Genomic DNA, 144,179 nt, shown 5'->3' on the forward strand with positions numbered 1-144,179 from the left:
TTTCAATAGTACGCGCGACCGCAATAACTTAAAATGTGGTTTCTTTTAGTTCTCACGTTTCGTAAAAGCCAAATAAACAATCATTGAATGCAATTACCAAACATATTTTTATTAAGGAAAATTAAAAAACGGCAAGCTATTTTGAACATGATATGTAAATTTCAATAATGAATAAATTAATGAACGGCAAGCAATCAAACGTAATACAAAATAAAACAAAAACAACAAAAAACACAGATTCAAGGAAAACGTTGCCTATCATGAAATTAGACTTTAATCACTTTCAAAACCATAAAAATCCTTTTCACTATTATCATCATCATCATCGAAAACGAGAATATCGTCATCCCTACTGTTTCCGTCATCGCTAGTATCACTTTCTTCGAATAATGCGTCGTCTTCTGTTCCGTCAAGAGTATTACTGATTCCACACTTCTTAAAGGACTTAACAATAACTTCAGCCTTTACGTCCTCCCAAGGTCTTTTTACCCACTCGCACACTTGTGAAATACATCTAAAGGCTGCAATTGGTTAGTCAGTCCACCAGGAATGACAGCTATCTGGGTTTATAATTCTCTCGCTTTATTCTTTATGGTTTCAGTTCTATGGGCGCTAAACTGATCCAAAACAGAAAAAGATGGTTTTCTTAATAGTCCACCAGGTAGCCTCGCCCATACGTTCTGTAACTTCAGTTTCATTCCAGCTTCGTCCATCCAGCCTTTCGGATGAACATGAACAATTACACCCATTGGAAGTTTTTCTTTCAGATGAGTTTTTCTTTTGAATATGAAAAACGGCGGTAGTTTTGTGCCATCAGCACAACACGTTAGAACTACCGTATATCGGATTTTTTTCATGACCTGTGGTTTTTATGGTTATTGATTTAGACCCTTTAATACTCACAGTCTTGTTGGATGGCACATCAAATGTGAATGGAATTTCATCCATATTTCCTATTTGACCGAGCTCAAAAGAAGTTTTGCGTGCGTTTATAACAAACCTATGAATTGCTAGTATTTTTTCTTCATAATCTGCCGGCATTTTTTGTGCAATTGTTGTTTTTATACGCATTGATAAGCTTTGCCTTTTCATGAACCTGTAGCACCAGCCCTCAGACCCTGAAAAGTTCTGATTCCCCTGTTTTTCTGCAAAAACCTTCGGCCTCATTGATTATCATTTTGGTTGAAACGCTTATCCCAGATTTCCTCTTATCTGTCACCCACATTTTTACGGCATTTTCAAGTTCAGACCAAGATGGAGCTGGGCATCGAAGGTTATGTTTTTTGTTTTTAGCAGTCTTCAGTTGATCTTCCTGCAGTCGCCAAGTACGTATCATTTTTTCGGTAGGTGGTGGACCGAAATGCCTTGCTGCTACTCTGTTTCCATGCACTTTGGAAGCTAAAGTCGCTGAACACTGGTAATTCGGTCCGAGGTTCGAATCCCGCGAACGGGCTGGCTGCATGGGCGTTTTCGTGGTTTTCCCCATGTGTAACGTGTATACGAGCCAGTTTCCCTTAGAAAGCCCTCCACGAAGGCAGCCCTCCTCTTAGGCAGATAGCCCTAGTGTGCTTTGCCATAATTAAATACACCAAACACCAAACACCGTGCACTTTGGCGTAGTTTAACAGTCCTAGTTTATACTGAATTGTATAGCTTAATCTCTTGTTTCCTGTCGTCAGATTTTGCAGGGTATTTTTTTTAAACAAAAAATTTTAAGCACCGATACCGACACGTGTGTCGGCTGAGTCAAAGAAAGTCTATGTAAAGAAGGAAAGGCTCCATAGACGTAATGTGACCGTCGAACCTGTTCGAACGTCGACATCAGCTTCGAGGTTTGGCGCTTTTTGGAGACAGATATTTCACGCATGCGCAGAATAATTATGGCAGATATAGAAAAAGCTATGTGTGTCTAGACCTTTATCCGGGCTAAAAATAGCATTCAGTATTGAAAGTTAACCTACATCCTTCACGTATAAGACGCAGGTAACTTTTTTGAGACCAAATTTAGGGAAAAAGGTGCGTCTTATATGCCATCAAATACGGTAAACATCTGCCACTACATTACGTTTTTATATATCATTTATTTAAAAACTAATACGACCTGAATTTTAATTAAATTACTTTTTTTTTTTTTTTTTTTTTTTCAATGTGCACTCTCCGAAGAAAGGACACCTCTATTTTAAGGGACAAAATGTTTGGTCCGGTGAATGTCCCTTATTGGGAGGTAATACTGTATTTATATGTGCAATAGATGTGTATGTGGGGAGGTGTTATATACATGCTGTGAGGTATATACCCCTAATGTCAGGCTATCACCTTTTCATAACCTGATGTCGCTTGTGATGCATGTATGGTATGACATGCAAATTTATAACATGTTTCGTAACTTTAATTTTAAGTTGCCTCGAACATGGTTCATTAAAAAATGCATTTCAATAATATTTTTTTATTACCAATGACAGATTAGAAGACAACTATAGTCAGAAATACAAACATATTAACAGAAGATACAGGTAATAAAACTAAAACTACAGTAAGTCGATATAAATCGTTCATCTTGTGCCGAACTCTCCAGTATTTCTCCTACAAGTGTTCCCCAGCCCAGTGCAGGGTTTTGATTCAATTGGTTCGCGCCCATTTCCTCACGAATTTTGCACAGTTGTCAAAGAGGACTTGGCAGTATTTTTATACGATATATATAAAATATTATTCATTAATATTCAATTGTATATACTACAATGTTTTCTCTGTACTTACATTCTATTTCTCAAACTCATAACTTTTCCTTCTCTTCCCGGCTAAAATTATGAGATTCTTTCCTTTCAGTTAAATTTATTTTTATGTTTTATTTAGGTTCCTAATCCCTTACATATATTTACCAAAACATTGTATATAATAGTAAAAAAAAAAAAAAAAAAATCTGAAAGGTTTCAGATTTTAACTGTCACCCAAAAGGGTTTGTTAAGGTTTTTTAAACTCGCACTTTACCAGTCTACTATTACACTCCTACTATCCCATTTATATTTTGTCTCTTTAGCTTTATTATTAAGCACTATTTTCTTCACCTTTACAACATATGCGATTCAACAAACAAATTTCAAAAATTTTAACAGCAGCATACCAGTATACGTTAGACTTCCCGATGCGGCGTCAAGTGTTGTTATACATTTTTCTGTTTTTTCAGCCTTTTTTCTGTTTATCAGATCTGTGTTCAGTTTCCTTCCTAAAATGGCTTTACAAAACTTCTTTTGTCTTCTTATTATTAACGTTTTGTATGTTTATTTTAATTATTAAATATCACGTTCTTGGCTCTTATTCCACATAAAATTCGATTCAACAGCAAAATCGCAAAATATTTCAAAACAGCGTATCTTTAGAATTTCCATAAACAGTCTCACGCTCTGGAGATTAAAATGTTTATTGCGTACAGTGTTACGACTGTACGCAATAAAACATTTTCGTTAATGAAAAATTCGTTAAAGTTTAAAAAAATATGAAATAGATAATAAAACAAATTCCAAATTCGGGCTTCCAGATGCCCATATTCGAATGGAGGACTACGTTATTCGAAATTTGATGTCCGTAGGTACCGGTTTTTTTTTTTTTTTTTTTTTTTTTTACGGTGCGAGAAACGTGCATATATTCATGCAGCTTCTTCATTATTTAGTTTCTTTAAATATAATGAATACAGGGAGATAATATTTGGTGGCAACGATTTGAAAAGTGACACAACGCATTTGCTTCGACGCAAAATGCCCTTTTTTGAGACCTAATATCCCAATTAGGACTAACGTCTATCTTGGGCTAAGAATAATGCAAAGAAAAGAATTCATATTTATATTTATTTTTCGATCTGAAATCTAAATTTGAGTACCTGCAAGAAATTTCTCTTAAGTGCACTTCGCAAGTCAGAAGTATTGACAGCTAAAAGCTAAATTTTAAAACTAACACGTATTTCAAGTAATTCTAACGTGCTGAATTAACCACCAAATAACTTATTTAATCTAAGGTAAACAAATTTTACGAAAATGTTCCAAATTTCCAGATTAACTTTTTAAATGTCTGAGAACGTGAGATTAAATAATAACAATCCTTTTTCTTTTATTTCTTAAATTTTTCTTCATCACATGCAGACAAAAACACATATATTTGTATATAAAACAATTATAAACGTCTTTATTTCTTACTACAATTTGGCACTTAATAACCTTTGATTCTGATAAAGTTTGTAGTCAGTGGAGAAACATTACTAAAAACTATCTTCATCGCACACTGTATACGGTCTGCAATGCAGACTGTATACAGTCTGCGAACATCGACTGAACTGCATCTAAGATGCAGTTCTAAGATGCATCTATCGATGATTATCTAGCATGCTAATCATGCTCGTTTTAACGGTAAAGAAAATAATGTAAAATTCAAGCTACAAATCATTAAAAGCAATGCATTCTTCTTCAACTTCTTGTCATAATAATGCTATTTTTCTAGCGTACTTTTGAGGTTTTTTGTATGTTATAAAAGGGCAGGATATTATGACGTAAAAAATGCGTCCTTCAAATCAGCAACAATAAAAAAACTTGTAACAAACCTTCTGCATATCTATCGACCGAGCAGTAAAATTGCTGAACACTGATAGTTCGGTCCTGAGAGCGAATTCCGGGGAATGAACTGGCTGCATGGACGTTTTCCTGTTTTTCCCCGTGTGTAACGTGTATACCAGCTAGTTTGCCTTAGAAAGTCCTTCCTGAAGGCATCCCTTCCCTTCAGCAGATAGCCCTCACCAAACCTGCAATATCTAAGAAGACATAGAAGGATTTGAAATTCAATCTTCAGCAGTGCAATACCAAGTTGTTATTCAACCTCTTAGAGTAATCTAAAATTTGAATTATATAAATAAGTTGTGTTTTGAAACATATGGAACTACTGGGGTCATCTCTTAATAAAAAAAAATGAAATGAGTTATGAAATAATTTTTAAAAGCTAAGGCAAGGACAGAATAGAGTTGGGATCGTTAACTGGAAATGAAAGAATTTTAGGATCGTGAAACACCTCTAAAAGATCTAATTCGCCAACAGATCATTTTTCAATAAATTTGGCTACAGAAAAATGGAAAATGTGATTTTTTTTTACCAACAGTGTTGGGCAATAGAAGATTTATGTGTTTTGTTTTCCTAACATATGCCTCATTTTCTTTCGAGCAAAATTTTAAGGCTCCCTTAGTTTGATCAATGTAAATTAGACAACATTGGCAAGGAATTCTGGGTATGCTCAAGGGTATGCTCCAGGGCTTCACATCTGGAATGGGATCTTTTAAGTTTATTATTTAATCTTTCGAATTTTACTGATAGAAGAAAAACAAACCGAAAGCTGAATGTCTGTAAAATGCAGGCAGTTTATACCTAATCGATGGAAAGAAAAGAAGGGCAACAGAATTCTTTTAATCATTTAAAACGAGAGATTGCTTTTGATTGTGTTACAGAAATTCAACTTTCAGGTCTTTTTTTTTCTTCTATCAATAAAATTCGAAATTCTATATTTTCCCATACCGGATATGAACTAAACGAACTGGGGTATGTAAAGGATTCCTCTGTGGTTTAATCTACTTTTGTCAAACTAAGGCAGACTTAAAATTTTGCACTAAGGAACACGAGGCATGTGTTAGCAAAAAGAAATATATAAATCCACTATCGCTCAACATTGTTAGTCGAAATCACAGTTTACATTTTCTGTCACCAAAATTATTCAAAAACTATCTTCCGTCGGCGAATTAGATTTTCTAGAGGTGTTTCACATTTATAAAGTCTTTCAGTTCTAGTTTACAATCACAATTCCAATTCAACTTTCTCCTCAGATTTTAAGATTATTATTTTATAATTCTTTTTATATTTTATCAATAGAAGGGACCAGTAGCTTTACTTCCTTCTTTAATTAGCATCGCCTGAGGCACAGTCTTCTCTTTCATCATTTGAACTCCGGCAGCTGAAAGAGTAAAAGTTCTATATTTAAACCTTCGAAACTAGTTCTGAAAGTTAATGAATATTACTCCGATTCTTGTTACCTTATCATCTCCAGTAATCGTTTTTTCGGCATGTTATTTTATTTCAGACTCTTGTGATGCTTTTAGTAATGGTAACTCTTTATTGCATATGATTGTGATTCCTTCAACACAAAGGAAAATTTTAAAGACGTATTTCTCAAAGACATAGCAGCCAAACCGAAAGAACGTTGAAATTCTCGTTAGGGGACATGAATGGCACTTTCGAAGGGGAAAATAAGCTTATTTTCGTTAGCTAATTGCCACGATACGCTTAGTTATAACTTTCACTTTGGATCTTCAAAAATTATCCGTAAAGCTTCAGATATTAAATTGAATTTCTTTGAATCCTTTTGGTTCAACAAAATTTTTTTCCGTCTTTTTATTTAATGACATTGATTTTTCAATGATTTCAAAGTGCTGATATCTTAGCTTTTTCATATTTCATTACTTTCTTCTTCAATATATCACGCTACATACGTTTTCACATTGCTCCACCCTTTGCTTTCCATGTACAATTGTTTCGCTCCTGAAAGTTTCTTTACCCTTCTTCTAATGTCTGACTGCCCTCGAAGGTGATTTTAAAATAGACGCTAACATTAAATAAAGACAAAAACGTAGTACTTCTCGTTAAATCTTCTGGTTTTGTACACTGGAAATGGCTTTTTGTCCGATAAGCATAGATAAATTTTATTATTAAGACATTGCCGTATGAATTTGTCTATACGTATGTGCCTGTTGTCAGCTAAATATGCTGTCGGTTAGACGCATTGTCCTTTGAATTTCTTTTCGGCTTAATGTCTTTGTTAGCTAAATGTTCTGTCGGCTAGGTTAGCACTTGTTTGTTTTTATAACTGAAATCTCATATTAATTCTCATACACGTACATGAAAGATTAAGTGTATTTTCTCGAATATTTCATTTCCTTCTAGCATCTTCAGAATATGATTTAGAAATGTCAAACACGTAGCATAGTAATACTGAAAATAATAGTAATTAACCGATTTTTTTTTAAAGTTTGTTGTTTACGCTGGGCTGAGTTAATACATGGGATAATTTAATAATTTAAATGGTAATTCCAGAATGGACTAAGCATATTTTAATTCACAATAATAAAAGAAGACATTAGAATTGCAACATCAAAGCGAACTCATTTTTATTTTTGTTTTTTCTTGTTGCCAATCAAGAGAAATTAAACTTTGCAACAACAAAGTTAATATGCTGTGGCCTTGGCTACTAATGTTTAAAATTAATTTATGATTAGGAACAGCATGAATTATAAACAAATAGCTAAGTTTATTGCATTTTATTTCCCAGCTATCGAAATGCGACGCTACGAGCAACGTTTTGAAACCAAAACCTAGTAATCATGAATCAGCACTAGTTGCCATTCAGCATAAAGAAATTTAAACACAAATATGAATATTAACAAAATATTAACGTTAATTTTATAAAATAATTAAAACACATGCACAAATATATGAAATAAAAATAATTATTTCTCATTCAATAACTGGGCCACTACACTACTCCCCCACCGGTAACTAAGTTACGTTACGAAGATGGAGAAATAGGTAGTAACTAGTATTGCAGTGTTAACCACTATCAGAATAAGTTAGTCAGTCCTTGAATCTAACAGGTAAACGTATAGTTCTGCCTGTTCGAGAATGTTTTTGATTCACATCGGAATTTCAGTCCGGTCTCTAGAAGTTACTGTAGTCAGGTTATATCAACTGGGAATTTTCCTCAGCTAAAATATATGCTGGTTTCAAGCGATCCAGGGATACATTACATGTTTTCCTTTTATGCTAATAGTAAAATATTTGTCCTTGCGATCAATAAAGGCAATGGTCCTTCATAAGGAGGTTCCAGAGGTTTTTTTACCCGATCTATTCGCTGAAACACATGAGAACAAGTTTTTAAGTCTTTATGTACAAATATCCGTTCAGATGAATTTTTACGAATTAGTCTAGGTCCAACAACTTCCATCTGTTTCTGGAGTTTATTAGCAAAAGTCTCCGATGATGTCTGGATACTTGGTTCGCTGAAAAACTCTCCAGGAAGTCTGAGACTCTGGCCATAAACTACTTGCGCAATAGAATGATTTGTATCTTCTTGAATAGCAGTACGCAAACTCAAAAGTACTGTTGGTAATGTGTCAGTCCAAGATATGTTGTTTTGGGCTTTTAATGCTGTTTTTAATGTTCGATGAAAGCGCTCAACTTTGCCATTACACGAGGGGTGGTAGGCAGTAGTGTGTTGTAAATTGATGCCACAGATTTTGGACAAAGCTCGTAATGTATCACTTTTAAATTGGGATCCACGATCACTAATGAGTTTACTTGGCGTTCCGAAACACGCAATCCAGTTGCTATAAAAGGCTCTTGCGACATTCTCAGCTGAAATATTTTCTAAAGGAATTGCTTCCATCCAATTCGAAAATCTATCTATGCAAGTAAGACAATAAATATTCCCTTTAGATGGGGAAGGTGGTCCAATGAGATCAATATGGATGACAGAAAATCTTCCTGGTGGTACTTCAAACTCACCTAATTTTGTTTTGGTATGCCGACTAATTTTAGCTTTTTGGCAAGGAATGCAGGTTCTTGTCCACAACTGTACATCTTTTTTTATGTTAGGACTAATGAATTTTGATGTCATTAATTTCACAGTCGATTTTATTCCTGTATGTGATAAACCATGAATTCGCTGAAAGACGTGTTTTCTGAAAGCCTGAGGAATATACGGCCGAATATGTTTAGTTGATGTATCACACCACAAATATTTCCCCGAAGGTAGAGAACATTGCTTTAAATTCAAGGAAGTAGTGGTTTGCAAACTCTTCAGTTCTTCATCTTGAGTTTGTTCATCAGCTATTTTATAATAATCTATCGATGAAATTTCATTAACTCTACATAATGTATCCGCCACAATATTTTTCTCACCTTTTACATATTTGATATCAGTCGAAAACTGGGAGATGTATTGAAGTTGACCAGCCTGTCTAGGTGCTGCTTTGTCAAGTTTTTGACGAAAGGCGAATATTAAGGGCTTGTGATCTGTATAAATTGTAAATACTATTCCTTCTAGATAATGCATAAAGTGTCTAACTGAAAGATATATGCTTAATAGTTCTCTATCATAGGGGCTATATTTTTGCTGAGTATCATTTAATTTTTTAGGAAAAAATGCTATTGGCTTTCCACGAGGAGTTTTCGTATTGTTGCAACACTGAGCCAAGAGCCGTATCTGAAGCATCTGTAAAAAACGCCAGAGGTAATTCAGAATTGGGAAAAGACAACAGTGCCGTGTTCACAAGGTCATTCTTGCACTTTTCAAACTGTTTTCCAGCTTCTTCAGTCCACTCGATTTTACGTTTGTCCCTCTTTTTAGCTCCCTTAAGGTACGCATGTAACAATGCTTGATTCTTCGCTGCATCCTTTATATTACGACGATAAAAGTTAAGTATTCCAAGAAAAGTTCTAAGTTCATGAATTGTTTCTGATCGTTTGTAGTTAGTAATAGCTTGAACTCTTTCTGTCAAAGGACGGGAACCCTTAGGTGTAATTAGGTAGCCTAGAAACTCGATTTGTCGAACAGCAAATACAAATTTTGAAACATTAATTCTTAACCCAAATGTATGTAATCTTTCGAAAACTAATTTAAGGTGATTTTCGTGTTCTTCATGGGTACTGGATGCAATGAGTATATCGTCTAAATAGGGAAAAACGAATTCTGATCCTCTAAAGACTTCGTGAATAAATCGTTGGAAAGTTGCAGGAGCATTTTTTAAACCGAAACTCATTACATTAAATTCGTATAAACCGAAAGGAGTGATGATAGCCGTTTTACATTTGTCTTCTTCTGCAATGGGAATTTGAAAATAAGCTTTGAATAAATCAATTTTAGAAAAAAAAATATTTGTACCTCTTAAAATATGATGAAAATCTTCAATGCGAGGAATTAGGTATCGATCAGGTATCGTCTGCGCATTCAATCGTCGGTAGTCCCCGCAAGGACGATATGAACCATCCTTTTTCGTAACAAGGTGCAAGGGGCTTGACCACTGGGAGTTTGATGGACGAATTATTCCATTGTCAAGTATAAATTTAAATTCCTCTTTAGCTATAGCTAAGCGTTTTGGATCGAGCTGTCGTGCCTTAGAATAAATGAGTTGACCATTAGTCGTAATAAAATGTGTAACACCATGTTTAATTTGTGTAGGAAAAAGGTTAGATTTAGAAATTTCGTAATATTTCGACAGTAAATCGAAAATTTTTATGGATTTATTTAATGTGGTTACTGAGTAATCAGTGGAAATAGCAGCGACATCACACTGGACACAAAGCTGTGTTACGCCATCAATTAATTTTTTCTTATTTACATGGATAAGTAATTTATATTTGTGAAGAATGTCAGCTCCTAAAATACCTTTTGTGATATCAGCAATTATGAATGAAAACTGAAAATCACGACGTAATCCCAAATCAAGAGTTAGCGTTTTTATTCCATAAGTGGAAATATCTGTGCCATTAGCTGCATACAGTTTGTATTCAGTTTTACATTTATTCTGTAAAGTAGCAGGAATTATGCTTGAGTCAGCTCCGCTATCAATAAGAAAGTGCAAATTTGATCTTCGGTCACGAACGAATAAACGAAATTTGCGACACTCCTTCATATTTTCCGCAGAAGCGTTTGCCGCTGAACCTACTGCAGATTCAAGTTTTCCTGGTTTTGGGAATCGTTGTTTATCTAAACACACGGAGGCCGGCATTTCTTTGGAATACATTTTGCTCCAAATCGAAAATGATAATAACAAAATTTGCCAGCAGGATCATATCGTTTATGAGATCGGCTTCGAGATCGTGAACATGAATTACGTAAATCCGAGTCCCTGCGTCTTGAGCGAATGGTTATGTGATCAATTTTTTGTTCAAGACACACAGATCGTATTTTATTCTCGAGTGTTAAGATGTAGGAACATCTTTTTACTCGACTTACAGAAATATTGATAAAGATCGGGTGGGGGAGAAAGAGTAGGGTGAAAGGAGTGTGGGAGGCGGATGAAAGAGAGTGAGGTCCGCACTAGCGGCGGCGAAAAAAGGGGGTGTCAAGTTCAGTGTCGTTATAAGATGTAGCCGCGGGTGGTAAAACCGCAGAGTCAGTTTAGCGTGAATGAGTCAGTTAAGGTTGCGATTCTTATGTGGGAAGGATGTCACATGGGTAATGATGTTTTTCTCTGGGATGCGGGGAGTGTCTGAGAATGCTAATAAGGCTATTACTGTGGGTTTGTACTGAATAAAAGAAGTTGACCGCTAATCGTTTAATATACTCTTGAATAAGTTAGTATCGAAGGTCTCTGCGAATATAGATGTTGGGAATATACCAAGGAGCATTGATAATTTCTCGTAGAATTTTATTTTGTAGAATTTGTAATTGTTTAATATTGGTTTTAGCTGCATGTCCCCAGATCGGTGAAGCATACAGGAGAGCTGGGCGCAGTATGGAGCGATATAGAATTAACTTGTTAAAAGTAGATAAGTTGCTTTTTCTACCAAGAAGAGGTCGCATAGTAGCTGTGGTGATTTAAAATTTTTGTACTACGGACCGGAAATGGGTTCTGAAGCTAAGATTTTGGTCAAGGATGACTCCAAGGAATTTGGTTTCATTAATCCAGTCTATTTCTTCGTCAAATATTTCAGGGGGTGGAGGATAGTATTTCATGTTTCCTTTACGGAAAATTATTGCCTTATTTTTATCAGTGTTAATTTTTATCCTCCAAAGGGTAAGCCATTTTTCCAGTTTTATGAGATAGCTTTGGAATTGGTTTCTTACGACGATAACTGTGCAGGCTTTAGTAAGTATGGCGGTGTCATCGGCAAAGAGTGCAAGATGATCAGAAGGGTCTTTAGGGATGTCTTGTGTATAAATATTAAAAAGGTACGGCGAAAGTGCCGACCCCTGTGGGCCACCAGCATTGATTACTCTGGTGGTAGAGTAAGCAGTACCGATTTTGATTCTGAATGTTCTATTGCTGAGAAAAGAGGCTATTAAGCGAATAAAATGATCTGGAAAATTGAGAGTGATTAGTTTGTAAATAAGGCTTCGATGCCATACTCTGTAAAAAGCTTTCGCGATATCGAGTAATATAGCATCGGTCGGAAGCTTGCAGTTGTAGCCTTCAGTGATAATGTTGATAACTCTAAGAAGTTGGTGGCAAGTGCTATGATGATTACGAAAACCGAATTGTTCTTCTGGGAGAAAATTCATGGAAGGCTGAATTTTTTGGATGTGGAAAAGTAGGATTTTCTCAGTAACTTTAGACAGATGGCTAAGTAAAGTGATAGGGCGATAGTTCTGTGGTAGAGTTGGGTTTTGTTGCGGTTTAGCAAAAACAATTATTATAGCTTGCTTCCATGCGTTAGGAAAATGAGCGAATTTGATAATGTTGTTGATTATCTTAGTTAGGCAGGTAAGAGCGTTGATCGGAAGATGCTTCAGTGCTTTGGTCGAGATGCCATCGTACCCTGGGGCTTTCTTCGTTTGTAAGGCGCTGATGGTGTTGGCAATGATTGTTGGGGTAGTCAGGAAAGTGAAGTTGTAAGGAACAGGGGTATTAAGAAAGTTATTGACCACATGGTTGACCCGTTCAATATGGTTATTGTCGTACGGAGTGGGATTAAGAGTGAATGTATCTTCCATATAGTCCGCAAAGGATTTAGCTTTATCTTCTTCTGTATATGAAATTCCACTAGGTCCATGGATAGGTGGAATAGGTTTATAAGGTTTCTTGAATTTGCGGGAAATGTCAAATAGGGAATTGTCCTCTATAGCTAGGTTATTTAGGAAATTGGTCCATTTTTGGTTTTTGAACTTCTTGATTCTTCTGTTGGTTTCTTTTTGCATAGAGTTTAGTTCGTGTTTGAGTTGTGGATCCCTGGTGGTTTGCCATCTTTTGCGGATCCGGTTTTTCTCTTTAATACTATTTCTTATATCGGGAGGCAGGGGGGGAAAGGCTTGTTCACATAAAACGTATTGGTGGCTTCCTTTAAAGCAGAATTGATGCTGTTGGTAAATTTTGAGACTTCGTGTTCTAAATCTTCTTTGTTGTTGATGCATGGGTTACCTTGTATGGAGTTATTCAGAATTTCAGAGTATTTGATCCAATTTGTAACTCCTATACTTCTGTCAAGTGAGGGGAGGTATTTAGTAATGGGGATTTCAAATACAATGGGGTTGTGTTCGGAAGACAGGGCTGAAATTACAGAGATATTGCATCTGTTAGTAATGTTATTTGAGATGAAGAAGTCAATTGTAGTGGCGCTATGCGCTATTGTACTCGTAATGGGTGGGCTCATCTGGAGCATGAATGTTATAATTATTTGATTGAATGAGTTTAAATATGTCATTTCCTTTTTTGTTAGCAGGTCCTCGGTTCCAGCAAGGGTGTTTGGCGTTGAAGTCCCCTCCGACAATGGTAGAAGTATTAGAATTAAGGAGGTGAAACAATTGTTGTGCACTGTAATTATTATTTGGTGGGATGTATATATTCGAAATTTTGAATTTTTTATGTTCTTTTACAACTTCTATTGTGTTACTTTCGAAAGTGGTGCTGGGATTAGGAATTTGAGAGTGTTTTATGCTCCTTTTAACAAATGTAATGATGCCACCGCCTCTTCCTGTCTCACGATCCGTACGGTAGGTGTTATAATTAGCATAAAGTACTTTGAGTGCTGGTTTAAGGTGAGTCTCTTGTATGAGTATTACGTCAGGTTCAATTTCAATGATGAGGTTGGATAATTCATCTTTTTTATGGTAAAGACCGTTTGAGTTCCAAGAGAGGATTTTTATGTTGCATCTATTCTTGAATTTATTAGAATTAAAGATGATTTCCTATTTTTTCAATGATTTCGACTACTGCGATTATTTTATCAAGAGGTGATTTCTTAGTTTTAATGTTTTTGAGTCCTTGTATTACTATTGTCCAGATTGTTTTTAACGAAGAGAAGTCAAAGAGGTCTGACAGGGAGGATTCTGCGGTGCTGGTAGTTTCTTCTGTTAGATTTTCGTTTTGAATGGAGGTTTGAGCGAGATTTTCGTTACTGCTTGATGTCAGCGGAGGAAAGTCTTGTCTTCTGTTAGTCCAGGGATTGGTTGCTGGTGGAGGACTGGGTTGGAACTGAACTTGTTTGTTTTTGGTCTGGCCGGGCAATTTTGAATTTTTGGCTGGGTGAGGACCTTTGCAGTGATAACATATGGCTGGCTGGTCGCGACTACGGGTGCATTCTATAGGTTTATGATAACCTCCGCAACGGACGCATACCCAGTCTCTGGTGCAGAGCAGGGAACTGTGAAAAAATCCCTGGCATCTATAGCATTGTGGAGGGCCAGGTTTCTTGCGTAATGATTCTATTGTTACGTTCATATAACTTATGCGTTTGATTTTGAATACTTCCTTATTTTCTTCTGATTTTCGTATATGTACTAAGAAAAGCGGCATTGGTTTATTTTCTTTTCTGTTTCTTAATAGTGTAATAAAGTTAACCTTGAATCCTTTGTCAAGAAGTTCTTGAGTGATGGTTTGGGGATCTGTGGTGATGGGTAAGCCTCTTATTATGATTTTTAAAACTTTATCTTCGGGCAATAAGTAGGTGTGGGCTTTAAGCTTTGTTTCTTCAACTATTTTGCGAATGAATCGATGTGAGTCAGAGTCTGCAGGCTGTATTTCAAGGCGGCACCCTTTTAAGGTGCCAGTTATCTCCTTTCCGGTTTGCTTGTTTAAGGTTTTTAAGAATTCATCCGCTTTTCGTACGTCATCTACGACAATAATTGGCACTTTATCAATTCTGCTTGTTTTGGGGCTGGAGTTTGGTTTTCTATTTGCAGGAATGGTGTCACTTTTATTTGGTTGGTCTTTTGGGGTGGTAGTGAGCTGAGTGGCTGACTCGTCTTCGTTGTCCAAATGCATGTCGTCTATTTGGTTCTCTAATTGTTTATATCAACTGCATGTTTTGAGGGAAGGCTCCTCATCGGAGTCAGAATCCGTTTGTCTATGGCGCAATTTTCTTTTTCTTTGTTCTTTGAAACCACTAGTGGATTGAAGTATGTCGCAGAAGTTTTTAATCTCTTCAAATTGTTTAGCGAGCTTTTCGTTAGAGGTTTGTAATTCGTTTATTTTTGCATTGGCCATCTCATTTTCCTGCGTACGCAGTTGATTAATGGCTTTTACAAGGAGAAAGTTTACTTCTTTTTGATCACTAGCGGACATAATCACATTTGGGTCGTTACGGATATCTTGGATATCTTTCACCAAGGATCTGGTAGTTTCAACGTCATTGGTAAAGTAATTTTGTGACTTAATATTTGGAGAACATTGGGTTCATCATTGAGATGTCTCATGTGAGGATTTTCCATGTCTGTTTTATTATTAGTTACATTTATGTTTGTTGTGTCATATTGATTAATCATGTGAGGCAAATAGGTTGGAAAAAAGGCCTAACTAGAGGCCGTGCCCGAAGGTACCCTTATCAGCACGGTGAATATAGAGAATCAGAAGAAAGAATAAAACACGACCTGTTTTATCCAGCGAAGGATGCAGCAGTGGAGTTAAGGCGACGCTTCTGCGAGGCGAAAGCCAAAGAAAAAAACAACCCAGAGCCCGTGAGGCGAGGTCGATGAATTCGGTACAGTAGCGGGGATGGCAGCAACGATAGAAACGGAGAGCGAAGCGATAAGACGTCTATCTCGAACGCTGTCTCACCTCGGAATTTTTTGTTCAAGAGAGGTTCTTTGCAACAAATCATTTGCGGGAACGGAAGGACCATTAGCACTAAATACTTCTGGTTTCCGATTCATATCACTAATTTTATCTGCCATAGACGCTAACCTGGTTACATCTTCATCACTAACTAATAATATATTTTGTATTGAGTCAGGTAGCTTCTCCAGCCATAAACTGTAGTAGCAACTGATCTCAACTTCTGCAAAAGTTGGCTTGGTTTCATGTCTCCAAGTTCGATACCAGTAATCAAACGTTTAATCCGTACATTTTCACTTTCTTTGAATAAATGTAATAACCTAATTTTAGCATCCGAATATTATGTGGCACTATCGTTCGTTACAATGTTCCAAAGATTTTCGACGAACAAGCTGTGAAACTAAATAATTAAATTTCGTTTCTTCTGAAACGATATTACTAATTTTGAACTGAGCTTCAACTTGAAAAAACCATATTTCCGGTTTATCAGTCCAAAAAGGAGGTATTTTTACACTCACCTCATGAAGCTCTGGTGATTGCATCATATCTTTCGTAGCAGATTCAAAAGTTATTTGTTGACATTTCGAAAATTAATCAGGGTCACCACGATGTAGCCTTGGCTACTAATGTTTAAAATTAATTTATGATTAGGAACAGCATGAATTATAAACAAATAGCTAAGTTTATTGCATTTTATTTCCCAGCTATCGAAATGCGACGCTAGGAGCAACGTTTTGAAACCAAAACCTAGTAATCATGAATCAGCACTAGTTGCCATTCAGCATAAAGATATTTAAATATAAATATGAATATTAACAAAATATTAAAGATAATTTTATAAAATAATTAAACACATGAGCAAATATATGAAATAAAAAATAATTATTTCTCATACAATAACTGAGCCACTACAATGCTGCTACAAGTTCTAGAATGTATATTCTATTCACTAAATTTTCTGCTATCGGTTTGAAGAAGTAAAGTTAGTGAAAAAAAAGGGTAATACTTGTATAAATTACAATTTAATTTCTGAACACAGTTTTTCCAAATTAACTCCCCCCCCCTATTTTTTTTGCTTAGCCATGGTTTCTATTGGTTTTTTTTTTGGCCAACAAGCAGAAAATGCATATTCGAAGTGCAAAACAAGTGTGTTTGTATGATTAATACTGGAATCCTCTGTTAACTTTTAAAATTATGCAGTGGTAAACGTTTTGTGTTTACATATTTATTTGTTTAACGATTTTTCATATAATATAAAGAGAGTGTGCTTTCTATTGCTTTTTTTGTTACTGTAATTTCCATTGCATTCGCTGCAGCAGGTAATATTTATGTTTGCAGTTGTTTCGTATGTATGTTTAAATTTGAATATATCTTATTTCAGTCATAATCTTATATCTTTTAAAACCCTATATGTGATGTTTTTAAAGACAAAAGATTTAATTTAGGTGTTTCATAGTATTCGATGGCCAGAAGTCGATCCAGGTCACCTGCAAGAAGAGGTAAATTATAAATTTTGCAAGTACTTTTATAAAGCTTTTAAATAACATAGTGTGGAAAATAGATATTAAATTATTTTAGTATAATTATATTTGAAGATTGTTTTGACTGATAGCAAATATGTTTTTACGTTTAATAGCTCAAAAATATTTTTGTTATTCCCTCAGAACAAACAGGATTTAATCCGAATAGTTTTTAATGCTCATCCAGCTGTATGGGTAACAGAAATAAAATTTTTCCGATTTTATAAACTTGCGTTATTGAAATAATTATCTGATATCAATATTTAAAAAATAAATATATTAATTTGTATATTTAATATGTTATTTTATTTTAGAGTTTATTTCTAGAACATAATACCCTTTTTTACAATTTATAATGAAAAATGGCTCAGTTATGTTATAATGCAGTTTTTAGTGTTTGTTGCATCACTTGAATTGTCCAAGAAGCATATATATATTACTGTAAAAGCCCGGAGTCTGGTAAATCCTAGGTTTTGCAGGTGAAACCTTGCTTTTACCAATGTGGCTTGGTAAAAGTCCAAAGTATGCTTTAATATGATTCCATTTCAGACTTTTACCAAGTCTTTACAGTAAAACCTAGGAGTTAACAATGCCTTCTGGTAAAAGGCCGAAATGGGGAATTACTTATGATAGGATTTTCCATTCGCAGATATATTGCATACAGTGTGTCCCCCAAAAAAGTTAAAACACACTTTAACTTTTTAGTTGATAATATAAATTGTACAAGTGGTAAAAATAAGGTATGATTTAAGATTATGCCGATGAAACTGTCTTACAATTATTTTTGAAGCAGTTACAAGGGGGAAAAAATACAATATTTATCCCATAAGATCCCACGTGAAAAAGCTGAATTAATGCACAGTTCTCTTAATAACTAAAAAGATTTCAATATTTTTTAAATAATTTTGGTAATAGATAAAAAATTAAATTAATAGCTCAGAGTAAAAATTATGAAATTTAACCTTTTTCCGTCCTATGTCCATATGTCCCAGAGATTAGATTTCATACCGTATTGGGTAAATTTAACCCACTTTTAAATGGGTTTTTATGTGTGCAGTGTTTTTAAGGAATTAGGGAACAAATATATGACTAAAGAAATTTGGTGACACGTTTGGATTGCAGATGGCACGCTTATGTTTTACAGCACGCCAATTACTCAGGTTTCAATTTGTCTATTTTTTTTTTAAATTTTACAATAAGTACAATTATATTTAAGGCATAGTTAGTATGAAATAGTTCTTACTGTTCTTATTAAGTAGTAGTTTAACATTTTTAATGTCAGATTTAAGAAATTTTGAATACATTCTTTTTGTGGGAAATATTGTCCCAATCATATTTAACAGTGGGTTAATATGTCCCACCAGTGAACAAATTACTACATGCTGATATATTATGTTTGTATTTATGAACTAGAGCATGTGACAGAGTTTATGTTTCGTAATATTCATATTATATGACTGTAAATTTTAGTTTTGTTTTGTGAGAAAGGGTAATATCCTAGACGAGTGGAACAAATAGTCCCAGTTGACAGTTGGGACATATTGTCCCAGGAGATTTCCAGGAAAAGGTAAAAGTTAAAAACTTTAAACTCGCATTACACTTTTTTTATGTTAAAATTAAATAAAAATAATTATGTTAACATTAAATTAAGATAATTATGTTAACATTAAATTAAAATAATTTTTATAGATAAATTTTACATATGCAAAAGTCAGGTTGAAAAAACTGTAAAAAATAAGGAAAATATAGTATGTTTTACTTTAATACATCTAATACTGCGTGTTACAACAAGGTTGATTGTTACAGGATTTTGAATTAGAAAGTACACCTGATTTGCACAAGCACATCTTTATAGTACACTTCTTTGAACAGTTGCATTTTTTTGTCCTTTGTCCGCCATTGAAGGAAAGTTTTTTACTACTTCACGTACACTTATTTCTCTTGTACGAACTTTTTCGATGTTTAAAAAATTTTCTTTGTAAAAGGTAACCTGGTTTCTTGTGTACAAAGATTTTGATTTACCAAATTTTGTACTAAGAACATAAAAGTCATCATTTGAATGTCTGTAATAATGACTATACTGATTTTGACTCCATTTACAATTTATCAATGTCAGGTACTTTTATATTAACATTTTATCCTAGATTAGGTTTCAGAAAGTTTTTAGTGAATGCAATCTTCACCTTCTTTGCCTCCTTCTCAAATCATTCCTTAATGACTTTTGTGCCAAAAATTGCCGCTATGCAAAGCCAAAATAACAAGCCAAAGAATTGCACATACTCGGTATCCATGTACACATCGACCTATTTTCAATTAGAAAAACATCAGAGAATAGCACAAACTTGGCATTGCACACTGACTTGACTTTGCCAATGTGCACAATGATCTATTTTTGGTACTTGCATACTATGACGACTACCTTGGCAACATTTGCCGATTAAAACATTCATTGCCTTTTTTGGTTTATGTTTATAAATTCTTTTAAAAATAAAAGCCCTAATTATAAAGAAACAAAAACTTAAAAACCAAAAATCCTGAATATATATACAGTCAAAAGTCGTTAATTCGGACACCCATAATCCGGAATGATCTATAATCCGGACCTCAAAGCTACAAACTTTCTGCGCATGCGTCGCGATCACGCATGCGCATAGGCGTTTACGAGAGCGCGTAAGACCCTTACGGCTGTGAATATGTTTGTGCGCATGCGCGTTTAAATTGTAACGGAGTTATACGCTAAGCTAAAGTTATCTAATTCAGTTAATGTTGCCGATTGCGTTGTTCCTTAATCTTCGAATTGGATCCGGCTTATTATTTTTTGCAGACTGTTAGAGCAATTTTATAAAAGTAAGCTTGAACTTTCGATTATGTCAAATAGAATTTCCGATATATATTTACTACAAAGCGAAAGTATGTTTTGAAATCCGAAATCTGTTTATCAATTTCACGCTGCTCTGCGGCAGAGGGGGGGGGGCAGAAACGTCATTATTAGATTATGATAGATTAGAAAGATTATGTCAAATAGAATTTCCAATATATATTTACTAATATGTAATTTCTATCTACAAAGCGAAAGTATGTTTTGAGATCCGAAATCTGTTTATCAATTTCACCCGGCGGATTGGAAGTTGATTTGTCAGCACTATCCTTATCTTCAGGGCAGATGTTTTTATTTTATTTGGTTTATAATTCCATACTAAGTGTAGTATTTCATTCTGTCTTTGATATGATTTAAATCAAGTTCCTCGTCATTATAATTCGCTTCCGATAGTGAAGAAAGTGACCCAGAGGTTATTGAAAACGAAAACATTTCGATTGACAAATTAGTCGGTATTCTCAACACAGCAATTATGGGACTTGAACAGCGGAACTTTGTAACTAAACAAGAAATTACGTCTGTTTAATAGAATTAAAGAGAAAGTATTATCACATGAAACGAAGCAACTTACATTGAAGGAAATGTTTAATAAAGTAAACAAATAAATATTGAGCTTTTTCTTTTTGTAAATTTTGATACCCTTTAGATCATAATTGTTCTTTATTTCATAAATTACGGTTTCATATTTTTAATTTTGTAATTTTTGCATGCCATCTTCCTGATTTAAACTGATGATCTATAATCCGGAAAAATCGATAATCCGGAATCGCCGAAGTCCCGACGAGTCCGGATTAACGACTTTTGACTGTATTTATATATATATCCTGAATATATATATATACATATTATAAATAAATGTATATATATAAACTATATTCTAAATATGAATTAAAAATATTAAAATTAACTTACTTAAAACTGGTTAAAAGAAAACGTTGAAGTTAATGGTAAGGAAGGTGGCAGGAAATAGCTTTCAAAATATCATCAAAAGGCGTTTCCTGTTTTTTCCGCCAAATAAATTCACCTAAATAGGTATCCAAATGATGGCAGTTTGTCTCACGTTGTCACTTGTTCCTTTCAACATGTTGAGTGTGAATCTGCCTAGATGGGTCAACAAAATTGTATTGATGATTCACCTTAAAATGTTCAAAACTGGCAGCGATGAGCTCTTCTGTTTGATATCCAGGCCAAGAATTTGACATTATTGATGAGCCTTCAGCAATATTATTTTGGATTTCATGCATTAATGTTGTTGCCCTCCAGTCTGGAACTCTGACTAGAAATGTTTGTTTTGTCTCCCAGCAAATTCCACCGAAGACCCACTGCTGAGGCAAGATACGACCTTCATTATTCTTTTGATGCGTAAAAAGGCTTTCGTCAATTTCGACAATCATTTCAGGCCCTCCAATTTTAATATTTCCATTATCCTTCAAATCCTTCACACACACATCATGCATATAGTTATTCCAATCAATACACTCTTATTGGATAAATCCAACTGATGTTTGCACTATTTAATGGACGACTGAAGTAAATAAATCTTAAAGCTTTTAAACATTCAATACGACTGTTTTCAAACCTTGTACCAGTTTGAACACCAAACTTTTATATTTATATTTGTTGACAATATTTGACATTGCATTTCCAATAAAATCCTGAATTATAAAACTTTATATCATGACCGTTTTTACAAACATGTTCTTTGGGTAAAATTTCAGCCTCTCTGAAAAGTTCTATCACTTCTTCATTTGAAGGAAGTTGGAAAATGTTGATATCCATTGGAAAAAATAATCAAAAAAAGTTTCACATGTTTAACCTAAGTGTAATAATCCGCATAAATGTAGCAAAAAAAAAAAAAAAAAAAAAAAAGTTAATAGCAAGTGTGGTACTAGTGCAGGATAAAACTCTTTTATTTTAGCTCCCTCTATAACCTATGTTGTGGTTTAACCTGTATAACCTACAAGGGTTGCCAGTTTTGGTGAGATATCTAGGTAGTTATCATAGTACGTAAGTACCAATTCTATCACGCTGCAGAATTCTATATGATAAACACTTATCCAAAGAAAAATGAAAAACAATTGTCACAATAGATGAAGCATGGGTCTATTTAAATGATTGTAACAAAAAAAAAAGAGTAATTTATTATCATAAAAGGGGAGAAAAAAATTTAAGTACATGGTTCAAAGAATCGAAAGAAAGTTATTCTAAGGGATTCATGATTGTTGCTGGTTTTTCTTATAATGGCAAGTTAAAAATAAAGAGAGTGAAAAAAATGTTAAGATTAACTCCAAATACTATCAGGAACATATTTTATCGCCAATTTTTCTGGATGAAATAATATCGCTTTACCCACAGTGCCATCAATCTGTGAGACTCCATCAGGACAAAGCTAGCAGTCACACATCAAAATCCACTATAAATTTCCGAAAAGAAATGAAACAAAAAACTGGTATCAAGGCCATACCCTTCACTGATATCCCTACTAAATCTCCCGGTGTGTCACTTATGGAGTTTTGTGCTTTCGGACTTTTAAAAACTGCATTATCCAAACGTTGTCCTAAAACCCTAACAGGACTCTGGAAAGCTGTTCGGGAGGAATGGTATAGAATATCTCTTCTGCCACTTCAAAGGGCATTATTATCCTGGAAATTGCAGTTTCGAAAGATAGTTCAGAATAAGGGTTGTGAAATAGAACATTTAAAACACAAGAATTTTATGTAATTTAATTATGAATTTATGTAATTATGAATACAATATACATTGTCTAAAAAATGTGTGAACAGTCTCTGTAGCTAGAGCGGGATAATGCTCTTTATTTTAACGCCCTCTATAACCTTTGTTAGGGTTAACCTGAACCTACAAGGGTCGCCAGTTTTGGCAAGATACCTAGGTAGTCATCATAGTACGTAAGTACCCTATTTTCACTTAAAAATCAAAGGAGCGTCAAATTCTACACTAGAACAAAACAAAAAATATATCTCAATAAACTGCATTTTAAATCAAACAATGAAATAACATAAAAAAGCACTACGCACTATTATCGCGTCTATGCATTACACAAAGTAAATATCCACTTACCCTTATTTAGAATTTTTTGTGTTTTCAGTCTGTAATTGTTGGTTGTGCATTAGCACTGAAGGCGTAATGAGTACGTTTCCTCAAGCACAGAATTAAAGAATCATAAGTCAAAAATTTTAACTACGAAATCTTTTATTTAATAAAATAGGATAATTCTGCTTAACTTAAGCATAACAATAAAGTAATAATCTTCACAGACATTAAAATTGAAGTATTCAAAAGAATAACTTACATAGAATCATCATCAGTACTAAATATCATCAGGCTTACCTATATAAGGCAATAAGAAAAATAAACAGGAATATACTTTGCCATCGTACCTGAAAGAGAAGAAAGTACTACTGGATTAGACCTTTAGTCAGATACAAGTAGCTAGGGTGAAAATCAAATATACTGCATTGCAAACGAGCTTTACTTTCTCTCGCCAATATATACCTTGGCGCACGTTCGTTTCGTATGCCTTTCGAGTTTCATTATGCAAAATACCTAAATTTATGCTAACATTGCCCCTGTTTTGCTAATGAAACTCATACCAATTGTAATTCATTCCTGCAAAACTGAAATTTAACTTTAGGAATTGGTTTAGTCATAATATCAGCAACCATTTCCTCTGTTGAAAGATAAGCAAGTTTTACTATTCCTTTGTTATTCAAGTCGCGTATATGATGAACTTTTGTATCAATATGTTTTGTGCGTGAACTGAATTTTTCAGATTCTACAAGTCTTATAGTAGACTGATTATCTTCAAATACCTTTATCGGTAGAGTTTGGGGTAGATTGAAATCTTCTGTTAATTTTAATAGCCATAATAGTTCTTGCATAGCTTGCGATAGTGCAATATATTCAGCTTCTGCTGAGGATAAAGAAACACAAGTTTGTTTTCTTGAAAACCATGAAATACAGTTCCTTCCTAATAAAATAACACTTCCTGATGTAGATTTTCTATCTTCAATATCTTGTCCCCAATCAGCATCTGAATAAACTGTAATATTAGGTTCTTCACTCGACGAAATTTGTAAGGATAGGTTCTTTGTCGTGTTTAAGTATCTAATGATTCTTATAACAGCATTCCAGTCCTTTTGATGTGGATTATTACACCTTCTGCTGAGTATGTGAGTTGAAGCTGTGATATCTGGTCTTGTGATAGACGATATATACAAAAGACTTCCAATAGCTTGGCGAAATTTATCATTTGAAGTTAGGAGATTTTCTTCCTTGTTTAGGTTATAATAGTTCGTTTCCATTGGTGTGCTAGCGTGTTTCGCCTCTTCAAGTTGAAATTGCTTGAAAAGTTGATTTATTTTATTTTTCTGTGATAAGAGATAACTTCCATCTTCCTTGCGATTTATTTCCATCCCAAAGAAATATTTAGCTTCACCAAGATGCGTTATTTGGTAACGTTTCTTTAAATCATTGATTGTTTGAAGAATTAGTCCTTCTGTAGAACTTATTAGGATGTCATCAACATACACTATTAAATTAATTTTTTTATCACAAACCACTTTTGTGAAAAGACACGGATCTGCTTTGCTTTGACTGAACCCCAGATTCTTCAGTGTATTTTCAATTTCTGCATTCCAGCACCTAGCTGCTTGTTTGAGACCATAAATCGACTTCTGTAATTTACAAACTTTATGTCTTTCTTCCGGAACCACGAATCCTTCTGGTTGTTCCATATATATTTCTTCATTTAAATTGCCGTTCAAAAAAGCTGTTTTAACATCTAGTTGATGTACCTTGGCATTATTATACGCTGCCCATGCTAAGAAAACTCTTATCATAGTGTGTTTCACTACTGGTGAAAAAGTTTCATCATAATCACTGACGTACTTTTGAGTAAATCCTTTGGCTACTAAGCGTGCTTTGTATTTTATATTTTTACCAGTTTCATCATATTTTGTCTTAAACACCCATTTGCTGCCTACTGCATGTTTTCCTGGTGGTAATTCTGTAAGTTTATAGGTTTCATTTTCTTTTAGAGAATGTATTTCTTCTTGCATAGCCTTAATCCAAGCTTCTTGTTCACGTTTTGGTACGTTTAAAATTTCTTCAAGGCTTTCTGGATCTTTAATTTCAAGTAAGATTGATTCTTCGTCTTCTGCTTTATAAGAGAATCTTTCCGGTGGGACCCCTTTGGTTGATATGCTAGAAACCCTTCTTTCTACATTTTCTTCACATTTAATTAACTCTTCGAAACTTTTTGAATCTTCTGTAAAATCATCGCCAAGAGATGTTTCTTCATTATTTTCTTTATCATCTTGCGAGTTATTGAAGTGAATTAATTCTAAATCTTTAGCATTATTTTCTGCATGCTTGTCAGATAAAGACGCGTTTTCTGAAAATTTAACAGTTCTACTTACTATTATATTCCTTCCACCTACATAAATCCTGTATCCCTTACTTCGTAAATCGTATCCTACGAATATTCCTTCTTCAGCTCTGTTGTCGAATTTACGCCATTTTTGTTTGTTCACATAATAAAATGCTGTACAGCCAAATCCTCGTAAGTGACTTAAGTTTGGTTTTCTACCATTCCATAATTCATATGGTGTTCTATCTGTGGCTTTAGTTGGTAACCTATTTTGAAGATATGCAGCAGTAGCTGCTGCTTCAGCCCAGAATCCTTTCGGTAATTTAGAGTTTATTAGCATAGCTTTTGTCATTTCTATTAAAGAGCGATTTTCCTTTCTGCGACGCCGTTCTGTGCCGGACAATAAGGAACCGAAGTTTTGTGAAAAATGCCGAGTTTCTTTAAATAATTTTCAGTACTTTCGTTACAGTATTCTGTACCGTTGTCGGATCTGAGAACCTTTATTTTCTTTCTAAATTTATTTGTTGTCGCTGCAACATACTGTTTAAGTTTGTGGAATACTTCATCTTTTGAAGTAATAAAATAAATTTGAGTATAACGCGAATAGTCATCAATGAAAGTTACGAAATATCTTTTCCCTCCTAAGCTGTTGACTTCAATTGGCCCACACATATCTGTGCACTAAATCCAGTGGATTTTTAGATCTAAAACTAGTTTTGGGATAAGGTGTTTCAGTTAGTTTCGCTTTTACACAAGTAGAACATTCCACACTATGAGTGCATTTGCCAAGTTTAATGCCGTCTGCCAAATCATTTTTCTCAAGTGTTTTTATGGCATCTATATTTCTGTGGCCTAATCTTTGATGCCATTTTAGTATACAGTTCATATTTGAACATGAAACATTATTAGCTAAGTATGATTTCTCATCAATTGGGTTTACGATCAATTTATATAAACCTTGCTGAGCGTTGCCGTCGGCTACGAGTATATTGTTACGCTTTATGTAACACTTATTACTATCAAATGTAACAATGCAACCTTTATTGGTAACAGATTGAACAGAAAGTAAATTACTATCTAAACCTGGTACATACAATACATTTTCCAATTTTATTTGTGTAACCTGACTCTTTAAGTTTTGAGCTTTAAAATAACCTTCACCAATACCATAAGAATTTAATTTAGCACCATTGGCTACAGTTACTATTTGTTTATTAGAGTCATTTAACTGAGAGAAAAAATTCTTATTACTCGTCATATGAGTTGAGGCTCCCGAGTCGATAACCCATTCTTGCGTTTGCGTGTTTTCATGTTTATTTTCCACTTTTAGAACTTGATTAAACTGAATCTGCGAATTTTCAGTTTCAATACTTTTAAAATACTTATTTTCTTTAAGTTTTGTTATTTTTTCTATACAAATTGATTCTTTTAGAATAGACATTATTACTTGTTACAATTATTCTTTTAAACTTTGTAACTAGTATTTTCAACAAAGAGTTTTAACACTTTATGCCCCTGGAATCTTACAACATTACAAAATTTCAATTTCTCAGTCTCATAATCTTTTGTTGGTTGTGCATTAGCACTGAAGGCGTAATGAGTACTTTTCCTCAAGCACAGAATTAAAGAATCATAAGTCAAAAATTTTAACTACGAAATCTTTTATTTAATAAAATAGGATAATTCTGCTTAACTTAAGCATAACAATAAAGTAATAATCTTCACAGACATTAAAATTGAAGTATTCAAAAGAATAACTTACATAGAATCATCATCAGTACTAAATATCATCAGGCTTACCTATATAAGGCAATAAGAAAAATAAACAGGAATATACTTTGCCATCGTACCTGAAAGAGAAGAAAGTACTACTGGATTAGACCTTTGGTCAGATACAAGTACCTAGGGTGAAAATCAAATATACTGCATTGCAAACGAGCTTTACTTTCTCTCGCCAATATATACCTTGGCGCACGTTCGTTTCGTATGCCTTTCGAGTTTCATTCTGAAAAATACCTAAATTTATGCTAACAGTAATACACAAAATTCCTCAACAGCATCCAAAAACTTTCCTCAAACCATGTTCCCTTTCTAATGGAACACTTTATGCGTTGACCATTTGAACCTTTATGTGACAAACCCATTCAAAGCCATCTGAATGGCCTTTGTGTTCGACCATATGCATTTTCCTTCGTACAAACAAGACGCTTATAATTCTGTTGAATCACATCCAACAAAGTTTCTTTTCTTCTGTCCTCAATTGCTTCAACAAAAACCACCTTCCGCTCTCTCGTTCTATACCACCAAACACCCACTTTACCACCAACAGCCATTTTACGATGCGAAGCACACAATAAGTGACATACTTCCTAACTGGCATCCAACAAATATTTTCCCATCAGTCAAGTTCACTGCAATCATGTCATAATAGGGTTTCTATAACATTTAACTACCAAGTTGTTACCATAAATGAAACAACTTGGCGATAATCCAAGGGGCACACTAAAATATAGGCAAACCACACATTTTTATTGAGTTTAAATTGCTATGTACATAGACTATTTTATACTTTTATTTACATGTTGTTTTCATACATAATTTTTTCATTTACAGAAAGGCACAGAAGTAGATCTCGAGAAAGAGAACGGGAACATGAACGCAGAGCAAGAGGTAAGATTAAAATAATTTTATGCAATCCTATAATTCATGAGTATGAAACTTGTGTTGAGGGAAGAAAAAGTGTAATTTATTTATGTAAATTAGGTTATTTTTATAATTGTGATCTGTTGAATATAAATATATTAACAAGGAAAAATTAAGAATCAGATTAGGATGATTTTCTGGATCATAAAAATCATTGTTCATAAAATACAAGTATTTTTAAATTTCACAGTATCTATTATATGACATAGTCTTACGGAAAAAAGGAGTTTCTACTGATGTTTTCTTAGTTCAAACATGCTTTCTTCAGGATTTTTTAAAAATACCTTGTAAAACTGAAAGCGCAAGGAACAAATGCATTTCATGTGCTGATACATGTTTCCATTCCCTTCTACCTTTCAGTTTCCTTTTCCCAACAACATTACCTGATTGCTCAGCATAATGATTAGTCTCTTTTACAATTATATCCACTATTTCATCATTTATAAAATGCTCATAATATTGTAAAACACCTGCACTGGCTGCAAATGAAATACTAACTTTAGGCAATAATTTGAACTGTAAATGTGGAGGACAAATATCTGGGACATCCGACATAATTTGATTCCATTGGCGCCCTAGTAAAAGTTGTGCAGGATCATCACTATTGTCACTATCTTCAAAATCAAAAGCATCTGAAAAAAAGCTGCCATCTGAATCACTTCCCAATTCTTCAAGACTTAAATCCGCTTGTTCACTTGAACTACTTATTTTACAAACATTAAACACAAAAAAGCAATGAGCACTGACACTGGATCGTTTCAAAATATGTTCTAACGGAAAAAATATTCTAATTCTACATACTTCTATTGTCTAATCAACTTACAAGCACTGTGCTGCCATCTGTGTAAATAGAATTGATACGGGTGCGATAAAAATTGGTATTCCCTTGACTTTTTATTGCAAAAGCAGAGCCCATATGAGACACAGGCATAACAAAATTTATTTGTATTGGTTGCTCGTATGAGATACGGTGCAACGAGTAAGGGGTTATTTGCATTAACCGTAATATGTACATATTTCATATGAAGTTAGTGTTTGATGAATGGCAGTTTGCCATTAAACTCCATTTATGTTTACTGACTAACATTATGTAAGCCAAATTACATAAAATTATTCAGAAAGTTTTGGATGTGGTTTAAATGTTAATAAACCAAATATGTTGTCAGTATTAAGTGTGTGTGTGTGTGTCTGAAGGATTAGTATAGAATTCAGGAATGCAAAAATATTTTACTTCAGAAAAATTTTTTATTTTCTGATTATCTATACCCCATTCCTGAATGATAACAACTACTTCTTCCTCAAGCTAAAATGTGAAAGACAGCAGCCATTTTCCAAAGTGGCAGCACACTTAAAAATTACGTAAAGCTCCAATCGATCAACCAAGCTGAAAAATGCAAAAAACAAAAACAAACAAAAAAAAAAAAAAAAACATATAAAACACTCACCCATAGTAAAGTTTACCCTTTTTAATTTATCCTCGTAAAAGATGAACTTAACATAAGGACACTTCTAAAATTCTTCAAATCATAACACTTTCCACTTGAAGAATGAAACTCAACTTTCGTTTTTAAACTGCATATTCCATTACCTAGAAAAACTTGATAATTCGTGATAAATGGTCGGTCTTTGACAATGAAGAAGACACCAAATGTGGACACCAGCTTCACGAATGAGAATGAAGACACCAGCTTCACGATAATGTGATTTTATTGTACACACACAAATAAAAAATACAATAAGTAAATTTGCATAGAACATCGGTAGAATATTGCGGTTCACACACACACTTCCACTTCTCTCCTTTCTCAACTGCCAATTTCAGCGAAGTTCTTTTACTGTGCTTCTGTGTCAAAGTCCACATTTGGCGAATTTCACATACTTGGCGGTTCTATCAGTTTTTTTAATCTTGCACGTCTTTCCTTGGGAAGCGTATATGTCTCTTTAGAGATTATACGCAGAGTTCAAAATCTAAGTTCATTGTTTATGTATCTCTAAATTATAGTAAGATTATATCATTGTCACTATACCTGTTCATTGTACATGTTTCAACTTACCCGTTTCATTGTATCCCTGCACACACACACAAAGTCCTATCTTAAATGTGCCATTAATTTGAAGTATACTAATCAGATATACCTTTACATACACAATACTTATATAGGTAGCCCTTCTATGACATGGCATCCTATAACATGGTTTCACTATAACACGATTCATAAATTGCGTGAACTCTCTTGTAATACGGTTTTCCTAGAATACGATTTCGCTCTAACACGATAAGAAAATTGCCTAAGCCATTTAACACATAATAAGGGAGACATAGTCATCTAACACATAATAAGGGAGACAAAACCCTTATTAGTTTATAGATCTTTATATCCGTAAATAAAAACACCTTACTGGTATATTTGATTACTGGAAATTGGAAGAGTTTGATTAACTGGATTTAATTTAAAGACTGGTTTTTAAACTGTTTTGTGCCAGACATTGAACATTATTTTCATTAATCGTTTCACCAACTTATAATAAAACACAATCATATACTAAAATGTATTAAAAAGGTTTTAACTTATCTACTGTCTTGAAAAAATGCTATCCTTTACAACACTGTTATCTTTACAAACCTTTTAGTTAATATTTCAGTTCTACCATGACAATATTTCATTTATACAATTAAATACTTAATAATACTACTATAATCATCAATAATTCTAAATAAATAAATAATGGCAGATTTAAACAATATTTCAAATTATCCAACACTGAACTAAAAATATCAGTTTTCACATTTAGAATTCATACAATTATTACTTATCCACACCAAATGACAATAACTCATATATTTTACTTTAGAAGAAACCACCGTAAAACATTCTCAGAAATAATAAGAATAACTAGATTATTTTAATTAATTTCAGAAATAATCAGAAGTAATATCTATAATTTATCACAATATTAATGAAACTCAACTTTACAACTACATTTGTAAACTGCATATTCCATTACCTAGAAAAACTTGATAATTCGTGATAAATGGTTGCGAAGACACCAGCTTCACGATAACGTGATTTTATTTTACACTTACAAATAAATAAATAATAATAATTACAAAAAAAAAAAAAAAAAAAAAAAAAAACTGAGAGTTTTTAGATTTTAAATTACGTCCAAAAGGGTGTTTTTTTTAACATTTTGTGTGTTACTTTTATTTATTAAGTATCATACTTTTTGTTTCCACTTAAACCATAAAATTCAGTTCAACAGCAATGTCGCAAAATAATTTCTGATACAGAGACTCGCACGTTGGAGATAAAAAGGTCCCCACCCCCCGTAGATTATTGCCATTGCTCGCTTTTAAATCCTTGAGTTTGTTAATCAAAAATTCATTAACATTTTACAAAGTATGAAATCAATAATAAACCAAATTTCAAATTCGGGCTACCAGATGTCCATATTTGCAGTAGGATTACGTCATTCAAAATTGGATGGCTCTAAGTACTGTTATTTTATCCCAATATGAGAAATATACACACATTTGAGCAGATATTTCATTATTTAATTCCTTCAAATATAATATAGGGTGATAATATTGTGTGGCAACAGTTTAAAAAGTGAAACGGACATTAAGAGTGATTCAACACAAAACGAAAACAATAGTCCTTCAGGGACAAAGCCCCTTTGGACTAATAAGTAAATTTACATAGAACATCGGCAGAATATGCCAGTTCACGCAGACACTTCCACACCTCTCCTTTCTCAACTGCCGATTTTGGCGAAGTTCTTATACTGTGCTTCTGCGAAAAAGTCCACATTTGGTGAAATTCGCATACTTGGCTGTTCTATCCATTTTTTTAATCTTACACCCTCACCCCTTTTTTAAAATTATGCTTCCCATGTACATAGTGATCTGTTTTAACTTTCAAAAATATCAGAGAATTGCAGAGACTCAGCATCATGAAAGAATTTGCCATTGTCATTCTCCCCATTGACACAGCAATATGTTTTTACTTTTAAAAAAAAATTAGTTTGACACAGTTCCCACTGTTGTTTACCCATGTACACAGTGACTTATTGTCGCTTAAATATCATCAGAGAATTCAGCATCGGCATGCAAATTTTTATACGTAAAACTGATCATTTATGAAGTAATTTTTTTGTTTTCTACTGTTAGGCAAAATGCCATATTTCTGAAGAAAGGGATGCTATCTTTGTCAACAGCTGGCTTATGCTGCTGCATCAGCTGGCTGGGGTCAATTATAATTCCTTACAGAATAAAAAATAAGGAATGCAATACAACAAAAACGAACAGTACTGATGACCATTGCTCATCTGTGATGAAGAAAGTAATGAACTTTCATGAAGTGGGAAGTGGTGAACTGTGATGAAGAAAGGATAAGGGTGAACGTATTTAGTTATACAGGGTATCTATAATTAAACTTGAAATTTGTAGCAAAAATTATACAGCGAAAATTGCATAAAAATTGGGTAATGGCAGAATGAAATGATGGGAATTTTATCGAGGGAAAAAAATGGGTTTCAAAAACCACCCCTAGGTGGCATATCATAGCTTTATTGAGAGCATGTAAATAATCTACAAAAATTTACAAAACATGCTCGATATGATGTCCACCATTGTCTGCTACCATCTGGAAACGTAAAATCGCATGTTCAACTGTTGAAAGCAGCATGAACTGGAAAATGTTATGCACATGGCGTTCTATGCTTTCTTTAAGGTCGGATAGAGATGTTATGGGATCATGGTAGAATATGGCCCACAGCCAAAAGTCGCAAGGATTCAAGTCGTGGGATCTAGGAGGTCAAGCTGTAGGATGTTGCTGGCTGATGATTCTGTTGTCACCGAAATGGTGGAAGAGCCCTGTCCTTCATAAACACTGTGGTTGTATCACATCGCTTTGTCTGAAGAGCCATAATATAATAATGGAGCGTATCATTGACCGGTGACAGTGCACGTCACAGGCCCTGCAGCACTGTGCTCTTCGAAAAAAAAAACAGACCCACAATGAAGGTTACAGTAAAGGTGCACCAAACCGTTACACGCAAACAGTATAATGGAATTTGTAGGAATTGATGTGGGTTTGTAGCAGCCCAAATATGGCAACTATACATGTTAACCGCACCTTCCATGTGAAAGTGGGCTTCGTTGGTTCAAAAAAGTTTTCATGACCATTCATACTGGAGCTCAACTCGCACAAGAAACCGCAATGCAACAGTTTATAGGGATAGTAGTGCAAGACCTTTTGAAGAATCTTATGAACCGTGGAATGTGGTTGGTCAACAGATGCTACAATATGCCGAACTGCTGATGGTTTGCGATCTGTCTTCCTCTGCTTGCGTCGCTACATCTCCCACTACCTGTGCTGCAACACACTTTCGTCTCCTTCTTGGCTGAATCCCCAATGTTCCCGTCACTTCAAATTTCCTAATCATGCTTGTTAGTCCTTGACTAGTGAGTGGACCTTTTTGTAACTGCTTCAAAGACCGAAATGTCCGCAAAGCTTTGTTAGCAGTCTTTGTTTTGGTAAAACAATTTCACCAATAAAGCACGTTCCTGGAGAGTCAACATCATCTTCCTTGACTTGGAAGTGAGTATGACTGCAGTTCAACTCTCACATCTTTATAGGCTGCTGTGCGTGCACAGGGTTACGACATTTGCATGTGCCAATAGTTTACGTTGCACAACGCCATCTAGTGGTGGTTTTTGAAACTCATTGTTTTTTCTCTCAATAAAATTCCCGTATTTCATTCTGCCAACTCTTTCGCATCGAAGTCTCCCCAAATGCCCGAGGATTTGGTCATCGGCTGTACACCTGAAACGCCTGAATAATTTCCTACCTAGTGCTTTCCCCCCATCACGTTAGTGCATTACTCATTGCTTTCAGGTGTTGTTAAATGTCATGTCAATCATTCTTTTGAAGCTACTAAAAGTAGTTCTATTATTTTAATGCACCTTCTCTTTCCTTTGTTTACTATCAGTATTTAGCTTTTGATGCCCGAAGTTGCAATCCCGTCCCAAGGGGGAACTTCACACAGGGTGAAAGGTCCAAGAAAGAAGTTCTCGCTTTACTTTATTGTTAGCGCAATAGTATTCAATTTGTCATGGGAGAAGGAAAAGCATTCCAGGAGAAATTCTTAGACATGGGCGGTTTCAATGTTTGGGGAAAAGAGATTTTGCCCTCTCTCGACATGAAGGAGTTAACCTTGTTTCATGCAATTCTGCTGCATAGTTTTTGCTACAGATTGCTTGCGAATTTCAAGTTCAATTATGGACACCTTGTATATTCGACATTGTGTATATGCAATAGAATTCAAAACATATATTTGCTATGCTTTAAAGAATTTTATGTAATTAAAAAAAATAAAACAGTATGTGTAATCTCATTAGCTTTTGGAAAAGAATTTGGTACTTATGTATTATCCTGTCGACCAGCCAAGTAGCATGATTTGGCACCGATTATGGATGATCATATCCTTTAGAATTCTGCAGTAGTGATTGGCAATGGTTGCCAAAATTTCCGCCAGTGGTTGATGGGATAATACATACATTTCTTTTTTATATTAGTTTTAAATCTCGATGCAGTTTTATGTTTTTTTTTTTTTTTTTTTTTTGTTTTTTTGTTTTGTTGAATCTAGCAGTTGTACTATTCATATATACTCTAATAAGCAATAAGCTTTTAATTTTTAAATTAAAGTATGACATTCTTTTGTTTGAAAAGGAAATTTTTGTTTACAAACTGCAGGTGAATGTTATTCATATTATAATAGGATAATGAGCTAGAAATGACCTTGGCTTTAAGTTATAAATATTTATTATACTATATATTCTTGGGTAAAAGTATATTTATGGGTACCCCTTGGTGAAAATTGGTGATTTTTGGTGGTACATGGATACTGAGTTTGTGCAATTCTTTGACTTGTTATTTTGTCTTTGTGCAGAGGCGATTTTTAGCAATAATCTCCACTACACAAAGACAAAATAACAAGTCAAAGAATTGCACAAACTCGGTATCCATGTATACATTGACCTATTTTCACCTAAAAAAAAAAAAAAATTACAGAATTGCACAAACTAGGCATTGTGCACTCCCTTGACTTATCCATGTACACGTTGACCTATTTTCACTTAAAAAAAAAAAAAAAAAAAAAAAAAAAAAAACAGAATTGCACAAACTTCGAATTGTGCCTTCCCTTGACTTTGTCAATGTACACGTTGATATATTTTCACTTAAAAAGTCAAATGAGCAGCCAATTCTAGGTAAAAATATATTTAGGAAACATTCAACTATTCGGGTTACCATAAACGAAACAACAACTTTACGATAATACAAGGGATACCCTTCAGTTTAACCTATTCCTGTATATTACAATCACAAATTTTGCCACAGTTACGAAAGATATTAATTTATTACTTTGCTCAGGAATTATTTTCCTCTTTAGTCTATAATAGATTTTAATACACAAATTACCTTTTACATATCCAATGTAAAATAATTCAAACTTGGTATATATCTTGTTTGGACATGAAATTGTTTTTCTGATTTTGTCTTATTGTTTGCAACATGACTCGAGTTCTGGGAATCTAAACTGCACACACTACACTTGTTTGCCTCTTTTGAGACAATGCTGTGATTGCTGTGAGTGTTAGTATACCTATTGCTACTGTTCATTAAAGAACCTGTGCTAACTAACTATGAATTTTCAAGTAATTGTTTTCACATACATATTTTGTAAATTTATTAACAGTGAGATTTAGGAAAGTTAACGAGAAGAGTTAAAGCAATGAAGAAAATTGTGAGGATCATCATGGAGGTGAAAAAAGATATTGAAAAGTACAAAGATGGAATGCATATCTGTGACATGGTATTGTTAGGCTGAATATGATTGTGTCTATCATTGTGAAAAACAAAGACACTTTTAAATCGGCTAATGATGCAAAAAGGGTGAAATTGATTAACAAATATCAGACGTTAGAGCATGTTGAAAAATTGCTTTTGATTTGGATGGCAGAAAAAATATTTATCTACGTGTCATGTGCAGTGTTTCTTTTATATACAGTATATATGTCACTCACTCCATTTATATCTTCATATTGAACTTTGTTATAATAATAATAGGACTTTTTTCAACGATTAATTATTTTCCTTTTATTTCTTATTGCAAAAGTTTGTTTGGTATATTTCCAAGGATCTGGATCTAATTAATGACGTATACCGAGATACCTTTGTATAATGTAAATATAATAAATCTATATAAATAATCTTTCATATTATAGGTCGATATCGTAGTAGGTCCAGATCTCCATCACCTCGACGTCGAAGAAGCAGGTATGCTTTCAGATTTTCAGTAATTACTGATTTGTTACTTATATAGTTATTCAAATTAACCAAGTTAAAGAACTTTGTTATTCCAAGTTAATATTTGTTTCATAGATCGCCTATGCGCAGAAGGTCGAGATCTCGTTCATGGTCACCACCAAGGAGCCGAAGAAGTAGATCGGGATCAAGGTATGTAGATTAAAATGGAATCTGAAACATTTTACTTTATTAAAAAAAATGTAATCTTTAGTGTGATAGTTTGATTTTAGGTTCTGTTCTTAGAGTATTTTAATTGTAAATATCTGATTATGAAGTTTTGCCCATTTCAACATATTTTTGCCTTTTTATGTGTAATGATTATTATATAATTTTTAAAATCCTGAATCAAGGTTTAAATTCTTAAGAAACACTTTTATTAATAAATTTGTTATTTTGATATTGAAAATTTAAACAAACTTAATTGTTCATGAATGAATACTTTTTAACAAGAAATATTAACATTATTATTATTACATTAAAAAGTGCAAATATTTAAGGAAAACCTTTTTTTTTAACCTGTGTCTAATAGTACATAAAAACCATATTTGTAGCCTTACCATGAGCTAAAAAGAGTGCCAAGTATATGAAATCCTTTAAATATACTTTAGATACTTCCTAGATTTGAATTTTTTTCTGCTGTATATTTTTACCAGTTAATATTTAATAAATTTCAAGTAAAGAAAAAAATTTGGTAAATTCATTAAAGTATTATAATCTCAAAAAAATTCGGGTATAATATTTCAATGAATATATCCATTTTGAACGCTATTGAATTTAATATAATGATGTTTTTCCATGACATCTGTACGTAAGGCTAGAGTAAAGGTCTCTTTTTTCCAAAATCGAATCATAAAAGTGACTTAAAATGGATTCAAAAGATATTTTTCCTGTGTCGTTTATACGAACATGTATGTATCTTGCATAATTCGAAAACAAGTAGTCTCAGAACACTGAAATATTTTATATAGGATTGTTATAACATGTAGTTGTGCACCTCCCCTTTTTGGTTGCAGTCGGTGCACCACAAGCTTATGAAGCTTTAATTCATTTTCCCCTGATGCATACCTGCCAACTTTTATGAATTTTTCGTAATTTTTACGAAAATGCGTTTGTCTTTACGATTTTACGATCGTTTTCCTTTTTCAAGTGTTTTTAGTGATTTTTGTCAAAATTTTAGAATTTTTCGCCAATTCAGCGATTTTTGCCAATTGCATCGTGTTTTACCGCCAACTACCGACTACTTCGAATCCAGTAACCTGCGGTTTCTCCCAACTCGCGACTTAACCACCAATCCAATGCACTGAACTTGTTTCTCCCACTCTTTTCTTTGTGGGTGCCAGATTATTTTTTTTGCGTTCGCTTCAGCAGCAAGGGAATTATTTAACTCGGACTCAGCAAGCGTGGATTGTCGCATTGTTTTTTTTTTTTTTTGTTTGTTTGCACGTGCTACAAATTTTCTTAATACGTCATTGTTACGAAATGAGTTCAAAAAAACCGTATTCTCAATATTTTCGGCCTGCCTACAAAGCCGAATTTCCAACAATTAAAGAATCCTTCAAAGGAAATAACTATGCATTTTGCAACGTGTGCGTGTGTGACTTCATAATAAGTCACGGTGGAAGAAGCGACATTGTGAAGCATGTTAAGTCTAAAAAGCATGAATTTAATGCTTCGGCTTCGACAACGTCAAAGAAAATGGATGATTTTTTTTCAAATTCGGCTATGAATTCGGAGGCCGATGTCATTTTGGCAGAGTGTTTGTTTACTGCATTCCTCATCGAACACAACGTGCCGCTAAGCGCTGCCGATCACGCCGGTCAACTTTTCAGACGGATGTTTCCCGACTCCAAGATTGCTCAGAAATATGCTTCTGCTCGCACGAAAACATCTTCTATTGTGAACGAAATTGCTTGCGATGCACAAAGTAAAATGATAGCTGCACTCCAGAATTCAGCATTTTCGCTGTCAATCGATGGCAGCAACGACAGCGATTGGAAGCTTTACCCCATCGTTGTCACATATTTCTGTGATGTTTCTAATGAAATGAAAACTCATCTTTTGCGTCTACCATTGTTAAATGGAGATGCTACGGGGGAAAATATTGCCTCCTTGGTAATTAATGAGTTGAAACAACTTAACATCCCAATATCAAACTGCATTTCATTTGGTGCAGATAATGCTCATGTCATAGTGGGTAACAAAAAGGCCTGTCCTCTGTCCTCAAAAAAGAACAAAATGAATTAATTGTTATTGGATGCCCATGCCACTTAATTAATTTGGCAGCAGAAAAAGCTGCAGCTGCTTTACCATTAAAAATTGACCAGCTTCTGATTGATGTGTTTTTCTATCTGGAAAGAAAACCTAAAGAATTTCCAAGAACTGTGCTCTGGTGAAATGAGAAAAATTCTGAAACATGTATGCACGAGATGCTAAGAAGGTTTATTGAACAGTGGGATGCATTGCTAAAATATTTCCACGAAGAGACCAAAACAAAACCACACATCCCATCAAATTTGTCGGCATATAAGAATCGAAAACCAACTTTGCTTCTAATCAAAATGCTTTAAAAGGAAAAAGCCAACACACAGAATCAAACCCTTTAAAAAGAAAATGCTTAGAAAACTCCTCAAAGGTCAACTTTGTTAAAGAAGTTTAAGGGAAGAAGAAACAGTCTTCTATTAGCCGGGAGGAAAGGGTTTTCTATCTTCTTTCTTCGGATTTGAACAAAGCATATTGTAGTTTTGTGTTAAGTACCATTAAGATTTTTGAAAGTGTAAATACCCTTCTACAATCAGCTTTGCCAAAATCTCCCCTGCTTATCCAAATTCTTAATGATCTTTTGAAAGAACTTTATACTAAGTTTGTAAAACCATCAGTTGTGAAAAACAGTGTGTTGATTCGTGTTGCTTATAATAGTTTGGCAAATCAAAAGGATGACAATGATCTTATAATTGGAAATCAAACCAGGGAACTTGTAAATTCTTTGAAAGATCATGAGAAAAAAGAATTTTTTCAATGTGTTAGAAAGTACTTTTCCTCAGCCTGTGATTACATTGTAAGGATGTTTCCTTTGCAAAATGAAGTTCTTTTAAATGCTGAAGTGGCAAATTTGAAAATTCATCTTTTGAAAAGATTCTTTTTTTTTATTGATAAATTTCCATTTTTGTTAACAATTAAAGAAAATGACAGGAAATTTTCCAAAGAATTTTTGGCTAAAGCCAAAAAATGCACTCTAAATTCATTGCAATAATATTTTTGTGTAATATTAAGTTCTTGTTTTATGTTTCCTAATAAATTTTTTAGTTACTACTTAATTGAGATTTACTAATGTAAGTACAATTTTCTTTTTTCTATTCGTATAAATTGTTATTTTTTAATATCAAAGTTTGATATTAATTCTTCGTGTTCTTTTGAATTTTGGAGAAATCTTCTGATTTTTTATCTTTAGAGGTTGGCAGGTATGCTGATGAGTTCTGAATTTGAGTTTCAATGAAAGGAGATTAATTTTTATTTGTATATTTTCTCTTTCGCATTTTTATTTTTCGAGTTTGTTCTACTATGTATTCTTTCTTTAATTGGATTTGTTTTGATATTGTGTTAAACCTCTTATACATGTTTGCACATATTGTATTACACAGGAATTGTCTTACTCTTATCCCAATTTAACCTTTGCGGTTGTATGTCCACTCTCCGCCACCAAAGCCTTTTTACCGTTCCGGTCGTATGTCTGCTCTCAGCCACTACAGCAAAGAACTATACGAATCGTATACCGTGTGCATTGATGTATCAGTTTACACTTTTCCTATATGAACCTCAATGCCTAAAGAACCTATTCATGAACCAACACAGTGCTCCATCGATTGGAGATGACGTAATCTAATTTAAACAAAAGTTGTGACCCAGCGCTCGCCATGCAAGACGCAGTGGCGAGTCAGTCGTCTTTTGAACGTAATGAATTCGACAACGTTCGATGATACCTTGTAGAAATCCAGAGAATATTTTATAAATTGTATTTAACAGTAATTAGACATTCTCTCTTCTTAAAATATTCCAAAATAATTCCCCAAAATTCAGCTAGAAGAGAGAACAGGACATCTATGCCACATTTTATGTTAAACATATCACTAGATTAGTGTATTGAATAAAGATATATCTAAAGTTCACAAAAGATTTACTAAATCTTGTTTATCCATCGTAAACTTGCGTGTTATGTATCCCTGCTCTATCGACGGAAATTAATTCCGACCAGTACAATACCCATCTCCAAATTTAGTCTGACCGCAAAGAGTTAATAATAAATTTAGATGCTTTAAGTTTATTCTACTTCAATCTTGCAGCTATAGCGCAGAACGGGTTTAAACAGGGTTGCCACGCTACCTGGAAAACCAGAAAAAGTCAGGGAATTCGAAAATTGACCAAAAAATTCAGGGAAAAGTCAGGGAATTTAAATATTTTAGTCAAAATCTGGAAAAGTCAGGCGATCCCCTCCCAAAAAGGTGAGTTTTGTGCTGACGTTGGAAACAATCACTTTATTGGCGAATTGTGTATCGCGTGAGCATCGTTCGGGCAGCTGGCATAGAGCCAATTTTCGCAGCTCCCTTTAGATTGTCTTTTAGAAAGGCAAAGCAAGTTTCCAGTAACCTCGAGAATCGCATGCGCATGTTGAACTAAACAAAATACTTATTCTCGTATAAAACAAAATCGGTTCAATACTAATATACGGTACAATGGGAGTTAAAATCAAAGAATATGTATTTTTAAGAAGGAAGATTTCTCTGCAACAGAAGTGGCTCCGTTCCAACGTAGAGGGAAACAGCTGCATATACGCGAAATATCTGTCGCCAAAGCTCGAAGCCGGTGTCGAAGTTCAAAGGTGTGGTGTATGGTGTATTTAATTATGGCAAAGCACACTAGGGCTATCTGCCTAAGAGGAGGGATGCCTTCGTGGAGGACTTTCTAACGAAATTCAAAGGTCACGTTATCAAGAGTTCATAAAATGAATATCGTTTAAAATTTCTTTAAACATTAAAACAAAAGAAAATATTTTTTCACGCAAGTAAATTAATTAATGGATTAGTTATTTTGAGAAAAAACTATGAAAATCCGTGTTTAAATAATTGCAAAATATCAAAAAAGAAATGTTTAGTCAAAGAATGTTTCTTCTTAACACGTGTTCCTCAATTTCCTGTACACATCGCGAAGGGGGAAATTCTGGCCACCAGATTCCGTCACCAAATCCCTTGGTGAATTTTTCCTCCGCTTTCTAGTGGCGTATAATAAATAGCATTACATCTATGGAACTTTTCCTTCTTTACACAGATGTTCTTTGGTTAGGTTTTTTGTTTCCATGTATTTATTCTGTTTTAACTTCCATGTACGGTACTCACGGGATTTGGCAACATTACGATGAGCAGTAAACGTGTTATTTTGGTGTTGGCGACAATTTTCAAAATTGTGCCAAGGCCTTACCGTATATTAAGATTTTACCACAAAATCTTTTAAACCTTTTTAATAATTGCCTTATTTGTCATTTTCTAATAAAATAAAAAAATACTAATCTAGGCTAACCATTAAATATAACTAACTATATTCGCTAAAATATCATTGATTATTCTAATTCAATTTTTAATTATCTTTATTTTTATATTATTCGGATCATTTAATGTTGCTTCTTCCCTCTAAATTTGTTTAATATTAGTAAATAATACTTTCAAATTTCAGGAAATTTTCTCTGGCATAATCTTGAAATTAATTCTAGCAGTAGTAGCATACCATCACGAAATTCAATGCACATATTTTTTGCTTATGTATGCTGCTAAATAAATGTAAAATATCTGAATTTATTTAAAAATATCATTAAATATATTTCTTTCGTTTAGCTGCAAAATGTCTGCAAAAAATGATTTTTTAAAATCCAGATTAAGCAGATTCTAATCTCAATCTTCAGTGGAGAAAACAACTTTTATAGTTAAAATAGTAATCCTTTGGGGATTAATTATATATATAAGTCATTATGGCAAATTGTGTTTTCAAGTAATACCATAATTTTCTTCTTAGCACAGCCAAAATGCATTACGCGGATAAACTGGAATTTTCTTAAAATATACCTGGAAAAGTCAGGGAATTTCATTCTCCTGTTTGAGTGGCATCCCTGTTTAAAATTTTTTTAAATTCTAATATTTATTATTATTATATATATATATATACATATACACCTACTCTGTTACTCAGCTCAGTGAGCTCAGTTTTTTTTTTTTTTTTAAATTTTATATGTTCGTAAATTGTGCATTATTTGCTTTATAATCTTTTATTATAAAATCAGTGAATTATGTTGTTCTTATCTTCCAGTTAAGGTTTTCATGCCTTTATTTAATCTTCATACAATAGTTGTAGAATTGTCAACAGCTTAAAAGTTATTTAAGTGCGGCTAAGCCTAATTTTGCTTTTCCCACAGCAGCCATATTTGCTTACATTTGAAACTTGGCAGAATAGTGAACTCAGTTTGTGCACCTTCAGTGTCTTTTTGCTGAATGGGACCAAAAGTAAACTTTCAGTTTTGTGCACCGAAATGCCTGCTGGCCGAATTCCTTCTTTTTGTGTAGAAACTCTAATTTTAATTGTAAAAATTGTTTTAACTGTATTTAGTGTTTTATGTTTTTATATATTTTTCAATTTTTAATGAAGATATTTTGAGGTTTCATGTATTTTTGTTTTGCCATAAAGTGAGAACTGAATTAATTGAATGAGAAATTTATCTCTAGTAAAATTCAAGGAAATAAGCTTAAATTAAATGCAACAAAAAAGGCGTATAATTTAATATTCTGCACAAGGAGTCATGGGGTCCGCATCAGATTTTTTCTTTTATGTTGCTCTCTATGGAGCATTTCTGTTGGCTTCAGTGATAATTGAAAATGTATTTAACAGTATTCAGTTCATAAACTTCATAATAACAATATAGCACTTAACAGATTATTGAGTTGACTTCCTCTGTTATGTAAAAGAAACATGCCTGAAATTAAATAAATTTTACTTCAAATTGCTATTTTTTCCTTTAAAATTTATGCCTGTTCAAGTTTCAGTTTGCTTAATTTTATCATATAGGGTGTTTGAAAAAAAAATTTTTTTTTGAACTATAACAACAATAATAATAATAATAAAGGTTTCAGATTTTAAATTACATGCAACGGGGCGTTTTTTTAACGTTTTGTGTGTTACCTTAATTTATTAAATATCATGTTCTTTGCACTTAAACCATAAAATTCAATTCAACAGCAATATTGCAAAATAATTTTAAAATGAGCATATCTTTAGAATTTCGGATTCAGTCTCGCGCGCTGGAGATAAAAATGTTTTTTTCTGTACAATGTTGCGATTGCTCGTTATGAAATCCTTGAGTTTGTTAATCAAAAACTTGTTAAAAGTTTTACAAAATATGAAATCTATAATAAAACAAATTTTAAATTTGGGCTTCCAGATGCCCATATTCGCAGGAGGATTACAATATTCAAAATCCAATGGCTCTAGGTACCATTGTTTTATGACAATGTGAGAAACATACATACATTTATGGAACTTCATTATTTAATTAATTTAAATATAATACAGGGTGATAATATTTGGTGGCAACAATTTGAAAAGTGAAACTATACTTGCAGTGAATCAAAAAAATCGCTGAATGGCAAAACGAAATTAATAGTCCTTCTGGGCAAATTGCCCTTTGGACTAAAAAAATCTGTTATGGAAGAATTTTCAATTCTGTCAATTTAAAATATATATATATATATATATTTATTGTAGGAAAATAGCCAATTTAATAATGATACTTTATGTATTTCTAGGGGACGTGAAAGCACTAAAGATGCTCCCAAAAGAGCTGTTTCAAAATTTCTGATGGAAAGAACACCAATAACAGGTATTTTATTATGAAATCTTTAAAAATTTTGCAACTATTTTAAATTTTTGTTTGTTTAAATGTACACAGTGTCCACAAGAGTCCTTATGTTGCCTTTATTTTTGCAAAATTTGGTCTCAAACAAGTTATTTCTAATGATAAAAATGTTTTAAATGATGTAGATTAATTTTTTCATATTTTTAAATTAAAAAAAATAATTTTATATAAAATATGAAATCTTAACTTTTTGTACATCTCTCTGATCTGTATACTTATTTAGGAAAATTCTGTATTCTTTATAAAAAATAAAACACAAAAGGTTTGATTTCATGTGACAAAAGTTGACCAATGTATTTAATTTCAGAATTAACTGATGTCATTTTGTATTTGCATTAAAGGGGTTAGTTAATAAATAAATTGAAATAAGTCAAGGTTCCCCCCCCTTTTAAATGTCATTCAGTGAATTCTTTTGTGATTTACTACAATCTTTAATTTATAATTTTGTTGCATTTATATGCTGAAAGAAATTTTATACAAGTAATTTATGTGTTTTAAAGTATTAATATACATTATTAATATTGTAATGAAGTTTTATTCTTTTAGAGGAGGGGTAGCCATCCTTTTTTGGGAAGAGTGCCGCTATCTAAAAGAAAAAATAGTTATGTGTGCCACTTCCAATTTTGCCAACATATAAAAAAAATGTAAAAAAGTGGGTATTGTTCTGTTATCAAGATTGGATTCAGAAGTGTATGTATATATGCACATGTGTATGTTTGTATGTGCACACACAGATACATATGTACATACATATATACACGTACATGAACACATCCATCCTTGCATACATATATTTCTGGACCTGATCCGGATAACAGAACAGTACCCAAACATGTTATTTATAGGCTGATTATGGGATTTTTATGCAAATAGCACCTTTGTTTATGTAAGTCTGAGCAGTGGACATTTAAAAAATAATATAATAAAAAAGGTACAAACTAGGGTTTTATTGTTAATAAGCATTTCTAAAGGTACAGTCAGTTAGGTTATGTATAAAATAAAAAAATACTTTTAAATATTCGTTACTTAATTAATGTGGTTTTTGAATATGTTTTTTTACGAAGTCATCTACATTAGGATTAGTTAGTTCTTGAAGATGCTTACAAAATTAGGTGTTTTAGGTACATTTCAATATTTTGATTTTATTATGTTCATAATAAAACACAGTTGTTCACAAACATGTTGATCCAAAACTTGGAACAATATCTGACAGTCAGATTGTGTAAATTTGGAAAATTGCTTGTTAAATCAAATTTCTAAAATTCAATATAATTTGGATCAATTTCAGTTAAAATAAGTTCCATATATTTTAGTGTAGTATGCTGCTGTAGGTCAATAATTTTCATTTCATTTGGGTAAAAATTGACACCTTGCAGAGAAACTAAATTTTTATACTTATTCAAATGTGTTTGTGTATCTATTGACAGAGTTGATACAAGCAATATTATTATTATGTCAAATATTTAAATTTTTCAATAAGTCACGTATGCCTGCCACGGGTTGGCCATCCCTATTTTAGAGTTATAATCTAGTAACTAAAAATTTATTAAACTACAAATATTTTTTATTAATTCAAAAAATGATATTTGTTAGCTGTATACCAAAACTAGAGTGCCAGTGTTTTGAAAACATTACTGATGAACATGTATCACAATAATCTGCCCAGCACTTAATTTTAACATCAGAAACCTTTTTCTAAACCAGTATTTTATTTTCAGTTATGTATAAACGCATGCATTTCGCTCTTCAATTCATGTATGGCCCCTGAATATGATCTCCAAATTTAATGTCAAATATCTTGGTCGGTTTTTGTCAAACTTTTTTACAATCAGTACAAAATTTCCCTAAATACAAATATAAAGACTGGAGGTAATTTATACAAAATTGATTTGGCCCCTTTTCAAATTTTGCTTACATATGCTGTCTTAGAAGAAAAGAAAAATTCAAGATAAATTAATATTTAATGTTTGAGAAATGCATAAAATGACTATAAATATATTTCTAAAATTTAAAATATAAAAAATCAAATCAAAATTTTTAGGTAAAAATTTAACAAATCAATAAAAATAATTTGTCTTCCACTTCATGTCAAGTCCATTTACCTTGGGATTATTTACCCCCACTTAGGGGGGCAGTACATATTCAAAGTAATCAAACACAGCTTGACTAGTTTATGTCACTGAATATGTACTGCCCCTTTTAGACAGATTTAAAAATTAATTTTGGGTAAAATAAACAGACTTGAAATGAAGTGGAAGATAAATTATTTTTCTATTGATTTGTTAAAGAAAAAAAAAATCTGTAATTAATTTTTATCATGAATATAACACACTTACATTTAAAATAATTAAACTTCTTTATTTTAAAAAATAAATTAGGTTACTAAACAAAGAAGTTGAATAACACGAAAGAGACAGGTATTTTTGCCTATGATCGCACATTTTAAGATTTATATCTCAATTGATTTTTTTTTTAATATTTTGAATTGTAGAAATATATTTATAGTCATCTTTATGTAATGCATTGCTCAAATTAAACTTTTATTATAATTTATATTCAATTTTCTTTTTCTTCTGGGACAGCATATGTAAGCAAAATTTGAAAATCTGCCATTTCTTTAAATTTAAAAATACCAAAACATGAATCTGTATTATTTAAAACATTTTTGTTACTGAAAGTATATGTCTGTGATGAATGGTTTTGAAAATAAAGGCCGTGTAAGGACTTTTATAGACAGGATGTATGTTTATCATGTTGATTCATATAAAGTAGCTTGTAAATATGTGTATTCTAGATAAAGATCTTGAAGGAAAGACTGAAGAAGAAAAGGAAATGATCAAATTAATGGGTTTTGGAAATTTTGACACAACTAAGGTAATAATTATTTTTGGATGTTAAGTATTAATTACTGAAAAATGATGTGCTGTGTAAGCTTTCAAAGTTTTTTAGTTTATATTTAATTAGAACATTTTTCAGGGCAAACACGTACCAGGAAATGTAGCATATGGCGTCCATGTTATACAAAAAAGAAAATACAGGTTAGTGAAATAATTTTGTTATTATTAAAATTTATTAAGGAGGAAAAATAAGATTTAATGTTGCATTTTTCTCTTGTAGGCAGTACATGAACAGGAAAGGTGGTTTCAACAGACCTTTGGATTTTGTTGCTTAATTTTTATGTGAATGCAATTGGAAAAAAATTGTAAATTATGCTTTTTGTGTATTAAAATTGTCAGTTGCTATTATTTTTTGTAAACCATTTAGAAATATTTAAATGTTCCATTTTTTTTTATCTTGAAGAATGTTTTCTTGATATATATTAAGCTAGAAAATGTAATTGGGTTATGGAAAAATATCCATGCTTTAATGGCTCTTTTTTGGTAAGGGACTTGCTTATATTAGATGTGATTAAATACAGTAATGGCTTCCCGTAATTAATGTAAATATTTAGAAATTTTATTACTTGGATCTTGGGATAAACCTGTAAAGACAAAATATATAAGCAAGTATATCTGCAGTAAAATATGAGCATTTTTATATTTATGTAAGAAAAGAACTTTGCATAAAAATTCATTTTACTTCAAAGTGCAGTTAAAGAAATCAGATTATTGCTGGAATGCTTAAATTATATCAGAGAAATGATTTCAAAATTTTCTTTTTAGTTTTAGAAAAGCAGTGAAAATGCTTCAGTGAGAGTTAAGTTACATTATTTTGTCCTTCATATTTATGCACATACTTTAATTATAAATACTTGTAAAGAATTATTTTGAAGTTTAAGAAGAAATTGCATACTTTTTCAATGGAAATCATTCCAATATTTACTTCTGCTTATTACATATATGTTAAAACCTACATTAACTTTCATTTCACATTTTAAGCTGTTTTAAAGAAATTGCTTCATTAAATATGAATACTCTTCTGTTATCAGGTCCAGATTCAGAAATGCATGCATGGATGGATGTGTTTGTATGTATGTGTGTATACGTATGCACATATATAACACATTTCTTAATCCGGTCCCGGTAACAGATGGGTAACAAGTCCTTTTACGAATAAAGTTCCAAATTCTAATATCAATCTTTTTAATATACACGACTTGTCCTGAAAATAAATTTTTGAAGAAGGGGTGGGGAGGTATTTCATGAAAGAAACATATTTGTATTCTCACTATTTTATTTTAATTTTTTTCACATAGTTATATTGATTGTTAGTCTTTTCCAGCATCTTCTTTAAGGCTAACTGTTAGATTGAAAACTAACTGTAAATAAAAGAGAAAAAAGCATGTGAAAAACAATGCACTTGCATATAAAAAATTCTCTTTGAAATTAATTAAATACATAAAAATACTGTAAAGAAGTAATCTGAAATTGCAACTGATTCTGGTTATTATTTATTTGGGAGAAGTTATATGTACCCTTTATTATACAGTAAACCTAGTCTATAAAATTGCCAGTATGAGGGACAGTGCTATTTAATTGCAATAGTAAATGTACCAAAGAAATGTTTCATTGCAAATCTTTTTTTTAAATCTTAAAAAGTTATAATAAGCTTTTAAGGAATCAGGAAATATATTAAATTTCCATAATAATAATGAAGATAGTTCACTTTCTGAATTAAGTGTTAGCTCAGATATTTACTTAATCAAATGAGACTGTCCTGTGCACAGATTCTTCCGACTATAAAGTTTTTCCTTTCATGCTTAATGCATAAATTAAATTATTGAAACACTCTTTCAAATTTGTAATTTTTAAGAGCACTGTATCAAAAACTTCATAAATAATAATCACACACTTGAAAAGATTACCATACTGGTATTACCATTTTTAAATTGCAATATATGTAAAGATATATGCCTGGATGTATGTAAAGATCATTTTTAACATACTTCAGTGATGTTAAAGTGAGAAGGAAAACAACAAATATAAAATATACAAAGACATACTGATAAGATGGTTAACTATACTGGTTGTGATACATATGAATCACTACTTCAATAAATATTGAATTACAAAAAAAAAAAAAAAAAAAAAAAAAAAAAAACCTGTTGGAAGAGTTGCAAGTTGATGCAAATTTTTATCAGAAAATATCTATCAGGCCTATATAAACCCCTAAATATCTTAGTAGAATCTTGTAGAGAAGATTAATCATGCAGTGTGTCATCACTCTTCAAAAGCAAGTTTAGTAGAATATTTTTTATTTTCATAAACTCAGAGCCAAAGATGCCTTGAAGCACCCCACATAGAGCTGAATTATTAAATTACCATAGTATTCAACAATTACTCTGCCAATTTCCATTATATGTTAATCAAAATATGTCTCCAGATATCTGTAAAGTAATATGTGGCAACATTCTGCAAGATTAGTTAATCTTTTTTCATTTACAAAAAATACCTAATCTAACTGTACTGCTGGCTATTCTTTGTATTCTTCATACCATCGCTATGCTGTGATGGTTAGAGGAACACAGCACAGAACACTACGAGCCAAACATCCACTTTTATGGAGTTGTTTGGCCATAGTTAAACTACAATATAGATCCCTTGCTATTTCTTATGCAGTTAGTTTGCTATAGCTTATTATCAGTCTTTCTGGCCTGAAAAACTAGCAGTAACCACTGGTATTTGTTCCTAATTGACCAAAACCAACCCTCTGAATTTCTATAACTGATTTTGAAAAGCCATCTACACTATAATACAAACACTAGAGCACAAACTGAATTTGTTGACACACTCCTCAGGCTATATGCCCCTCTTTCAGCTCCCGCATTATTTTACATGTGAAATCGCATTTCTTTGTAACCATTTCAGTATTTACATACAGAGCTGCCCAAATGGGATAATGGTTAACGACATTGACTACCATAATGAAGGGCTCAGGCTTGACTCCTGGAGAGGGCATGGATGTTTGTACATGTACAATGTCTGTGTGGCAAGAGTGCATTTAAAATATATGGTGAGCCGAAATCCTGTCAAGGTTGGTGGGGATACTTGGACTGCACCCCCAGGGTATTCTCCCTCTGAATTCCCTCCAGGACAGAAACTTAGCACTTAGAAAGGCATGGTGATACCTAACATGCCTACTGTTGACACTTAAAAAACCATTACACAGTTCAAGGTTATCTGGGGGGGGGTTCCAATGCTTAAAATAGTATTAGTTTTATTATTTAATAATAATAAAGTCATTAATATGTAAACAAAATTACATGTTGCAGACATCCTATTACATTTTTTAATGTTCTGGGAAGGAGGGACTAGTAACCTGTTTAAACAATGAAAGATTTGTAGTCAGTTTCATTAAATAAGAACACTGGATCACAAAGCCCTGAACTTCAGCAATATTTTGTCACTGTCTCAACAAACTATGCCTCGGATGATGAACAATATCTTAAATTATGAACACTTGTATCATCAACATATGACAAAGGTATTTTGAGGTAACCTGTGACACATAATTAACATTTGGATCTCTCAGAATATCATTTTAATATTTTGTGTTGCTTTATTAACGTTAACAAAGTCTTACAGAACCAATAATGTGGCCAGATTGGTTTCCAGCCACAGAAAGCTTTGCTTCATAACAGCCTTGCTTCATAACCTCTACGTCTACAGAATGAAACTTAGTAAATATTTGTAATAATCATGCTAACCAATAGAAAATTTAGCAATTTCTTTCAGAATGAAATTTAGAGAATATTTTTTATGATCTTCACAATTCCAAAATCTGAATAATAGCCATATTTCCGTTAAAAGTTCTATGGTTTTCAAACTGCCATCAGCTTTTTTATTTGAAGTAATAATCTTACACTAACATTTTGGATTATGCTAACTTTAAATTACATATTTTAGAATTACTGAAAGAAGCACTTCCAGACAAAATGTAACTAATTACATTCAAAATTTGTAAAAATTATGTAATAAAAGAATTCATATAATTAATTTAAATAAAATGTTAGAATTACTTGCAATGATATGTTTGATAATCTTATTTCAGATAATCAGGATGAAAATGTAACAGTCTTAGTTTGTGGCAGTTAACTAGAATCTATGTTATTTCAGATTATGATACAATTTATTTTTTCAGAGTGCAGCAGCTGGATAAGGAAGATTTAATAAGAATGCCTCAATTTACAAAGATCTTTTACAGCATACTCCTGATTAAATGGGTAACATTGGGGAAAATTTCCATGGTTAACTTGAAATCACAGTTAATCTGACAGCAGTTTAAAAAAAAAGAAAAGAGGAATAATTTGTGTTATAATTACCAGAAAAATAATAACAACAACTTACCTGTATTTGCAAGCAGTTTAATCTGAAGAATAAGTTCATGTGGTTGCTTAAATTAAACCTATATTCAAAACAATAACACCAAAACAAAAATTTTTTTTAATAGCTATTAATCTTGTATTCTGATAGGAGTCGGTGAGAGACAGAAGATCCAAATTGTTTATACATTCTAGGATTATGTCCAGTTAAATTATACATTGCTGTGGATAAAAACAGTTTTTAGATACTGTGATATCATGTATCACTGTTGTTATCTCACATATTTCCTTTTTACATTTCCTGCAGAGATTTTAATGTTAGCAAATTTTGAAAATTTTTATTACATAATAAACTCCAGGTGGCAGCAGTAACTTTAAAATGAAAATCTCAATCATTTTCTTTAATGAAATTTGCAAAAGATATGAGTTAATTTATTAATATATAAAGTTACTTTTTTTAACATCAAATATTGCACATTTTTTTTTTTTAAAGAGGGAATAAATTTGTTGTTTTTCTAAGAAACTCCAAAATAGCAGTATACCGTTACTAGCTAGACAAACAAATATACACATATTTTTTAAAAAAGTGTTGCCACATTACATATTTTATCTTAAAACAATTTAGAGTATTAGAGTGTCATATTACAGAAAATGAAGAGAAACTCACTTTTTCAGATGTTGAATCTGGATCCACACTAAAGAAACCCAACCTTTCAAACTGAAATTTATCATGAACCTTTGCTTCTTTTACTGATGTATCAACAAAGGCACTACTAATGCACTGAAGTGATTTCTGCAAAAAGTACATTTTTAATCAGTATTGTTACAGTCAAACTACTGTTAATCAGTAATGTAATCAAAGAAAATAAATAAGAATACCTAATTTATCTTATTAAAATCTCTATACATTGTGCATGATGCAAGTTCATATTTTTTATACAAGGACTGTTGACACTTAAAAAACCATTACACAGTTCAAGGTTATCTGGGGGGGGGAGTTCCAATGCTTAAAATAGTATTAGTTTTATTATTTAATAATAATAAAGTCATTAATATGTACACAAAATTACATGTTGCAGACATCCTATTACATTTTTTAATGTTCTGGGAAGGAGGGACTAGTAACCTGTTTAAACAATGAAAGATTTGTAGTCAGTTTCATTAAATAAGAACACTGGATCACAAAGCCCTGAACTTCAGCAATATTTTGTCACTGTCTCAACAAACTATGCCTCGGATGATGAACAATATCTTAAATTATGAACACTTATATCATCAACATATGACAAAGGTATTTTGAGGTAACCTGTGACACATAATTAACATTCGGATGTCTCAGAATATCATTTTAATATTTTGTGTTGCTTTATTAACGTTAACAAAGTCTTACAGAACCATGAATGTGGCCAGATTGGTTTCCAGCCACAGAAAGCTTTGAGATTTTGAGTACTTACGTCCTTTGTGTTACCTAGAACCATGGAAATGAGTTCACAAACTCGGAAGCAGTAACAACAAAAAAAGGGGGGGGGAAATGTCTTCAGAAGAGTATAATGTTGCACTGTCTTCGCAGGCCGCCTCACTGAGAAATGATTCAAACTTCATAATTATAAATATTTTAATATTATACTTTATTATTATTTTAATATTATATTTAAACTTCATAATTATAAATAATTAAATATTATAAATATTTATTCACACACAAAACACTAGGACACTAGAATTATGCTACTAATAATTGAAATAAGTACATTTGTTAATGCAAGTTAACTTCATTTTGCTGTCTGCTCCCATGAGCCTTCTCCTTATCTATGACCTCTCACTAGGTCTTCCTCCTGGAAACTAAACTTTTGGCACCTCTCAGATTGAGAGTTGGTGCCCTGTATGCATCTTGTTGGTTTACATCACAAAGAGTAGGATGAAATAAAAATTATCCTAATTCTCTTATCTACGAAAGTCGTGCATAATGAGGTAAAGTACAGTGTTTCAATGCAATGGTATCACCCTGATAAAGCAGTTACCAAGCTATAGCTAAGCATTTTCGATGACCATATATGTCTTACTTCAGAAACATTTTAAAACAAACAAATCAGGTAACAACAAATCACAAAACATTTTGAATGAAACAGAGACCCAGTAAGTTTCAAGTAGAGCTGAGTGGCACTTAGAGGTGAGTGTGTGTGTGTGTGCGTGATTATGGCAAAGGCTCGAGGGCTATCTGCCAAAGAGGAGGGATGCCTTCGTGGAGGACTTTCTGATGGAAACTGGCTCGTATACATGTTACACATGGGGAAAACCACGAAAACGCCCATGCAGCCAGCCCGCTCGCGGGATTCGAACCTCGGACCGAACTACCAGTGTTCAGCGACTTTACCGCTCGGCCGCTGGTGGGCCGCACTTAGAGGTGAAGAAAGATCCTAAAGACAGTTTTATGGATAGGAATTTCATATTTAAACATCATCATCTTCTTTCCATCCACTCTTGTACAGTATACATACTAATATATAAAAGACTTATATGATAATATTTAAATATCAAATGTAAAAATTAAGATAATAAAATACCTTATTACAATCAGTTATAAATCCTCCAGGAACTTCCTTTGGGTCTTCTGGGTTTTTATGTTTAAATCTAAAAGCATTAAAAATGTTTTGAAAACTATAAAATATTTAAAAAATTTGCAAAATTACATCAGAAGCATTCACTACTCAAACAGCTTATAATTCATCATAATATGAAATAAAAGTTAACAGCATGAGATTCTTTTACTATTGAAATTCATTATGATAAGATATAGCAGTGCATTATGATAAGATATCTTATCATAATATATAATATAGATTTGTGAAACACTAAAGACTACAGAGCTTTGAAGTGGAATTGAACCGAAAAAATATCAGTTTATTTCAGTTTGATGTATCTTCAGTTATTTTGTTACTGTAACCAACTTATCAATATTTTCTAATTTAACATCAACCATAAAATTATCATCATTACATATACATTTCTTATAGATTTCCTCTTTTGATATTCGCTAGTACTTTTCTGTTTCAGTTTCGTGTGAAACTACTTGTAGAAGGCAGATTTAATTCAGTTGAATGAACTACAATTATAGATGATTTTTTAAGAAAAATATCAGTCTAAGTTATATTTTTCGCATCTCAGCATGCAATCATCCACAGATGTTTGTATAGACTTTAGACAGGCAAATCAGCTGATCAGCAGGAAGTATCCAGTGCAGTGCCACCCTAACAAAGAAAGGGATTGTGGTGTAAGCATAATAATATGTCAAGAGACGTAAAAATTCTAATGACAGTTGGTATTAATTCATGGAAAGTAAGTATAATGGTCAACTGGATGTAAAGAATAAATTAAAAATTAAGTGTAACTCTCAACCGGCTTTCTATTCTTTTGTTTTGCGCCCGTAGCGGCCACCTTTTTCGTAAAGTCCTCAGATATTGAATTATTGATAGCGTAAGTACTTGTGTATTAATTTTTAAAATCTTTAGCAGAAAGTAATTTAAATTATTATTTTACAGACAGTAAATGGGTGAAATTTAAATTAATCACTGATACCTAACAGAAGCAACTTTGAAACTACCAAGTGGAGAAATAACTTTAAGTGATTTTTACGGAATTTGGACCCATTGCAAAATAAAGTAACCAAATTAAAAAAATTTCTTTGCAGATGTTTTTGTATAATCAGTTATCTAACAGAGAAGCATTGTTAATAGAAAGTGATATTTAGTAGGAGCAGTTTGTTTGGACCTGCATTAGCAAATTTTGCTTTCCATGTCTCAAAAAGTACAGGCTGTGCAACATTTAAAGAATATTTGGAACAAATGACAATTTTTGAAAAAATGCATTTCAATCGTAAATGAGGAAACACAATCTTCTACTGAAAGTTATGAAAATGAAGCCGATTTAGAGACTTTTAAGAAGTAAAGAATTGGCAATAAAAACACATAATCCTCTATTTCTACTGAGATTGACATTGAATCCATTTGAAATAATTTTGACAATGTAACATAACTCGATAAAAAACATAATATTTTAAATTTCTGGGAAGAGAATAAAATTACTATCCACACTTGTATAAGATTTCAATGGTGGTTTTGGCAGCTCCAGCTACACAAATTAGCGCTGAAAGGATGTTTTCAGGTTTGAAATTTATTCTCTGAGACAACAGAAGTAATCGCAGTGAAACCACGCCAGAAGATATATTAATAATTAAAGGCAACTTTCATATGTTAAATAAATAAAAATGTTTTTTACATAATTATTGTAAGGCCAAGTGCACCATTTGTCAAATGTAATTTTGATAATGTAGTGCATATTGGCTGTGCTGAGAGTTAAATTAATTATGGTACCACTAAAAAACACAAAAATTTTCCAATTACATAGGACTATATATACATAAAGAAAGAAATTCAGAGCCAATTTTCCACTGAAACCAAAAAAATGAAATTCAAATAAATAAATTTTAAAAAAATCCTTTAAATGTAGAATAGAGTACTGAATAGTTTAGAGTTCTGAAAATGTTAAAAGAAAATTCAAATAAACCATAACAAGAAAAACCAAAAATTAATAAAGTAAAACAGGAACAAGAAAGAAGAGGAATCCAATCAACTGCAACATAACGTCGTCAGGAGGAGGATATGCTGAAATTAATTACAATTCCTCTTCCATAAGAAAATTCTTGTTTTTGTGTATTCAGAATTACCTGATGAACCATTTCTATATATTTTTTAATCTTAATAGTTCACCCGAAAAATCTGTTAATCCCCAAAGCAAGAAAAATAGCAAAAATACCCAGTAAAATCATTAACCCCTTACTTCTTGCTCCTGTTAAAATGACGAGGTGACGTTTCGTCCTCTATTTCTCGTGCCCGTGATTTTTTCAGGCTGGAGAGTTCAAAAGCAACGTCCTAAAAGGATTAGAACTTATTCATTTCTTTTGCACGGAAAAAATTTTATTTCTCATTTTAGACACCAGATGGGAGTACCAGAATATTTTATTTTATGCAATTAGAGATAGTTAGTTTATTTTAAACTAGATGTCAGCACTAATCAAATGTGTATTTATGCTATGTGATTTGTAATTTTATCATTAGCTCAGCCACTTAGTTAAGTCTCATTGTGAATGCATGGGATTTCTGTTCTGTAATAAAATATATTTTTATTCTGTATATTATGGAGTGAAGAGTCGGATAGTGAACTGGATTCTGATTTTAGTATAAATGGATCTGAAAGTGATTCTGAAGTAACTGATTTTTATGAAAGTTCGGTTAGTGAATCCTGAGAGCAGTTTTGATGGATCTGTATTGTTGCCTGGACGATCATGGACTAAAATTGTGTCTTCTTCAGCAGATTATGCACCTCCACGTTTTAAATTTTGGGGAACACCAAAGGTAAATACAAATTTTGATCTAAGTTTTGGTGTCTTACAATATTTTAAGTATTTTGTGAATGACAATTTAGTGGATCTCATCATTTCGGAAACAAACAGATATGCCAAACAATGCCAAAATTCTCTAGTATTCTACCTATCCAAAAATTAGAAAACCTTTGATACCTGTCACAAAGGAAGAAATTCTTAAATTTCTCAGTATAGTTATTTTACAAGGTATTGTAAAAAAACCAGATATAATAACTGATCAGCAAAAAATATTCAATTTCAACACCTTATTTCAGAAGCATAATGCCTAGTAACAGATTTTACAAAATACACAAATTTCTGCATTTTGTAGATAATGAAGATTTTGATTGTAACACACATCCAAATCCCAAGCTGCATAAAATATGGGCAGTGTTACAGCACCTGAATGAATTGTTTCAAAGAGCTGTAACTCCTGGACGTGATATTGTAACTGATGAAACCCTCATGCTCTTCAAAGGCTGTTTAGGATGGTGACAATATATGCTGTAAAAAAGATCCTGCTAAAGAAAAAAAAGATAAAATAATCGTATTTGTTATGTGAATCAAGTTCAGAGTATATATGGTCACAAATTATATATACTGGAAAAGGTATGGTTTTTGATGCAAACTTTAAAGATCTGCCCCAATCAATTCAAGTTGTGATGTCACTCTTGAATCAAACCTCTGCTAAAACGAGGATATTGTCTGATAACAGACAATTTTTATATCTCACCAGAATTGGCAGACATACTTTTAAAATTTCAAACAGACACTTATGAAACTGTAAAACTAAACTGAAAAGAAATGCCTCAAGAATTAGTAAAAATGAGAATCGCACAAGGTGAAAATGTTGCTTTTTGTCGAGGTAAAGTTCTTGCCATGAAGTGGAAAGATAAGAAAGATGTTACCATGCTATCTACAGTTCACACAAATGACATGGTAGACATACAGTGTCATAACAAAGTTGTAAAAAAACCTACAATTGTCACAGATTACAATAAAAATATGGGAGCGGTAGATATTGTAGACCAGTATCTTGGAGATTACTCTACTACTCGGAAAAGAGGAAAGAAATATTATAAGAAAATATTTTTTCATTCATTAGACTAAACTATTTTGAACTCGTATCTTATTTACAAAAAACAGGATGGGGAAAAAATATCCCATTTGATGTTTCGTTTATCTTTAGTAGATGAACTTATTGAAATGTATCAGTCATCAGACACCATTTCAAAAAGAGGCTGGCCAAGCTTGGAGGATAATCCAAAACATTTGATCGAAAGACATTTTATTACACAGATACCCCCCAACTGATAAGAAATGGCAACCATCAAAAGAATGCAAAGTTTGTTGTTCCAGAAGAGATGAAAACAATAAGAGATGTAGGAAGGAAACTCGGTACTACTGTCCAGATTGTGACGTTGGCCTTTGCATCTATGCTTTGAAATTTATCACACAAGAAAAAATTACTAAACTTTGTTTATATTATGTGTAAGTTTAATTAAATTCTCTTTTAATGTTTAAAACACATATTTCTGAAATTTTCTTGGCTTAGTGCAAAACCAATATTCAGTCAAAATAAAACTGAATGTTGGCTTTACCTAAAAAATTATATTTTAAAAATTTCAAGCTAAAAACAATCCAGAAATTGAAAATGAATGCATATATTGTACATATTTGTATGCAATTTTCTTCAATAAAAAAATAGTCTCTTTTATGACCGTTTTCTTGAAAATTATCCGATCGTTAAGGGATTAATGAAAATTATTTCTAATTTAAAAAGAAATTAAAACTTACCCATAATATGTAAAAAATATAAAACTCCTTTCAAGCGTCAGTTCAAAACAATGGGGGGGGGAAGAGAATGTTATAATATGAGACACTCAAGGTTGCCTCTTTGGTGAATTAAACACTTTGAAATTAAAACCCAAATTTAAATTAAAAAATGCAATTAAAATGTTGAAAATATTGCAATGAAAAAGAAGAAATAGATTAAATAAAAACAGAAAAAAGCAAGAACATTATAATTAGTAAACAAAATTCCAAATATTTAATATACTTTAAAAATTGCCAGAGACTCGAATGGTAGTCACGTTTTTTTTGCATTTAAAAACATGTAAAGTGCCTAGAAATGTCAAATGGTAAATTTAATACTATTTAGAATTTTTTTTAATAAAATCTACGTAATTTTTTTTTTAATTACAAATTAGTCTTAGGAAAAATGCAAAGGAGAGTAAGAAAAGGAAGTCCAATATATATATATATATATATATACCGTAATTTCGCGCGTATAGTCCGTGGACTATCTATGTTTAAAATGCGAATTTTTGAAGCTGCGGACTGGTTAATACGCTGGTTGTTCATGGTTAAAATCGTTGAAATTTAAAAAACACGCTGTCGTGAATTGCCGATGATCAAATATAAAAAAAGCGAGAGATTCCAAGAAAACATTCGTATATATCGTATCGATAGTAAACCATAGAGCATAATGCAGAACGAATGAGTAGTAGCAAGTAGAGCTCCTAAAATCCAGGGTGGGCGCATCAAGCGATGCCGGGATATGAGCACTCACTTAGCGCAACCAGAGTATTGTATCCCAGTATCCTTCGCACTGCTTTAGCGCAACTGCTGGGAGGGGAAAAAGTTGTTGATGCATCAGCTCGGTTTTTAGGAGCCTTAGTAGCAAGTACCTGGAGTATGAAAAAAAAGCGTGATTCGTTTACTTATAGCGTGGTTTGGCAACACCGAGTGAATGGGGTCGAAGGTCACATTTCATTACCACTTATCACGAGGATAGCACGTTGCACAGTATTTTGTTTTCATATTTTGTCTCTCATCTTCGATAACGTTGATGAAACATTGCCTTTTTTTCTATTTATACTTAGTTCTTTGTTTCTAAAATACATTAATATTGCCGTATTAAAAAAACATAATTTCGGATGTACAGTCCGCGGACTATCCGGTGGTGTGGACTATCTGATGATTTTTGAAATTTTTTTCATATAAAATTGTGTCTGCGGACTATAAGATGGTGCGGACTATACGTGCGAAATTACGGTATATATATAAAATCCCCAAAGCATTTTTATTATAACTGTAATAGGAGTTTTCTTCACCGAAGTTTGAGATTAGAATCTCCCAATGTGGATTAAAAAAACGTTCCCCCCCCCCCCACACACATATTTTGCAGCTAAACGAAAGAAAGAAATCTATTGAATAATATTATAAAATAAATTCAGATATTTTTATTTAGCAGCATACATAAACAAAAAATACGTGCATTAAATTTCATGGTGGTATATCATTATACTGCTAGAATTAGTTTCAGGAGTATGCCAGAGAAAATTGCTGAAATTTGAAAGTATTGTTAACTAATAATAAATAAATCTAGAAGGAAGAGGGTATATTGAATGATACGAATAAGATTAAACTTATTATTTCTGTTCCTGAGGTCCCAATTTCCAGTTCCTTGAAATTATGGCATAATATCAGGGATTCAACAGGTTTAACGCTCCTGAAGAAATGGGAGTTGTGGTTGAGTAAATTACTCAAAGATTAAAAACTGAATTACAATAATTGATATTTTGACAAATATAATTATATTAAATGGTTAGCCTAGATGACTGATTACTATTTTTTTATTTTACCGCAAAATGACTAATAAAGTATTTATTTAAAAAAAGGGGTAAGATTTTGTGGTAAAATCCTAGTATACGGTACGGCCTTGGCATAATTTTGAAAATTGCCTTTAACACCAAAATGACCCGTTTACTGCTCATCATAAAAAATGCCTGGTTTACTGTTCCTTTTAATGTCACTAAAGCCTGTGCATACCATATACTACGATTAAATGATTTTGTTTTATATGAGAATGGGAAAGGTATTTTCTTCATTCAACATGCACTGCACATGTGCATATGAGTCTCTTGATTCTTGAGGTTACTAGAAACCAAAGTTGCTAGAATGGCTCTATGCCAGCTGTCCCAATAACACTAACATAATATACAATTCTACTGAGCTCATGATTCACTGCTGTGTGACTTACATGAACTGATGAGCCTGTGTTATGGCATATGGTATGGTTTGCATGTGGACACATTTTGTTCTGTAAGCCAAATTTGGACTAATTTCTTTTGAACTTAATTTTTAATAATTTTAAATTTTAGTCATTAGAAAAACTGATTAGAAGCCAAAACACTAATTTAAATTTCAGAAAATCTATTTTAAATAAATATATCTAATTTCTCCACCCAAAATCATGATTTTTATATACTTTGCAGGGTGGGCTACTTCTAGTTTGAATTTGCTTTTGCTGTGGCACAATTTATGCTTGGTATAGAACATTTAGTAACTTTTTATAGCTGATGCTTGTTCACCTTTGACATCTGTTCTCAATAACTTGAAACTAAAATGTTTAAGAATGTTAGTGACATAAACCTGCTTCAACACTTTTATAGTTTTCCTCTGGACATCAGTCCAAATGTACATAGAATTTAACATTTATATATTGCTCAACAGTCTTCTTATTCCTAAACACCTATCTCTGAATGTTCACTTCTGTTGGAAACATCATAACTGGATAAAATTTCATATGAGAATACAGAAATTTACTTAGTTGACAAATTGCCATGGATCTGCTACACATGTATATTCACCTATGCATTCCATCTCCAGACTTTTAGATTTTACTATATATATAGATTTTGCATATCTTTAGGACAATAGTATGGATGCTTAAACCAATTGTATCATCATCTTTTATAACATTTTTTAATCAAATCATTTCATTTCTCAGAAATTAATCAGGAACAAAAAACATTTGTGTACAGATTTTCAAAAATGTTTAATATTATAAAATAAATTACTATTTACACATTAAACCAATTTTCTTGAAATTTTTATAATACTTACAATCGTTCATACAATCGGACTTCACATTCTAGAGGTTCTGCAACCCAATGAATAAAGGCTTTCGGTTTCTTAGCATTTGCAACTGGAGTACCTATAGTTTTCAACTCAACTATCTTGTTATTTTTGTCCTGACAATGAAGATAATTTTTTAATCATGAATAAAAAAGTATTAAAAATAAAACATACATATAATTTTTATCTTAATCACAATTGAACTGCCATTTGAAATGCACATATGTAAAATCTTATGAAATAAAATGAATTGGCTAATTTATTTAAAATCTATAAATTGGTGGTGGGCAACTTTATTTATGACAAACAAACATATTGTTTTGACAAAGTTTCAGAGCACAAACCAGCAAATCCCAATAACAGTATGTCTCAGTCAATTAATTTATGTACATTTTGAGCAAATTTTTGTAAATAAGCTGTTCAAAATACGGGACCACTTCTAATAGGTATTTTTACTATGGTTAGTATAAAGCACAAATTATAATAATGTAACTTTCAGATAATAATATATACGGCATGCAAAACTAGGTTAAGCTAATTATACTATCACATTCACACTCTTAAACATGAGCTCCTCTAAAGAGGTTGAATCTTTATATACTGTTGCTCTAAATTACAATAACTAATTGATTACCTTTTATAAGGGACTAGAAATATTTACATATTAGAAGGCCATATTAAGTTAATAACATTACATGTAAGAGACTTCAATTGGTGTACCTTAAAATGTATATCATTTTGTACAATTTAATTATAGTCGAACACCTGTAACAGATATCCCACCTCATGACCGCAAATGGGAAGTTTGTTCCATGTACTAATTTCCTTCCATATGTTTCAGTTATTATTTTTTTTTTAAATTTTTATTTCAATGCAACAGGAAATTTTATTAAGTTTAAATAATATTTTTAAGACTATTAAATTTTTACAGCAAATATTTTGGCAATCTGCTTAAGGATTTGTAGTTTCACTTGATCCTCTAGATGTGTATCTGTTATTCTTAACCTTACAGAATTTCGATTTAATCCATAAAATACTTTTAGAGCATATCAAGCAAAACAATGGTTATTCCCCTGCACATTTACTATGTTAATATAAAAACATCCTTAATAACAAATAAAGACTTCATAATATTCACTTTTGACAGCTCTATGAAATATGTATATAGTTCTTTAGGAACCCTGAAGATAGCCTAGCTAGATAAGGTTGCTAAGGGTTGCAATGCTAACATCTGTTATATGTCAAGGTTCTCAAAGTAGTGAATCTGTCATCACATTCTTTGAGTACATAAGAATTATATCATCTCGAAATAATTCTCTTGAATCTTTATCATTATTAATGTTTTTTAATAATCAAATGCAATGTTTGCTTGAAACTTCCTTTTGAAACAGAGTTTTTAAGAAACTGCTTTGTGTTTTTACTATGAATTAAAGAAATATTCAAGTCATTTTTTGCAAAATAGTTTTTATGATATCATTAATATTTTATTCAATAGGATTATTTTATACAATCCTGTATACTATTTAGTATAAAAAAAAGTATCCATTCTTCAAGTAAATGAAAACAATAACCAATTGAAAGACCAAATAACAGTTATAAGGATTTGTTCTGCAGCAATTCAAAAGGCTGCACTTGATGACCTACAAGATTGCAGATTCTTCATCTATCTCAATGTTGCTAAATATAAAGAACAAAAGGCTAAATTCTAAAATTTCATCCTAGTGTTATACAGCTTAACTGAGCACTTGCTTTTCAAAATTTTGCATGTAGCTATATGAAGGTAATGAAGTGTTTTTTTTTTTTTTTTTTAAAGGGGGATTAATGCAAAAATTTTATTCAGTCAAAGTAAAAAAAAAAACACATTTTATTCGGAATAGACTATACATTAAAAAAAACACCATTACGTATCAGGAGATAAAAATATTATTTGTGCATAATTTTTTTATGCATTATTTTTGTGCTGTGTATAAATTTGAAATGCGATTAATTTTTAGTTTGTTAATGTAAGAATAATCCTTTAATTCATTCATACAATAAAAATCCATTAGTAAAAAGGCACAAATTAATTTGCTTATAATAAGCAAGCAAGCATATCACAGAAACCATTCATTATTATGGGTTTTAATTCCATCACTGGTTGGTAATATTGGTCATAAATTTAGTATTTTTTAGAGCATCAGAATTAAAATACAGTACATGCTGACTATCAGTAGTTTTTCTGGTTCAGTCAGTAAACTAACAGTAATTTCTATGGCAGTAATTTCAAATTTTTAAGTTGCTGCATAGACTTGCCATTACTACTTGATGTGCTAACTGCTGTAATGAGCTGTTTTGATCACTTTTAATCACTGGCATGATATTTTTACTTGCTTACTGACAATTTGGTCATGGCTCCCAATGATAATAACATTTTGTTTTCCCTAGTGTGATGATTAAATGCCATATGCTTAACCTTAAATTCTGAGAATAAATCCCTACAGAAATTCAAAGAAATGGATGAATATCAAGAAAGTGAGAAGGGAAAGGGAAAAAATTCAAGATTAAGATTAGGTTCTTGAAGAGTAGGTTTTGGCTACAGCTAAAAAAGTGTTGAGCTATTTGGGTGACTAATAAAGAAACAAGCTATATTTAGATATATACTATATATATCAACAATGCCTGGCATATGTGGGCACATCATGATGTACCCATTATTTTAATATATGATGCATCAGAAAAATGCATACATACTTTGAACTGTCATAGACAATTTATTTTCCTCCCTACAAGGTTCAGAGGTATTTGTACTCAGAAATATATTGATGCTTAGGCAACCATTTTGAATATTTACTTTAAACACCATTTGGAGCATTTAGTTTGACTAGAAAGTAGACGAAATAAATTTGCTTTGATAAGCAAAATATTAAAAAATGAGTCAAGAAAAGGCTTTTATTATTGAAAAGACATGATATAGAACGATAGTACAATGCTTTCATTCACAGAATAAATCAGTTTAATTTTCATTTTCCATTAACATCACATAATGATTCAGGAGCAAACAGTAGTTCCTTCTTAGTAGTCATGTTGTATTTTTTCCCCCACTAACTTCTGGTAAGCAATTTTGGTTACTTTTGTGTAGAGATGATTCACTATTTGGACAATTTATTGCAAAATCACCACTGCATGCCAATATGCCATGATTCCTTTTCAGTTACTACATTCAGGTTTTCTATTTCCATACAGTACAGTATGGGTTACAGTCTTTGTTGATGAAATTCAAAACAACTTATTTTGTTACTTCCAAACAAAGCCTGGAATACAAATGTTAAATTCTCCAACTAACGCTAGAGCTGAAAGTCTCATGTCTTTCCCGTGACATTAGAAATATCATTAGCAGGAATACTTTGCCAATTAGTCTTTTGACATTGCATAGAATTCCTAGAAAATGTGTGAAATATTAATTGTTTCATTCTTTGATGTTCAGAGCGTGCTTTCTGGTAGCATACATAAAGAATTAAGATTAGATGAGGTGTTTGTGCATGTTGATTTTAGTGTTTCAAAAATCAGTATTGTTTTTATTTTTGTGCAGTGTATAATGAAACATTTATAAGATAAGAAGATGGATGCTAAATTTTTGATGAATTCATTATAGATAAAAATTTAATTCTGGAACAGATTTACAGATGAAATTGTACTGTTTTCGTAATGCTCACAAAGAACTCAACTGCAGAATCACCACTGGTTATAAAGCATTAAATGATTTTGTCACAATGCTTGGTTGCTCTAATGATACAGGATACATTTAAAGACATAAATTTGTTAAAAAGTTTACATAAAAACATTTAATAATAAAAATAAAAAAAGGAAAGCCAACATATTTGAATGAAAAGAAAATAATGGTAAATTTTGCAAATATTACCTTGATTACTTCTTTCACTGATATAATATAGCCAGTATGTCGCAAACCAACAGGCTGAGCAACACTTAACCTTTTATACTGATTATTTGGGGATACCTTAAAGAAAAAGTCCAGAATTTAACTATACAAAAGAAAAGGTACACAATTTATAACTAATAATCTATACATATACATACTGCTTCACATAAATTGTTAAAACTAGAATATTATAAAATTTTCTTCTAAATTTCATCATAATTATTCTCTTTCTTAACACACTAATCAAGCTTTCATAAGAATAAATAAAGGCACATCAGAATTCAGACCTTTGGAAAATTGGTGCATGTTTGTATGAATAATATAGAATTTATTTGTCAATGCCAATAATTTGAAAATTTCTTTATTCACATTTTATAAAATAATAAAATTAGTAACTTAAACTAGGATATGTGCTGTTAAACAGCTAAATATGTAATTATGAATGCTTACAAATTTTGAAGGTATTTTCTGAAAATACTAAAAGAATTTCTGAATTTTGTGACCTTTAATATGTTGTGGAGACATAAATCTTAACATTAAAGGGCCATTCCCACTGGGACGTTAGCCGATGGGCTAGAAAAAACCAGTTTTTTGTTACAACGGACCCAGTTGAAAAATATGAACATTGCACAAAAGAGCTAGTAGGCACACGGAACCGACCAATCATGAAAGAGAATGTTTTAAATCAGCAGCAGCACGCTAAAGTTAACACTTTACCAACCGCTAGCGGGTCAACAGAATATGCATGTCCGACCGGCTGCTCGGCCGCAGATTCTCCCTAATAATGAAATTTAGATGATAAAGGTAGTAATGTAGGCGTTGGCGATAAAAAGCCGATTAATAGGCTATCGATCGGTAGGCATTGGCGAAAAAGCCGAATTAATAGGCGAACAGTCGCTAAAGTGTTAAAATACACAATCATAGCTGCCGATTTGGGTGAAGACTGCAAACTGATTGCCGAAATCCAGCGGCATCCTATTATACGGGACAGCTGACTGAAAGATTACAAAAGCAAAGTCAAGAAAGAATGCGTATGGATGATGATTGCAGATCGTCTTCGTCGGAATAGTAATTAATTTTCTTTTCTATTTAGAACTATTTTTGTGTTTAGATTTTGAATCCATAGAATTAATTGAATTACTCGTATCAGAAATTCCAAATAATATATTTAATTGTATTATAAAATTTGCTATGGAATTTAAAGCAAAGCTTAGAAAAATGCATTAATATAATATTTTCCTTCATCTAAACTTTTCTCATCATAAAATGAATGATACTATTTATTAACTCATATAATGAAATAAATCACATCAGCTTTATGAACTGTTAAAAATATTGATAGTAAAAAGAAAAGAAAATCTGAAAGGTTTCAGATTTTAAATAATGTTCAAAGAGGCTTTTTTTAACACTTCGTCTGTTACTTCATTTATTAAATATCATGTTCTTCGCACTTAAACCATAAAATTCAGTTCAAGAGCAATATCGCAAAATAGTTTTAAATTGAGCACATCTTTAGAATTTCTGATACAGAGTCTCGCATGCTGGAAATAAAAATGTTTTTCTGTACAACATTGCCATTGCTCGCTTTGAAATACTTGAGTTTGTTAATCAAAAATTCATTAAAGTTTTACAAAATATGAAATAGATAATAAAATAAATTCGGGCTTCCACATGCCCAGATTCGCCGTAGGATTACGTCATTCAAAATTCGATGGCTCTATGTACCGTTGTTTTATCACAATGCGAGAAATATACATACATTTATGCAGATTTTTCATTATTTAATTTCTTCAAATATAATGCAGGACTCTAACATTTGGTGGTAACAGTTTGAAAAATGAAATGGACATTTATAGTGAACCAACGCAAATTCGTAAAACGAAAACAATAGTCCTTCAGGGAAAATGCCCCTTTTGATTAATAACAAGATAACAAAGCATGTTCTTAGTTTACTATGATTTTCCCAAATATTTTTTTGAATTATTGATATCAGATAATATATTTAATTGTATAATAAAATTTCCTATGGAATTAAAAGTACTGAAGGCAAAGCATAGATAAATGCATTACTGTAATATTTTTCCTTCTAAACTTTTCTCATCATAAAAAGAATGATACTGTTTATTAACTCATAAAATAAATCACATCAACTTTATAAACTAGAAAGCACTCACTAATCTTTTGGAATAAAAATACTGATAATAAAACATGTTTTTATTTTTGCTATGATTTTTCTAAATAATTTTTGATGGTATGAAACCTATACAATACATTACAAATTTTGAAAGAAAAAAAAAAAAAAAAATGATAATCCTTATGTACTTTGGCATGCTTAATTACTCAACCCAGAAAATTAATGATGGTTATTATTTAATACTTATATTATGTATTAACATTTTTTCAAGTAATGGTGATTATCTTAATATTTTTAATTCATTGCTTTGAACTAAGCTGTAAAAACTGTATTTAATCGTGTTCTAGTTAATGAAATATGTCACTTAAAGCATTTCTTAATTTTGCCTTGTCAACAGTTTAGGACAATGCTTTTAAACTTTTAATATTCATTTATTACAGTTGACAAAATTATGTCTCATACAATATATATGCTGCAGGAAAAAACATTATGCAACAAAATACATTTTCGTTGCTTTTTGCTCACAATACGTTTTGGTCGAAGCATTTTACAAATAACATTGCTCAAAATTTGCAGTACCGTTCAAAGATCCAAGGCAAAATATCGTCAGCTAGGAAATATAAACAAATGAAAGCACGTGCTATTTTCTACTCACTTATAGGCTATCACTAGTGGATGCCTCTAGTAAGTGTGAATGAGCTATGTTACATAGATCTGTGTTCCATGCCCCGGTTAGCTCTGCTACAGTCGTTAAGTATTAAATGTGAATGGCGCTTAAGAGTTATTGCAGTTTTTTGTTAGTCAACTTTAAATAATAATCTTTTGCAAAATTTACAAGATTTCATACTAAATTTTTGCAAAATCCCCATCACAATGTTGCATGATTTCCACCTATCCATATGAATTATTCTAATCATAACATAATAATGAGCAATGCCTTTTGTTAGCAAAAAATTCGTTAAAAATATTGATATACAATTTACATGAATAATATGCAGGATCATAAAAGTTAGATGTGCCATGTATAGTATATGTTTTTAAATTTTAGAGTTAAAATAGATTCACAGCAATACAGTGCACATAACAATACTTACAAATACAGTTTTCTCAGTCTTTTGCAGTAGAAGATCACATTTGATTTTGTTTTAGTTTTTTAAAATTTAATTACAAATTACTGATGACTTAAAGTTCAATGAAAAATAACTGAAGTAATCTATAATTTTGCTACTTAGTTGCTATTTGATTTGCTAAACCTGCTGGAATCGGGCAGATTTTGGGGTAAAAGGAGTCTGAGCTAGAGTCGCTAAAAATAGGTCGACTCCGACTCTGGGCACACCAGCGGCCGAGCGGTAAAGTCGCTGAACACTGGTAGTTCGGTCCGAGGTTCGAATCCCATGAACGGGCTGGCTGCATGGGCGTTTTTGTGGTTTTCCCCATGTGTAACGTGTATACGAGCCAGTTTTCCTTATAAAGTCCTCCATGAAGGCATCCCTCCCCTTAGGCAGATAGCCCTCGAGGCTTTGCCATAATCACACACACACACACTGACTCCGACTCCAGTTTTTGTTGGACAGTTTGAATTTGAAATGAAATTAAAAATCAATTGAAAAAAATTAATGACAAGCTGAGTTATTATTTTTATTAATGAACTATATACATTAATAAATAGTTATTTTCTATTTTATTGACATATTAATAAATAAATATAAGGGAGGAGGATGAATGTGATATTTGCCTTAGTAATTAAACAGACTCATTTAGTTACAAATCTCACTGGTAAATTTAGGTAAGCAGCAATAGCAGCAAGAACTCCCAAAATTGATGCCATTCTTAGGAAGCGAGCAGGTAAAGGAGCAATTATTGATCAAGCAACGCGATAAGGAAGTACATGTTTGATAATAAAGAGGTTTTTAGAATTAAGAACCTTTTTAGAAGATGCAGATAACCCTAATGTTTCACTAACAAAAAGACTGTGGTATGATCTTGCAGAACTGGAAACTCTTCTTTCTACATCGTACATAGCCACAAAAAAGTTGCAATCTGAAGAATTGACAGGAGGCAAGAATGGAAGAATGGGATGTTTGTTCTTTCTGAAATGGAGGTTTATTGCAGAAGGAATCATTTCTTCAATGAAGAAAAGAGAAACTAGTTTGCTAGACAATGAGATCTTGCTGGGTTCAATATATGTAGATCCGAAACACCGAATTTTCTTGGATGATGAACAAATTAAAAAGGCAAAGAAAGCCATCTATGAACTTTCATTAAGAATGAAATTATTCTCAGAACAATCGGAGAATTCGAATCAGGACTATCAAACTGCAGACATTGCAACTGAGTCTCTATCATCCTCTTCCAATGATGAATTAGATTTTGGATAATATTGAAAAGATTACAGCAAAGCCAATGAAAATAAAGAACCAAGAGCCTTTAGATATAAAAATGAAAAAACAGAAACAAGATTTTTACACGGCCTTTGGAAAAATATGATTGCGTTTGCAAGACACCTCTTTTAGAACTTATAAAAATCTAACCTGAAAAATTAAAAGAAGTAGCCCTAACAGTAACAGCTCTTCCTCCTACTCAAGTTAGTGTGGAAAGACTCTTTTCAGCTCTGAAGTTTATCAAATTGGATCTATGGCCCTCCAACAAAGAAGATCTTGCCGAAGCTATACTGTTTCTTAGAAATAACTAATGCCAGTTTTTCCATTTCATAATTCAATTTTTTTCTGTAGCATCTATTACTTCTTTTATATTAAAAACATAAGCTGCAACCCATGTGTACATGTTTACATATATATATACGAGGGAGTCAGAGTCTTTAAAATTCCAGGAGTCGGAGTCAGTTATTTTCCCAACCGACTCCACAGCCCTCTCAAATACACAGGGTTCAAACTGTTTCTAATGAAAACCTATTATGAAATATAAGAACGTTTATAACATGGAAGTTAACATTGGAAAAATAAAACAACGTACCTCTTTAAAATCTGATTGTTCTATATATATCACATCTGAAAATATCACTTTATGTGTACCCTTAGAAGGATCTGCAGGGAAATTAGGAACATCTAATAATATAGGTGTAGAACTTGCTAGACTGATACTAACTTTTAAAGGTTCAAGCACTGCCATTGCTCTGAAAATACAAATAAGTTTACAAAAAACATTGTATTATGCTAAGCATGAAAAATAGTTGCTACATACTATCAATGATTTTTCATGATAATATTTATGTTAACCTTTTAACTGTCATGCCCGAGATAATCTCGGGCACAGCACTGGTGTTCGAAAATGTCACGCCCGAGTATTACTCGGGGTAATTTTTTTTTTTTTTTGAGTGCATCGTATTGTTATACCCAAATATATATCGGGAGACGTTTATTTTGGCTTCATTTCTTTGTCAAACCCAACTGTATCTCGGGAAAAGTTAATGTGCGCTCAATTCAATAGATGACAGCACTTTACTGAAGATTTCAAAGGTTAGAGGTTATAAGTTCTTTGATTCAAAGTGCACGGGATCTTTTTGTTGTAAAATGGCGTCCACTTCTTTGAAACGTTATATAGATGATTTAGATTCTTCAACCGAAGATGAAGGATGTGTGTCTGATGAGCAGTATTCATGATACTTCCATGGTCAGCTTCAAAAATAAAAAAATGAATTATAAAAAGATATTTTTACATTTACTAGACAAAGTACTTTGGAACTCATATTTACTCTATAAAAACGTAATTGGGAAACGTATTACATTTTTAGAATTTCGAATCCAAGTTGTAGAAGAGCTTTTACATAAATATGATGATGCAGCTTCTGGACAAAAGAATATTGGCAGACCACCTACAATAGATAACCCTGCCCGTCTTACTGAACGACATTTTATTTCCTATACTCCTCCTACTCCTGTGAAACGTGAGCCTACAGGAGAGTGCAAAGTGTGTTGTTCGAAAAAGGATAAAAATGGGAAAAAGATAAGGAAGGAAACACGATTCTGGTGTAGTGATTGTGGAGTTGGTTTGTGCTTGGAAAAGTGTTTCAAGTTGTACCACACAAGACTGAATTACTGAACTACTAATAGGTATTCACTTTTATTTATTTTTTTCATTTATTTATTTTTTAGAAAATAATTAATTTTTTTTTTTTTCATTTTTAGAAAATAATGCTTCACTAGAAGCGAACTTTACAACTGCCATGTTGAGTGGCAGCCGCCTCAAACAAATACGCAGTGGCTACAAAACTTTAAAAATTTTACCCATGTACTTCAAAATATCAATTTTTAACTACTTAAGTATATTTTATTTTGTACTAAACATTTGATATTTGCAATAAAAAAATTTGACAATTTGTGTACCCAAATCATCAAAATAACTCGACAGTTAAAGGGTTAATGAACAAAAAGTAATAACTTTAAAAACAGCCACAAAAATCTGTTAAAGGTATTTTATTAAAAATACTATGTAGTTCAAATGATACAATTATACATTATAAATAGCAACTGATCCTGAATTTTGCAAGAAAATATCAGTTATATTAGAGCATAAAAATTGAGGTAATTTTACTAAGTTGCATTAATGGAAATCTGATATAAGACAAACATCCCTTATTTAAAAATAAACATGAAACATGGATTAATTAGGAACTTCCAATATCATATTTTCATAAGAAGTTTTCAAGTATGTCATAAATGATGATGCGAAAGCTAGATATTATATGAGGGAGGCACTCATGGCCAAATGGACATTTCTTTATTCCTGCCATAATATTCATTACACATACAGCTGGTATGAGATGCATCCAAGTAATGCAAAACATTTTTTTTTCTATTTATTTATCAAACAAACTATCTTGTTCACCACGGCTTACAAAAGTAAATTAATTAAACATTAACATTAGATGCATTAATGAAACAAACAAAAACAGAGAACAGTAGTCTAGACATCACAAAAACATATAAAGTCATGCCTAGCTCTTTTACATCATTCTGGTATAATCTATGGCATCAAAAGACTGGAAACAAACTTTCCACATCTTGAGGTAAGAAACTTCTTAAACTATTAGCTTACTTTTTCTATATCCCCAGAAATGTAATTTTCAAACAGAATTGAGATGGTGAACAATATCTTGGTAGTACAGGAGAGGTCAGAGAAGATAGCAATGATTATACAGTCAAAAGTCTTTAATCTGGATCTCAAAGTTACAAACTTTCTGCGCACGCGTCAACGCACGCGCATAATACCTTTACGCATGCACGTTTAATGTATAACGGACAGTATAAGCTAAGCTAAAATTATCTAATTATCTATTTCAGTTAATGTTGCAGATTGCATTGTTCCTTAATCTTCTAATTGGATCCGGCTTATTATTTTTTGCAGACTGTTAGAGCAATTTTATAAAAGTAAGCTTGAACTTTCAATTATGTCAAAAAGAATTTCCGATTCTGGAGCTACCAAAGGATCTACAAAGCGAAAGCATGTTTCGATGTCCATCAAACAAAAAGTGAAATTGCTGCAAAAAATGGATAAAGGCATATCTTTTGATTCTCTAACCATTCCGAAATATGTTTATCAATTTCACGCTGCTCTGTGGCCGGGGGGGGGCAATGAACTGGAAGTTGATCTGTCAGTACTATCCTTATCTTCACAGCAGATGTTTTTATTTTATTCGGCTTATAATTCCTTACTAAATGTAGTATTTCATCTCGATGCACTCTTTGATATGATTTAAATCAAATTCCTCGTCATTATAAACATCACGAATACACATCAAATAGTTTTCTGGTTGCAATTTTCTAATTTCGACTATGCGTAATGTATGCTTTACACATGCGTGCATTGAAAGAAATGTTTAATAAAGTAAACAAATAAATATTAAGCTTTTTCTTGCAAATTTTGATACCCTTTAGATCATAACTGCTCTTTATTTCATAAATTACGGTTTCATATTTTTAATTTTATAATTTCTGCATGCCATCTTACCAGATTTAAACTGATGATCTATAATACGAAAAAACCGATAATCCGGAATCGCCGAAGTCCCAACGAATCCAGATTAAAGACTTTTAACTGTAATATGGATACCAGATTAAGAATAGCAAAATTGTGGCTCCACTTTTTTTCTACTAGTTGATTAAAAGTAGTTCACACATTTTTATTAGTACCAGATAAAAGAATTTAGTCTGACTTTCACCATTATGTAAGTACATGCATCATTTATACGAGACTCGCTACATCTGAGACATTATTATAAGCATATTAGTATTTTTAGGATACTAACAGGAAAAAAAAATAAAAAAGAGACAAGCAATTACAAACTATTACAAATTAAAGTTATCATTTTATTTTATGCATATATACATGTAAAAGTAAAAAAGAAGAGAAACCTGGGTGCCGTGGTGTTTAAAACATCTCTTACATGAGCTTCTAACATTTGAGGATCTACAACTGACTGCGCTCCAGTAACACCAAGCTGAAAAGCATACAAAAATAAAATATTTACAAGATGGATAATAAATAACATCTAAATTCTAGTTACAAATATATTTCTTTGAAGTAACACAGGAATTATATATAAAGAAAATTTAAACATACATTACATCAATACAAACAATTTTTGTACGAATTAACTAATCTCAAATGTACATACTTTACATTTTACTTCAATTACATTTCTGAATTAATTCAGAATGTTTTAATCTGATTTATTTAAAAATACTTTTTAAGAAAGAATCAACTTTGTGATTAAATGAAAGTATTTCTATCACATATACTCTCGTGAGAATGCATTAATTCTTAAGAAGTGAATACGAAATTCACCTCAGCACAAAAATTATTAATAGCTTCAGGAGGAAAACCTCTGCGCCTCAGAGCTGTTAATGTGAAAAGTCTAGGATCATCCCAATCTCTGAAATACATAAAAGTTATATTATTAATATATGTACATATCAATATGCAGAAGTCAATGAAACCTTAAATGTTATTTAGGCATAAATTTCAAAACTGAAAATATGCAAATTGTATTATCAAACCTCACTATGTCTTCAGATATTAGCTTGGAAATCTTGCGTTTGGATATTACAGTGTAGTTCATATTCAGACGGCCATATTCCCACTGCACTGGACAATAAATATCTAATGCATTGCACAACCAGTAATAGGAAGATCTCCTAAAATATAATGTATCAATACTTTAAACTGCGCAGCAAAATTGTCGCTCATGATTATAATTTCTGAAAACTTTTCACAAACAAGTCATAATTAAAAAGAAATTTCATTTCAGGGTTAAATCAAGCAAGGTTATCTGCTACAGACATATTTGGAGGCTGTCTCCATCACAAAGCATATCTTTCAGGAAGATACAGAGGATGTTTACACATTTTTATAACAATTTCAGGGCCATTTAATTAATGTTTAAAATGTAAAGAGTATTTTAAATGTTTGATTTGATAGCCTTTTTTCTGACTATAAATCTGCATCATTATTTCCATGATAGATGATGATGATTATGTTTTTTCTAAAATGTCCAACAATACTGATTTCCATTCCTTTTCCACTAACTTCCAGCATCCATCAATCCAATCATCAAACCATTTTTGCAAATGGTGGATTTGCACTCAGAAAGAGTTCTTTTCAAGAGAGCAGAGGACACAGCAATCGATAGGTGAAATGTCAGGAGATTTCGCAGAAATACATTGATAAAGTATATATGCAATACCTGTATCAGTTTTAATTTTTTCAACGGATGTAGTGATACTTTTTTAAGTATGACCTGTTAATTTGACTTCTTTTTGAAAAGCATTGACATTAAAGAAATGGAATTTCTTCAGTAAATATCAGATGTAAAACGTTTTTTAATAGTACATTATTATGAATTAATTTCAACATTTTTCTGCTAATCTTATTTTTAATTTTCCATTGTAAGAGAATTCTGTAACAATCATAAACCCCTTACTAGAACTTTCTTTGCACTGACAGAACTATCTATGTACACTTTTTTCCCTCTTCACTTTCAATAATAACTATATCTTTTTTTGTGTATTCGCAGTCATTTACATCATGCTTCATCAAGAGTTGCAAAGTATTCCCATTATAATCTCCTACTAAATAGTTTCATACAGGGTTTTGCAAATTGTTCTGCACTGAGCCACACGCTTCGGCAAAAGCTGGTGAAAATTGTTGTTTTAATCTTAGTTTATTATTTTATTTATTGTTGCTACATATGTGTTTAAAGACTTGGCAATTGATTTCTGCATCAGTGGATTTTCTTTTGTTATCAACGATTTCACTTTAGAAACATTAAACATAGTACTGTCAAAAGTCTTTAATCCGGACTCGTCCGGACTTCAGCGACTCCGAATTATCGATTTTTCCAGATTATAGATCATCAGTTTAAATCTGGTAAGATGGCATGCAGAAATTATAAAATTAAAAATATGAAACCATAATTTATGAAATAAAGAGCAATTATGATCTAAAGGGTATCAAAATTTACAAAAAAAAAAAAAAAAAAAAAAAAAAAAAAAAAAAGAGCTCAATATTTATTTGTTTACTTTATTAAACATTTCTTTCAACGCGCACATGCGTAAAGCATACATTACGCATAGTCAAAATTAGAAAATTGTAACCAGAAAACTATTTGATGTGTACTCGTGATATTTATAATGATGAGGAATTTGATCAAAGATGGAATACATCGAGATGAAATACTACATTTAGTAAGGAATTATAAGCTGAATAAAATAAAAACATCTGCCCTGAAGATAAGGATAGTGCTGACAGATCAACTTCCAGTTCATTGCGTGCCGCGACGTCTCCCTTGCGGAGCAGCGTGAAATTGACAAACAGATTTCAGAATGGTTAGAGAAACAAAGGATATGGCTTTATCCATTTTTTTGCAGCAATTCAACTTTTCGTTTGATGGACATCGAAACATACTTTCGCTTTGTAGATCCTTTGGCAGCTCCAGCATCGGAAATTCTATTTGACATAATCAAAAGTTCAAGTTTACTTTTATAAAATTGCTCTAACAGTCTGCAAAAAATAATAAGCCGGATCCAATTTGAAGATTAAGGAACAACGCAATCTACAACATTAACTGAAATAGATAATTAGATAATTTTAGCTTAGTTTATACCGTCCGTTATAGATTAAACGCGCATGTGCAAACATATTATGCGCACGCACATATGCACATGTATAAATGCCTATGCGCATGCACTGACGCATGCGCAGAAAGTTTGTAGCTTTGAGGTCCGGATTTTGGGTGTCTGGATTAACGACTTTTGACTGTATACACCTTTTTTCAGGTATTCATTTGGAGTCTTCTTTCCATGTAGAAGTAATAACTGATGGCTTTTCCCTTTCCGATTAAATTGCTGCCAGAAATTTTTATTTATTTTACTTTTTCTTTCTTTATTAAATTTTTTATAAAAATGTGCAAACATATTAAACATATAATCTATTATTTATGTCTTTTTATACAAGAGAAGATAAAAAAAGAACCACCATGCTAACAGTATTTAGTTGCTAGGACTGATATTTTAAAGATGGAAAATATAATTATCAAGACCATTTTTTAATACTGGAATTATAATTAATGCAACTATTTTCTTTTTCCTACAGTAAAGAGATACATATGGTACAATATAAAATAATAAATTTTTTCCTACATTTCAGCCAAACAACATTTCATTAAATTTATAATTATTAGCAAACAAATAATATGAATATTTTTTAGTTAGTTATTGAAATAGTTACACTTTTTAACAATTTTATTTCAAATTTAATATCACAATAAATCAATACATGTATCTACTTATAAAAACTTTAATCCATTAACAGAGACATCTTATATGTAAATTTGAAACATATACAACAAACCTTGACTGAAATTCTTTGGTGCACAATGAATGTGTTATATGCTCTATTGAATCACACAGACAATGAGTGAAATCATATGTAGGATAAATACACCTAAAGAAAGAAAAAACTCTTTAGTTTATAATGACAAATTTGGCATGGCTACACTGTGTTATAAAAGAAAAAATTAATACACACCATGTATTTCCTGTCCTATGGTGAGGTAAGAATTTTATACGATAAGCTACAGGATCTTGTTTTCCCTCTTCTAATGTTAATTTCATACGTAGAGTTGCTTCACCTTCATCTATTTTCCCATTTTTCATATCCTACAAATAAGATGCAAAATATATCAAGAAAAGAATAAAAAAATAAACAATATTAAAATCAGAATTTGGCATTTAATAAAAATAATGGAAGATAAGTGATAAGGTTTTATATATTTGTCATAAACAGAACATATAAAATACAATAAAATCACGCAAACTTCCCACTTTAGTAAGCCATGGATTTTGGAGTGGATGTGAAATTTTGCTCAGAAAAAATAAATAAATAAATAAATAAATCCTACATTTAGGTGTAGTTAAAAAATACCTGAGATCAATAAATAAAAAATGTGTAGCCTTAAAAGACGATTTAGTTTCATGATCCCACAAAATCATAATCCCTTGCAGGTTGAACCTTGGGGAAACTATTTTCATAAAATAATTAATAATGCAAATATTACTACAGTGCAAAATCTTGAATGATCTAAAATCCCGACCACTAGCTACCTTTTTTCTTTTAAAAAAGGCCTTTTTTTGGTATGCTTTGCATATTGATTTGATATTTTTTCATAACAAAACACATGCAGAGTCCTGATTCTTAATTTCACTGTGGCACAATATCAATAATTTGGTTGTACAGCCATCTTTTTGCTTGGCATATATCTCAAATCAAAGCTTCTACATGGACACACCCTTGATTTTACACCTATTGAATAAGTTATATCCGTGATAACCATTATTTTTTTTATTTTCTTTGGTGATGACTACAGACTTTAGCTAAAAGCACTGAAAGATTGAGAAGGAGAAATTTAACAGAATATTCTTTTCATATGCAAAAAATATAATTTTATTAATTACAAAAGATTACATTTTTGCTACTTGAATTTACAATAACTGATTTGTTGTTCAGATAAGCTTAGGTATATGCAGGAATTTAATTCAGGACTTAGATAAGCACATGTGGGGGGATAGACATAAGTATAATAAATAACTAGTGTAATTCTGGTCAAACTTCCTAAAAGATGATATAATAGTTTTTCATTGTGATGAACAATGCTCTATTCATCAATCAACTAATGAACAGCGAAAACTGTAGTATGGTTTTAAATCCAGAATATATTGGTACCGATGTGACATGGAGGTTGTCGGGAAAGGCAAATTTTGATTGACAATTTAGTGGGAATTCTCCATATGACAATTACAATAGACTTGGTATGGACTTGAAGAATGAAACTTTGTAACTGAATAAAAATTATGTCTGCCCATAGAATTAAACAGAAAGTAAAAGCACATAAAAATGAAGCAATTTAAACTGGAAGAACTGTTTAATAAAGTAAACAAATATATTTTGAGCCTTTATTTTTTTAATAAATTTCGATTCCCTCAAGATCATAAATATTTCATTATTTCATAAATCACTATTTCACACTTTTAATTTTATAATTTCTATATTCATCTTATTAGATTTAAACTGATAATCTAATATCAGGAAAAATTCCAAATCTGAAATCATTGAAGTCCCTGTAAGTTAGGATCTCAGACTCTTAACTGTAATATTTTTAGAAGCCTGTGGATTTTAAACTAAAAACACAGATGATTAAAAATACCTCAAATAACCGTAAGCTTTCTTCAACTGGACGGTTTCGCCATGGTGAAGGAGGAGGGTTGAAACCTTTAATTTCTTCTTGTTTCTGATGACATACATATGCGAAATCCTTTCTGATCAATGTACGGGCATATTCATACAGCTGATCAAAATAATCTGATGAATGGGTGATCATAGCAGGCTTATAACCTAAAGGTAATTCAAAATAAGAATGATCTGCTATGCAAAAGTAAAATAAAATTTAATCTCTCTAAACTTAGCAAAAGTATTTTTAAAGAAATATAAGAACACTGAGAGTAAACAAACTATACATAGATTAATTTAATTTCAGGCAATTTTGATGCTCCCACATGGGAAAAAACTTACATTACATAGCATGCTTATAATAGTAACTTTTTCAGAAATCAAGAATGGCTGAATCTGGATCAAACATGCAAGCTAATTTTTTTAAACTCAAGCAACATCTTAAAACTAAAATATACTAGAAAATATAACTAAAATATACTAGAAATCATACTGTTATTAAATATGTACATTAAATAAGTATGATTTTTTGAATCCTATTCTCCTTAAAACTTGCTCCATCCTATTTCTTTTCACATAAAATACACAGGTTATTTTTTTAACCATTTTACTCACATAACATGAATATTTTGATAATTCACATAATACTAATAATTTGCTTTAAAAGTTATTTATAAAAAGGACTTTTCCAGTCGAACATATAATTTTTGTATATTTTTATGAAATAACCTCTTTCATTTAGTCCAAGAATGCATCATTAGCTTAAAAAAGAGCTTTTCATATCTACCATAAGTGCACAAAATATGTTAATCAGAGTTCACATGTCAGATGACGATAACAAAACTGATAAATATGCAGCAAAGAACTTTTTAATCTCATTTCTTAGATGAATAATCAAGTAGTTTAAATACAGAGAATAAATTCTACTGAACTAAAGTAGCTGCTAAAGAACCATTAAAGAAGCAATTTATTGGAATTGCCTCTGATTTGGAATTTACTATACATTATATGAATAATAATGTTTCCTTTTCATAATTAGTTTTATTTATATTCTAATCTTGGTAGAAGAGCATAGACTTGTAATACTCAGTAGTACAAATTGTGAACAATAAAAATAAACTTTCTGTATCATATGATGCTATCTTTGTAGCAACTTCAAAACAAGGAAATGATGTTAATCCTAAGAATGCAGTGAGAATTTGACAATATCAAGTGAAAAAACAGAGGAGCATGCTACCAACAGTTTTTCTGGCAGTGAATATATTATGCTATTATCTCATGTTTTATAATCAGTTCCCATGAAAACTATTACTTGTGAAAAATGGCATTATAATGTAAAATCTGATAGTTGAATTAATAATTTTACATATTCTAAAAGATTTTGTTCCTTTTCACACTTTACAAAAATACAAACATTCTTGTATGTTAACTATTTAATAATAATCTAAATGCCAAAGAATCAAAAGGTACAGGTGTTTAAAATGAGGTGTTAAAATAAAATGTTCGGTAAAACAGATGTTTCACAGATGACCATGTGTTTTGTCACTTGAAACTGGAATGAATAGCTCACTGAGTTCCCTTTATTTTATTGTTGTTTCCCACAGGGTTGCTGTATTTCTGAGGATTTATATTCAGATGTATGACAGATTGAAAGAAAGGTATCTAATAACACACAGCCTAGTACAATTTCTAATGTTTCTCTGATATTAAGATTGCTCTATATACTAGGGTTTGTTCATGAGTTTGATTCTGTCCCATTCAGTTATTGAGTTCTGACATGTCTGTTAGGCTGGTATCCAGTCAGGTACATACACTATCCCCATCCATGAAGATACAAACATCAATACATCAAAACAATGGTTTGACATCTAGAAAACTATCAATAAGAATTGCTGAGTATAAAAAATACATTTATAAATGCTAATCCATACAGCAACAAAAACTTGTCTTTGGTTAAATAGTCCTTGTAGCATCAGAACTTTACAACTGAATAAGACAGACCCAAAATTATTACCAAATCCCAGCATAAAAGCAGCCTTAAAATCAGAGAAGCATTAAAAATTCCTACTACACTCAATAAAATGAACTTGATTGAATCAGTCATTTCAGTTCCAGTTAATAAATCACAGAGTTGACTGTGAAAGCTCATATTTTACTGTTGTAATGTGGTTTTAGTGCATCAATCTAAAATATTATATTGTATTGTATTTCAACTTAACCTGAAAAATAATTCTACAACTTAATTCTACTTATGCCTATCAAACCACTTTACCACATGAACAATTTCATCCAGAAGTTTCTTATCATCACAAAATTTAGGATCCTTTATAAAGAAATTAATATGCAAATTTGATAAACATTTTTGCTCCATAAGTAGTATCAACTCAAGTCACTATTTACACATACATTTCTAATATTAATATGAATGTAACAGAATGATTGCGATTAACTGTTTTTTTATTTCTAACCAGGAAGTCTAGAATATCCTTACACCAAAAAGTATGTTGAAAATAGACTTTATATGGAGTTCTTTAATTCGTAACATTTTAAGCTTAGGTTCTAATCCCAATTTTCTTCACAGTTTCTCATATACTTAAAAATTTATGCATACTGGAAATCTTCTAAATGTATCCAAAAGCATTTAATTTGGTTTGTACCCTGTCATTATATTTTACAACATGATTATACCTAAACAAATGTGGGGATATATTATTTCAGACTCAGAACTTTATTATTAACTATCAGACAGCTTGTATATCATCATCTTTTCAAAGTTTTATTCGAAAGGTACAGAAAATATTTCAAAGGTCCAGAGTCTGTAATCTTTTATAGCATCAGAAAACATTCATTTTTCAGATTTTATTTCTTCCTAAAACATAATCAATGCTATTAAATAGTTATTAGAACTATTATTTACAAAAATAGTAAATTTGATGCAGTACCCAATGAATTTGATTAGTTAACTGAAGCAAAACGAAATGACAGCGTCACGTGCAAAGCAAGGAAAATTAACGTTTATATTATAAAAAGAATGCGTCGAAATGTTTTCATTTTTTTCCTTTGTCTGTAATTGTCTTACCTTTATATATTTTCAGATACATTATGCAAAAATATTTGGTAATTGTAAAATTATTACAATAAGTTAAAGAAATGTCAAAACTGCTAAAATTTTTGGCGACTCCCTGCTGTAGGTCCCGCGACCCCACAGTTTAAGAAACTCTGCCTTAGAAGACTGTCTCATGCCTTCTTCCTCAATAATTAGCTTCTCAAGAAAATTTCCACCAAAGTCAATGAAGTGAGCTCTAACCCTTTTTGATTGACGGTATATTGAATTGAATGCATGAGATTTCTCAACAGTTATTTGGATTTTTACTTATTATTATTATTATGACAATTTGATTAACAAATAACCATTCATTTGAAATTTGTGCTTGATATATTCCATAAAGCTTGTCATGATACAGTCTAAAGGCTGACAGACTAGAACTTACATTTAAAGATGCACAACTTGATTCTTCTGTTTAACTTTCCCTATTTTTATTCCAGGAAAAAAAAAAAAAAAAAAAAAAAAAAGTATTCCCAACACTAAAATTTAAACATAAATTTTTAAAGCATATATTTACAACAAGGGTAAATACTGAGGTTTCACAACATGCAAGTTAGAAAAAATTGTACTACTGAATCATTCACATATACACACAGTAGCAATAAAAAGTCAATAGATGGTATGATTTTAAAATACAGTCAAAAGTCTTTAATCTGGACTCATCAGGACTTCGGCGATTCCGGATTATAGATCATCAGTTTAAATTTGGTAAGATGGCATGCAGAAATTATAAAATTTAAAAAAATGAAACCATAATTTATAAAATAAAGCAATTATGATCTAAAGAGTATCAAAATTTACAAAAAAAAAAAAAAAAAAAAAAAAAAAAAAAAAAAAAAAAAAAAAGAGCTTAATATTTATTTGTTTACTTTACTAAACATTTCTTTCAACGCGTGCATGTGTAAAAAGCATACGTTATGCATAGTCGAAATTAGAAAATTGCAACCAGAAAACTATTTGATGTGTATTCGTGATATTTATAATGACGAGGAATTTGATTTAAATCATATGAAAGACGGAGTACATCGAGATGAAATACTACATTTAGTAAGGAATTATAAGCCAAATAAAATAAAAACATCTGCCCTGAAGATAAGGATAGTGCTGACAGATCAACTTCCAGTTGATTGCACGTCGCGACATCCCCCCCCCCTCGCAGAGCAGTGTGAAATTGATGAACAGATTTCGGAATGGTTAGAGAAACAAAGGATATGCCTTTATCCATTTTTTGCAGCAATTCTACTTTTTGTTTGATGGATATTGAAATATGCTTTCGCTTTGTAGATCGTTTGGCAGCTCCAGAATCGGACATTCTTTTTGACACAATTGAAAGTTCAAGCTTACTTTTATAAAATTGTTTTAATAGTCTGCAAAAAATAATAAACCGGATCCAATTAGAAGATTAAGGAACAACGCCATCTGCAACATTAACTGAAATAGATAATTAGGTAGTTTTAGCTTAGCTTATACCATCCGTTATACATTAAACATGCATGCGTAAATGTATTATGCGCATGCATAAATGTTTTATGCGCATGCGTAAATGTTTTATGCACATGCACAGGAAGTTTGCAGCTTTGAGGTCCGGATTGTAGATCATTCCGGTTTATGAACGTCCGGATTAAAGACTTTTGACTGTATATGGCATTCTTCTACACGTACTTTCAAGAAGCTGAATAGTGATGCTGCATATCGATATTCATTGTTATCAGTTTTAGAATGGAATTTTATTCTATATATATCTGTAACAAATAGACATGTTATAACACAGAGAAATGTTTTGTGAGTAACTTTTCTGAAACTTCTAAGTTAGTAAAAGCATCTTGGTACAAAATAAAATATTTAGTTTACGATTATAAGAATCTTGTGTATTACTTCTCTTGTGGAGTTACAACAAGTATAATAATGCTTTTCCAAAGCATTAACAAAGTCATAGAACATAAACTAACTTGTTAGAGTATTTTAATTACAGAAAGAATTAAAAAATTATTTGAAGATTTTACTCTCTTGTTGGTAGTGAACTACAAGAAATGATTACACTTTTTGAAATAAGTAGATTCTGAGAATTTATAGAACGGTTTCATGGGTATAACTGTTCTGTTAGCTGCATCAGATTCTCTTGAAATACAGAAAATATTTAACTGAAATCAATATTGAGGAAAAACTGAATCATACCTAAGAGTGAACTATGTTTTAATTTAAAAAATGACTAAAAATTCTGAAATATATTTTAGACTTAAAGAAATAACTTACCTAACCATTGAACCATCTGGATTATTTCATTGAAAAATTTTTCTTCTTCCTTTTCAGGATTTGTATCATCAAATCGCAAAATGCAAATTCCATTGTGAGCTTGAGCAAAACCAAAATTTATATTTATTGCCTTCGCATGACCTATGTGTAATATACCATTAGGTTCAGGCGGAAATCTTGTGCGAACCTAAATCCGTCCAAGAAATAAAGAAAAATGCATCAGATTCAACAAAGTATTACCTAAAAGTATCCAGTATTTGAGTAATAAAAATACTCTAAATATTTATGAATTAAGAAATAGATTTTTTGTACATCTGATTATTACATGGCTTTGATTTTTCCATGTAGAAAATTCAAACTTGAATGTGATGTGAGGAGCTGTACTGAATGCAAAACAAAAGTCAGCTTTACATTTTTATTAACTGGCACAGACCATTCAAACTCCATATGTTGTTGCAATGGCACTTCATCACATAAAAGTACTGCTTAACATGGTCTTGATAGAAGCGATAAATTTATATCATCACTGAACCTGACTCTTGTATCTTCATTTTAATATCTTGTTAGATTGTTCACTGACTATCAGGATGCTTGATAGCAAATGAAAAGAATATGTAACCTGAAAGAATGTCCCCATACAGTATATCTACACTTCTACTGCTTCAAATGCATAAGTAAACTTTGTAAAGCTGTCTCCAATATGAAATGAGACTTGGAGATATGAAATGAGATCCATGATGTCCTGAACCTACTTAAGATTATTGTCCCAAAATGATCAGAATTTTGATTTATTTGCAGAGTTGTTCTACCATCCATCTAATTTTGAAGTTTCAGTGACCTTTCCAACCATTCAGTGATGAGGAGGTTAAAATTTTTATCTAACAAATCTACTGTTGGTTTTCAATGAAATCTGTAGTAATTCCTTGCAATGTAACCTATTTGCTGGCTGGCACTATTTAAAGCAACCAATGTAATATCTATCAATCAACAAGGCACACTTCGTGCATTTCGCCTGGTCAGAATATTTATAAAGAGGTTGCTAGATTTAAGGTAGTTGAATGTTTGCCGTGGAGGAGCGACTTGCTTGCTTTTTGTACGTTATAGGAGTGATGTTCTGCACCAAGTTAAATTATATGATTTAATGAGATTTTTATAAATATTCTGTTTTGTATTCTCAAATTGTGCTTTTTAACCATTAAGCCATTACAGCAATAAGGAATTTGATCATATCTCTTGAAATTTGATCATTAAGTGCTGGACAGGTTGTGTACCTTCAGGTTCTCAAAGTTCTTTTGTACAGTCTAGAAAATTACTGACAGCTCCACAGACATCTACCGTCTTCAACAGAACACAGCAGCATTCATTTATCGCATCAGAACAATCTACCTCAAAAATAGACCAGGTTTTTTTCTTTTTAATCTTACAGTATAAAATTACATAGATGGTGGAAACGTCATCAATATTATATCCATGAACATTTTGATACCATATACCTGGGAAGCATCCAGCATATTCTTTGACACTATATGACCCACACCTTTGACACTGATTATGATGTACAGTTAACAACATTAGATAATGTATGATAAGCAGCTTTATTGAATAAGCAACTATTTAGAAATAAATAAGGATACTATACTTCTAAGAAGCCATCTTTCATTTTTATTTAATACTATAGTTAGTGTAAATTAATCAAGCATTTCAAAAATATCTTTTGTAAATCACTTCTTCTAGTAACCCTAGCAATGCCAAGGTGCAGCCAAAAATGATATCCCATAATCCTTTTGTTCCATTCTTCACTTTCTATTATTACTCTCTCTTTTGTGCTTGTATCAATCACCATCTATGTAAGCATCTATGCATCCATTGCTGTATCTATGCATCTTTAATGCATCAATCCTTTGCTTCTTATTATTTTAGTTAAAATTCAATAAATGTGATTTGTATATAAATATGCATTTCTGTTGTTAATGGATACACATTAAAACATCCCTCACAACAAGTTTCATTTCGGAGATTTAACCGGTACAGCTGGACACATGAATAAAATGTAAGCAAGTTTGCTATCGTTATCTTCAATAGTACATAGTTATATATCAATAGTACATAGTTAATGTATAATACATAATTATATGTACTACAGTGCACTATCTCTGCCTAAACCTTTACTCTCATGACACTAGATCGTTTTTCACATGTATGTAAATACAAAATTTCAAAAATAAGACATCAGAAAAACATATCATTGTGACTATTAAACAATGCCATATTGCAAAAGAAAGAAAAAGCTTGCGAGACAACAAGTAGTTTGAAATTTTAATTACAGTGCAGCGAATACTTTTTTTTTTCTGTTCCTATCAACTGTTATAATGTACTGATAATAGATGCTCCACATTTTCAGTATATTAAATCATAGATGTGCATACCTGTGGTGTGATATGATATATTTTAGTAAGGCTCCAGTCAAGCTGAGTACAAGAAGATGGTCACACCATATTAAATATGTTTATGTGGTTTTAAAATATGACAGTAACATGTGTTATGCATGCAACAAAGTGTGTGATATGTCACATGTCACATAAATGTCTTGTCTATATGTTGGCTACATTTATGTTCTACAATGTAAAGCGTTAGCAAAAAGTCTGCTTTGTTGAAGTAAGAGTCCATTCATTTCATACAGAACTTGCAGTCACTATTTTCATGAAAAACAATGATTCCCCCTCCAAAGGGGGGGAAGCACTTTTATACAAAGATAATTTTGTTCCCATGTTAACCGATGTCTATACATCTGTATATAGAAATGAGGCTATAACCTATACGAACCTTATGTAAGCTTTGTTTTCTACAATCTTGTGTAGATTGTGAATGGCGATGAAGAAAAAACCATTACAATAATAATGTAAATGATTAATGCCTTAAAAAAATAAATAATTTTCTTTATAGTAGTGAAAATTTATTCTTAAACATAAAAATAATGTTTTGTGATGTAGCAACCACTACATTCTTTTGGTGACCCAGAATTGGCAGCGGTATGTATATTATGGAAAATACCGAGAAGGCATAAAACCAGTCAGATGGTGCTTGGATTAATCAGATGGGTTTTATATTTTTCAGAAATTATGAAGGTCAGTGTAAAAATTTGGAGAGATAAGTCAGATACTTGGTTTCATTAGATAGAAGTACAATTTAAAATTAATGCTATAACAAAGATATCAAGTTTAACTATGTTGCCTTGCATATGAAACCTAAAAATATAGACACTATTTGGGACATAATAACTGATAAGGCTGAAAATAAATATTCATTGGCAAAAGAACAAATATATTCAAAGAAAGTGAAAACAAATTAATCAAATGCCTTTTCATTGGCAATGAAATTGGTGACATGAAACCAAGCAATCTATTACAAAAAATGAAATCCTTGGCAGCCAATGATATTTCTGACATGGTATAAAAACATTATGGATTCAAAAAATGCCGCACCATATTAAACATATTTTGGTGGTTAGTTATGAAGGTACCGATAAATTGGCAATTATGGTTGATAAGATGAAGTATATAACGCTTATTTAAACTGAACTTAAGAATTCGACAGCATCACCAAATACTGGAGAAGACACTTTTGATGGAACAATGTACTAAAGAGCCTCCACTCCATCACCATCCACATAAAAGAAGTTGTAGTATAGAAAGTAGTCACAGGTCCTTGTCTAGAGCAGAAGCAGAAGCCGTTAAAACCCAGATAATAATCTGTGTTATTAGTACTTTACATTTGGATCACCATGCTTTCTGAAAAAAATGTAAGCCACCATGTATTTGGAAAAACCAGGAAAACTTGCCTGCACAGAAAAATCAGAATTAGCGGAAAGTTCTGCTGCTGAAAATTTAAAAAAGTGCCATGGATTCAATAATAGACTTTTTATAATTGACAGAAAATGGGAATAAAATTTTTGGTTAACACTAAACTCAGCATACTAGTGAAATTACATTACATGCCGACAAATCAAATGTAAGCATCTTAAACACACACACAAAAAAATAATAATAAATTTTCTAATATTTTGGCAAAATTTCTTGAAATAAAATTTAATTTACTAATTTCTAAAGCAAAATACAATGCTGAATATTATATAACTACTAATTGCAAACCAGTTTGTTCAAAAGCAAATGCGTTAGATCCCAAAAGATTAGAAATAGCAAAATAAGAATTCAACTTTAGGCTTGAAAACATTATTATTAAGACCTTCAAAATCACCATGGGCAAGCCCACTTCATTTAGCCACAAAAACAGATGACGTTCTGAGCCAATGCAGAGATTATCACCACTTAAATGATACCACAATACATCGCTAACATTTACTCAGAATTGAAGACTTCGTCATATTATAAAAGGCAAGAAGATATTTTCAAACTTGATTTACTTAAAACCTATTACCAAATCCCAATAGCAGAAGAGGACAAACAAACAAAACAGCGATAACAAAACCCTTTCGACCTTTTAAATCTAGCATAATGAATTTTAGCTTAAGAAATGTTTCCTCCCCTTCTAAAAAATTCATGAGTACAGTTTTTAGTCAACTAGATTTTACTTTTCTGTATTTTGATGACATTTTAATAACATTCGAAACATCTTAACATCGGAACATCTTACAGATGTATTTAAAAGAGTTCAATAGTATGGTTTACATATCAACAAACTAAAATCAGTAATGCAAGTAAAAAAATTGGAATTTTAGGGAAATTTTATAACACTAAATGGCTCAAAACTTCTTTCAGTAAAAGTACAAGCCGTAACAAATTATAAACTTCCTGAACTATTCACATGCTTCGTAAATATTTAAGAATGATTAACTTTTATAGAAGATACTTAAAAGATACACTTAATACCCAAGCTCCCTTAAATGAATATTTAAATGGTTCAACAAAAGAAGATTGAAGGAAATTTCCATGAGACAGAAGAAACAAAGAAGTCCTTTGAAAAATGCAAAGAAGATTTAGATTAGAATTTAGATTTTACTGCTTTATTAACCTTTCCTAATCCAGATCTAACATTAGATTCATGTACAGATACCTCTATTTAACAAATGGATCTGTTGAAACCAATAGTATTCTACTCCACAGACCCAAAAAATTACACTAAAAGAGCTTACAGCACATATGACTCGGAACTTTTAAGTAATCTTTCCAATGAACAATTTAAACATATGCTAGAAGGATGAAAATTTACAATATCCACAGATCATAAGCTGTATCTGCTCACGAAAAATGACATTTAAACAGAAAAATGATAAGGTATCACCAAGACAATTAAGACATCTCCAGTATATTTCTCAATTTTCAACAACAATACATAACTAGCAAAGATAATATCGTTGCCGACTCGATGTCTAGAATTTAATAAGTTTTGAACATCAATTATGACAAAACTGCAGATGAACAAATCAATAATGAACTCAAAGAATTACTAAATAGTAGAAAAAATTAAAATCTTAAACAATATCTACTACCCTCAAGAAAAATAATCTGGTGCGATTTTTCAACTCCAGATATTTGAACGTTCATACCACGAATATTTCAAATACATGTTTTCCCACAAAATATATAATTGGAACCATTCTGGCATCAAATCATCAGTGAAACAAGTAATATTAAGGTTCATTTGGAAGAATATTAAAAAAGATGTTACAGAATGAGCTAAAACTTGCATTAGTTGCCAGAAAAATAAAATTATTCAGCACACACATTCCAAATTCAACTCATTTGAAGAACTTGATAAAAGATCCATATCGATATCACTGGATCATACCTACCATCAAATAGGTATAAATATTGTTCAACATGCATTGATCGCTTTACTTGATGGAAATTATACAAATAGAAAATATTACCATAGAAACAATAAAAAAAATTTTATGCAAACCAGATTTGTCACTTCGGTATTCTATATAGCATGATCAGAGATAGAGGAAATGAGTTCAAATCAGAACTTTCAAGAAGTTAAGTTATTATTTGTGGAATTCAAATGCAAACAACAATTTCATACCATCCACGAAGCAAAAGAAAAATTGAAAGACAACATAGAACATTAAAAGCAGCTGCTAGAGCTCACAATTCAGTCAAATGGAGTAAAACTTTACCAACTATACTACTTGGTACATATGCATTTCTACTTGATGATACCTAATGCTCCACTGCAGAAATGGTTTACGATAAACCACTGAAGTACTAGGAGAATTCTTTCAATAACTAAAACCCAAATTAGAAACAGATATCTTCACTACAGAACTGCAAAATGTAAAAACAAAAACAAAACGAAAAAATAAATAAATAAATAAATAAATAAATAAAATAAAAAATTAAAAATTAAAACCAAATTAAAAGCCAATGTAAAAGAAATTATTTTTCCATAAAGATTTAGATTCAGTTTCACATGTATTTGTCGGCATAGGCTATAACAAGAAAACATTAGAATCCTCTTATTAATGACCTTTTCTTGTGATTGCCAGAAGTATAAAGTCATTATGCACTGAGAATTAAATGAAAGAACATCAGCATTTCTGTCAATTGATTAAAACAAGCATATTCTTTAGCCTCATGTCAAGATGATTCTTGAAACCTAACAAATAAAGAAAAACAAAACATCCCATTAAACAGAAAATGGAAAGACAGATGATTCAAATTTTAAAACAGCATGTAGTAGAAGAAGAATTACTTTTAGAGCATGCTATAAAGATTACATGAACATCTAATGTTGTAAATTAATTTTTCATTTAATGATTGTAAATGTTTTGTAAATAGCATTTATGCACCTTATTGCAATGCAAGTATTCAAGTGATATCAACAACTATTTTTCTCCTAGCATTTCAACTATATTATGCTTGGATAGAGAGAAATGTAAACTCTAGAAACAGCATATGATATTTGTTTTCTACAACTTTATGTAGACTGTGAAAGAAAAGGAAAGGGGAAAAAAAAAAAAAAGATCAAAATAATATTGTTTTAAAAAGATCAATGCATTAAAATAGTAAAAAACTTTCTTTAATAGTAGCGGAAAGTTATTCTATAATGTTTTGTAATATAGCAACCATTATAAGGACACACTGAAAATCAATTTTTATGACATTTAATTTTAAAGTGATGACTTTCACATAGTGATAACATTATATAAACTTAACAATTTTCAAAATTAATGTAATAGCAAAGAAAATTAATAAATGGCACATTTTTTAATAAAACTCTTCTTCCAGATATTCTTATTGGAAGGCTTTTAGAAAATTCATGATATGCCTTTAATGAACAAAATATTCCCTTGCATTTACATGAAAACAATCTTTAAAACATTGCTATGTGAAAAGGAGACAATGAAATAAAATAAAACTTTTATGCCAAACTGTACTAGATTTTAAATTATGAATTGATATTAAAAATCATAAAGATTATGTTTCTTAAAGCACAATTTGTGCTAACGTGGATAAAGTAACATAAAGTAACAAAGAAAAAAAATGCTAAAGATTATCTCACTTGTCCTTTGGTTACTTCTAGATGTTCCTTCAGAAGACTCATTGTATTAGGAGTAATAACATATCCACCTGTTTTAAAATTTTCACCAGGTTTGTGAAAATTTAATTTCTTCATTATATCAGTTATTGAATGACCTGAAAAGAGAAAAATTAATAAAAAAGGGCCAATCATGAATATGAAATTAAAGTGATAATTCATTCTCTTAGTTTTTACGTGACAGAAAATTTGGGCTAATGGAAAACCCACAGAGTAATTTTATAATCTGTGTGCATAAATATATACTTAAACATCCTGAAATATCTTTTCATAATATATGCATATATCATGATTTATTCTAAAAAGGTGACATTTTTATATATATAATTACGTAAACTTTTAATTCAAATACACTCTGTTGCAAAAAATTATATGCACTTAGAAAGAACTGAGAGCCACAACTACGAAACTTGGCAGTAGTATAATGTTTGAGTAGATAAACAAATTATCAAAAACTGAAGTGAAAAACTGAAGTTTTATTCATAAGTAGCAATACAAAGAATGCGAAAATCAGTATGTAGTAAAGCCATCTCTGACAGCTACACAAGCTGATATTTGGTTCAGCATGGAGCCTATTAAGTTACCAATGTCCCTTTGCAGTAGAATGTGCCACAAATGGAACAACTGGTCAGTGAGTTAGGAAGTATTTGTACAGGGCTGAATTTGCCTGCCCAACATGGCCCAAACATGTTCAATAGGTGATAGGTCTGGAGACCAGGCAGGGTAGTCGAAGACATTGTTAGGAAAGTCATTGTATGTGACTGAGCATTTTCCTCCTGAAAAACAGAACCTAGACAACCTGCTAGTATGGGCAATATGACAGGTTGCAAAATGTTGTCTATGTTGAGCAGTCAGAGTATTATGCAGAAAGACTGATGGTGAACAGCTGTCCCAGCTAATCATTCCCCAGACTGTCAAACCCTGTATTCTGGCAACGTGCTGCTTGGTAACAAATGATACATTGGACTGCTAACCTTTCCATCTCTAGACGCGCATGCAGCGGTCATCAGTATTGAGAGAAAAGTGTGATTTGTCGCTGAAGATTATATTTCTCCAATTGGATGCTGCTCAGCTTGAGCGAGAGTATCACCATGCAAGACGACATTGCTTATGGTGGAGTGTCAATGGCAAGCGTCTTAATGAACATCTAGATTTGAGCCCAGTGTCACCTAGTCTTCTGTAAATGGTTGGTAAATGGCATTGAACTGATGATAGAGTAATTGCGGATGTGGACGTGGCAGCTGTTCAAACTGCATGATCATCTTGTGCATTGGTGGCCTGAGGACATCCCAACACACTTCAGTGGCTGACTGCCTTTGCTGAGCCGCTGGTTCTAACAAAGGACAACAACCATATCACTTCGAACAATATGCTGGCCGCTCTGACTCTTTAACCAACCCTCTTTTAGTTTTATGATGTGACCTTCAAAGTCTGACAACTGTTCCTAATGCAATTGAGTATGTCTTAAAGGAATCTTTTATTATAATGTCATATATCCAAGCTGTAAATGCTTGTCACTCGCTTCACCTGCACTTTTACATTCTACCAGCTGTACACTTCAGATGCACTCTGGATGACTCCACAGAGCTGAGTGGTGCTGCAAGTCTAATTATTTACATAACTTGCCAAACTGGATTTGCATGCTGTGTTTTGTAGTTGTGACTCAATTTTTTCTGGATGCATATTTTTTTTTCAGCCTTATTTCAAATCTAGTACCATATTAAAAAATAATTAGTTTCCAAGATTCATATTTCACTAATATTGAAATAATTATTATAACTGATACTAATCCATCAATAAATATATCTAGTAGAAACATATTTTGAAATATGTGCTTCAAATAATACTGCAATCAAAATATTTTGAAATAATCAGTTACATCTCATTAAACTTTAAAAAGCACTTCAATTATTTAAAAGCTATCAATCCATGATGATTACTGATATTCTTTTATTCATCCAGTAGTTTATAATAATAATGAATATTACTTAGGAAATCTGAGATACTTCATATTTTTAAAAGTTCAGAGCCAAACTCAAAACAAAGGCTCAAACGGCGCATGAATTTCACATATGAAAAATTATCTCTGTGACAAAAGAATCAATTTTGTAGTTTTATATAATTACAGAACTTTTTTATAAAAATATCCTGTTCTGAAAATCTTTAAAAATGCATTTAATTATAAAGCACATACCAAAGAAAACACTTTTTTGATAGAAAATAAAGAGGCTAGGAAAACTGATTTAGAAATGTTATTTTTAGCACATATGAATATAGATTCAAACTTCTATCAGTGGCCTAAGTTAACTGATGATTGTATACAGATGGAAATGAGGCCATACTAAAAATCTATTTGAATTTCCCTTTGGTGGATACTCCCATTTAATCGGCAGTTCCCAAATACCTCAACCCTCAAAACAACAGACCAGTGAACTCCCATTTAGTAAACACTCTAGATTCTTGATCTCAAGAGAGACTGCTAACAGAAGGATTGACAATATCTGTATAGCTCCCACTTTTTAATTATCTCAGGTAAAAGACTGAATTGAGAAGTAAAGAAAGCAAGTACCATTCAGTTTTAAAAGTATAGTGAAATACTTTAAAAGAAATTTGATTTTTTCACATTGCATGCTTTACGAATTGTTTTTTCACTTTCCTGTTGGCAGGCTAGGCTTCAACATTTTTGGTACCTTAGGCAATCAGTAGTATTGCTCTGCATAGATTAAAACATATTAATTCATATTAATAATAATGGAGAAATTTCTATATTTAGTTGTTGCTTATAAAAAAATGTTACCTGGTGACTCTGCAAATCGTTACTTTAGGCGACTACCTATACCTGGAGTTGACCCTGGTTGCTGACATAACTGAGGCATTTATTATATCAAAGTAAAATGTTTTTAAATATTTAATAATAATAAGGTCTTCTAAATAATAAGGTCTTCTTAATAATAAGGCATACTTGCCAACGTATGACACTCAAAAATCAGGAGACTTTTTTAAGAAATCAGGAGATTTTTCACAATGTTAAAAGGACTTTTTAAATGATAAAAATATAGTTTTTAATAATGAATTAACTTTAAATAGTTACTAAGTCTTAAATGCAAGCAACACAAAAATACCTTACACATAAAAAACACTTTTATTACTTGCATCATTTTTTTTTTTTAAAGACACTTTAATCAGTTTTCGTACAAATGTTATGAACACTGGCAGATTTTGCTTTTGTTAAGAAAGAAACTTCATAATTTTGTTCATAGCAATTGCCACGTAGGCCTGCTTTCGCTAATAAAGGTTTTCTAATGTGTCATCATTAATATTAGATCTAAATTTAGTCCTCGTTTTCGCAACAACACTAAAAATCCTCTCGCACTCCGCATTACTATAGGGAACTGTCAAGATGGCCAACTTAATTCTAGACAGTTCACTATACTTTAAAATTCCATCAGCACCTTTCAGTTTTCCAATTAAACTCCACTGGGTGTCAATCCTAGATGATTTTATAACTTCATCCAAGTTTTCTAATTGTAAACTGCAAAATTGCGACTGCAGTATATCAGTGGCAACATCAATATAATCATCTTTCATGACTAAATGAAGTAACACAGGAAATGTGTTCAAAAAGTACATTATATCAGAAAAAGATGCATTTGCTAGAGCAGAAACATCAGCAACTTTAGCATGCAAAATCACTTCATCGTTGACTCTGGATTAAAAAAAGCAACAATTGGATACAGTTTTGAATCGGTATTATTGCTTCCATCCGTAGAGAGGCAGAATAGAGCTGTTTTAATGCAATCAATAACTGAAGATTTATTTTTCAAACCCATTTATTTAATAATTGCACCTGTTTTGGTCCTTGCACTTGAGTATTTCTAAGCGATTTCACTATCGGGAAACATTTTTCTAAATAAAGCTGCAGCGTGATCCGATGCATTCAGTGGCAGGTTGTGCTCCAGTAAAAAGGCAGAGAACAGACATTCTGCATTAATCACTTTTTGGTCCTTTGTTTCAGAAGAAAAATTTAATTTTTTGTTTTTTTCAAAACAACTTATGTTGTCCTTGTCTTTTTGTTTACACACGTTTCAGAACATCCGCGTTTCCACCATGCGAAATCGAAAAATCGCAAATTTATTATATTTCCTTGAGGAAATAATGGAAGGAAAGTCAACTGTGTACGATTTTTGAAACATACACAAGTATTTCACCTTTCTCGCAGACATAACAAAAGATGATAATTTATAACACTATTTCCCGAAGGCAAGTGTACTCACACAACTCAGGACAAGATGAAAGAAATAACGAAAAAACATCCAAATAACAGCCTTGAGTTTGCTTTGTGCTCATTGGCTAATATATGCCAGATGACACGCAGTGGAGCTCGATGCCCATTGGAGAACTGGAGAACGACGTTTCTGGATACGTATGCTCTCACTCACAAAGCAGAAATTCTCATCTGATTCACAAGCTTTTGTTTTAGATATAATCTAGAGAAAATTCAATTGCTTTCAGACGTCCAAAATCACTTTTTTTGTTTTGTTCATATAATGAAGTATTAAGCTATGTTCCATAAAAATCGTGAGAAATATTAAGAATAAGAAAAAGTCGGGAGAAATATATTGTAAATCGGGTTGGTGGGAGAGCGGTTGAAAATCGGGAGTCTCCCGCCTAAATCGGGAGAGTTGGCAACTCTGATAAGGTCTTCTTAAGCTTGATATGAAAGACCTCAAGTTGATATAAATTTTTGTACTTTAAGAAGGATGACATTTATCTCACTACCAATCCAACTACTCACTATTATCTTTAGATGAGTGAATTCTATTTTTATACTAAAAATAATTTTAACTCTGTATAATTAAAAATAAATAAATAAAAAAATTATGTAAATGCACAGAAAAGTTAAACATCTGCATACCTTTCTGGTCAGTTTCTTTCTCAGCTGCAGAAGAAATAGTTTCTTTTTTCTCTTTTGTCTGTAGTTCATGAAAAAAATGAATTAATGAAAGATGCAGATAAAATCCTATATATATATTAATAAATAATCAAATGTAAGTAAGGACAATTAAGAATCCTGTGCTTTAGGCTGCAGTGATTTAATTAAACTTAATTATAATTAATGGAGAATACTCCTATTAAATTTTCACATGTTTTACTCATCTGATTCATTGGATACTTACGTTTTGTTCTAAAAGTATTTTGGCACTTAAATAAAACTTTTCATTCCAAATAAATTAATAATCGTAGTTTCATTTACATCACGTGGGGGAATTCTTGATATGCATATGAGTATGCTAAATTTGGGGAATTAAGTATTTACATTTAATTTCATTTTTACTTTCAATTTGCATATGCATAGCAAAGACGAAACACTATGTCTGAATGATTGGGAGGAGAATGAAATAAGCTAATTCCCTCCTGAAGAATCACTATTATTTCGGTTTCCTTTCAGTTGTTCATTTTTAAGTAATTTTATTTATATGGCTTTAATTACCAATAAAATTTTTTCTCACAATTTTATGCATATCCACTATTATTGGCCATTGCTGATAAAGCAATTTTTCCATGCCAATTTAACTTTAATACTTCAAAAAAATTTTCTTACACATTTTAAAGTTAAACAATTTTTAATATTACTTAAAATTTACAAATTGGAATGTATTTAGACTTCAAATTGTAATTTTTTTTACTTTATTAGCTTTCTTGATTTAATTTGAATTATAAGAATTATAGAATATAGAAGAATTATAGAAATTAAGAATAAAAGTATTTCCCTTTAATTATTAATTTTATACAGAGAGAGACACATAGACAAATATAGATATATATTTATTTTCATATGTTTGTTTGATTTGCAACTTGATAAATTTATGCTGTTGATAAACTAATATGTACAATTTCAATAAATTAACACACCATAAAACTGTAAAGAATACATTTATTAAAAATACATCACTGTTTCAAACTATATATTCAAAATATATCACAGTTTCAAACTAAAATTGCAGTAATACTAATTTCATTCGCATTAGACACTGAAAGCATCAGTTTAATATAACTAATATTTAAAGGGCAAGGATATGTCAAAAAAATTCACACATTTTAAATGTCAATGAAATATTTTGCAATTCAAATATTCTGCCATTATGAAAAACTACACACAATCAACATATAAAATTTTAAATTACTAGAAGAACAGCAGATTCAGCAACATTAATTCTTTACAGATCATTTTATTATTTATATTACAAGGCTGTCCTGATCTGTATAGCAGTTAATCGTTGGGCATGATTTCAAATTCCACAGTAGGCTTGGATGTTTAAAAGTGTGAACATTATGTGTTATGGAGATACTTAATACTGGCAACCAAAAAGTCTTCTCAAGAGGTTTGGTGGTAAGGAAAGAAGAGTGAAAGATCCTCAGATCTGACCTCTTTATCAAAATTAGGATAGAGCTCCCTTTTTCTTACAGATGTAATCGAGTCATCCCCCTCCCATTGTGGCATAACCCTGGAAAACATTCTCTCTGATGAAACAGTTAAATAACTGATGGTTTGGTCATTCCCAATGAGTTCATTAAGCTGCAAGTGTATGGCCATTTGAACAACATTATTTCATTATTTTTACAATAAAACTTTCTGTCAATACTGGAGTAATTCTAATTCATATAAACAATGTTGCACTTTTTCAGCTTTTGATGAACAAAAATTTGAAAAAATAACATTGCTTAAATTTTGATATATGTTATTTCTATTCCTTTTAATCTGGCACTTTCTGCCAGATAATAAAATTTTACTTTCATTAATACATATAAAAGATTAAAAATTCTTACACAGCAGGTTGAGAGTTTGATATTGAGAATGACTAGTTTATTAATTTATGCATGTAAATTTACAACATTTACCTTGGCTTTAGTTGGTTTAATATTATCTTCTGTAGTTTTAGGGCCCAGAATATCTAAAATTTGAAGCTCAACTTCATTCTTTATATATTTTCCATCAGCAAATGGAAGTTCTTTACGTGCTTCCGCTATAATACAAAATTGCGAAAAATAAGAACAATTTTTACTTAACAGTAAAATTTAATGATAAATTAAAGAAAGAGATACATCATTAAAAATCTATATTGTGTAACTATATGAAAATCACAATACTCAGAAAGAAAGCGCATTAAAACAAATGTACTCTTTCGTTTGTGGGGCAGTAGCCAAAATATAGACAAGTGCACTAATAATACCACAGCAATTGTACCAAACAATGTAACTTATTATTATTATTATTTTTTTAATTCAGATATACTTTTCTTGTGAGATTTTGAATGCTTTCTGATTTTCTCAGAAAGGAACTGAGTTGAATTTTACAATCTGCCATTTGCTAAATGATAAAGAGTCTGCAATTAAATTCTTTCAGTTAAAGAAATTACGCACAAACTTAGTTCAAATAACACTAAAATGAAGTTACGTTTTAGTGTTAAATACCATTAGCACAGCCAACCATGATGAAACCATTAGTACAGCCTACCATGAAATTAGCACAGCCAACCTTGATGCCAAGTTAAGAACATACTGCAAACCCAAATTTTAATTACTAGATTAACTATACTTTTCATTACATTATTATGGTTGTAATAAAATAGTTTTATTAAATTCTGTTAACAATTTTCTTAAATATTATGTAATCATAGTTTCAAATGGCAATGCATCATTAGGGGTTGGCATTATTATTTCAAGTCACATTTTGTGCAAACATTTACATTCTCTCTTTACAAAAGCATATCTAAGTAAATAAAAATATACAGTTAAAAAAAATAAAGATGCTCTATTTTTTGGCAAATACTATTTTAATAGCAAAAATTGAAATAATATCATGATTTTAAATATCTTTCCCATTGTGCAATTTAATGATACCAAAATAATTTAAATTTTAATCATAAGTTTGAAAATCATTTACTTTCTTTGCTACAAAAGATTTTTACACTGAAAAAGTATTTAAAACTAAACTTAGAAACATCAAATAAAATTTAAAAAGTAAAAACTTTTTCTGAAGAAGAGACACTTTTGTTTAATCACCTAAAAATTTATTCAAAACTAAGGTTGCTATTTTGTTTTATTTTACATTTTACATTATTATTATATGTTTCTCTTCTAGTGTGAAGTATTTATTTAATATATATCTTACCCATTAACAATCCTGTATTAAATGAGTATCGTTTTTCTACCAATTCTGCCTTGTGAGAAGCAATGACTTTTTCAACTACTTTTTCAATTTCTTCAGGAGACACAGTAACTCCAACTCCACAATTTTTTTCAAATTCTTCGATGTTTATGTTTTCATCTGCATGATTCATTAAGTATGTTATTGCAGCTGTATGGGCAGAAAAATAATTTTTATTAAAGAAAACATATGCACTGATTAAAATATTAATTCACACCGTAAACATATAGATTCATTTCGACATACAATAGGAGATACTTACAAGAACTTCTGAGTGTGAAATAAAAATTATTTGAAAAAGCAAAGAACACTTTGTTTTAATAACTATTAAGGTTTTAATTCACATTAAACATTCAAGTTTTTTTTTTTTTTTTTTTTTTTTAATTTATTACATACTCCATCACATGGAAAAGAAGGAATGCCTCATGGAGGATTTTTTAAAGAAAACTGGTTCATATTTACATTACACATGGGGAAAATGATAAAAATGCCCATGCAGCTAGCCTGTTTGCCAGGACTTGAACCCTGAACCAAATTACTGGTGTTCAGCAGCTTTTTTACCACTTGGCCACTGGTGGGCTATAAATTCTTCAAAATTTACATGAAAAGTAATTTTCTTAATTTAATGTAAATCTGCAATTTAATTACTGATACTATATTTGAATATTTAAGTACTTAAAGTCATAATACAATTCAAGCAATCACTGAAAACTAAATTTATGTACAGCATTAATTTTAAACATGTTTTCTACATGTAACACGATCCTTAAACCATATTTTAAAAACGAATCTACATAAATTAGGAAGGGTCATCTCACCTACTCTTTTCTTTTGCCTTACACATGTTTTTTGATATTATGTTTATTTTTGACACACAGCTGTCTTAACAATGCTACTGTCAAGCATCTACATTTCATTGAAACATTGTAATAATAGAATTACAGTCAAAAGTCGTTAATTCGGACACCCATAATCCGGAATGATCTATAATCCGGACCCCAAAGCTACAAACTTTCTGCGCATGCGTCGCGTTCACGCATGCGCACAGGCGTTTAAGAGTGCGCGTAAGACCTTTACGGCTGCGAATATGTTTGTGCGCATGCGCGTTTAATGTGTAATGGAGGTATAAGCTAAGCTAAAATTATCTAATTCAGTTAATGTTGCAGATTGCGTTGTTCCTTAATCTTCGAATTGGATCCGGCTTATTATTTTTTGCAGACTGTTAGAGCAATTTCATAAAAGTAAGCTTGAACTTTCGATTATGTCAAATAGAATTTCCGATATATATTTACTAATATGTAATTTGTATCTACAAAGCGAGAGTATGTTTTGAAATCCGAAATCTGTTTATCAATTTCACGCCGCGGATTGGAAGTTGATCTGTCAGCACTATCCTTATCTTCAGGGCAGATGTTTTTATTTTATTTGGCTTATATTCCTTACTAAGTGTAGTATTGGCGTCTTTGATATGATTTAAATCAAGTTCCTCGTCATTATAATTCGCTTCCGATAAGTGAAGAAAGTGACCCAGAGGTTATTGAAAACGAAAACATTTCGATTGACAAATTAGTCGGTATTCTCAACACAGCAAATTATAGGACTTGAACAGCGGAACTTTGTAACTAAACAAGAAATTATGTCTGTTTAATAGAATTAAAGAGAAAGTATTATCACATGAAACGAAGCAACTTACATTGAAAGAAATGTTTAATAAAGTAAACAAATAAATATTAAGCTTTTTCTTTTTGTAAATTTTGATACCCTTTAGATCATAATTGTTCTTTATTTCATAAATTACAGTTTCATATTTTTAATTTTGTAATTTCTGCATGCCATCCTACCAGATTTAAACTGATGATCTATAATCCGGAATCGCCGAAGTCCCGACGAGTCCGGATTAAGGACTTTTGACTGTATCTTATTTACACAATAAACTGATGTAATTAAATATGTTTATCAGACTTGCAAATGCTTGAATCTTCATTTAATTCTGTAGTTCATACAACATTTACAAAACTGTTACTTTAACCCTCTGAGTGACACAAGTTTTAGATCTGCTCATGAAGACCTATATCAAAATTGCATTTAAAACCACAAATTTGTAAAATTACTTATTTTAGTACCTGTTTTCATAAACTTTCATTCATTAAGACAATATTTATATCATTAAAGAAAGAAAGCAAAACATTTTAAATTATAAACTAATATATAACCAAAGAGAGACAGAACTTAATGACCTGATAAAGGTGGTCATGCTGTTCAAGGAGGATAAAAAAAAACATATATTTATAACTGTGTACCACTTATAACATGGAATGTCAGTTTCAGAGCATTTTGAGAGCTGATTATATTTGGAATTTTTTATTTTTATTGAAGAATAATATACTGAATAAATATGTTAATACCCATGAATATAATTATCAAGATCATAACAGATGCATGCAGAAAAATATAAATGCAAATGTAATACACATATTTTACACTTACACTACAATTTTAGTTTTATAATACTCATGAAACATATTTCATATCAATATAGTTTACTTGGCAAAAACAATTTGTGACTTCTAAAAATGTTTTCTAGGAAAATTCAAGACACTTATATGTCTAAAGTATATTAGTAATAAATAAGGATGAAATTACAAATAATAATTGTTTACTCATTAATTAAGTAAATAAATAATATTGCCAAACACATATATTTGGGCTTTGATGATATTCTTCAGTATCACCTGTTTCTGACGATATTTTTTACTTTTGAAACATTAATACATTTCAAGCTTTTACACTTAATTTTAAGTTTAGATTTAAAAAAGCATGATTTTAGATTACATTCTGAATTAATTTTCAATTCTACCTCACTGTTTTGTTTAAAAATATGTTACTTCAAAATACCTTAGATACAATATTTAGTGTTCTACTAATACTACTAATACCAGCTACTTCTTATGTTAACAACATTAAATTAGTATACTATAAAAGCTAACATTCTTGAAATAAAAGATTTTGGAAAATGTCCGTTCACTAATTATTATAATAATATGTACTGAAGTATTTTCTTGTTGATCACAAAATTTAGCAGAGATATTGTCAAATATGCACTAATTATTCCAGCTGATATTATAAAGAAAATATCACTCTTCTTTAGTTACATATATATTCAATATTTACCCATGTTTCAGATACAACATATAAAAAAAAAATAAATATAAATTTTAGCCATGATATTAATCGACAAACATGTTTACTAAAACTTGTACGAGTTATTCCAGCAACCAAAAGTTCTTTATGGATTTAAAAGTTTTCTTCATTGTGAACATGATTCCATATAAATTTGTTTAAATGCAAATTTAAATGGCATCCCATGGATTTGAAAACGTTTGTTATTCTCTAGAAGATCAGTCCCCAATTTTTTTTTTTTTTTTCCCAAAATGCAAGGGAGAAAAAAGAGAGAAATATCAATGTATAGTTTTTATATCCTACAGATTTCATTTAAAAAATGCATTTATAATTTTTTACATTCATAATTTTATTTTAACTTATTTTTTTACTTGTGAGCTTGAGCTTGAATGATAAAACTCTTATAGAATTATGCTATAAAATACTTAAAAAAATATGTGTAATAAAAAGGTTTAGTTTAAAAGAACATTATGCTTTGATTTCATAAGTGCAATATCATTTATTTAATTACAGATGCACATTAAGGACATTATAGCAGTTAATGTATGTCCATCTTTAAATTAATTAGATTATCCAGGATTAAATCAGATTACATAAAACCAAGGGAAAAAATCTTTATGAATGCATTGCAATATCATCCTTATTCATTGGTAGTTGAAATTCGTACTGTTTGATGACAGTTTTTTTTTTTATTTGTCGAAATGGTCAACAGGAAAATGTAATTGTCTAGTACCTTGAAATATATATCACATATCTGTTGATGTATCAACAAAATATATTAAAAACTCATTGGCTTTATTAAAACTCTATCTATAAAACCTTTTCCGGTACTACCAATCTTTAAAAATCTACCTCGCTCATTAAGCTGCAAAGATGTTAAAAAATACACTGCTTTTGTTGAACATTGTACTACTCCCGATAAAGAAAAATATAGGAAAATTCTGCTTAGATTTAAATAATAATCATAATTCTCAAATTTAACCTAATATTAGTATTACCAAAATTTTGATATCAATAGTTGCTTCAAACCTAAAATTATTATCTGTTAAGAAAATTGGGTTAATCTTTGGATTATGGTAACTTAGTGATTTTTTGGCGAAAATTGGGCGACCAACCATGCTACAGCAACCTGCAAATTTTTGTTTGGATGCCATTTTGTTTTCACGAAGTAAAGGCATTTTGGTTAATCTTTGGATTATGGTAACTTGGCGATTTTTTTGGCAAAAATTTGGCGACCAACCCTGCCACACCAACCTGCTAGTTTGTTTGGACGCCATTTTGTTTTCACAAAGTAAAGGCACTTTTTTTTTTTTTTTTAACTCAACATTTTTTTCCAACAATCTGCTAGCCAAATTATGCTTATACTAGAACTTTTATGGAACAAAAGTGCTTAATCATGACAAAGATAAGGTACAAAATTGGGAGAAAGTGCAGAATCGCGAACTGCTTGCCGCGTTTTTAAGAATTGCACATACACTGTATCCATGTACACGTCGACCTATTTTCACTTAAAAAAACATCCCAGAATTGCACAAAAATGGCATTATGCACACTCTTGACTTTATCCATGTACACTGCTAAAGTCCTAGCTAGTACCTTTATCGCCTTACCAAAATGTCGCCAAACTACCTGTTACCATATTCCAAAGATTAGTCTAAAATTGTTTTATTATGCATGGTTAAACACATAAAATTTTATGTTAACTAGCATACAGCTGATATTTACATCTTAATTTTTTTAAGAAAAAATAGGCTCATCTTTAGAATATGGTAACTGGTAGTTTGGCGACATTTTGGAGGCGATAAAGGTTACTACCTGGGACTTTGGTAATAATGTGAGCAGTAATCAGTTCCGATTACGCATTATTTTGTGTGAGGGAAATGAGAGATCATGGGATATGTCTTGTGATATTAATGGACGAATTACGGTTCTTTAATCGGAAAAGGGGGGAAATCGGGAAAAAATCTGGAAATTTTGTATTTGGCTTTATTCTGTGTTGTGTGAAACAGTGTTCGGTAATTTTTGGATCCCATGGCCCTAACTAAAGTGAATTTGAAATGGGTATTTAGTGGGATTGAAAGGGGTAGTAATAAGTGTTTCTTTAAGGTTGTGCGAGATAGAAGTAAAGATGTTTCATTATTTATTTTACCTGGTACCTTGCTGTGAACTATAAGTATGATTTTAAAGATCCTGAAACAGAAATAAGAAAAGTTTATCGGATACGTAATCAAGATTCTGAAGATTAGGTAAGTTAGTATTTTTAATTATTTGAGGATATTATTTTTATGCATTGTTCTAAATGTAAGGTGGAAGTAAAGTAATTTGGTATTATTGGGAAAATTGTTATTAGCAATGATTTAGTTTAAAGTAATTAGGATTGTAAGCTAATTTTTATTAATTTAATGTATGTGCTTATTTATATTTTAAGTAGTGTTTTTGAATTTAATTATATTTTAATTAAATGATAGTTATTTTGTGAATTTTATGTTTGTAGGAATTTGGTATACCTTTTAGTTGAAGTAAACGTGCATGGAAATAATTTAAATATTTGACACTAAGTATTTGTAATGTTTGCGGTATGAATTCGTTGGTGACGTTTATAATATAATAGATAAAAGTTTTTGGATATTTTATTTATTTTATACATGGAAATATTCATATTTGGAAAGGGTATATACTTTTTTGTTATTAGGTAATTTCATATATGTTCTTTTTAACGGGTTTAAAGATTCAGAAAATTGTCATGCATTTTCGTGAAATTTTTCTAATTTATGAGAAAAAAGGAGTGTACATGGATATAGTGAAGAGTGTGCGCAATGCCATTTTTGTATAATTCTGGGATGTTTTTTTAAGTAAAAATAAGTCAATGTGTACATGGTTTATGTGTATGTGTTATTTTGAAAAACGCGTAAAGAGTATGGTATTGTGCACTTTTTCCCAATTTTGCAGTGAATATTTGTCATGATTAAGCAGTTTTGTTAGATAAAATTTCTAGCATAAGTGTAATTCGGCTAGTAGATTGTTGGAAGAAGTGTTCAGTAGATTAAAAAGAAAAGAAACATGTCTTTGGTGGCGGGAAAAAAAAAATAGAGGGTTGCTGTAGGAGAGTTGGTCGCCAAAAAATCGCGAAGTTAACACAATGTAAAGATCAACCAAAAAATAGTTTAACTTCACATATGACAATATAAAAATTTTATAAATTTGTTTTCATTTTAAATGTAAATAAATTTATTATTATAACAAGTTACTGTTGCCTTGTTCTGACAGATTCAAACATAGTCCAAAATTACTGTTTTTTAGAATAAATTAATATCCTTTTTCTCTAATTGAATTAATATATAATTGGGCAATACAAAACATATTGTGTGGGTTACCCACACAGTTCTTTTCTACAACCTATTCACTTTCTCAATGATCATAAACTTGAAATAAACAACAGAGTGCTTCAAATCAATTTCTAATTTAACTTCTATTATTAATGATTTGGTTGCCTTACTGGTATGGTGGTCCTAGAGCCAGCTACCATAGCTTTCGGCTCCAGTTGGAATTCTAGAGCTGGCATGCTGCTTGTAATGGTATAATATCTTGTAATGGTATAGAGACATGAGTGCATTTAAACTACTGCTGAGCTGAAAGCCTTTTGAGAAACAGATGGAAGAGTTAGAGGAAAGTATCTTCTGATCGAACATCCAAGAGATTCTCCCTCAAAATTCGGATGAGTTTAGGCAAATTCCTGAAGCCATCTACAGAGTATTCAAGCCCTAAGTAAATGACAGGCACAGTCTTTGCCTCTTTACCACAGTAGAGTTCATGGACTTGATCTGATGCTATTGTCATACAAATGAGATAAGCTACCACACCACTACACATGAACATTTCTCTTCCAAAATAATAATAATAAAAAAAATAAAAAAAAAAAAAAAAAAAAAATACAGATCCATCCATATATAATATACGAACTAATTTTAATAAATTAAATGTGATAATCAAGATTTAATATAATAAATCCAGGTAAAATAAGAGTCTACAATTAACTCTTTGAAATAATTAACAAGTAATTAAAATATGTTACAAATATTCCACCAAAATTATGTATAAAATAGTTATTCGGTATTTTAAAAGTTGCTCATGAGTTACAACTCCTCCTAATAAATTGTTGTTGATAATGTTAATTCACTAATAACGAACAGAATATGTCTGAGGATATGAGAAAGGATTATACCACTCACCATTGAGTTTTATTTCAGAATCTATTTTATTTTCTGCGACATACTGAACTAGTAATTCCACCTTAGATTGGATTTGAGGTTTCACTTTAGATACTATATGGTATAATAAATTTCCAGTAGCTTTAGCTATTCCATTTGCTGAGGATTTGTTTGCCTAAGAGAAAAGACATGCATATATTTATAAATACATAGTGAATGTAATTGGTGTGGTGGACTTTAATATTTTAAATGCATTTGTTGAATAAGGTTTGTAACAAAACGTTTCTGTTAAAAAAACAGACAGCATCTGCTTATTACCAATTCAATGACATGAATCAATTCCTTACAGAGTTTCTCATTCTTCGCAGTTTCCTTTGCTTTCTGTTCAGAAAGCCCAATGCTCATTAAATTATTTAACACTGTCAAATCTTGCGACATGTTGGCGCGGATTGTTTATTCGTGGCGGAAGTGAAACTTACAGCATAGTCGCACCGATGATGCCAACAATGAAAATCTATAATTTAGTTTTTGACATACAAAGAACAAAAGTTTGGACTCTGATACTAAAATCTGCGATCCTGTCTACAAATTGTATCCAAGACTTTATTTATTCTGCATCTCGAACAAAATTTAGTTTATTGGATGCAAGTTTTAAGTTTTCATAACTTCCGTCATAGGCTAAAGCAGGGGTTGCCAACCCTACGCCCGCGGGCACCATGGCGTCCTAAAATTGTTTCAGTTTTCAATAAAAATTCTAGGTGAACGTTTTCTAATTTTTAATGAAAAAGAAATTTCGTCCAACATAGATACCAGCACAAAGCGAAATATGATAATTTTTTAATTGTTTTTATTTTTTTAACTCTATCCAACTATAAATTTACCTTGAAAACGTAAATGGTGCCCTCCATCCAACAACAAGGTCGTAGCTAGGGTTTTCAGCGCCCAGGGACAACTGAAGACTTCGCGCCCCCTACTGCTTGCCAAGGATGGAAAACATTTAATTTTAAAATGTAACATCAGTTTGGCGCCCCTTGGATTCTGCGCTCTGGGACAGATGCCCCCCCTCTAGCTACGCACCTGTCCAATAGATATTCTATAATGTGCTTTTAGGAGCAAATAGGTTGAGAACCCCTGGGCTAGAACCTGGTCGAGACTTTGGTACTCATCATCGCTGCTGCTGTAGTAGTTTACATTCAGCACTAACCATCCTTTCAAGAGCTGAAGAAAGTAATATATGTTAATAAGGAATATATCGTTACAGGAGATATCAGGTAAGCTTATGCTTATTCAACGTTATGTGTCTTTATTCAGGGATGTTAAATGTTGATATTTTGCACTGAATGGCACTTTTATACGAAAATGAGCATTTCTGAGAAATTCTCACGAGTGCTAAGCGATAAATTTGCCGAACATTGATACTTTGACCTGGGTTTATACTTGAATAAATAATGTAATGTTTTCATTAGAAACGAAACAGTTAAAAACAATGAAAATGCGATCTACATGACTTACCACCCCTATTACAATAACTTGATATTTCCTGTATAGATATATTATGCAAAACATTCGTTGAAATATTCGAATTTCATCGAATACTAAGCAAAAGATTTATACTTAACTCATTGATCAGCTTGTGGTAACCAGCTAAAAGAATTATTAGTCGTTTATGCGATGTTCGTCACAAGCTTCCAAGCTACAGATTTATATCAGGAGGAACTGTAAGCACCAATGTAAATTATTTATTGATATTAGACAGAATATTTACTGAGAAATGGCAACAGCTAACTTCTGGATGTCATTTGATTTAATTTCTTTTAAATATTCACGGACTGGAGAAAACGGCGTTTGCCGAAGTCCTCATCTTCTTTCTTCTTGCTTAAATGCAAGATTAAATATTCAGATAAAGTGTGATTAAAATGTATATCGGTACGATGCAGTAAGAACGTTTGTTATGTTATGTGCATTTTCGAATACCTTACGTATAGGTTATTAAGTAACGAGTACGATTTATCTTTAAATAAATGTTTGTTTGCCTTATAAAATCGTATTATGAGTGATTAATTTAATTACAAAAGGAAGCTAGCAGATATCAGAAGCAAGATAATTCTGAAATCTAAACCTAAAAGCTACAATGATTTGCTACACATAAATAAGATACGAAGAATTTGAATTTCAAGGTCGGTGCATTTATTGATGTCATATATTTATTATAAAATTTAATTTTGTTATTTTTTGATTATTTTAGAAAAATAATTTAATTTTTTCATTTATTTAAATTTTGAAATATATTCAGAACGTCAAACAAACTTACAAAATACTAATAACTGTGTTCTACTAAGTTATTGAATTGAAAGTTAATAGCATATATACATATGCATTTTAATAAGTACGAAAATGTCTATTTTCAGTAAGGCAAAGAAATGCGATTTAGGAATATTAGCTGAAGAACTGGGAGAAGATGTAAATGAGATACATAAAATGAGCGATTTGAAAAAGATAATTTTGGCTAGCAAAGAGTGCGATGAAGAATGCGCCAAGGAATGGTTGAACATTATAATAAATGAAAGAAAATGAAAAGAAGAAATTGAAAAAAGAAAACGTCAAGATGAAGTACGTAGGCGAAAAGAAGAATATGAGGAACGAAAATGAAAGTATGAAATGGAATTTGAACTGCAAAAATTGAATTATGAACTGCAAAAATTACGTACTGAAGCAGAGAGTAGATCTACAAATTTTGGCACCAATCAAAATGCTACTGGTACGCACATGAATCCAAAGTTACAGCTACACCGTTTGATGCAAAAATTTAAACCCGACGAAAATGATATAAGTTTAGATTTAATTATGTTTGAGCGTTTGGCCAAACAAGTTAAAATACCAGAAAATAAATGGGTTACTCATTTGCTTGGCTTATTGTCGTATGATATAGCTGAGTAAATCGCTATCAATAATCACAGAATCTCCCGTGATTATTGATAAAGCCGTTAAAAAATTAAATATCCAGATTCCCATCAAAGAAGACATTCCACTGTTAGAAATAATATCAATGACCTTGTCGTGCTTCCATTTTATCCTTTTGTTATCTGAAAATTTAATTTTTTAACGGCTTTATCAATAATCACGGGAGATTCCCATCAAAGAAGACATTCCACTGTTAGAAATAATATCAATGACCTTGTCGTGCTTCCATTTTATCCTTCTGTTAACTATAAAATTGCACGGATTCTCCAGAAATTCAATTTTCAAGTCGGTTTCTCCCCTATTAATAAAATTCACCCTTCGATTCTAAAAGATTGCGTTTCTGTCTTGAATTCTTGGGGACTTTATAGTATATCGTGTCAGTGTGGTTTAAGATATATTGGCCAAACAAAAAGAGCGTTGAAGTTTCGTATCAAGAAACATGAATCTTATGTCAGAAAAGGCGAAATTAACAAGTCTTCAATAGCGTATCATGGTTAGACATTTAACCATAATTTTGACTTTGGGTTTGCAAAAATTATCCAAAAGGCTTCTTCCATAGGTGAATTGGATTTTCTTGAGGCTTTTCATATTCACAAAGATTTAGCAGATTTAGTTAATGATTTGAAGTCCAATCCAGTCCTTCCTAATGCTTTTAAAATTCTACTATCTTAATTCAGTTATTTTTGTCGATAGATGGCGTTACCTCCTCGCGTTTGGTACTACCAGAGGGTATAAAAATTCGTTGCTTTCCATTATTTGAAGTTCAGATTTTGAGCGTGAAGGTGCATTTGCCCCTCGCTCGCTATTTTTAACTTCGCTAATTTTTCTTGTCCTTTATGCTTGATCAGATAGCCTGGCTCAGTAAAAGTAGGCGGCCAGTGCAACTCTGATTAAAAATCCAGTTATAACCACGTGCAGTGCTGATAAAGAGCACATGTTTCTGAGACTCCTTCCCCTTTATTTTCTTCTTTCCAGGTATTTCTTTCTCCTGATGAGGACTGACCTTTAGCTACCCTCGAAATCGATTGAGTGTTTCATTCTACTTACGCTAAATACAAGGTTGTTTTTACGATTTTGATTGCCACATTAGCGTGTATCACTTCTAGTCTAGTAGTAACATGCCGAAAATGTAAGACAGGTCATAATGCTAAAAACTGTGTTATTAAAGCTGAAAATAATCATTCAAGTGATAAAAAATATTCTGTTGAGCAAGTTGGCGAAAATTCAGAAGAGAGCAATTCGTATTTAAAGAAACCAAAGCTGAATAATTATGAAGAAGTACAGGCTTTAATTGATAGGGGGAGCTCTTGTTGTCTCTTTAGGACTTCAGGTTGCTGAGAAACTTAAAGTGAAACCCAAACCTGCTGTGAATGAATTGTATGGTTTTGGAAATCAAAGGGTGACTGCAGTGACCTCTATAGAAATGATTAAAGCCGATACTGAAGTTGATAATGTAAAAGGCCAAGACATAAATATATATCTTGTTCCTGATAATGCACAGCCAGTTGATCTAGTCATCGGACGGACATAGCCTGATCTCCCTCATATCGCTTACGCCAGAATAGGAAAAAGATTTCACTTCGGACATCGGGAAGATGAAGTATTTAGTAACCACCAAATCGATGAAAAAGTAAATCGAGTCTACCTTAAAGCTAAGGAATTAGAGGAAAATACGATCAATCTTGTCAGCTCTCAAACAGATTTTGTAGATAATGGGTTAATTATGATAGAAAAACCTTCCGAAGGTATCGGCGGTTTATTAGAAATAAAAAAAAAATGGCTAAACTTGTATACCAATGATTAACGTTGTTGACAGAAGTGTTTAGCTCCAAAATGATCAGTGCGTTGGGACAGCAGAAGTTGAACTATGTTTAAATACTGAAATTTCTGAATTGAGCTCGAAACCAGCAAAAAAGGAAAATATTAACAACATTAAAGTTCCTATAAGTTTCAGCGAAGTTGAAATTGGCTCGGATCTCGACATTGATTACCAACAAGAGTTACTGAGTCTTCTGAATGAATACAGAGATTGCTTTCCTCTAAATATTTCAGAAATAGGGTGCACAGATCACATAAAAATGGACATTAAAGAAATCAAAGTTTCAAAGCCAGTATGTATGAAGCCTTATAGAACAAATTCCTCTGAAAGAGCTGCGATCAAGGAAATAGTGTCAGAACGGAAAGAAAATGGAATTGTAACAGAAACGTGATCCCCATATGCTAGTCCTGCCATTTAGTAAAGAAAAAGACCGGTGAATATAGATTAGTTGTTGATTACAGGCATCTCAATAGTCAAACTATAAAGGATAAAATTCCTTTGCCTAAAATAGATGATTTATAAGAACAATTGCACGAGTGTAGTCTTATGTAATTGACTATATTTAGCGCGCTAGATATTACAACGCTACATTTCGCACACGGTTATTTACAGATTCCACTAAGTGAAAGTGCAAAATTCAAAACTGCTTTCGTAACACCAGATGAAAGTGGACAATTTGAAAGAATGATTTTTGGCTTTGTAGAGTTTATATTTATTTTAACTAACATTTATTTTAAGTTTAAGCTATCTTTCCTGTCAAGCCTTTACTTTCCCTAGAATTGCCAATGCCAGAGTATGCAAATTTTAGTAGAACGCGCAGAGTATTCAAATTTTTAGCAAAAGTAATTTTGAGTTAAATAGAAGGGAAACGAGATTTGTAAGTGTGCTTCTTGATTCACGAGCGTGAAGGTTGCTAAGTAGAAATTTAAGAACCGCGCGTTTCGGCCTGTGTGCTTATTTCGGCAGTTAGTTGAATCTTTCAACTTCTTATTCAGAAAGTTTGCTGAAATCTCAGCTGTATCTTAGAACGCGGTTAAGTTAGTCACGTTTATAGAGCCTCGTAGTTAGTGACCTCGTTATTTAGTCATCCTGTTATTTATTTTTAGTTGTACTTTTCTATTTTTATTTAACCGCCGGGTCGGCGTAGTTTGTGAGCGTCGAGTGAACACATCTGTAACTTCTAAAGTGGAATAAAAAGGGAGTTAAACCCTTCTTAAGAGTTTGTGTAATTTCTAGTTCATAGCAGTCACTACTACGGTTGCGGGCAAGTTGGGGCCACGCAATATCACATTGGCGCCCGAACACTTTTCGAACTGAAATAGCCGAAAACTGGATGGAAGCTCCTGTACAAGTCCAACAACAAGAAATGGCGAACCAATTAGAAGGATTTGGATACCTGGTCCAGACGATGAGAGCATCGATCAAGCCAAACGTCAATTTCGACGGAAAAAATTCGGTGGCGATATTTTTAGAAGGCCTAGAAAATCATTTCCAGCTATACCCTGTGCCTGAAAGACAAAAAGTTGCCATTGCCACGTCTGCACTAAGAGGACAGGCCTCACTATGGTGGAAGAATATAGGCAAATTTTTATTAGGGAATTCGGAGGCCAAACATATACCTTTGAAAATTTCAAAAGATCATTATTAAAGGCCTTTCCCATAGTGGAAGACCGAGCAAAGCTAGAAGCCGAGCTATATAGTTTTTATCAACGAAATAAAGAAGAGTTGACGGACTTTATTCTGCGAAAAATTAAACTGACGGATATGCTGTATGGGAAGAAACCCGACGCGGAGATTATTGAAATAATCTTACCAAGATTGCTACCTGCTGTCCAAGATTACGTCGAAATTCGAAACACAAGCACCTTGCAGGAACTCTTCGAGTTGGCGGTCAAGTTCCAAAATCGCAGAATAGCGGAAAAAGCTAGAGGGGCATCGTATTCTCAAGGTCTCCGAAGGCAATCCTCAAATGAACAGACCAGAAACACAAATCGCTCTTATGGGGAAAAGAGCTATCAAGCTAACTCATCGAAGCTCGAAGGTCAAGGACCAAAAACGAAATTTGAAAATAACCGTTCGCGTACCCAGAAGGCAGAAGTTGAAAGGAAAGTTTTAAACGAGTAGAGGGGCCTGTAAAAGCGAGGGTCCAGACCCCGGAAGTTTCGAAAAAACCCTCAAGAAAATACTTAAATACCGTTGTCGTAAAAAACTCACAATTACCGATTATACAAGTCCTGGTTGGCGATGTACCAGTAGAAGCCCTCATCGATACAGGGGCAGAAGGTAACTTTATGAGTGATACATTTTTAAGAAGAATTTTAATAGGTTACGATTATTTAAAAATAAAAACACAGAAATCATAGCAGCGCATGGAAAAACTTGTCAATGTATTCGGAAATTATCATTACAAATACAGGTAAAAGATGAAAGCTTTAAAGTATTAATTTTTGTGGTAAAAAATTTGCAAAGTCCAGTTATTTTAGGCATGGTAGTTTTAAAAGGCCGCGAAGGCCAAACTGAATTTTCAGGAAAATTCAATTATGCTGGAAATGGATCGGAGGGTGGTGGAGCCAGTGGAACAACCGCAAGTCGACCTTAGCCAATTGAATGACTATGAAAACCCAAGCCATCCAGCAAGTGGTGAGTACTTTTTCGAACTTGTTTTCAGAACGGTCTGGTAATTGTCAAATTATTACGCATGATATACAGCTAACTGCTGACAAACCCTGTAGGACTAAATCTTACCGGTATGATAAACAGAAAGAACAAATTATCGAAGAACACATTCAGGAAATGTTGAAGATCCAGATAATAACGCCCATAAATAGTGAGTACGCGAGTCCAGTCGTACTATGTAGGAAAAAGAATGAGTTCCCTCCCTCGGACAAAAGGGCTTGGAGGTTTGCTATCGATTACAGAAAGCTTAATAGTGTTACTAAATTCCCAGTTTACCCTTTGCCGGTTATAGAGGAAATTATTAGAAAGATTAAGTCTACGAGAATCATGACTACGTTGGACTTAACGTCTGGGCTACTATCAAATAGCTATGAGACCCGAAGACATACATAAAACCGCGTTTATCACAAAATCGGGCACTTATGCATTTTTACGCATGCCCTTTGGGTTGTGTGGGGCCCCGTCAACATTCCAGAGATCTATGGACATTATTCTAAAGCCTGTCCTAGGAAAATCGACTTTAATCTATCTAGATGATATAATTATAACGAGTAGTACGCTGGAACAACATATTAAAGATTTAGAAGAGGTTTTTAAATTATTAAAAGAAGCCGGTCTTACAATTAACGCATCAAAATGCAAGTTCGCGACTAAAGAACTTAAATATCTGGGGTATAAAATTTCGCAAAAGGGTATAGAAACTCAGGATTCAAAAATAAAAGCCATCAAGAATTTCCCACCTCCCAACACCGCCAAGAAACTTTCTTCTTTCCTTGGGTTATGTTCTTATTATCGGTCGTTCATAAAAGATTTTGCGAACATTGTTAAACCGTTGTTAGTAATTAAAAGAAAGAAAAGTAAATTTACGTGGACAGCAGAGGCAAATACTGCATTTGAAAGGTTAAAAGAAGCACTCATCAATGCCCCTGTTTTGTAATTCCCGGAAGGGGACGAAAACCTGGAAATTGCAGCAGATGCGTCGGACCATGCCGTAGGTGCGGTTCTCACGCAAAATGGCCATCCTTTGGCATTTTTTAGTAAAACTTTAAACTCTACGCAAAGGAATTATACAGCTACAGAGAGAGAAAGACTAGCCGTATTAATGGCTGTACACAAATTTCGAGTTTATTTCGGCAAAGCGCCAGTAACAGTCTTTTTGGATCATGCGGCTGTTGGTAGACTTTACTCGGGAAAAAACCTAACGCCCAGGTTAAGAAGATGGGCTTTAAAACTTCAAGAGTATAACCTAATAATTAAATATAAACCGGGTAAGGAAAACAATGTTGCTGACGCACTATCTCGTATAAAACTGGACGATGAAGGCAATGAACTCAAATGCGCTGTGTTGACTTCAAATGTTTTAGATTCTAGAGAAACAATTATTGCTGAATTGAAAGCTGATCCTGAATTTGGAAGTATCTATGCGTATTTGAAAGACCCCGAAAGCTTTGAACACACAGATATCGATTCAATAAGAAGTAGAGAAGAAAACTATGAAATAATAGATAGTTTATTATTTTATACGAAAACAACAAACGAAAATTTCGAATATAAACCAGTCATCCCAGCCTCGCTTCGATTAAGCATTTTGAAGGAATTACACGACGCGAAAACAGCGGGTCATTTAGGGGTCAGAAAGACTTTAAAAAGGGTACGCGAGGCGGTATATTTCCCGCAATTATACAAAATAGTAACTGCGTATGTCAGGTCCTGCAATCAATGTCAGTTAATAAATGATATTAATTACAGCCCGGCCGGGTACGTAAATAGCATTCGCGCTACATTTCCGAATGAAATTTTAGGCATAGATCTTCTTGGTCCCTTCCCCCAGAGCGAGTTAAATAAAAATCGTTTTCTTTTAGTAATAGTAGATCATTTTTCAAAATGGACAGAAATTGTTCCACTTAAACGCGCGTTAGCCAAAACAGTCGCAGATGCATTCTTACACAGATACATTTTAAAATACAGTGCACCGAAGTCATTAGCGATAACGGAAAACAATTCATTAGTCAAATATTTGAAAACATATGCACTGGACTTGGCATACGCCATATCAAAATGGTTCCGTATAGACCACAGGCAAACATAGCAGAAAGAGTGAACAAAAACATTGTAAAAATAATTCGCAGTTACGTTAGCACACATCACAAGCGCTGGGATGGCTACATAAATGAATTAGCTTATGCTTTAAGAACGGCAAATCACGATACTACGGGAAAAACCCTAGCAGCATTATTTTTAGGCCGAAAGTTAATTACGCCTTTAGATAAATTATTCTTTGTGCAACAAAGAGAGCAAGAATTCAAACAAAAAGATGTACAGAAACTCATTCACCAGGCTGTTAAAATTTCGGATACGGCAAGAAATAGACAGAAACTGTACTATGATCGAAAACGCCGTGAAGCAGATTTTAGAGTTGGGGATAAAGTGTTAAAGCGGAAATTTTTTTTATCAAGTGCCCCAGACAATTTTACTGCAAATTTGACTCCAAAATTTGAAGGACCCTATGTAATTCAGGAAATCAAGGGAGTCGTATTGTACCTTAAGAACGAGAGAGGGGAAATCTGTAAAGCAAGTCCCGACCAGGTGAAAAAATATTATAATCAAAATGATTTTGAAATCCTTAAAAGTTTCTTGCAGGACTCAAGCGCAAAAGAAGTGGAAGGTCCAGAAGTAACGCCCACCGCTCCACCACACAAGAAGCAGAGAACTGAAGAGGAACCTAGCCCTTCTACAAGTCATGCTACGGTCCCGAAAAGAAGAAACGAAAATGTTCAGACTAAACCATTCAAGAAATACAAGAAATCAACGCCGCCGCGTAAAGAATCATTGGTAAATAAGAAAAGACCAGTTACAACGTCTCGCAGTAGAAATTCTGCGTCGAGGAAACCACTTCCAGGGCCAGATAGTCAGGAGCAAACAAGACCGCAGTTCACGAGAACAAAAAGACAGAAGGAGGAACGAAAAGACCACCACCAACAGAAGAAATTCAAGCAAAATTCCAGACCGGATGCCGCCAAGACCAGCCGTCCAGGGGCAAAATGGAAAAGACAGGAACCCGAAGACTATCACTCCAAGAGGCCGGCGTACAGAGGGCGAAAAAGAAAAGTCCCCATGGACGAACCTCGAAGAACCCAAAAGCGACGAGTGACTTCTATGAATTCTATAAAGTGGGATCAATTCTGCCAGAAGAGGATGTCGGAGTTCCAATCATCGTATCAGGACTGGTATTCCTCTTTACTTGCTTTGGAAACATGAACTGTCCTGACTCGGAACCGGGAGCTTACTCAAGCTATGTTCGAGAAATTGTGAAGTAGACAATACACACAGGAAGGGTATAGGAAACCCTTTATTTTTCTATCTTTACAGAGCTTTCCGGAACTTCGGAATACAGAGACCAGCCACTTGTGGTCTGAACGTAAAAATATAAAAATACTAACTAAAACTCTAACTAAACTAACTTTGGATTAATATACAAGTGCCTACTTTAAGATTGGCCGTTAATTAACAAAAAGCCGTGTGTAGTACAGAGAGCTGCTAAAACTACGATACGTTTAAAATTATCAAGAGGATTAAACCTCTGGCCTTGAAGGCAACCAGCAAACTAGTAAAACTACTATGGCCAGCGGCCTGCTTCTAATAACTCCTTCCTCTCTCTTGCTTGGCAAAAAGCCACAACTTAAGAACTTGGCGTTAGTAAGACAAATTTGCATAAATAAGTTAAAGCTTTTAATTCTGGCCGGAAGTAGAAAATAAGAAGTGATAGTAAAGATTTAAAATAAAATAAGCGTTAGTAAAACTTAGGATCCTTACAATCGAAAACTCAAAGATAAGTTAAAATCTTCTATAAATTTTTTCTTTTGTTCCGAAATGTTATGCGTAAATACGAAGTTCTATGTTTTGACGGAAGTCAATTTGTCTCGGTTGAAACTTAGTTTTGTTTTACTTTATTTAGCTAAGGCAACATTATTATTTTCTTTAAGTATAAAATCTGAAAGCAAGCAGTTCCTGTTGGTCGAAAGACTAATTCTGTTATGTTCAAGCCAAAATTTGGCCGAAAGTAAAATAACTTCGTATTCTTGTATTAATGAAAAATTTAATTTCAGTGCCGCCAGCTCGGCGAAGAAAGCTTGAAGTAAAAATTTTATTTTTATCTTATTCATTGTATGGTAAATTGTAAAAATCATATGTATTAGAATTTTGTAAATATACGTAAATACTTGAAAGTTATGTAAAAGTAGAATTTAGTCTAGAAACATAAAATTTTAGATGCTAAAAGTAAATACTCGAAAGAAATGAATTCAAATTTAAGTATTAAACAGCAGATAAAATCATGCTTTAGAGCGAAAGCTTGCATGTTTAAAGATGAATGAGGGGGAATTAAGAATGAATGTGTTTTGTAGGGTTCTCCACCTACACTTGAATTTTAAGAATGTTAAACATAGCTCATCGAGTTTCAGTATTGTCGATTAAGGTGTGTCGATTTGGTTGTTGGAATTCTAACATCATTGTGGTTATGGGAAGTGTTGTAATACTAAAACACGAATATTCCCGTTTGACACCACACATGGTGGAGAACCAGGGTAAAGTTAAATTCATGTTTGAATACTTGAATGAATGTTAATTAAGCAGTAATTAAGGAAAATAAAACGATCAAAAACGAAAACTTTTTCCAGTGTTAAGAAAGTGTAAATCATAATATATTTAGAAGATACTGATACTTATTCCTTCCAGATGCTGGAAGGAAGAGAAAAGATTGATTGCTGAAGACCAGGAAATGTTCCTGTAAGAAGAGATGGTAAAATTATGTATCTACAGAAATTTATTCTAATTTTTGAGAAAACAGTTTGTTTTATGTAAACGGGGCTCTTGAATTTTAGTTCAGAATGTGGAAACTTTTTCAACAGGTCGTTTATAGGACCTGCTTCCAAGTTTACCAAATTTTGGCAGTGGCAAATGTAGGGTTTATATTTATTTTAACTAACATTTATTTTAAGTTTAAGCTATCTTTCCTGTCAAGCCTTTACTTTCCCCTAGAATTGCTAATGCCAGAGTATGTAAATTTCAGTAGAACGCGCAGAGTATTCAAATTTTTAGCAGAAGTAATTTTGAGTTAAATAGAAGGGAAACGAGATTTGTAAGTGTGCTTCTTGATTCACGAGCGTGAAGGTTGCTAGATAGAAATTTAAGAACCGCGCGTTTCGGCCTGTGTGCTTACTTCGGCAGTTAGTTGAATCTTTCAATTTCTTATTCAGAAAGTTTGCTGAAATCTCAGCTGTATCTTAGAACGCGGTTAAGTTAGTCACGTTTAGAGCCTCGTAGTTAGTGACCTCGTTATTTAGTCATCCTGTTATTTATTTTTAGTTGTACTTTTCTATTTTTATTTAACCGCCGGGTCGGCGTAGTTTGTGAGCGTCGAGTGAACACATCTGTAACTTCTAAAATGGAATAAAAAGGGAGTTAAACCCTTCTTAAGAGTTTGTGTAATTTCTAGTTCATAGCAGTCACTACTACGGTTGCGGGCAAATTGGGGCCATGCAATATCACAGCTTGACTAATATGCTCCTGTGAAATTTTAACGATTGATGTATCATGCATTATCTTCATCATGTAATAAAGAAGTGTTGTGCTACCTTCAAGATATTTTTGTTCCAGCAAGGACTTTGGTAGAAATGATTCAGAAATAAATTAAAGTATTCGAAGCCTTACGTGCAGCTAAATTATCCCTGAAGTTACCGTGTAAGGATCTTAAGTTTTACTAACGTTTATTTTATTTTAAATCTTTACTATCACTTCTTATTTTCTACTTCCGGCCAGAATTATAAGCGTGAAGGATTTTATGCAAAGTTTGTCTGGCGAACGCCAAGTACTTAAGTTGTGGCTTTTTGCCAAGCAAGGAAGAGGAAGCAGTGAGTTCGAAGCAGGCCGCTTACCTTAGAAGTTACGCAGTTGCTATTTGCCTTCCAGGCCAGAGGTTTTAATCCTCTTGATAAATTAAACGTATTGTAGTGTTCACAGTCTCTGTGCTACATACGCTTCCTGTTATTATAAGGCCAATCTTCCCCGTGTATTATTCTAAAGTTAAATTAGAGTTTAGTTTTATTTTGATATCTTTTGCGTTAGACCCCGAGTGGAGGGTCATTGTATTCCGAAGTACGGAAGTCATTGTATATAAAGAAAAATAAAGGGGTTTGCATACCCTTCGTCTGTATCCTGTCTACTTACTACAATTAGTGAACATAGCTTTAGTAAGCTCTCTGTTCCTAGTCAGGTCCTTATATGTTCCCGAAGAAGATTAGAAGAAACATTGAACCTGATAACCGAAATGTGAATTTGCCAAAAAAGAAATAGAATATTTAGGCTTTATCATCAATAAAAACGGAATAAAGCCAGGATCAAGGAAGTTTTTTGGTTTAACATTCATTAAGTTTTTTTAGAAGATTTATTCCAAATTATACCATTAAAGCTGGATCATTAACTCAACTAACTAAAAAAATCAATCATTCAGATGGGAAGAAAGTCAGCGGAATTCTTTTACAGTTCTGAAAAATGAACTGACCAATCAACCAATTTTAGCTTTTTACAACCCTAAAGCTCAAACAGAAGTCCATACTGATGCATCTTTAGAGGGTCTTGCTGGCATGTTACTTCAACTCGGAAGTGACGGCAAATGATATCTTGTCTGTTGCGTGAGTAAGAAGACAGCAGAAGCTGAAAAGAATTATCACTCGAGTAAACTTGAGCAATTGTTTAAACTCTATATAGACTTCGACAATTCTTACTCGGATTTGAATTTATGGTAGTTACCGACTGCCAAGCATTGGTTTACATGAATGCAAAGAAAGCTAGTGTGACGTCGTGGATGCTTCAGTGGGAACGGAATCAACACTGGTATTGGTGATGAATCACTTTAATTACACAACATAACACAGATACAACATTTAATTAATACATTTAGAAAAACTTGAGTACATATCCGAGTTGGTGACACGATCAGAGACGTTAACGAAGATAGCACTCGTCATCACTGGACAAATTTAGTCTCCACACCTCAGCTCGCTGGCGGAGCTTCCCAAAACTCTCTCTGACAGGCGTCTCACAGAAATCTCATCTCTTTACGCATGCGTATTACTCAGTTAAGTCGTTGCCATTCACAGTTCTTTAAATAAGGTGTTAACATGAATTATAGTACTCGTAGTGTGAGGAGTTAGCTAACGACGTTCTCTCTAGTCAAGAGCATCATAGGTCTTTCTAGAGAGTTCAGGAGCGTTCTTTACAGACTAACTCCTTCCGCCTCCAGATTTTGTTTTCCTCGGACACAGAGGAAAGAAAACGTTTTTTTTTTTAGTTCCCACGGGATAAAATACAAGTTCAGGCAAGCATTCGTTACAAACAAACACCTTCCGCCTCCAGTTTTTGTTTCTCCGGACACAGGAGAAGTAAACCTTCACAGTTCACAGTTTCAATAGATTGTTCAACATTTTACCAGTTAATTTTAAACCACACTGTTACAAAGGTTCTCCACTCTCATAACCAGGCCATCATAAAAAAATACATATACAATATATGAAAAACCAACACAGAAATTTTGTCTTTATGAATATATGAAGCTAACAATTTACTATATAGTATGAATTTAAAAAAAAATACAATATACATAATCAAATAACAAGACAATTTAAAAGAAATGATAACTAGTCTATTTAACTGGCATGTACAGAGTTTTTACTTAAGCAGTCTACATTTAAGTTGTCACTTCCCTTTTTATGATGTATCGTAAAATTATAAGATTGCAAGGCTAAGGCCCAGCGTAATAATCGACCATTTATACCTGCATTATTTTTTAGCCATACTAGGGGATTATGGTCCGTTTGAATGGAAAATTTAGTCTGCCCATCTATATACCCTTTCAATTTTTTTATTCCATACAGAATTGCGGCACACTCTTTTTCAGTGGTGGAATACTTCCGCTCACTATCAGTAAATTTTTTACTGAGATACAATATGGGATGTTCTTCTCCTTTATCATCTTTTTGGGCTAAAACAACACCATATCCTTGATCTGATGCGTCTGTCTGTAGTATAAATGGTTTAGAAAAATCGGGTGCATGTAGCACAGGTCTACTAGATAGCTTTTCTTTTAACGATTTGAATGATTCATTACATTCATCATTCCAAACAATTTTACCCCTTTTGTTATTCCCTTTTAACAAATCTGTCAAAGGTGCGGCTATAGCAGAAAACATAGGTATATATTGTCTGTAGTATCCAGCTAACCCTAAGAAAGCTCTAATCTCAGTTTTAGTTGTGGGAACAGGAAAATTTTGAACCCCCTCGATTTTTAGTTCTGCTGGAGAACGTTTTCCTCGACCTACTATGTGACCGAGATATTGCACTTCTTCTTGTGCAAACTTGCACTTAGAGGGTTTAATAGTTAAATTGGCTTTTCTTATTCTTTCTAAAATTTCATGTAAATGTTGTAAATGTTCCTCCCACGTTTCAGAAAAAATAGCAATATCATCTAAATAAGGGGTAGCATATTTCTCACATCCGCACAATATTTCGCTCATCATTTTACTGAAATAATAAGGAGCATTTTTAAGCCCAAATGGCATGCGCAAAGGCATATATACACCAAAGTTTGTAGCAAATGCAGCAATTTTCTGCGCTCTAGGGGTCAGCGGAATTTGCCAATAACCTTTAGTTAAGTTTATCAAGGTGATAAATTTGGCTGCTGCAACAGTTTCAACACGTTGCTCTATATTGGGGATCGGATAGAACTCAGTACGCGTTATTTCGTTTAACTTTCTGTAATCAATACACGGCCTAGGATCCCTACCTGGTGCTTCAACAAGGATCATGGGTGAAGTATACTCAGAGGGTCCTGGTTCAATAATCTTGTATTTTAACATTTTCTCAATCTCGACTTTAAGAATTTCGTTCTGTCGATTTGTCATTCTATAAGGCTTATGCTGTACGCGTTTGTCACTGATTAGTTCGATATCATGTTCCACTAAATTTGTTTTCCCTGGAATATTCGAAACTATAGCAAAAAACTTTACCAACAACTTTACCAACTGCAGGATTTGTTTATCACTAAGTCTTTCTTTAAGATTATCTTTTGCTATTATTTCATTAAAATCAAACACATTGGGGTCGGTTAACATATAAGGAAAATCCTCCTCTAATTCCGAGGGTTCAACTATCTCCTCGTTGTCAAGGAGCACCATATTCAAAAGTTCAGGTCTCTTTTGATAAGGTTTTAACATATTGATGTGATACACTTTATTCCCTTCCTGATTCCCTTCAAAACTAACCACATAGTTTGTTTCTGATAATCTTTTCTCTATTTTTCCCGGCCCTTTCCATTGAGGAGCGAGTTTATGGGGTTGGTTCACTGCTAATACTAATACATAATCTCCTTGCTGGAATTCCCTTTTCACGGCATTTTTGTCATACCATTTCTTCCTTTTATCTCTCACCTCTTCCATTTTCTCTTTAGCTAATTCTCTACTTTTCTTTAACCTATTGATTAATTCGAAAACATATTCTATCACGGTATCTTCTTTTTCCTGAGGATCTAACCATTTCTCGTACAATAATGCGACAGGTGTTCTGAGGTTGGTCCCGTACACTAACTCAGCTGGACTAAATCCTGTACTATCATGCTTTACTGTCCGCAGGACAAAGAGAGCGTCAGGTAATTGTACCTCCCAATTTGGGGCAGCTTCAATACATAATACCTTTAAGACCCTTTTTATTGACCTATGGAACCGTTCTACAGGATTGCTCTGGGGGTGGTAAACCGAACTTCTGGAAATTTTTATACCAAACCTCTTCAAAAATTTAACGGTTAAGCGACTCATGAAAGATTTTCCTTGATCAGTTTGAATCTCCCTTGGAAAACCCATCCGACTAAATACCTGCAAGAGTGCACTTACAACAGATTTCGACGTTATATCCGGTACCGGGACGGCGTCAGGATATTTAGATGCTAAGCACATAACTGTAATAAGATATTTATTACCTTCAGTAGATGTAGGCATAGGCCCGCAAGCATCTACATTAACCTTACTAAAGACTTCCGATATCACAGGTACTATTACCAACGGTGCTTTCTTTTTGTCACTTGATTTTCCTACACGTTGACTAGAGTCGCATGTTTTAACGAATTCCTCAATGTCTTTATAACAATTTGGCCAGAAAAAATGTCTTAGTAACCGGTCTTTTGTTTTCAGAACTCCTAAGTGATCTGAAGTTCCTTCATGACAAATTGCTTTAATTTGCTCTCTGAGGTTTTCTGGAACAACAATTAAATGTTCTTCTCCTCCTAACTTATTTACTTTCCTTTTTACTAAAACCCCATTTTTAATCCCATAACTTGTTTTACTTCCGCTTTTTACTAGTTCTAATAAAGGCGCAAGTTCTTTACTTTTTTGTTGTTCATCAATAAAAGTACTTGAGTCTATTTGAATCGCAGGACTTGTGGGGACACAAATGTTGACAGGAGGTAATATCTCTCTGTTTTCAGACCTCTCATGAGCATCGTCCTCCTCTTCCAATTCTAACTCATTCTGCTCAGAATTTTGATTCGTCTCACTTAAATTTTCCGCTTCCTTTAATTGTCGTGCTTGAGATCGAGTAACGACCGCATTAACATTACCGACATACGACGAATAATTTTTCTCAGTTCCTTTGAGAAGAGCCGCTGTCTGGTTGCCTAATATATATCGTCCTTGGTCTAAGTGGTCTCCTATAACAGCTGCTTTAGTGTTTACTGTACCCAAATCGCATTCAATATCTACTTCAGCAACAGGTAAACAAGTCATATGATCATCCAACAAATGTCAAACCCACACATGTTCCCCCTTCATTCTATCTCTGTCTACATATTTCTGACAAAGAATATCTACCGTTGCTCCCGTATCTCTTAGAATAGGTACTTCAAAACCATTTACTCTTCCATTTAATGTATAGGGATCTAACAGATTCTTCTCTGATCTTCCGATTATCCGATACAAATCTGCCTTTTGAGTTTTTAATTTAGGGCACTGAGGACGTAAATGGTCAAAAGATCCACATTCATAGCACTGGAGTCTTTTTCTCCTATCAAAATTCGAGTCTGACTTTTTCCCAACATTGCGTGCATCATCATCTTTTTAAATTGTGTACCTTGAGGGTTTTTTCTATTTTTGAAAACGTTACCAGTGGACTGAAAAACACCCATTTATCTACCTGATATTTTCGTTTTCATTTCACCCAATTTCGTTTTCCCAACCATCGTCTTTTTCGCATCTTCAAATTCCTCTATTTTACCCACCAACAGTTTTGGTGAAGTGATCGTAGCCCATTCATCTATAAAATGTTCCTTAAACTCATTAGGCTTGCGCCTTTTAATCTGATCTACCAACATTAAATCCTTGAGTTGCTCAAATGTTTCGATTTTTAATCCCTTAAGCCACCCATCTAAAAATGTCTTAATTTCGTGATAAAAATCGTACCACGTAGAATCCGGATTTTTCTGAGTCTTAACAAGAAGTTGCCGAAACTTCTCCGCACTTAATTTAAATCTTTTAAGTAGTAATTCTTTAATATGTTGGTAATCTCTAGCCTGTTCTTCAGGCTCCCTAGCAATTATATTATTTACCTCAACCGGAAGGACACCAATGAGATATGACACCCATTGATCCGTGGGCAATTTTAAAACTTTAGCTTGCCTCTCACAAAGTTCTAAGAATAAACTGATATCATCAGTCTTTAAATTAAACTTGGGCATAAGTTTCTGAAAACTCTGATCAAATACGGTTTCACCTCTAGGTTTAGCAAATTCAGTGTTCTGTTTTGCTTTAAGGCATTCTAGTTCTAACTGTTGCTTTTCAATTTCTTTATTTTGCTGTAGTATCTGAAATTCCCTCTCCCTAGCTTCCTGTTCTAACTGTAATTCTTTCGCTCTTGTTTGCTTCTCTAAGTTTTCCTTTTCTATCCTATCAGTCATAATACTTTCTAACAAATTTTTAACAAATTCTTCCTCATAATTTTTACTATTCGTTATTAATTGTTTTAAATCTATCACTTTCATATCTTCTAAAGCTATTTCCCCAAGTTCTGAAGCGACAAGGAATAGATCCCTTTTCTTAGCTTTTCCCAAAAATGCCATTTTCACAAAAGTAATTGCTCAAAACAAATAAGAACTCAAATAGTTATTCACAAATAATACACATAAAAATATATCAGAGATATAAAAAACACTTTTTTCTTTCTTACAAAATTAGGCAAATAAAAATTAAAGGTTAATAAAAGCATTAATCATTTTGGATTTATTTCCATTCAAGCATAAAACGAATAAACAACCTTACTGAATACTTCGTATAAAAAAATAATAAATTCTTTTCATTTAGTACAGCCAGACAGAAAAAAAACCAGAGTGACGCCAATAAATATAAACACCTTTAATTAACTATCGTTTTCATGACAGCTACTTCTGTTGGCAATCCACATGGCCAACGCAATTACTACGCAAATTCGATAGGCGCTGGTTTAAATCAGAACACTATTAGAACATTTCTTTACTGCTCAAAGCTTAAATTTTTATACAATGAAATGATAAAATTTAACATTCTACTTATCAGAAAAAACACATCATATTAAAATACAGCACTGGTGTGCTTTCATGAGAAAACCAAAGTAACAAGTTTTTAATATCTTCAACAACTTATTTCTTTCACAAGAATTTAACATAAATTTTCTTCTAATGACTTAGAAATGAAAATTGCAATATTGCACTGATGTGCTTTCACATATACACAAAATAAACAGTTCAGATTCTATCACACCAATTGATAGCGAAACGTTAAATATAAATACACTGATGTGCTGTTTATTTACGGGAATGGATTTTTCCCATTATCATACAAAAGAAAAATATCTCGTTAGATATATAAATGCAACACTTTGATTGTTTTAAAAACTCTTATGCACTGACGTGCTATAAAATGCACTGATGTGCTATGTGTTAATGGGAAAATGTTTTCCCGAATATACCACAAAAGGAAAATATCTTGTTAGATATACTATAAACCAAACACATTGAGTGTTTCAAACTCTTATGCACTGATGTGCTACTTCTGCTTTGGGAATTGATTTCCCGAATAAGTAATAAATAACTACATTATACACTTGAGGCCTGGAAATGAATATTGTGGAGAACACATACCTGGTCTCTTGTCACAGAAATCTCGGTGGAACCTCCAAATTTTTTATTTTCTTTTCGTCTGTGACGTCGTGGATGCTTCAGTGGGAACGGAATCAACACTGGTATTGGTGATGAATCACTTTAATTACACAACATAACACAGATACAACATTTAATTAATACATTTAGAAAAACCTGAGTACATATCCGAGTTTATGACACGATCAGAGACGTTAACGAAGATAGCACTCGTCATCACTGGACAAATTTAGTCTCCACACCTCAGCTCGCTGGCGGAGCTTCCCAAAACTCTCTCTGACAGGCGTCTCACAGAAATCTCATCTCTTTACGCATGCGTATTACTCAGTTAAGTCGTTGCCATTCACAGTTCTTTAAATAAGGTGTTAAAATGAATTATAGTACTCGTAGTGTGAGGAGTTAGCTAACGACGTTCTCTCTAGTCAAGAGCATCATAGGTCTTTCTAGAGAGTTCAGGAGCGTTCTTTACACTAGCAATCCCCAAATTGCTCGTTGGAGTACCCTTACTGCAGAGTATAACTTTGAAATACGCCACAACCCAGGGATTAAAATGTCTCATATATTGATATGCAATCAGTAGAGCACCTGTTATTGATTCATCAGATACGATGCATTCCTTGATAGAAGATAACTTCGAAGTTTGTCTGACCTTAAATTAAGACGAACAAATTTTTATGATACAGCATGCAGAATTAATAACGATTTTGAAGAAAGACCGAAGTGAAAGAATCAAAGAAGAAAATCAAAATGTGGAGAGTTATATTTTGAAAAGGAATAGACTTTTCCGTATTGTGGAGGACGGAGAAAAGAAGAAGTTATTATATGTGGTATCTAAAAGCATGAGAAAAAGCATAGTTGTGAAGTTTCATGACCTTGTGTGACATTTTACTGTTGACAGAACTGTTTCAAAAATCAAAGAACTATACTGGTTTCCTGCTATAAAGAGATATGTTCATCGACATATATCAACGTGTTTCGAATGCCTCATCAATAAAGTTCCAAGTGGAAAAAGGCCCACCAGCGGCCGAGCGGTAAAGTCGCTGAACACTGGTAGTTCGGTCCGAGGTTCGAGCTGGCTGCATGGGTGTTTTCGTGGTTTTTCCCATGTGTAACGTGTATACGAGGCAGTTTCCCTTAGAAAGTTCTCCACGAAAGGCATCCCTCCTCTTAGGAAGATAGCCCTAGTGTGCTTTGCCATAATTAAATACACCACACCACACCAAGTGGAAAAAGACAGGGACTTTTGCATCCTATTCCTCTAGGCCGCAGACCTTCTGCAACAATACACATTGATCACCTTAGACCTTTCATCACAAGTTCTAAAAGAAAACAAGGAATTGTTGGTCGTCATTGAGAATATGACCACATTCGTTCTATTGTATATGTGAAAAACACATCTTCGAAAAACGTACTGAAGTCATTGATCAGATCGAGGTTCTTGTTTTACTTCAAATGAATTTCAAAACTTTTGTAAGGAAAATGGAATTAAATTCAACTTCCCACCCACAAGAAAGTGGTATGGTCGAGACATCGAACAGAACAATTTTATTAACGATAGTAACATCAATGAAAACTAAAGATCAAAAGGATTAGGACAGAAGAATTTTTAAGAAGTTGCGAGAAACTTGAACAATACAATCAATAAAACTGTTGGAAAAGCAACAATTGAAATACTTCATGGATATATATATATACCACGATTTGAATATAGAGTTTTGAGATTACTTGTCGATGAAGAAGCAGAAGTTTGGAAGCGACTGGTAAAACTGCTAGAGAGCAAGAAAAAATGAAAACTTATTATGACAAGAAGAAATCGGGATCTTTATCACTTGAACAAGGAGAAATAAAAGTAGGAATTCAAAATCTACAGGAGAATCAACCAAAACTCATCATAAGTATCGTGGTCCAATGATTGTGACAGATTTCGGTTCTCATTTCTGTATTTAAAAAAAAAAAAAAAAAAAAAAAAAAAAAAGAAAACTCTGTAAGGTCTCAAATTTTATATTACGCCTAAAGGGGCGTTTTCTAATATTTTGTGTGATACCTTTAGTTATTAAATATCACTTAAATCATAACATTCAATTCAACCGCAATATCACAAAAATATTATAAATATATTTAAAAAAATATATTTAAAACGAGAATATAATTTCCGGTACACAGCCTCGAGCGCTAGAGATAAAAATGCTTTTTTTTTCGTGCAGTGTTGCCATTGCTCCCTTTGAAACCGCAGAGTTTGTTAATCAAAAATTCCTTAAAGTTTTACAAAATTTGAAATCGATATAAAACAAATTCCAAATTTCAAATTTGGGCTTCCGGTTGCCCATATTCGCAGTAGGATTACGTCAATTTGATGGCTCTAGGTACCGCTGTTTCATCCCAATGAGAGAAACACATACATTTATGTAGATTCGATTCTTCATTATTTAATTTCTTAAACTATAATACAGGGCGATAATATTTGATGTCAACAGTTTGAAAAGTGAAACGGCCATTCAGAGTGATTCGACGGAAAATCGCAAAGCGAAAACAATAGTCCTTCAGAGACAAGGCTCCTTTGGACTAAAAAGAGCACTTCTACATGTTTTGTTCTACTCGGGCTCTACTTGATCAAACTCAACTTATACATTTTTCATGTCTTGATTGTGCTACTTAGGATATATATTAATTTATATACAGTGTTGTTCTGCTATACATATTTTGACAGAAATCGTATTTTTCCTGAAGTGACGTTTTTCATATTTCGATTCTACGACTGAAATTATGCCTTAAAAACGAATTTTATAAAATTTGCTTTAAAATTTACCGAATAATTACAAAATATGTTTCGAGGCCCTTTTTTGACTTTCAGTTGGCCAGTGATTCGATTGGCGAACTTCTCAGTTTATGTTAACCTTTTCGCTTTTCCTTTCATTCTGAACGTAAAAAATACATCGTTTCTTCTTTACTGGAAATATTTCTTTTATATCACATTTTTTAAATCACAGTTCTTATTTTTAGAATTTTTTCTTTATAAAGAACAGTATTTTAATTCTCTAAGTTGCGTGGTCGATATAGTTATTTAAAATTGTCATTTTAATATTCAAATACTAGTTATTTTAAAAATTTCTATTTATTCATTCGGATTGTATACTTTAAGCATTATTCATATATATATATATATATATTTGAATTTTATTTTATTTATTTGGATTGCGTTTCTTTTGAAAGAACACTTTGTGATTCGGTATTCGTCTCGATGCCTTTCAAAACTGCATTCTACAACGAAACAGAAAATAACGTAAGTACGGTTAGTACGTCTTTCAACGGGCCGATTGGAAAACATGTATAAAGGAGAAAGATATGTAATCTACATTTTAATTTAGAATGATATGCATACAAGTAATTTTCCACAGTTTATCACTGTGCGATTATTTCACAATATTTTATCATCCTATATTTAGTTTGTTAAAATATTATTCATATTTCCGAACAATCTCAAATTTTTTATTTTTTGAATCGCAGGAATCAAATAGGAAACATTAAAAAACTAATTTTCATGCAATTGAATAAATAAATAACAATAAAAAATAAACAAAAAATAGTATTTTATCTTCTTAATGTCCTGAATTTCCCTGCTTAGTATTTTTGCTTTAAAAAACCTTAATGCCTTAATGATTTTCTTGAGCCATTCTGCAGATATATCCACAACAATCCTCTCTTTTCTTATTCGCCATATACTATACTCACTTTTGAAGCAGCTTGGTTTCTGTGACATCTTTATGAGTGATCCTTATGGGCCATCCGTTTCATGATTATTTGGTCAGAGTAAAATAGTGACGTGATTTTGTCCATGATACTGGATGTCTTTAGAGACTGGGCATTTTCAAGGAAAAGACTGATTTCATCCACACTGAAATAATTTTTAGCGGACTTAACTTCTTAGGAAAAATTCTTGAATCTTTAACAAATTCGAATGCGACATCTTTGGATTCCACATTTATGAATCTTATAACTTTTTATTAAGTAATTTAAATTTATATTGCCCATCAATGAAAAACCAGTCACCTTCACGATGTTACTTCTTGTACATTCTTCTCTAGTATAGGTCGTTTCGCTGGAATGTTTGATGTCCTGCACTGAGTGAAAATCTCAGCAAGATGTGGGTTGAACTTCCAAATATTTCGCCTTAGGCATTCGTATTCTTTAAACCGGGTTTTAGCCAACTGGTTGTCCTTTCTTCTAATTTCCTTCTTTTAGAAACATTTGTTTTCAGTGCTAGCATGAGAATGTTAACATTTTTTGACAGTTATATTGTCATAAATTCTATATTCTTTTAAAATTCCCTTAAAACGTTATTTGTAGCTTTCGGGGAGACTTTTAATTTTCTAAGCATTTAAACTGCACATTAAGCTTAGAATAAAACCCAGAGGACAAATAGTTGAGTTTAAAAGTGCTTACCAAATGACAGAAGAATAAAGCATCTCCCAAACGTTTTTGGTCAACAGAATTCAGCAGTTATTATGTCCCACGTAGTGTCCCGATTTTAACATCGTGCGTAAAATATTCTAAATCATACAATTTTTATAATTTTAAAAGCAGTAAATAATACATTAAAGAGTATAATTTCTGTAATAGGTATAAGGAAAAAGTAGATCGTTGAATCATTCCTTGTAAGAGGATTAAAGAAAAATTTATGTTTCATATATTTTTACTAAAAAATGAGATATGACAAAAACCGTTAAACTGTTAATATTTTATATTGTTAAATACTTAATTTGAAACTATGCGATATGATATAGGTATGTCGGGCATAAGGCTATCGGTTTTATGGAAAAAGCGAAGAATCAAGCCAAATAGAATAAAGCCAGATATAGTTCAGTTTTAATAAGGCAAAACTGAAGGAATAACCCCTTCAAAAAACAAATTTCAAAAAAATTTTAAAAATTCGACTTCGAATCTGTATCAGCTTCGAATATATGTTCGATATTCACTTTGACTTACCTTTGAGTATCTAGTTCACATAACCGATCCGTCAGAAATTTGAACTAATTGAGGTTCAAGTAATCGAAGTTTTAATATATTACATATCTAGTAAAAAATGTTTAAAAACGAGAAAGTTTCTAGAAAATACATACTGTAATTGAATTCCTTCAATTTGTGTGTTTCAGCTAACTTTTGTTGTTTCTATTACAGTTATTTGCTGTTAGAAAGAGAAAATAGCGTATACGGGTTATCCATATTAATGCGATCAATATATATACTCTTCGCAGTATTTTAAAAATACAAACAAACGCTCTTAAGAAGTTTAAAATTGCGTTTATTCTCTTTTCTTTTGCATTTCAAAAGTTTCCGGAACTAAGATTTGTCATAGTTTAAATTATTTCTTTTATTTTGATTTGAGATTCATTCAATTTATTGCGAAAAGGAAATAAAAAAATTTATCCTCTTCTCTTTCTCATGAAAAATGATTAATCATTAAAATTATTTCCAATGCTGTAGTCCAAAATGAGAATGCCAAAATATTAATAGATTACATTTTTCGTTTGCATATTTTGCTGTGCGGCTTGGAGGCCCTTAAAATACCGATGATCCGAAAGTTCTTAGCTTTAGCTGTTTGGTGGTAGGAGGAGAGAGTGATTGTTGGATTTGTTCTCTGACCTGTTTCCGTCCAAAATTGAAGGGGGGATGTGCTGCAGTTAGTGCGATGAGATTCACCTGTATTACGAGATTTTACCTGTACATGAGAGATACTTGTGTATATTGTTACGAATTTTGTATTTAGATATTTAATTTTAATATAATTATAATTAAAATTGTTGTATTTCCTCGTGCAATGCATCACGAGACAAATTTTAAGAGAAAAATATGGCGGAAAAGTAAAAATACCGGAGCACATGGGCATTTAACATAGAGTAAAATTTTATCTCGGTAATTTATATTTAAATTGAAAAAATATATACCAGTATGTTAGCTGTAATCAACCAGTAATTGACCAGTATGTTAGCTGTAATCGTAATTACATCCTATTTTTGCTTTACAGAAATCTCGAGAAGCAGAATTTAGTAGAAAGACCTCGCGCGACCGGTTAAAAACTATTTAAGGCCGAAGAAAGAGCGTCTCAGTTTACAAGTAAAGCTACTAAAGTTACGCAATGTCTCTACCCGCTCATTGGTAAATATTCAAACTTAGATCTTGTCAAAAAACGTCTGATTTATCCACTGTATGACCTATCATGTCATATGCTTCTCTTGCTTGGGCAACGGCTTCAAAAAATGACATAAAGAAACTACAAACTGTGTAAAACAGATTCCTTAGAATTATGACTAATGTTAACATGTTTGTCAGAAATAAAAGACTTCATGAAGATCTAAATATTGTACCGCTATTTAAGCATCTGCACAAGACCAACAAGAAATTCTTCCAAAATGCATTGGATTGCCACATGATGTATTTCACCTTATTCCATTAAGAAATTTTAAATGAAGATCGTAATCTGCGACCTTATGCTGCATTCCTCCTTACAGACAATCAGGAATTTCCTACTAATTTTTGTGTTTATTCTAAACTTGCAAAGTTAAGCAGCTCTGCATTTGCATGACATGAAAGATGAAGATTACCTCAATTAATTATTTTATTTAATTATGCATGAAATTTTGTGTCTTTTTTCTAATTTTAATAGAAAAGAACTCAGCCAATCCTATGTCACCTCCTGCTCACGTGACTATGGTCACTTCGCCTTCTATACTTTCGACAGTTCGTCTTGGACTCAGGTAACAGTCTACCTCCAGGCCAACAGTGGACCACCACTTGAAGACAGCCGGAACACATCGTGCATTACTTGCACAACAATCGCAGCATATCAACGGTAGTTAAGAGTTGGAGTTGTCTCGGTTCAGTTGTTTAGTTACTATTGTTGCGATTTATAGTTCCGTGTAAACTGAGATAAATCAGAATTAGCTTTCTCTTTAGATATACGCTTTGCTGTTTAGTTATACTCTTTCTCCTAGATTTAGGCTTTTCATTGCGTTGAATTTTAACGTTTTTAGCAGTTTAAATTATAACCACGGATTATATTGCCTATTATTTTGAGCATATATGGTTATATTGCTTGTTATTTTGAGCACTTGTACGAATATCTCTGATAAAAATTTCAGCATTCTGTTATATTTCTTTTGATAAAAATAAATTTTATTAACTTTTTTTATCGGACTTGTTCATTCAATCTATTACGAATCCGTACGCACACAGCAATATGTATATACATAATTTATTATTAAAAAAGGTATTTATATATAATCTTCAAGGAAGAGAAATTTAATTAATTATATATATATATATATATGAATTTAAACAAATTTGAATTTAAATTTTAACAAACACGTATAAAAGTAAAAAATAAAATTTAAAGCTAAAATAAGAAAGCCAAAATAATTTTTAAAAAATTAAAAAAAAGTGCAAACATATAAAAGATTTAATTCTCGAACTAACCTACAATATCATTTAAATTCAGAAGCATAAGCAAATCAAGTGCAAAAACAATCCATGAAAATAAATTCACTAATTTAGCAAATTAAAATAAATCCAAACAATTTTTTAAAATGCATAAGTGAATGACTGTTGAGTAGGCAGGAGACAGACTTATCAAGGGGAAGTTGCCTTCAAACCTAACTCTCCAATCATTCAATTCGTGTTTCGTTATTCATGCAGACAAGGGTAAAAGTCAAAACCAAAAGTAAAAAGTGAAGAATGTCCAAAGAGAAATACCAATAAAGTGGTACCCTTAAAAACTAAAGTTCTAAAAGGAAAATACTAATGAAGTCTTTTGAGAAACAAGCAAGTAAAGTCAAGTATTAAATTAAACTTTAAAAAAAAATTAAATTTTTTAAAAAATAAAAAATCTAGAGACCAATGTCTAGTTCTTTTTTAGTTTCTTTTTATTATGCATATTCGTGTCGGGGAGGTTTCTGTAGACAAGGGTTTCTAAAATTCATTGGTTTCTAGATTTTTTATTTTTTATAAAAAATTAATTAAAAAAAAATTTAAAAAAATTTAATTTTAGAAGAAGTTTAATTTAATACTTGACTTTACTTGCTTGTTTCTCAAAAGACTTCATTAGTATTTTCCTTTTAGAACTTTAATTCTTAAATGCTAATTTCTAAGGGTACCACTTTATTGGTATTTCTTTTTGGACATTCTTCACTTTTTACTTTTGGTTTTGACTTTTACCCTTGCCTGCATGAATGACGAAACACGAATTGAATGAGTGGAGAGTTAGGTTTGGAGGCAACTTCCCCTTGATAAGTCTGTCTCCTGCCTACTCAACAGTCATTCATTTATGCATTTTTAAAAAAAATGTTTGGATTAATTTTAATTTGCTAAATTAGTGAATTTATTTTCATGGATTGGTTTTGCACTTGATTTGCTTATGCTTCTGAATTTAAATGATATTGTAGATTAGTTCCAGAATTAAATCTTTTATATGTTTGCACTTTTTTAAAAATTATTTTGGCTTTTTTATTTTAGCTTTAAATTTGCTTTTTTACTTTTATACGTGTTTGTTAAAATTTAAATTTAAATTTGTTTAAATTTAAATTTCATTCCTTGTAGCAATGGCGCAAAGAATATTTAATTAAATTTGTATTTAAATTAAATTTATTTAATTAAATTCAATTTATTCTTATGAAACAATATATATATGTATGAGATACCTGTATATATATATATATATATATGTATATGAGAGAGACCTGTATAATGAGATTATACCTGTTATATGTATATATACATATATTATTATTATTATAATGGCACAGCCCCGACCCTCCTAGCCGGCACATGTCGGCTGTATGATCAAAAAATAGGACTGGCCAGGAAAAAAAAAAAAAAAAAAGTCCAAAATCTGAGTATCAGTGCAGAATTCCAATTCTATCTTTGTTCGTATGTATAATCTTCATTATTGTCTCTGCAAAATCTTTCAAATTTGAATTGTTCCTTTTAAAATCTTCTTTAAAATTCTATCTATATTTTTCTCTTGACTCCGGGTAAGCGTGTATTCATCGACGAAGTGCTTGGCGTCCCCAAACTTATTACAAATTAAGCACTTATCATTATTCTGTAGATAGAACCGATTAAAATAAGCCAGAAGACTCCCATGATTAGACAATACCTGATTTATATCAACATTATTTATAATATTCAACTCTTTTTTCTTATTAGACGACTCCCAGCAAAAATTCCATTCTCTATAAATCCAGCTTTTTTATTTCAGCAATGGTCTTTTTTTTTTTTGATCTTGGATATCAAAATAATTTTAATAGATAAGGACCCAGCCAATCCGATGTCATTACGTTATACACACACACACATATATATATATCTGTACCTTTACGCAACCAATATATATGTATAACATAATGACATAAAATTCCATATTGTATGAAACTAAATTTAAATACCTACGGTGTGGTGGTGTATTTAATTATGGCAAAGCACACGAGGGCTATCTGCCTAAGGGGAGGGATGCCAATCGTGGAGGACTTTCTAAGGAAAACTGGCTCGTATACACGTTACACATGGGGAAAACCACGAAAACGCCCATGCAGCCAGCCCGTTCGCGGGATTCGAACCTCGGACCGAACTACCAGTATTCAGCGACTTTACCGCTCGGCCGCTGGTGGGCCGATAAATACCTACGGATAAAACATAGCATATCTATTGCTGTTTTTAACTCCAAAATTTAAAATGAATGCAATGATATTTCTAACAATAAATATGTTTCACTTTTGTATAATTTATCACTAAAATATTTCTCATACTGCATCACCGAATCTATGAAATAAAGAAGTAGGATGTATTAATATTATTTTCAGATGCAACATGCGTTGCGAATATGATATTTTTCAAGAACATTTTGCCCTGAAAAGGAAATCTTTATAGCTGTGATAATGAATGCAAGTAGTTATTATTATAAGAGAATTTTCAGCAATTATGGTTAAGAATGCAAACAATTACGGAATGCATTTCCTTTACATCATTATAATTAAACTGTCAGAAGTCTTCAGGGCAATTAGGTGTATTAAAAGTTTACTTCAAGTCAAGAAACATGTTTGTTACCTGCAAACAGGTTTTTTTCGATGAATTTTAAAATTGTCTATTTTTAAATAAAAAAATTATGCTTAGTTTTATTTAAGAAATGCGTGTGAGAAAAGTATGGAATGAAGCGTTTAATTACTAAACTTTTCTCTGATATTGTTATAGTTAGGAAAAGTTATTAATAATTTTGTAGTATGTATGTGTTGAGTGTAGAGTTAATTTTTTTTAAAGTTATTAAACGAATATACAGAAAGGATAATACACATCCGGATTGGGCCCACCAACGGCCGAGCAGTAAAGTCGCTGAACACTGGCAGTTCGGTCCGAGGTTCGAATCCCGCGAACGGGCTGGGTGCATGGGTGTTTTCGTGGTTTTCCCCATGTGTAACGTGTATAGAGCCAGTTTCCCTTAGAAAGTCCTCCACGAAGGCATCCCTCCCCTTAGACAGATAGCCCTAGTGTGCTTTGCCATAATTAAATACACCACCATAACTTCCGGACTGCTTTCAATCTTTCATTTTACCGCTGAATGTATGACAGATTTTACGTTAAGTTCATATAGTTAGTTCAGTAATGTTACCTTCAAATTCTCAATAGAAGATAGCATTATTTATTGATAGAATAATGTGATCTTCAACATTTTGAGTTAACATGGAAGCACTATAAGGTACTTTAGAAAGAATTTATAAAAAAAAAAAAAAAAAAAAAAAAAAAAAAAAAACTTTCCTTAGTGAGTGTATTATGCTAAAAAGGGTGATGGAGGATAATGAGATGATAAATAACATAATAAAGATGGATGATGAGTCCGATTTATGAAAAGTAGTTAAAAGAATTGGACCAACATTTTTGAAGGAAATGTGCGATAAGTTAACCATTCATTAAGTGTTGAAGATGAATGCAGAGGAGAGTTCAAATAGAATGGAAAATAAAAAAACCTATACTTAAGCAAATCAAAGAGCCGCTTTCGACAATGTGTACTTTATTTAAACAATTCTGAGATATTCTGACAACAATAGCGCATAGGGAATCAAATATTTGTTGAAGCACAGTTACGAAAGACTTAAAAATTAGTAATATTTTTGGACTTTGTAACAAACAACAGCAATTACGAATTGTATTTCTCTTTTTTTAATATTGCATGCGTACGGGTTAGTACTGAATTGAATACTCACTGAACCGATGATAGTTCAATAAAATTTATTTCACCAAAAGAAACTCTTTGGAACTTTCTGTTGTTCTGGAACTTTCCACAAAAATACTCGTATAGCTTTTCTCAGTATCAGAGTACAATCAGTTTTTGCACTTCAAACGACTAAAAACGTTAAACACAACGCAATGCAAAACGCATCTAAAAGGCGAAGCTCTTGCAAATCATATTGCGCTTATATTCGTATTTTATTCTCGGTATTATGCATGCAACTGGTGTAAACATATACATCTCATTCTGACAATTTTGTATTGCCAGATTCAAAAACTAAATCAAACTCCGCAGGTAGGAAAACCGTGACTGACGTCATGAGCAACTTTGTTTATCGGAAGGCGGGAAAAGGTTGAACCCTGGTCAACCTCAAAAGGTATGATCTGCACCGGTTGAATCACTTCTTTGCGATCAACACGCAGCACGCATGGATCTTCATTTTCCATTGCGGCCTTCGATTACTCTTTCACAAGGGCCCCTTTAACATATGTTGAGGCCTTACGTTTTTCTGCATAAATACCAAAGCTTTTTTCCTAATGGTAACTAATTTGTGAATATTACATACTTGATGATAACTGCGTAGTTCCAAAAGATAGTCTTTAGACTATGTATTCCAAAATGTATCCAACAAATCTTGCTGCATCCTATAGTTTCGTGTTAAGTTTCATATTTTCGGATTCAAGTTTCGATGGCAATTTTGTAAGCTTTTGACCAGTTAGAAAATGACGTGGAATCAAAGCTTTTTTGGGATCGCAAATTTCCTCGCTTATACAATAACGGTCTGCTGTTCCGGGCGGCTTCTACCCCTACTAAAGCTGCGTTCACACTGGTCCGTAGGGGCGTCAAACGCATGGAGGTAGGAAGTTAGTGGAATTTCTTACTTCCATGGTCAAGCGTCAAAGCGTAAAAAAACGCTTTCCGCGTAAGTCATTTCACACCAGCGCTGCAACTTTCGCTTTAAAAATTGTCATCTGCTCGCACTAGATGGCGCTTCATATCGGAAACTTGGGGGGGGGACGTGAAATTTTTGTGTGGTATTTTGACTTTTTACAATTCCATTTTTTTATTTAAAATGGATTTAATTTCTGCTCGATTAAAACTTATTTTACTTCTTACTTTGTGTAGAATCTTGTGTAGAATCTTTTTGCTTGAGAAGCAGAATGCAGTGGTTTATATTAATATGTGAGAGAAGACTGCAGTAAGGAGATGCAAATAATTTAATTGAAGAAATGTGCTTGAACGAAACGAAATTTCTTTTAATTATTTTCGCATGACACCTTATCAATTCGATGAATTTCTAACGCTCATTGAACTATTTATTCAAAAGCAGAACACTAATTTTCGTCAGAATATCCCAGAAAAGAATCGTTTGGACCATAGGAATAGGATATCCCAGAAAAGGATCGTTGTATATATCAAAAGCTACGTATATCTAATTTAATTTATTTATGAATTTTTGTTGAATGATAATTAAAAAAGTCCTAATTGCATGATTCTATTTTGGAGAGTAAATTTTTTCATGTGGTAGAATACCATAAATGTTTTCGCATGATGTATGAACTTCCCTTAAATGCTTCCTTAAATAAACTTCCTTTAAATGGTTTAAATAATGCAATAAAAAAGTATATTTTGTTTAAAGATATGTAGGATTTATAGCATTGCTAAATTAAAAGAGACATTTTTGCATTTCATAATAAAGTGTCGTGGTCGTGTCTTCAGAATCCACTCCTATTATGAAGACATCCATAAAGATGTTCTTTCCAAGCTGTTTCAATGCTGAAGGGTAAGTGTCTAAGTGAATGGCAACCAATTCGCGCAGAGTAGCAGATAGAAAAATAAGGCGCTTGAAGTTAACCCAAAAGTAGTCGTGAAAATCTGTAAGAAAGAATTTCTTCGAGAATTGTTTTCGTTTCAGCGTCCTATTCTGTTCTGAACCATAAAAATCGAGTTGTTTCTCTATATCGCTTAGGAAATGTTAATTGCAAAAAGGCTTGATTTCTATCACATGTGTTTGCTAGTTTGTAAAGTCGAAATCACAGTAGCCAAAATCTCTGGAAGTAAATTAGGACTTTGTTAGAAGGCTTCATTAAGCGAAGGATTTTGTGTATGAGCAGATACATCGAATATTATACGCCATTTTGCTTCTCCCCCTTTGTTTTTTTTTTTTTTTTTTACTTTCAAATTACATGGTGTGAAAGATTAGAATCTCGGTCATTAGTATTACAGACTAATTTGATTTGATTCTTATCAATACATTCTTGCATGTTTTCCATATAAGCATGCTCTAAATTTGGCTTATTAGACAGTTTTGTGCGCAAGATATGCAAACGTTTCAAGGTCACACCATAATTGTTGGAAGATAGGGCGACATGGAAAATTCACAACTCTACGTCCCTCTGTTATTTGTAGGAACTGTAGACAATTTTCAAATTTTCTGTATCACTAGTGGACATTTATCTATCTTGAGAAGGTTTAATGTCACTGATTTCTAAATCCCAAAATCTTCTAACATATTCATATATTCTATGAGTGACAATTGAAGTATTAACATTATGAACTGCGAATAAGGAAGTGAGAGCCGTTTTGTAAGGAGATCCGCTAATAATCCATTCAAAAGTCGAAGGCAAGGGTTTCCGTAAATTTGACAGGAGGCAGAGATAAAAGGATACCACGTAAGAGTTTATTTGAAGTTTCTGAGTTATTTAGAAAATTAGTCAACGCAAAGAACTGAAATTTAAAAATAAGAAAATCAAAGCCAGAATAGTGATATAATTAATAAATAAGACAATAAGCCTTCAATTTTTCAATCAGTTTATATATATGTAACATAATTTATCGGCAGATGTAGGAAAGTTAAATCGGAAGATATGAGAACATTCATATAACGGCAACTATGATAATATATTGGTTTTAGCTTTTCCATAACAGAACGGATTCTATGTTCTCTTTGTCATTATTCAAAAATCTACAACATTTCTACAACTTTTTCCTTTGGGGGTGGCTGGGTTACTGGCTGCCCTCGTTTGTGAAGATACGAGGCCCCTTCTTTTGAGGTATGGGGACACTCGTGTCAAGGTGGGCTGAAGGGAGCCTCCAATTCTTACAATTCTTACAACGTTCTCCTAGCGTTTAACAAGTTTTTCAATACCTCGTTGGTAGAAATCACCTCTTTGAGACTCGAAAAAGTCATTCAACCAAGCTCTCATTTCTGCAACAGTATTGAAAGAAACTCTCCGCATAGCATTTCAAAGAGATCAAAAGAGATGAAAATCTGTTGGTGCGAAATCGGTAGAGTATGGTGGGTGTGGTAGCACTTCCCAACAATGAGTTTGAATGGCTTCCTTGGTCATATTGGCGGTATGAGGACGAACGTTGTCGTGCATCCAAAGAATACCATGCTGCCGATTAGGTCTTTTCTCTTGCATAGTCGTGTTGAGTCGTTCCATTTGTTGCACATAGAGTGCCGCGTTGATCATTTGGTTCCTTTCAAGCAATTCAAAATGGAGCATCCCTTCCCAGTCCCACCATACGCACATCGTTTTACGCGAATGAACGTCCTGTTTCGCGCTTGGGTTCGCTTGTTTCCCGGGGCTAAGCCATTCCTTACGCTGCTTCACATTCATGTAGAGGCACCATGTTTCATCGGCAGTAACGATTCGGTGAAGAAATCGTTCCTTGTGTCCATCGGTTGCACTGTGGCGAGCAAGCAAACCAG

General features: G+C 32.2%; 2 protein-coding genes across 3 annotated transcripts; one reads left to right on the forward strand and one right to left on the reverse strand.

Annotated features, from left to right (window-relative positions):
• The first annotated feature begins 16,918 nt into the window (after window positions 1-16,918).
• Window positions 16,919-47,842, forward strand: ytr (U4/U6.U5 small nuclear ribonucleoprotein 27 kDa protein yantar). Its single transcript, XM_035351986.2, has 9 exons — window positions 16,919-17,109; window positions 17,236-17,289; window positions 28,191-28,247; window positions 36,568-36,619; window positions 36,725-36,799; window positions 44,488-44,561; window positions 47,392-47,471; window positions 47,574-47,635; window positions 47,715-47,842. The coding sequence occupies exons 2-9, from the start codon at window positions 17,253-17,255 to the stop codon at window positions 47,767-47,769; spliced, it is 492 nt and encodes a 163-aa protein (XP_035207877.1). The 5' UTR covers window positions 16,919-17,109; window positions 17,236-17,252; the 3' UTR covers window positions 47,770-47,842.
• Window positions 47,843-48,752: 910 nt separating this feature from the next.
• On the reverse strand, window positions 48,753-108,987 carry GlnRS (Glutaminyl-tRNA synthetase). Of its 2 annotated transcripts, none has more exons than XM_085819178.1 (19): window positions 108,853-108,987; window positions 108,527-108,680; window positions 101,082-101,267; window positions 99,809-99,933; window positions 97,824-97,881; window positions 92,873-93,006; window positions 85,352-85,538; window positions 79,970-80,157; window positions 78,295-78,425; window positions 78,118-78,210; window positions 75,267-75,404; window positions 75,055-75,142; window positions 74,622-74,707; window positions 71,224-71,383; window positions 66,099-66,194; window positions 62,189-62,316; window positions 54,423-54,489; window positions 52,526-52,651; window positions 48,753-48,855 (listed from the first exon to the last, which is right to left on the reverse strand). In XM_085819178.1, the coding sequence occupies exons 1-19, from the start codon at window positions 108,862-108,864 to the stop codon at window positions 48,805-48,807; spliced, it is 2,208 nt and encodes a 735-aa protein (XP_085675304.1). In that variant the 5' UTR covers window positions 108,865-108,987; the 3' UTR covers window positions 48,753-48,804. The 2 variants fall into 2 exon arrangements, with proteins under 2 accessions (XP_085675304.1, XP_085675303.1); XM_085819177.1 differs by having other exon boundaries at window positions 108,824-108,984.
• Window positions 108,988-144,179: the final 35,192 nt, after the last annotated feature.

The sequence above is a fragment of the Stegodyphus dumicola genome, chromosome 6 (assembly GCF_044657685.1).
Source record: "Stegodyphus dumicola isolate Sdum_Otavi_A_Nest chromosome 6, ASM4465768v1".
Lineage (NCBI taxonomy): Eukaryota > Metazoa > Arthropoda > Arachnida > Araneae > Eresidae > Stegodyphus > Stegodyphus dumicola.

What these genes read in the sequence shown, in the direction of transcription:
- ytr (XM_035351986.2), top strand. Translation starts at nt 17,253, where the DNA reads ATGGCCAGAAGTCGATCCAGGTCACCTGCAAGAAGAG. An exon ending in GGAAAGAACACCAATAACAG is followed by an intron (nt 44,562 to 47,391) that starts GTATTTTATTAT and finishes TGTGTATTCTAG; the next exon opens with ATAAAGATCTTGAAGGAAAG. An exon ending in ATACAAAAAAGAAAATACAG is followed by an intron (nt 47,636 to 47,714) that starts GTTAGTGAAATA and finishes TTTCTCTTGTAG; the next exon opens with GCAGTACATGAACAGGAAAG.
- GlnRS (XM_085819177.1), bottom strand. Translation starts at nt 108,943, where the DNA reads ATGTCGCAAGATTTGACAGTGTTAAATAATTTAATGAGCATTGGGCTT. An exon ending in AACAATCAGATTTTAAAGAG is followed by an intron (nt 66,195 to 71,223) that starts GTACGTTGTTTT and finishes TTTTTCTTTAAG; the next exon opens with GTATCCCCAAATAATCAGTA. An exon ending in CAGATTCAACATCTGAAAAA is followed by an intron (nt 48,856 to 52,525) that starts GTGAGTTTCTCT and finishes TTTTATTTACAG; the next exon opens with TTAGTTTTCAATCTAACAGT.